This window comes from Bos indicus x Bos taurus, chromosome 25 (genome assembly GCF_003369695.1).
Source record: "Bos indicus x Bos taurus breed Angus x Brahman F1 hybrid chromosome 25, Bos_hybrid_MaternalHap_v2.0, whole genome shotgun sequence".
Taxonomy (NCBI): Eukaryota; Metazoa; Chordata; class Mammalia; order Artiodactyla; family Bovidae; genus Bos; species Bos indicus x Bos taurus.
Window position 1 is genome coordinate 16,517,562 of NC_040100.1, and position 112,991 is coordinate 16,630,552.

At 50.7% G+C, this 112,991-nt stretch overlaps 6 protein-coding genes and 2 long non-coding RNA genes across 25 annotated transcripts in view; 4 read left to right on the forward strand and 4 right to left on the reverse strand.

The window, feature by feature from the left end:
- Nucleotides 1-17,192, forward strand: part of LOC113883341 (eukaryotic translation initiation factor 3 subunit C) — a 20,217-nt gene extending 3,025 nt beyond the window's left edge. Inside the window, exons 6-21 of one of the 2 annotated variants that reach the window (XM_027526999.1) lie at nucleotides 1-52; nucleotides 678-784; nucleotides 1,182-1,309; nucleotides 7,901-8,060; nucleotides 8,181-8,284; nucleotides 8,738-8,879; nucleotides 9,045-9,170; nucleotides 9,302-9,395; nucleotides 10,349-10,539; nucleotides 10,758-10,982; nucleotides 14,690-15,053; nucleotides 16,158-16,317; nucleotides 16,411-16,476; nucleotides 16,565-16,652; nucleotides 16,748-16,910; nucleotides 17,009-17,192. The exon at nucleotides 1-52 is cut by the window's left edge and continues 3 nt beyond it. In XM_027526999.1, the coding sequence (XP_027382800.1) occupies nucleotides 1-52; nucleotides 678-784; nucleotides 1,182-1,309; nucleotides 7,901-8,060; nucleotides 8,181-8,284; nucleotides 8,738-8,879; nucleotides 9,045-9,170; nucleotides 9,302-9,395; nucleotides 10,349-10,539; nucleotides 10,758-10,982; nucleotides 14,690-15,053; nucleotides 16,158-16,317; nucleotides 16,411-16,476; nucleotides 16,565-16,652; nucleotides 16,748-16,910; nucleotides 17,009-17,091 (2,253 nt within the window). In that variant the 3' untranslated portion in view covers nucleotides 17,092-17,192. The remainder of the gene's footprint in view (nucleotides 53-677; nucleotides 785-1,181; nucleotides 1,310-7,900; nucleotides 8,061-8,180; nucleotides 8,285-8,737; nucleotides 8,880-9,044; nucleotides 9,171-9,301; nucleotides 9,396-10,348; nucleotides 10,540-10,757; nucleotides 10,983-14,689; nucleotides 15,054-16,157; nucleotides 16,318-16,410; nucleotides 16,477-16,564; nucleotides 16,653-16,747; nucleotides 16,911-17,008) is intronic. The other variant, XM_027527000.1, reaches the window with a different exon arrangement.
- A 22,547-nt stretch (nucleotides 17,193-39,739) lies between these two features.
- Nucleotides 39,740-51,841, forward strand: ATXN2L (ataxin 2 like). Of its 10 annotated transcripts, none has more exons than XR_003508591.1 (23): nucleotides 39,740-40,587; nucleotides 42,085-42,121; nucleotides 42,332-42,388; nucleotides 42,478-42,549; nucleotides 42,920-43,070; nucleotides 43,448-43,572; nucleotides 44,398-44,489; nucleotides 44,938-45,138; nucleotides 45,936-46,111; nucleotides 46,274-46,384; nucleotides 46,923-47,117; nucleotides 47,206-47,277; nucleotides 47,512-47,582; nucleotides 47,771-48,066; nucleotides 48,147-48,216; nucleotides 48,708-48,854; nucleotides 48,979-49,051; nucleotides 49,145-49,335; nucleotides 49,682-49,811; nucleotides 49,901-50,022; nucleotides 50,173-50,385; nucleotides 50,531-51,083; nucleotides 51,351-51,841. XR_003508591.1 is itself a non-coding variant. In XM_027526686.1 (23 exons), the coding sequence occupies exons 1-23, from the start codon at nucleotides 40,286-40,288 to the stop codon at nucleotides 51,076-51,078; spliced, it is 3,303 nt and encodes a 1,100-aa protein (XP_027382487.1). In that variant the 5' UTR covers nucleotides 39,740-40,285; the 3' UTR covers nucleotides 51,079-51,841. The 10 variants fall into 10 exon arrangements, 8 of the variants coding, with proteins under 8 accessions (XP_027382487.1, XP_027382480.1, XP_027382481.1 ...); XR_003508590.1 differs by having other exon boundaries at nucleotides 51,328-51,418; XM_027526686.1 differs by having other exon boundaries at nucleotides 50,531-50,774; nucleotides 50,924-51,841.
- A 2,310-nt stretch (nucleotides 51,842-54,151) lies between these two features.
- On the reverse strand, nucleotides 54,152-58,137 carry TUFM (Tu translation elongation factor, mitochondrial). The gene is made up of 10 exons (XM_027527143.1): nucleotides 58,005-58,137; nucleotides 57,707-57,901; nucleotides 56,796-56,962; nucleotides 56,467-56,571; nucleotides 56,217-56,381; nucleotides 55,956-56,088; nucleotides 55,768-55,872; nucleotides 55,492-55,643; nucleotides 55,285-55,404; nucleotides 54,152-54,522 (listed from the first exon to the last, which is right to left on the reverse strand). The coding sequence occupies exons 1-10, from the start codon at nucleotides 58,045-58,047 to the stop codon at nucleotides 54,349-54,351; spliced, it is 1,359 nt and encodes a 452-aa protein (XP_027382944.1). The 5' UTR covers nucleotides 58,048-58,137; the 3' UTR covers nucleotides 54,152-54,348.
- Nucleotides 58,138-63,337: 5,200 nt separating this feature from the next.
- LOC113883435 lies at nucleotides 63,338-66,815 on the reverse strand. 2 transcript variants are annotated; one of them, XR_003508641.1, is made up of 2 exons: nucleotides 66,556-66,815; nucleotides 63,338-63,640 (listed from the first exon to the last, which is right to left on the reverse strand). It is a non-coding gene; the product is annotated as an uncharacterized LOC113883435 (long non-coding RNA). The 2 variants fall into 2 exon arrangements; XR_003508640.1 differs by lacking the exon at nucleotides 66,556-66,815 and adding an exon at nucleotides 66,294-66,398.
- A 73-nt stretch (nucleotides 66,816-66,888) lies between these two features.
- On the forward strand, nucleotides 66,889-75,241 carry SH2B1 (SH2B adaptor protein 1). 4 transcript variants are annotated; one of them, XM_027527134.1, is made up of 10 exons: nucleotides 66,889-66,978; nucleotides 68,919-69,943; nucleotides 70,548-70,649; nucleotides 70,895-70,986; nucleotides 71,097-71,272; nucleotides 72,822-73,025; nucleotides 73,211-73,422; nucleotides 73,560-73,787; nucleotides 74,186-74,285; nucleotides 74,466-75,238. In XM_027527134.1, coding segments are annotated over exons 2-10 (2,052 nt in total). In that variant the 5' UTR covers nucleotides 66,889-66,978; nucleotides 68,919-69,007; the 3' UTR covers nucleotides 74,468-75,238. The 4 variants fall into 4 exon arrangements, with proteins under 4 accessions (XP_027382935.1, XP_027382937.1, XP_027382936.1 ...); XM_027527136.1 differs by having other exon boundaries at nucleotides 66,890-66,978; nucleotides 73,560-73,731; nucleotides 74,466-75,237; XM_027527135.1 differs by having other exon boundaries at nucleotides 66,897-69,943; nucleotides 73,560-73,731; nucleotides 74,466-75,241.
- Nucleotides 75,213-77,761, reverse strand: LOC113883434. 2 transcript variants are annotated; one of them, XR_003508638.1, is made up of 3 exons: nucleotides 77,138-77,761; nucleotides 75,695-75,786; nucleotides 75,213-75,567 (listed from the first exon to the last, which is right to left on the reverse strand). It is a non-coding gene; the product is annotated as an uncharacterized LOC113883434 (long non-coding RNA). The 2 variants fall into 2 exon arrangements; XR_003508639.1 differs by having other exon boundaries at nucleotides 75,695-75,847.
- A 1,009-nt stretch (nucleotides 77,762-78,770) lies between these two features.
- Nucleotides 78,771-96,641, forward strand: ATP2A1 (ATPase sarcoplasmic/endoplasmic reticulum Ca2+ transporting 1). 2 transcript variants are annotated; one of them, XM_027527132.1, is made up of 23 exons: nucleotides 79,287-79,591; nucleotides 79,954-79,971; nucleotides 80,377-80,459; nucleotides 81,876-81,980; nucleotides 82,876-83,014; nucleotides 85,356-85,436; nucleotides 86,305-86,390; nucleotides 86,526-86,823; nucleotides 87,255-87,421; nucleotides 89,963-90,051; nucleotides 90,336-90,438; nucleotides 90,671-90,802; nucleotides 92,267-92,389; nucleotides 92,514-92,732; nucleotides 93,542-93,877; nucleotides 94,076-94,296; nucleotides 94,405-94,607; nucleotides 94,781-94,866; nucleotides 94,957-95,090; nucleotides 95,215-95,332; nucleotides 95,473-95,590; nucleotides 95,903-95,947; nucleotides 96,341-96,641. In XM_027527132.1, the coding sequence occupies exons 1-22, from the start codon at nucleotides 79,474-79,476 to the stop codon at nucleotides 95,905-95,907; spliced, it is 2,982 nt and encodes a 993-aa protein (XP_027382933.1). In that variant the 5' UTR covers nucleotides 79,287-79,473; the 3' UTR covers nucleotides 95,908-95,947; nucleotides 96,341-96,641. The 2 variants fall into 2 exon arrangements, with proteins under 2 accessions (XP_027382932.1, XP_027382933.1); XM_027527131.1 differs by lacking the exon at nucleotides 95,903-95,947 and having other exon boundaries at nucleotides 78,771-79,591.
- Nucleotides 96,595-109,226, reverse strand: RABEP2 (rabaptin, RAB GTPase binding effector protein 2). Of its 2 annotated transcripts, XM_027527137.1 has the most exons (14): nucleotides 108,748-109,198; nucleotides 108,038-108,247; nucleotides 105,694-105,851; nucleotides 102,961-103,071; nucleotides 102,526-102,873; nucleotides 101,301-101,396; nucleotides 101,113-101,211; nucleotides 99,834-99,989; nucleotides 98,304-98,481; nucleotides 98,144-98,155; nucleotides 97,997-98,052; nucleotides 97,847-97,900; nucleotides 97,647-97,763; nucleotides 96,595-97,247 (listed from the first exon to the last, which is right to left on the reverse strand). In XM_027527137.1, exons 1-14 carry the CDS (start codon nucleotides 108,806-108,808, stop codon nucleotides 97,146-97,148), a joined length of 1,758 nt encoding a protein of 585 aa, XP_027382938.1. In that variant the 5' UTR covers nucleotides 108,809-109,198; the 3' UTR covers nucleotides 96,595-97,145. The 2 variants fall into 2 exon arrangements, with proteins under 2 accessions (XP_027382938.1, XP_027382939.1); XM_027527138.1 differs by lacking the exons at nucleotides 96,595-97,247; nucleotides 97,647-97,763 and having other exon boundaries at nucleotides 97,859-97,900; nucleotides 97,997-98,039; nucleotides 108,748-109,226.
- Between the last annotated feature and the right edge of the window lie 3,765 nt (nucleotides 109,227-112,991).

The window sequence follows — 112,991 nt, forward strand, 5'->3', positions numbered from 1 at the left end:
CCTGAGCAGTCTGCAGATGAAGATGCTGAGAAGAACGAGGAGGATTCAGAAGGTGAGTGAGAAAACCCTTAATTGCAATTGGTTAGGAGGTCAAACGGAGAAGGCAATGGCAACCCGCTCCAGTACTCTTGCCTGGAAAATCCCATGGATGGAGGAACCTAGTAGGCTGCAGTCCATGGGGTCTCTGAGAGTTGGACATGACTGAGCGACTTCACTTTCACTTTTCACTTTCATGCATTGGAGAAGGAAATGGCAACCCACTCCAGTATTCTTGCCTGGAGAATCCCAGGGACGGGGGAGCCTGGTGGGCTGCCGTCTATGGGGTTGCACAGAGTCGGACACAACTGAAGCGACTTAGCAGCAGCAGCAGAAGGTCAAAAGACTTTCCTGGTGGCTGAGCAGTGAAGAATCTATCTGCAGTGCAGGAGATGCAGGTTCAATCCCTAGGTGGGAAGATCTGCTGGAGAAGGAAATGGCGACCAACTCTAGTCTTCTTGCCTGGGAAATCCCATGGACAGAGGCACCTGCCTGGCTGCAGTCCATGGGGTCTCCAAAAATAATGCGATTGAGCACAAAGCACAAGGAGAGCTAAAATTTGGGGTTTCCTTGGCTTGTTGTATTGGTTGCCATTCACCTCTTCCCCCTTCTGTTTTTTCCTCTCTCCCCTTCCCTACCAGGCTCTTCAGATGAGGATGAGGATGATGATGGAGTCACTGCTGCAGCTTTTTTAAAGAAGAAATCAGAAGCCCCTTCTGGAGACAGTCGAAAGTTCCTCAAAAAGGAGGTTAGAGCCAGGGTTACACTGAGGGGTGGTTTGCTTGCTCTGGACCATGCTTGGGTCTCTGGGGAGAAGAATAGACTCTCAGGGGCCTAGAGTTGGGAAGGGTGGGGATTAGCCGAGTATGGTCTCAGGACAGGTTTCCTTTTCGATTAGAGCACAGAGTGACTTGGAATCAGGAGTACTAGATTCTGGTCCCACCTCTGCCTCTGGGGAGCTTTGTGTTCCTGGAGCAAGTCACCACTTCTCTCTGGGTCTTGGTGGACCAATCCAGCTCTTAATGTCCTGATTCAACCACTCATTCTGCTCCGAAGAATCTTTAGAGCACGGGTCAGCAGGGAGAGCAGAGATAGCACCAGTCAGTCTTCCCATTGTCTTTCTTCTGATCTTTTTTTCCTTTAAGGATGAAGATGAGGACTCAGAAGAGTCAGAGGATTCAGAAGCTTGGGATACAAGTTCCACATCTTCTGATTCAGACTCAGAAGAGGAAGAAGGGAAACAGACTGTGCTGGCTTCAAGATTCCTTAAAAAGTAAGAAAAGTAGTGGTACTGCAGGCTACAGGGAAAGGGCAGGAAGCCTTTAAAGTCATCTTGAAAGTTGTTGCTCCTTCTCTGGAGTCCCACTTATTTATTTTCCCTTTCAGTTTTAGTTTTTATTTATTTTTACAGTAAAACATGTTTTATTGAAGTATAGTTGCTGTATAGTATATAAGTTACAGATGTACAATACAATGATACGTAATTTTTTTTTTAAAAACTTTATTTTTGCCTGCACTGGGTCTTGGTTGCTCGTTTGCTTTCTCTAGTTGTGGCGAGCAGGGTCCACCCTCTAGTTGCAGCGTGTGGGCTTTGATTGCGATGGCTTCTCTTGTTGCAGAGCATGGGCTCTAGGCACGTGCTGGCTCAGCAGTTGTGGTGCACAGGCTTAGTTGCCCTGCAGCTGGTGGAATCTTCCCAGACCAGGGATTGAATCCATGTCCCCTGCATTGGCAGGTGGATTCTTAACTACTGGACCACGAGGGAAGTCCAGTGATCCATAATTTTTAAAAGTTACACTCCCTTTATAGAGTATAAATATTTGCTCTGTTCCTGATGTTATACAGTATGTCCTTGTGGCTTATTTTGTACCTGGGCAGCAGAGGATGAGATGGTTAGATAGCATCACTGACTCGCTGGAATGTCAACAAACTCCAGGAGATAGTGGAGGACAGGGGAGCTTAGCATGCTACAGTCCTTGGGGTTGCAAAGAGTCGGACGTAGCGACTGAGCCACAAAAACAAAGTAGTTTGCACCTCTTATTCCCCTGCCCCTGTATTGCCTCTCCCCCTGTGAGGTCCTTTTAGGTTGCAGAGGCCAACAGAGGGATCTCAAAGTCAAGTGTATTAGTTGGCTAAGGTTATGAAGCTAATGTGTCTTGCAGATGGATTTGAAGGCTCCAGTGTCCAGATACTTAATGACAGCAATACTCACTGCCTGTGGACTGTTTTATCTTTCTTTGATGCTGATTGTTGTTTACTTGCTAAGTCATATCCAACTCTTTTGCAGCCTTATGGACTGTAGCCTGCCAGGCTTCTCTGTCCATGGGGATTCTCCAGGCAAGAATACTAGAGTGGGTTGCCATTTTCTTTTCCAGGGATCGAACTTGTGTCTCTTGCTTGGCAGGCAGATTCTTTACCTCTGAACTACCAGGGAAGCCCCTTAATAACTGTGTAATATTGGATAAACTATCTTTAACATTTCCAGTCTTCAGTTTTCTTATTTGTAGAATGGGGTGGTACTTGACCCTGCCTTAAGGATGCTTGTAAGAATACAGCAGAGTGGTACACCCCCACAGCCCAGGACTGGGGTTGGTGAGTCCTCAGTGATAGCTGGTTCTCTTGTCCCTCTTCTGAGAACTTAGTACATAGCATGTAGACTGCAGCAAGCCTTCCTGAGTTTTACTAGTACCGTTACAGAGTGGGAGAGGAGTCTGATTGGAATTCTGGTCTTAGCCCATTCTACTTCAGTTGTTGTCAACTCGGGTGAGTCACTTAACCTTCTTCGATCCTTCTCCTTCCTCCTTTGAATTCAGAGTGATAGCTATGCCTGCGTAGTCTGCAGGAGTCAAGTATCAAGCTCAGTGATAACTGGCAGGAATACTGATGCTCTAAGGGTTGCTTTTCTGCTTTCAAAAGTTGGAATTACATTGCTTCAGGTGTTAGTGAGTTCTGTGACATTACAGGAATCTAGACATAGCCATTTTACTGCGAAACATTTTTCATTGTGTGCTCCAGGGAGCAACTGTGGTCAGGTTCAGGGAGTGTGGTATATCTCTTTGTGTTTTTTTAATTCCAAACACTTCTGACACCAATATGTGTCAGTTTTTTTCTCATACCAGTTAGTTCTCCAACTCTCTGGACACCAGATGGGTTTTCAGTACTCAATTCAGTTCTGGCACTAACTCCCCAAAGTTAACACAGACCCGACAAGACTCCTGCCACTTTAGATGCCAGTTGTTAAGTTCCAAGTTTGACTCCTATACTTCTGGCCAACCAGTTCTAAATTCAGAGAGTTCTCACAGCCCCTTCCTCTGGTTCAGTAATTTGCTAGATCAACCCACAGAACTCAGGAAAGCTCTTTACTGTTGTTTTTGTTTGTTCAGTCGCTAAGTCATGTCTGACTCTTTGCAACCCCATGGACTGCAGCTCTCCAGTCTTCCCTGTCCTCTGCTGTCTCCAGAGTTTGCTCAAGTTCATGTCCGTTGAGTCGGTGATGCTATCCAACCGTCTTCATCCTCTGCTGCCCTCTTCTCCTTTTGCCTTCAGTTTTTCCCAGCATCAAGGTCTTTACTTACTGTTACCAGCTTGTTATAAAGGATACAACTCAGAAACCGCCAAATGGAAGCACTCATAGGGCAGGATGTGGGAGAAGCAGCATGGAGCTTTGATGTCCTCCTCTCTGAGCACACCATCCTTCTAGCACCTCCGTGGTTCACCAGCCAGGAATGCCTCCATCCAGACTGTCATGTAGGGATTTTTATGGAGGCATCATTATGTGACCATGATTGCTTAAATGGTTGACCATTAATCATGGGCTTCATTTGCAGTCCCTCTCCTGTTCCCCAGTGGTCAGAAGGTGGGGCTGTAAGTTCCAACCCTCTGTTCATGCCCGGGTCTTTCTGGCAACCAGCCTCCATCCTGAAACCTTTCTTGAAGCCTGCCAAAGCCTCAGAACGAAAGATGATCCTATTGCTTGGGAAGTTCCAAGGGATTTAGGAGCTCTGTGCCAGGAATCGAGGACAAAGACCAAATACATATTTCTTATACCACAGTATCATATTCCTTTCTCAGAGGATTTACAGCCATGCATCAGTTAAGCAAATTCAATCTGCTTAACTTTGTTTTATTAACCATCTCTTAAGTTCGCTTTACTGTGAAACTCATCTTTTATGCTTGTTGACATCCTGTAGAACTGTCACCCTTATTACTGGTTCATAGCTTTTGTATCTCCTTTATGGGTTTGTCTTTCAGTAGTTGGGTATTGACGTCCCACTGTTCGGGCCAGTGTGTGTCAGTGTCCACTTCACCTGTGTGCTGCACAAAGGCACAGGGTCAAGCTGGACTGAGGAGACAAGTTGGACTCTAAAGTTAAACTTAGGCTATCACAAGAAAAGAAAGCTACAAACCAGTATCTTTCATGAAATTTAAATTTAAAAATCCTCAACGAAAACCAAGAGAGGTTTGACTTTGCAAATTATTTTTCAGAATAATTACTTTAAGATTGTGAAGTGTGAAAGCCTCTCAGTTGTGTCCAGCTAACTCGTTGCAACCCCAAGGACTATACAGTCCATGGAATTCTCCAGGCCAGAATACTGGAGTGGGTAGCCTTTCCCTTTTCCAGCGAATCTTCCTGACCCAGGAATCAAACCAGGGTCTTCTGCTTTACAGGCGGATTCTTTACCAACTGAGCTATGGGGAAGCCCTTTTTTTTAAAAAAAGATTAATCCTGTCTTTATTAATTTTTCACTTTAGAGATTACCCTGGATAGATTTTTTTTTCAAATCTATGAAAGTTTACTTTGTACACCTAACCTCACCCAGAGCCCCCCTCCCCCCAAAAAATTTTTTTAAGATTAGATTTATTTAAAATTTAAATGTCAGTGGTCTAGTTAACTATGGAATCCTCAAAGGTCTTATTGACATTAAGAGCTTTTGGTTTTGTGGTGTTAAAGGATAATTCAGATACACTGTTTTATTTGTGTAACGAGGTAGACCAATTTTTAAGATTGGTTTCCAAGCTAGGACAAAAGAGAATTTGTATAAGAAAGAGGAACAAAGAAGGGAAGAACCACAGACAGCTGTGGGAATATTGAATTTTGTTTGCACATTTGTGTGTGTGTAAACTCATTAGCTATCTAAGCCAGCCAGGGTTGATTTCAGTTCTTAATGGATTATCTAGAAACAAGACAGGCTGTCTCCTGTAATGTCTGCCAGCATCCTTTCTCAACATCTCCATTTTAAGCCAATCTATACCAGAATTTCTCAGCTTTCATCTTTTGGTCAAAACAAACACATAAACAGGTTTAATCTCAAGAGCTTCAGTCTCTTTGATGTAATAAGGGTAATAAGGTTGTCTAGCAACATTAAAGCACCTGGATATTAGGTAGTGGGTTTGGGCAGAAAATATGAGGACAGTCACAGATATAATAAACATTTAGGATCTTTCGTCTGTTTAATTTTCTAATCAGGCTAAGTCTGTCTAGGAGAATGTCATTAAGAAGTCAGTTGAGTGAACTTTTAATCAAGTGGCTGTTTTCTTAATTGATTTTTTTCCCAAAATATTTATCCAGGTACAGTAAATTGTTATTTACTGCACATCTTTATTTATTAACCTGACTGACCAGTATTTGAAATCAGTTTTGTTTTGGATTAATTCTTTTTCTTTTTTAAAAATTTTTAGCTGAGACACATGGCTTGGGGGAATCTTAGTTCCCCAGCCAGGGATCAAACCCATGCACTTAACAGTATAGGCTCAGAGTCCTAACCGCTGGATTGTCAGGGAATTCTCTATTTAGGGTTAATTCTTACTTAAGGAATTTTTTAGTTTGGGGCTAAAATTTTAAATTATTTGTTATTTTGGACCATACTGGAGATAAATTATAAATCACATGTTTGTGTTTCTGAATTTGTAGTTGGGATAGAAATTCTTAAGTACAAAGTGAGGAAATCTAGTATGTGTATGTCTAGCAGCTCTAGATAAGAGTTGTGGTAAAGAGGGTGTGGAATGGTCCTTTTCAGTGTAGTTTTGTTGTTCATTCGCTAAGTCATGTTCTGCTTTTTGTGACCCCATGGACTGCAGCACACCAGGCTCCGCATTCTACATTATCTCCCAGCATTTGCTCAAATTCATGTCCATTGAGTTGGTGTTGCTATCTAACCATCTCAATTTCTTAGTTGTGTATTTAGGTAGAGGTGTATCTGGTAATGTCCTAGAAAAGTAGATTGTATGTGTTGAATATATACCTGAGAGCAGAAATATTAGTTTTCTGATCATTTCTAACAAGATTTGAATATACCAAGGTATACTCTGCCATAGGGGAGAGGTCAAGTCAAATTTTAGGTCTTTCAGTTAGAATTGCATAGGGTGAGAGTTCATCATGTTTTTGATATGTGAATCACAGTATCTTCAGGGTTTAGAGTAAAACTTTAGGCCAAGGAAGATTAAATTCTTTTTAAGTATAGACAGCATTGATTTTTAAATAGCATTAGGTCCTGGGCTTCACAGGTGGCCCATTGTGGTAAAGAATCCCCCTGTCGGTGCAGGAGATGTAAGAGACATGGGTTCTCTGGAAGATCCCCTGGAGGAGGGCATGGCAGCCCATCCCAGTATTCTTGCCTGGAGAATGCCATGGACAGAGGAGCCTGGTGGGCTGTGGTCCATAGGGTCACAGAGTTGGACACGACTGAAGTGAGAGCACTCAGGCACACACACAGGTCCTTTGATCTCAGAGCTTTGGGTATTGATGATGCAGACCAGACAGTTTCAGCTTAATGAACATGCTTTACATATTTTCAAAGGACTTTGCCTATGAAATGAATTTTTATTAGAGAATATTGCAATAGTACAGAAGGGAAACCAGTAAGCTTTTATTTAGAGTTAAGGCACAGGGAGTTCCTGGTGGTCATATGGTTGAGATTTAGCACTCTGACTGCCATGGCCCAGGTTCATTGCCTGTTGGGGAACCATGATACCACAAGCAGTGCAGCATGGCAGAAAAAAAAAAACTTACGGCATAATTTTTTTGGCCAAGGTAAAGTTTTAATCCAACTGGAAAATTTATAAACTATTACTAAAATGTAGTCAAATCTTATAAGCATTTAAAATAAAATTTATTTGTAAATGTTTAAATGTATAAAGTTTGAAATAATTTGTCCCTGTCATTTGGCTTATTATGAGTATTAATGTTTAATACCTTATTATAAGTATTTGGTTTAATATAAGTATTAGAATCTGGAGATAGTTTCAGGCATCAGGTGGGTTAAACCCACTTCGAGGTAGCCAGTGTTCTTTCTCTCTTAGGGGCAGCGGTACATTTTGTTGTATTGAGCAGTTTTGTTTTTAAAATTCAGAATTTTTTATTAATCATTCATCATAAGAGAGGAAAGAAGGGTAGGGGGAAAGCAGCCAGTCTGGGAACAGCAAAAATAATCTTGCACTTTTTTTCCCTAAGCACTGATTTTAAACTAATTAGTCGGTTGCCTATAAAAACCTAGTCTGGACAGAGCAGCTAGTACCAGAGAACATGGGTTTTTTGGAAAACCTCCGAGCTCGGTTGTGAAGCAGCATGACAGGCTGTTTCTGTGTCTGTGGCAGCGTAGTTAGCATCTCTGTATTCTTAAACCAGGCCAAACCTTTCCCTTCATGAGTTTCTCAGTGTGATCTGGTAACAGACCTTGGCTAGTAGCCTGACAGATGCAGCTGCTTAGTAGCCCTTACTTTGGCGATGGTTATAGTTAACCGTAGGTCATTCTTGTAGAGTGTAACTTGGACCCAGGTTTAGGTGGAGAAAAAGAAGTTTGTGGGAGGGAAATGCCTCAGGTGGAGAGGGGACTGATCTTTCATCTTCTCCTGTGGCTCTTGGCAGGGCCCCCACCACAGAGGAGGACAAGAAGGCGGCTGAGAAGAAACGGGAGGACAAAGCCAAGAAGAAGCACGACAGGAAGTCCAGGCGCCCGGACGAGGAGGAGGAAGACAATGAGGGTGGCGAGTGGGAGAGAGTCCGAGGTGGCGTGCCCCTCGTTAAGGTGAGGATCTTAGAACTAAAATGAATGGGGAACCAGTCTGAGAGAGCATATGGGTGCTGTCCATGTCAGATTTGCGAGAAAAGTTACGGCAGCCTGCTCATGGTAACGTGTGTTACTTAGGAAAAGCCAAAAATGTTTGCCAAGGGAACTGAGATCACCCATGCTGTTGTCATCAAGAAACTGAATGAGATCCTACAGGCACGAGGCAAGAAAGGAACTGATCGGTAAGATTCGTGGGCCTGGGCTTCGTGATTACAGAGTGAAAGCTCATTTTCTCTTGAGATAATGGAGCTGGAGGTTGGTGGGGAAATAGTGCTCTTTGGGAAGATCTGTGTGTGGCTACAGTAGAAGGACTGAAGTAGTTGGAATACTCCCGGTCCATTGTCTGCTAGTTGCATTCCCTTTGACCTTAATTCAGTCACTTAACCTTTGGGGGCTGTTTCCCCATTTATAAAATGGGAGTAATGCTCACCTTCTTTAGTTGTTCCATGACTGAAGAGGATGGTAGTTTGCATTATTCCTATTTCTGTTTGAAATTTATCAAGGAAAAGCAAGTGTACAGGTGGTGAGGCTGGGGGTGGGTGTTGGAAAAAAGGTTGCCTTGCTTGTCTGAAGAGGACAAGGTGAGGCTTTTTAATGTGTCTCCTCCTCCTCACCCAATTCTCTCCCCCCTACAGTGCAGCCCAGATTGAGCTGCTGCAGCTGCTGGTTCAGATTGCCTCTGAAAACAACCTAGGAGAGGGCGTCATCGTCAAGATCAAGTTCAACATCATCGCCTCTCTTTATGACTACAACCCCAACCTGGCTACGTACATGAAGGTAAGAGTGATACCGAGCATCCCAGGGTGGAGCTGGTGGGTCGTGGGAAGGGGCCTCGTGTCTCAGTACTCAATGGCTGAGGAAGGCCCCTGGATTCCTGGGGAAAGGCACGTGGGAGGCATCTGCTTGTTCCACCTGCGCACCTCAACTGCCTTCTCTTGGCAGCCTGAGATGTGGCAGAAGTGCTTGGACTGCATCAATGAGCTGATGGACATCCTGTTTGCAAACCCTAACATCTTTGTTGGAGAGAACATTCTGGAAGAGAGTGAGAACCTGCATAACGCAGACCAGGTAAAGAGGGGATTCGGCACCTAACTGGAGGTGTGTGTTGTCTGCTTTGGGAAGGCCCGTCGGAGACAGAAGGGTTGAAAGCTAGGACTGGAATGTGGACTAATTTATTTCCTTCTTTGCCTTCTCTTCAGCCACTGCGTGTCCGTGGCTGCATCTTAACTCTGGTGGAACGAATGGATGAAGAATTTACCAAAATAATGCAGAACACTGATCCTCACTCCCAAGGTGAGCCTGAGAAGGCATGGGCATCAGTGGGAGGAAAAGTACAGGGGTTAAAATGAAGGATTGTACTTAAGAGTGTTTGGGAAGCCAGCCCTTCCTTACTCCAGCATTCACACCACAGGGCCTCTGTAAGATGCTGGACCCCACTCCCACAGCTTGTGATTCAGTGGGTCTGGATGCGGCATCAGATTTTGCATTGCTAACGTGTTCTAAGTGGTGATGCTGTCTGCAGCTTTGAGAACCACTGGGATATGATCTCTGTCCACTTGACTTGTTTGGCTTGCATGCCTTAGGCTCTAGGATGAAGAAATACAGGACGTTTACACGGTAAAATGTGAGTGTCCACCTATGCCCACCAAGTAAACAGTGTTACTATGGATGAGAAAGCCTGTGGCTTTCATGCTCGTGAAGCTTACATTTCGATGCTAAAGAAAGGCAGTTCTACAGGAAAAAATGAACAAGGGACTTCCCTGGTGGTTCAGTGGCTAAGGCTCTGTACTCTCAATGTAGGAGTTCTGGGTTTAAATTATCAGGGAACTAGATTCCACATGCTGCAACTAAGACCCGGAACAGCCCAATAAATAAATTTTTACAATGAACCAGTTATAGATAGTGTAAAAATTCAGGTCAGGACCTGTAACAGAGGATGACACAGGTGGTGGCCGGCTTGAAATAATGCTTGAAGAAAGCATCTTTAGGTAGGTAGGGCCCATTTGAGGGGAGAGCTGAATGAAGACGAGGAGTTAATCGGGAGGAGTTAGCAGAAGAGAATGCCTGACAGAAGGCTTGGAAAGTGAGCTTAACATGTCCCAGGAGAGTATGGTGTTTTGAGCGCACAATGGGCACACTTTTCTGATGGGTACAGAAAACAGAGAGGTTGTTGGATTGATGAGGGATGAATGGTTGGGGAGGCCTGGGTGCCTGGCTAAGTGGAGGGTGCGTGCTCTCCCTGCCAGAGTACGTGGAGCACCTGAAGGACGAGGCCCAGGTGTGCGCCATCATTGAGCGTGTGCAGCGCTACCTGGAGGAGAAGGGCACCACTGAGGAGGTCTGCCGCATCTACCTGAGGCGCATTCTCCACACCTACTACAAGTTTGATTACAAGGCCCATCAGCGGCAGCTTACGCCCCCTGAGGGCTCCTCAAAGGTGAGTGCTCAGCCGCCATGTCAGAGGGCAGGGGGTGTGTCCACTGGTTCTGCTCCTCTGTTGGGACTTGATGACAGATTTCCTTTTCCCTGGGGACTGTCAGGTGGAGCAGAGACGGAAACCCCGAGGGATTAGGATGAGGCAGGGTGGAGTCTCGTCTTGGTTGCTGAAGCCAGAGCCATTTAGAACCATTATCTTTGCCATATCTCCTCCTCCAGTCTGAGCAAGATCAGGCCGAAAATGAGGGTGAGGACTCAGCTGTGCTGATGGAGAGACTGTGCAAGTACATCTATGCCAAGGACCGCACAGACCGAATCCGCACGTGTGCCATCCTCTGCCATATCTACCATCACGCCCTGCACTCCCGCTGGTACCAGGCCCGGGACCTCATGCTCATGAGCCACTTGCAAGACAACATTCAGCACGCAGACCCACCAGTCCAGGTAAGATGACAGGGAGGCGCTCTGGCCCTGGGAAGACCAGGCTGGGCCCTGTCCTCTCTCTCTGTTCGGGCGGGGCGGCTCAGTTGGATCAGCCTCTTGTCTGGCTGATACAGATACAGGGAGACGCTTGGTTCTTCCCGGGTGCCATCGTTCTTTGGTTCTCCTGCACGTGGCTTCCCAGGTGGCCCAGTGGTGAAGAGTCCACATGCCAATGCAGGAGAAAGGGGTTGATCCTGGGTTGGGAAGATCCCATCAAGAAGGAAATGGCAACCCACTCTAGAATTTTTGCCTGGAGAATCCAGTGGACAAAGGAGGCTGGAGGGTTGCAGTCCATGAGATTGCAAAGAGTCAGAAACGACTTAGCAGCTGAACAACTTTGTCAATATTTAGTGTTGTTGGTCTTTTCGGTTTTGGCCATAATAGTAGTTGTCTAATGGCGTCTCGTATCAGTTTGTGTTTCCCTGGTAACTATTGAAATTGACTACTTTTTAAGCTTTGTTGGCCTTTTGTTTTTTACATAAAATGTCTTGTCAACTCCTCCATCCCTTTCTTTTAAAGGATTGTTCATCTTACTGAGTTGTAGGAAATCTTTATATATCCTGTAGATCAGTCTTTTGTCAGATAAATGTTTTCCAGATATTTTTCCAGTCTGTAGTTTTCCTGTTCACTTTTTTAACCATGTGTTTTGAATGTACATAGTCAAAATATCAGTTTTTTCTCTTACGGTTATTATTTTGAAAATTCTGTCTATAGAAACCTTTGCTTACTTGTAATTCATAAAGATATTCTTTTTTTATTTTTTGGAAGTTCTTATGGTTTTAGCTTTCACATTTAGATCTATGATTTTTGCAAATGGTGTGAAGTCAGGGTCAGACTGTATTCTTTCCCCATTGTATTGCTTTGGTGCCTTTGAAACCAAAAACCATATGAAAAATTACATGACCTTGTAGGTATATTTTTGAGCTCTTTATTCTATGCCATTTCTTCATCTTTTTGTCTTTCTTTATGCCAGCCCCTACTGTCTTGATTGCTGTTCTTTTAGAGTAAGTCTTTGAAGTCAAGCCATATGACTTCTCTGACTTTGTTCAAGTTTGAACCTTTCAATCTGACGTGTTATCTCTTCATTTAATTTCTACAACTTGTCTGCAGTGTCTTGTGGTTTTCACTGCATAGATACTACACATCCTTTTAAAAATTATTCCTGAGAATTATATGATTTTTGATGCTTTTATAAATGTAATTTTTAGTTTAAATTTTTATTTTGGCTGGCTTGTGGCTTGTGGGATCTCAGTTCCCCAACCAAGGATTAAACCTGGGCCGTGGCAGTGCAAGTACCTAACCACAGGACCACCAGGAAACCCCTCTTAATTTCATTTTTTCATTGTTAACTACAGGTATTTAAAAATACAGTTAATTTTTTCACGTTTGGCCTTGGATCCTGCCATTTTGCTAAATTCACTTTTAGTCTGCTGCTACTAAGTTGCTTCAGTTGTGTCCGACTGTACAACCCCACAGACGGCAGCCCATCAGGCTCCCCCGTCCCTGGGATTCTCCAGGCAAGAGTACTGGAGTGGTTTGCCACTTCCTTCTGCAACGCATGAAAGTGAAGTCGCTCAGTCATGTCTGACTCTTCGAGGTCCCAGGGACTGCAGCCTACCAGGCTCCCTCTGTCCATGGGATTTTCCAGGCAAGAGTAGTGGAGTGGGGTGCCACTGCCTTCTCCCAGTTTTAGTCTAGCAGTCTATATTCAAGGATTCAAGCAACTGCAGATTGAAGGCATTGTGGGGGGAAATCCAGAAAGTTCCAAAAAACCAGAATTTGCCTTAACTGGTAATATTTACAAAGCACTTATAATTCTATTAGTTGTTACAAGTAATCTAGAGATGATTTGAATTATTTCGGAGGATGTACCATGTATATGGATTTCCCAGGTAGCTCAGTAGTAAAGAATCCGCTTGCCAATGCAGGAGACACGGGTTCGATTGCTCGGTCAGGAAGATTCCCTGGAGGAGGAAATGACAACCCACTCCAGTATTCTTGCCTGAAAAAAATCCCATGGACAGAGGAGCCTGGTGGGCTGTAGTCCATAGAGTTGCAAAGAGTCAGACAACTGAGGTCACACACACTGTAAATATACAAATACTCTGTCATTTCATGTAAGAGACTTGAGCATCTGCAGATTTTGGTGTTGGGGGGATCCAGGAACCATCCCCCATGGACACGGAGGGGCAACAGTATTGGGTCTAGTATTTTATAAATTACTTAAGATTTTTTGCTGAATCATGTTATCTGCACATGGGAACAATTTTATTACTGTACCAGTCTTTATGACTTCTTTGTTTTTAATTTCTCTTCTACCATATTACAATGATTCAAATATCTAATACTTAGTGCTGAATAGAAGTGAGAGCAGCCATCTTGCCTTGTTCCCAGTCTTAGCAAGGAAGCAGTGAACATCTCACCATGTAAAATAATGTTAGCTCTAGTAGTTTTGTAGATAGACTTTCTCAGATTGATGAAATTCTCTTCTGGTCCTAGCTGGCTGGGAATGTTTGTCCTTAATAGGTGTTGAGTTTTGTTAAAATGTTTTCCTGTATCTGTTGAAATAGTGCACAGTTATTTTGCCATTATTCTGTTTATATGGTAAATAACCATGATTTAGATTTTTATACCAGTCTTTCTTTCCTGAGATATATCCTACTTGGTCTTGCTGTATTATCTCTTTTATATATTGCTGGATTCTGCTTGCTAGTGTTTTTTAAGGCTCTTTGTATTTTAAGTTCGTGACTGATATTGATGTTTATATTTTTGTTGGTCTTTCCCCCCTGCCAAAATCTGTACTTAAACACTGCCTACAATAGTCCCTATCTTAATTATTGACAAGTCTATCTTTTCAATTGCCTAAGCCAGAAACCTTGCAGAACCTTCTTGATTCTTGTTTTTCTCTCATATTCCACATCTGATTCCCCAGGCATTTGTGTTGAAAATCCATATCTGATCACTTATATCACTTCCACTCCTGCCCTTTGGTCTAAGCCACTGTTAGCTTCCTGGTCTCTCTGCTTCTGCCCTTACATCTCCTCAGGCTGTTCTTTATACAGCAGGCAGGGTAATCCTATTGATAAAGTCAAATTATATCACTTTATTTGCTCAAAACTTTCCAGTAGTTTATCATCTTAAAAAATCTTTAACATGGCTTACAAGGTCCTGTACTTGCCCAGTTTCTGATCACATCTTTTACCAGCTCTATTCATATGGGACTCCTTGTTCCTTGAATATGTCTGACACAGTTCTTCCACAAGGCCTTTGCATTTACTTTTCCTTTTTTCTAAAATATTCTTCTTCCCCCAGATACTTGCATGACTTGCTCTTTTTCTATTTGGTCTTTATTTTTAAACATCACCTTCAAAATGAGGCCTTCCCTAGTTATCCTGCATAAAATTGTGAGTTCCCACCACTGCTACCACCACACAAAGTCCCTTCTTAACGCCTCTGCTTTATTTTTCTCCTTAGCATGAATCACCACCTGTGTATTATGGCTATTTTGTCCTCCACACCCCTATTTCTAGAGTGTAAACTCCATGGAAGGGCAGGACTTGGTCTGTTTTGTGTCTGTCCTAGCCCACAGCGTAGTCCTCGATGTCTGTTGTACGTGTGACGATTGCCTTGTGGCCGTCACCTCTGAGTGCATCGCCCTTCGCTCCTAGATCCTGTACAACCGCACCATGGTGCAGCTGGGCATCTGTGCCTTCCGCCAAGGCCTGACCAAGGACGCGCACAACGCCCTGCTGGACATCCAGTCAAGCGGCCGGGCCAAGGAGCTTCTGGGCCAGGGTCTGCTGCTGCGCAGCCTGCAGGAGCGCAACCAGGAGCAGGAGAAGGTGGAGCGGCGCCGGCAGGTGCCCTTCCACCTGCACATAAATCTGGAACTGCTGGAGTGTGTTTACCTGGTGTCAGCCATGCTCCTGGAAATCCCCTACATGGCCGCCCACGAGAGTGACGCCCGCCGACGCATGATCAGCAAGCAGTTCCATCACCAGCTGCGGGTGGGCGAGCGGCAGCCCTTGCTGGGTGAGTGGGGGGCTCTGGCGCAGCAGACTCTGCTCGTTTGTTCCTTCACTACTTGTGATCAGAGGATTGAGACGCTACAGGGAGTAACTTTCCCTCAGAATGGTTTAAACTTTCTGTGACCTGATTCCAACAATATTTTTAAATTACTCTTAACTTACATAGTACTGTCTGACGCTAGATGTTTTATAAATAGTAATTTTTTTCATTAGTAATAATCCTATGATGTAGATACTATTATGACCCCCTTTTTCCTGATTAAGAAACTGAGGCATAAAAGTTAAGTGACTTTACCCAGGGTAAACACAGCTGATATGTGTCTCTCTGACATTTTCTTCTTTCATGCATGTTTTTCAGCTAATGAACTAGATCCAGGGCATTAAGAGTCTAGCATTGGCTCCTTTGCTTACTTCGAAAGATCCAGTCACTCAGTCCAGAGGTTTTTGCAATTTCACTGGGAAAAGAGTTTGAACTGCGTCCTTCCTGTGAGGCTGGTGCATGGAAGGACTTGGTGACTGAGCCAAGCTTCCTGCCCACGCCACGTCCCCTTACGCACTTGCCCTCTGCCGATAAGTGTGTGGTCGTGTTAAGTGCACGTGCACTTGAGGCACCTTTTGTCTGGGCTCTGGAGTGGTGCTTTGTGTTTTTTCTAATTGGAAAATTTCCAGTGAAAATCTGTGTGTCCAGCGTCTCTTAGGGCTTCTTAGTTCATTCCCCGCCTCTCTCTACTACTGCCCGCGTGAAACCAAAAGTAGAGAACAATTGAGATGTTAGACTTTTTTTTAGGTTAGTGAATCTTGTAAGAACCTGATGAAATCTCTGGACCCTTTCCTAGGAAAAGGTACATAAGGGTGCACACAGCAATTTGTCAACGTTTTCAGGGAACTGACCAATCCCCTGAGGCACGTCATGGACTGATTTAGTCTAAATAAATTTATTCTGATACTCAGTGACTTGTACAGTCACACGGCTACTTAACCGAGAGCAGGGAGAGTCTCAGTCTGGCTGTTGGCTCTCCTGGCCCGGGTTCCTCCTTAAACAGTGCTTGTGGGTACAGGACCCTTGTCCCAAGTTTCCCTAGTTCCTGCCTCATTCCCAACCTTTCAGGCCCCCCTGAGTCCATGAGGGAACATGTGGTTGCTGCCTCTAAGGCCATGAAGATGGGCGACTGGAAGACCTGCCACAGTTTTATCATCAATGAGAAGATGAATGGCAAAGTGTGGGACCTTTTCCCGGAGGCCGACAAAGTCAGAACCATGCTGGTTAGGTGAGCCGAGAGTGAGATCCTGGTGGGGGGAAAAGAAAAGACCGGTTGGTCTTCTCTCTGACAGTCTCCCCCTTTGCTTCCTTCTCCCCACAGGAAGATCCAGGAGGAGTCACTGCGGACTTACCTGTTCACCTACAGTAGTGTCTACGACTCCATCAGGTAGGATGGGCCCTGGGGAGACACAGGAGCCCCAGGTTGTGGTCACGGATTCTCATCGCTCCCTGCTCTGGGCCTTCTTTCTCCCCAGCATGGAGACACTGTCCGACATGTTTGAGCTGGACCTGCCCACGGTACACTCCATCATCAGCAAGATGATCATTAACGAGGAGTTGATGGTGAGAGCCAGGGGTGGCGCCAGGGCAGGTGGTGTCATAGAGAGTTCGGCATGGAGGAGACTGATCCGACCCTTGCTCTGCCTCACTCTTATCAGGCCTCCCTAGACCAGCCGACGCAGACCGTGGTGATGCACCGCACGGAGCCCACTGCCCAGCAGAACCTGGCCCTGCAGCTGGCCGAGAAGCTGGGCAGCCTGGTGGAGAACAACGAGCGGGTGTTTGACCACAAGCAGGGTACCTATGGTGGCTACTTCCGAGGTGAGTGCTCCCACCCCCTGTTCGCTCTCAGGATCTTGGCCCCCTTCCCGCCCCTCCGTTGGCTCTCACCACCTCCCCTCCCCATCTCTCTCCTGCAGACCAGAAAGACGGCTACCGGAAAAATGAGGGCTACATGCGCCGAGGTGGCTACCGCCAGCAGCAGTCTCAGACGGCCTACTGAAGGCTTGACTTCTGTCCCCAGTGCCCTAGACAATTCACCCTTTAGGTCCAACCACACTGCATTAAAGGTCTGTCATTAAAGGTCTGTTTAGAGTTACTGCAGTTCCTGGTTGTCTGCATGTTGCCAGAGGTTGGCACGTGTGTTAGATGCATTTATTTGCTAATTATGTTTCTAAGTTTCTATCCCGTGACAGGCACAGGGCTCAGGATTCAGGGTAGACTTGGGCATATTCCCGACTTCATGAGCTTGCTGCTCTTTGACATTTGGCAAAAAATGGTAAAAACATAAGTTATAACAGGGTTTAGTTTGTTTTTTTGAAGGTGGTGGAAGTGTTGAATAGGATGTGATTATGGGCCATAAAGGGGCTTCCCTGGTGGCTCAGTAAAGAATCCGTCTGCAGTGCAGGAGACCTGGGTTCAATCCCTGGGTTGGGAAGATCCCCTGGAGGAGGGCATGGTAACCCAATCCATAATTCTTGCCTGGAGAATCCCCATGGACAGAGGAGCCTGGCAGGCTACAGTTCATAGGATCACAGACAGACAGACATGACTGAGCAACTGAGCACAGCACAGCACAGTGGGGCATGAACGGCAGGGACGGCATAATGGAGGCAATAGTAATGAACGTTTCAGGTGGATGGGTGGTGGTTCACAAGGCAGGGAAACGGGAGAGTTAGTCTAAATCTGTGTGGGGATAAATGTAATAGGCCTGTTATCAATTTAGTCTTTGTGTTCAGAAATACAAGAGCAGGGATGCAGAGTGGGCTTTATGATGAGGTTGGTTTTATAAATGTTGAGTTTGAGGTGCCTTTGGGACATAAGCAAGGCAGTTGGAGATTAAGTGTTTGCAATGCATATTAATCCGACTATAGGCTAAGGCTGCTGTAACAAAGGGACTCCAAAACAGTGATTCAAAGAAAATAGTTGATAGTCCATTGATAACCCTATTGTACAGTTGGGGAACTGACATTAAGTGATTTGTTGGAGATCACATAACTAGGAAATGAGATAGGTAGATGCACAATAAGGCAACTTGACTCCGTGATCGTAGCTTTTAACCACTGTACTTAGTGGTACTTATATTTCTGGGATGGGCAGCATAGAGGAGGAGAGAGCTAATGACTGAACTCTCAAGATGGGAGTGGTAGGTGAAAGGGAAGCCAGGGAGACGTGTGGCCACAGAGGTAGCAGAACCAAGGAGAAAGGGTAAGAGAAAGGCTGAAGAGTACATCTCTATAGACAAGGCTGCCCTGTGCTAAATTTGGCCAGTTTAGCATCTTTGGGCCAAAGGTAGATCCATTATGTTGCCCATCTCCAAGAGGTATCTTTCCGTTTTCCAGTCTAGAAGTAGTAACCATTGAACAGTGTTGTCAGAGCTTTTTCTGTCTGGAGCTAGATGGTAGATATTTTAAACTCTGTAGGCCCTGTATGTGGAGAAGGCAATGGCACCCCACTCCAGTACTCTTGCCTGGAAAATCCCATGGGTGGAAGAGCCTGGTAGGCTGCAGTCCATGGGGTCTCGAAGAGTCAGACACAACTGAGCGACTTCACTTTCACTTTTCATTTTCATGCATTGGAGAAGGAAATGGCAACCCACTCCAGTGTTCTTGCCTGGAGAAACCCAGCGATGAGAGAGCCTGGTGGGCTGCCATCTATGGGGTTGCACAGAGTTGGACATGACTGAAGCAACTTAGCAGCAGCAGCAGGCCCTATATGATCTGTCACATACACCTTTTTTCTTTTGAGCAACACTTTAAACATGTAAAATCCATTCTTGGCTAACTGTACAAAAACAGTCCATGGATGAGGTTTGTCCCAATCCCTGTCCTTACAAAGTGATTGGTGCCTCCTGGAATTGTACCACATGGCATTATTGGCAGAGGCCTAGAATACGTTCCACATGGTTTTGCCTCAGCCTTTACCCTGCAGAGGGAGGCAAAACATGGCTGCTACCAATGCATGCCCTTCCGTTTTGGTGAGAAGCTCAAATTTACAAGTTTTTCTTAAAATTTTCTAGAGTTCATCAAATTTCCCAAGATGAGTTACTTGAACAAATCTAGCTGAAACAACAGTCTTATGAAAATAAGGTCAGATTTAAAAGTTTTCAAAACACCAGCAGTATTTTGAACAAACCTAGAGGTTAAAAAACGATTTTTATTAAAAGAAACTTCAGTTAGAAATATCTAAAAATTATATTCAAACAAATCTGGATGAAATAATAATGAAGCAGTTTTTGTGAAAGTTAAGCTGATTCATAAATTTTCCTATTATGAATTTGAGACAGACATTTTTGTGAAAGCAAGCTCCAGTTCACACTGTTCTCTGATGTAACTTTCTAGCATTGGTTTGAGCAAGTTTAGATGGAAAACAATAATGGCTCTTGTGAAATTGTGTATAAAGCACAAACTCATGAGTTCTCTATAGATGCTTCCCAGCTTCTGGTGCTGGTCAAGATTTTTTTTTTTGGCAGGGTGGAAGGGTGGGGCACACCAAAAAAAGTTCAGTGGCATGTGGGATCTTAAGCTCCCCGACCAAGGATTTAACCCGAGTCCCTTGCATTGGAAGCACAGAGTCTTAACCGCTGGACCACCAGGGAAGTCCCTGCTGGTCAAGATTTAAATCCACTACAGCCTGTCTCTAATTGATTATAACCAAAAATTGGCAAAAATACCAAAAGTTAACCTGAGGATTCTGAAAAATAAAAGCAGATTAGGAGGGGGAGTCAAAACTTACATAGTCCCTACAGGGCTGAGTTTGCTGGCATTTTTCCTTTTCATGACTTTCACCTCTGACACATGGCTGCAAAACCCCTAAAAGAACCCAGCTTAGCTTTGACCAGAGGACCAGAAAAAGGGACCCTGTGAGCTGGAGAACATAATAGAAAATCCCACTTCTTTTTTCCTTTCCTCGTCCTTAAGAGCAGGCAAAGTTGCAAGGCTGCAGCAGTTTAGCTCTGACAGCTAAAACTGTTACCTTCTGGGCAGAGGAACCAGGAAAGGGGGACGCTAGACCGAAGAAGGGGAATCACTGTTCTGTTTCTCCTGTTGCGGCCCAAGTATGGCCCCATCGTAGAGCTAGAGCTGTTTTGGTGGCATAGGCAGCTAAAAGGTCTAAGGAACCCTATCTTTCTGACATTAAATTGCCTGCTAAAACAAAAATATTCCTGGGATTTAGACAGAATCTAGAGTCACACAACGTAATCAAAATGTCCAGGAGACCATCCAGAATTAACCATGTAACCAGTTCTCAAGGGAAAAGTCCATTGACAGATGCCAGCTATTAGTACTGCATGAAATGAATATAAACACACTTTAAGTGGATGGAGAGAGAGACATTTTTTAGCAACAAAATACAAGCAAACTAAATCCAACAGCATGTTAGAAGGATTATACACGATCAAAAGGGCTTATTGCAGAAATGCAAGCATGATTCAGCGTAAGAAAATCAGACAATGTACCACATTAATAGGACAAAGAAAAACTCATATGAGCAGTTCAGATGATGCAGAAAAGGCATTTGACAAAGCAATGCCCTTTTGTGATAAAATACTAGAAACCTAGGAATGGAAGGGAATGTCCTTTACCTGACAAAGGGTATTTATGAAGAACTGACAGCCAATATCCTCTGGTTAAAGACTGAAAGTTTTTCCCCCAAGATCAGGAACAAGGACACCTACTATCACCATTGCTATTGAACATTGTACTAGAAGGTTGAGCCAAACCAACTAGACAGGAAAGAGACATCCAAATTGGAAAGGAAAAAGTGAAATATTCACCGATGAGGTGATCCTATATAGAAAAAATTCCAAAGAATCCACAAGAAAACTACTTGATCAAATGAATTCAGCAAAATCACAGAGTACATAGTTAACACAAGTTGTATGTGCATTGAAGGACACTACAGTCCACAGTGAAAAGGCCACCCACAGAAATGGGAATTACCTGCAAATTATATATCTGATGAGATACTGTTTAGAATACATAAAGAACTCTTAAAGAACAACAAAAAGATTTTTAAGTGAGGACTTGAAGATACTTCTCCAAATAAGGTAAACATATGGCCAATAAGCACGTGAAAAGATGCTCAACATTATTATTAAAACTTCAGGGAAATGCAAGTCAAAACCACATCAAGATACACCTTCACACCCATTAGGATGGCTGCCGTCTCACATAAGATGAGTGTTGGTGAGGGTGTGAGGAAATTGGAACTCTTCTATGTCTCTGTAATAGTTGCAATGTAAACTAGGCAACTGCGGAAGACTGGTGGTTCCTCCAAAAGCTAAATGGTTACCGTGTGACCTAGCAGTTGCACTCCCAGTGTATACCCCCAAAGAATTGGAAATACCAAACTTAAGTGGCACCTGCACACCAGTGTTGCTTCAGCATTGTTCACAATAGCTAAAAGATACGGATAAACAAAATGTGTATGGATGAACCTTGAAAATACGCTAAGGGAAAAGCCAGACACAAAGGACAGATAATTCTCTTAGTCCTCTTACATGAGGAATCAAGAATGGACAACTTCATAGGGGCCGAAAATAGAGGTTTAGAGAGGCTGAGGCAGGGGAAACGGAGTTACTGCTAATGGCTAGAGAGTTTCTGTTTGGGTGATGAAAGAAAAAGTTTTGGAAGTAGATCATAGTGATGGTTACATAACATTGTCAATGTATTTAATGCCACTGAATTGTGTACTTAATGATGGTTAAAAAGTACCATCCTGTGTACACCTATTGAAACGACCAAGTTGCAGAACACTGACAACACCAAATGCTGGCAAAGATGTAGAGCAACAGGAAATCGGATTCATTGTTGGCGGGAAAGCAAAATAGCACAGCCACTTTGGAAGATAATTTTGGCAATTATGTACAAAACAAAACATGTTCTTACATACCATCCACCAATCGTGCTCCTTGGTATTTACCAAAGGAGCTGAAAACTTGCCTCTACACAAAAACCGGCCCCTGCGTATTTATAGCAGTTTTATTCATAATTGCCAAAACTTGGAAGCAACCAAAATGTCCTTCAGCAAGTGAATGTATAAATAAACGGTGGTACATCCAGACGAGTTTTTTCCGGCACTAGAAAGAAATCAACTTTCAAGCCATGAGAAGATGTGGAGGAAACGAAATACATTCCTAAGAAGGAAAGTTTTTACATATTGTATGATTCCAACTGTGTGACATTCTGTAAAAGGCACAGTTATGGTAACTAAAAAGATCAGTGGTTTCCAGGGATTGGGGGAGACGGAAGAATGAATAGATGGAGCACAAAGAATTTTTAGGGCAGTGAAACTATTCTGTGTGACACTATAATGATGAATACATGTCATTAAACATTCCTCCAAACCCACAGAACATGTAACATCAAGAATGAACCCTGATGTAAATGATGTGCATTGGGTTATGACGTATCACCGTAGGTTCATCAATTTTAAGAAATGTACAGAGGGTGAGGGGACGCTGATAGGGAGGCTGTACATGAGTGGGAGCAAGCGGTATATTGGAAATTTCTGTACCTTCTGCCCAATTTGGCTGTGAACCTAAAGTTGCTCTTAATGGGAATTCCCTGGTGGCCCGTTGGTTGGAACTCTCCGCTCTACTGCTGAGGGCCCAGGTTCAGTTCCTGGTCTGGGAACGTAGGATCCCACAAGCTGTTCAGCATAGCCATAAAAAGCACAGGAAACCCATAACACCTCATAAAAATACTGTCTTTTTATACGGTAAACTTCATGTTACATATATTTTACCACAATAAAAAATGAATCAAGGGCCTAAATGTAAAACTATAAAATTGTTAGAAGAAAACATTGGTCGGAAATCTTTGTGACCATGAGTTAAGCAAAGAGGTATTAGATATAATACTAAAAGCGTAGTTCAAAGAAGAAAAAAAAGGATAAATTGGACCATCAAAACTGAGAACTGTTCTTCAAAAGTCCTGATAAAGAGAACAAAAAGACAAGATACAGACTGGGTAAAATTTGCAAATCATTTATCTAACAAAGGACTTGTGTCCTGAATATATAAGGAACTCGTAAGAAAATCACCCAATCTAAAAATAAGTGAAAGATTTGAAGAGATACTTCGCCAAAGAAGCTATATCGATGGCCAGTAAGCACATTGGAAGGAGGCTTAACGTCACTGGTTATTACCATGAGATAACCACTATGTACCTATGAGAATGTCCAAAATTACACGGACAGTAATAAGTGTTGCGGAGGATGTGGAGGAGCCGGAGCTCTCATCTCATACACCGTTGATGGAAATGTAAAATGGCATAACCACTCTGGAAAACAGTTGGGCACTTTATCTTGAGAAGAGCCACCATACAGATAGAGATCTCAAGAGGTTTAGAGCTTTGAGGACACCCATTTATAATACTCTCCATGGTTGGTTTGCCTTCCCTGGGCTGGTGAAAACCCGGTGGATAGGAAGGACAGAGAGAGATGAGAGAGCAGGGCCAGAACCTGGCTTTGGTTCCTCTGCCACCGCTTTGGTGTAGTTGTGGTCTGGGCTAGATTTCTTTCAACCTCACTGAGCCTCAGTTTCTCCGTGGCTCCGTCACTGACCCACTAAGATTTAACAAGATATGTGATAGTATCATAAAAAGCTATTTAAGCATGAAATATGCTATGTTATTATGAATATCAGGGAGTTTTCATTACTTGCTTGAGGTCATACAGCTTTTAAATTTAAAAGAAATGAGACTTCTCTAGTGACACAGTGGATAGGAACCCGCCTGCCAATGCAGGGGGCACGGGTTTGATCCCTGGTCCAGGAAGATTCCATGTGCCTGGAAGCAACTAAGCTGGTGTGCCACAACTACTGAGCCCGTGCGCCTAAAGCCCATGCTCAGCAACAAGCCACTGCAGTGAGAAGCTCGAGCTCTGCAACAAAGAGCAGCCCTTGCTCTCAGCAACTAGAGAAAGCTTGTGTGCAGCAACGAACACCCAGCGCAACCAAAAATAAAAATCGATTATTTTTTTTAAAAGCTAGGAATTAATTAAAAATAATAGCATTAAAAAGAAATGCAAAAAAAATATGTAATGCTAGAACTTGAAGGGATTTTCAGGTGTTGTAGTCAGTTCTGACATTTGCCAGATGAGTAAGGTAAAATACAATGAGAGCTGTTTTCCCAAGGTCTTTTGCATCCTTTTGTGCGTGCTCAGTCACATCTAACTCTTTGCGATCCCTTGAAGTGTATCCCTCCAGGCTCCTCTGTTCAAGGGATTCTCCAGGCAAGAACACTGGAGTGGGTTGCCAGTTCCTTCCCTAGGGGGTCTTCCCGACCCAGGAATGGGATCCATGTCTCTTGCATCTTCTGCATTGGCAGGCAGATTCTTTACCACTGCGCCACTTGGGAAGCCCATAACTTGTAGCAGGAAGATGATAACTTGAGGCTGAGTTTCTCCCATACTAAAGGGGGAGAGAATCATGGCGTGAGCATTGGTGGGAGTCACATAGGGATGTGAGGCTTCCCACGTGGCTCAGTGGTAAAGAATCCCGCCTGCCAGTGCAGGAGACAGAAGAGACCTGGATTCAACCCCTGGGTTGGGAAGATCCCCTGGGGAAGGAAATGGCAATCCACTCCAGTATTCTTGCCTGGGAGATCCCTTGACAGAGGAGCCTGGAGGACTACAGTCCATGGGGTTGCAGAGAGTCGGACACGACTGAGCACACATAGACACACACAAGTTACGGATGCCTCTCCTGGAATCTCTGCCGCAATTCCTGGGGCTGGCATCCCTCAGAAAGCAAGCAGATTTCCTCACCCTTGTCTTGACACTTCTCGACCTAAGAAACAAATTCTGGAGCCTGAAAACGAGCAGTAGCCTTGTTTATGGTAGAAAGTGGCTACACAGCCCAAACATTTGATCTGAAGACCAAGGTGTGTCTCGGTCAGGTAGAGAGAAAGACTATGGCCAATTAAAAGCTAAGAGCCAAAAATAAATAAATGAAAGCTAAGAGCCTTGCTAACAAATGTCCAGCCACCACTTGGGTTCCGTCCAGGCTCTGGGACTTCGGGAGGTGTGGAATGTGGTAGGAAGGAGCGTGTAGTCTATAGGTGTGGCAGACCCTCCAATAAACATGCAATCCAAGTGATACTTCAAAGGAAACACTTTGACTATAAAAGTCACTCTTGCTTATTGTCGGAAACTTGGAAGACAGGAGAAAGTATAAAAACAATAAAATCACCTATATTTAAAAAAATACCTCCCACTACCTAGAGGAAATAAACACTTTTATTTTAGTGCCCCTTTTTTCTGTCATGTCTGTATTAATTTACTACTGATTGGGATCATCCTGTATAACTCTCCAGTGAGTGGGGTGGGCCAGCAGGAGGGGCTTGGTACACGCATGGGTGTGTTTTCTTGGCCTCTGGATAACAACGACTGGATCTTTCCAGGGGAATTTCTGACCTGGCTTCTAGGATTTCTGCTCTGAGTCATGTTTGCTTTTATTTTTTTGGCTTGAACCATGGGAACCTAGTTCCTGACCAGGGATCAAACTCACACCCCTGTGCAATGGAAGCTTGGAGGGTTTTTTAAAATTTATTTTTCATTGCACTGGGTCTTCATTGTTGCACACGGGCTTTCTCTAATTGCTGAGAGTGGGGGCTACTCTTTGTTGGCTTCTCTTGTTGCAGCGGAGCACAGGCTCTAGGCATACCAGCTCGAGGGCTCTAGAGTGCCGGCATTAGTTGCCCCTGGGGACGTAGAATCTTCCCAGACCAGGAATTGAACCTGTGTCCCCTGCATTGGCAGGTAGATTCTTATCCACTGTACCACCAGGGAAGTTCAGAAGCTCGGAGTCTTAACCACTGGACTACCAAGGGAGTCCCTGAGTCACAGTCTTTTTAACAGGAAAATTTGTTCCCTGAGACCTGGGTAACCACTTCTGAGAATGATGTTTCACTTCCCAGTGTCTTACCAGGGGTCAGGAGAGAGACACCCCTTCATTCTAGTCTAGGGATCATAAGACAGTGCCTACAGGGACCAGTGATGAGTAAATAATGCAGTGAAACAAGATAATGAGAAAGGCAGTAGGGAATGGTGGAAAGGTAACAAACTGGAGAGCTTCGCCCTGTATCAGGAGGCAGGGCTTCAGAGTATGGGCCTAGTGTTGCCAAAGCTGATTTTTCAGAAGCAGAAACTTTGATTAGGTTCATCCCCAGGGCTCTCAGCTTGTTGAATTCTGCACTCATCATGCAGTTAGTAAGAATTAGTTAAGCATTCAACCACAATTTATTGAGGCTTTCACTCATGGCTTTGTGGAAGGCACTGGGGCTAGATGCAGTAAATGTCATTCATTTAAACAGTCATTTTTGGTGCACCTTCTCTGTGCCAGCCCCTGATCCAGGCCCTGTGGATACATATGAACAAAGTCTTACTCTCCAGAGACCAGGGAAAGGAAGAGCCATCCTGGGCTCTGGAGAACAGATCTGTAGTTAGAAGAGATGAGAAAGATGGTCAGGATGGTCCAGACAGTTGTTACAAGCAAGCCTTAGGGGACTTCCCTGGTAGTCCAGTGGTTAAGACTCCACCTTCCAATGCAGGGGACGCAGGTTTGATCCCTTGTCAGGGAATTAAGATCCCACATGCCCCTGGGCAACAACAGAGAGCTTGCTCACCACAACTGCTAAGCCCACATCTGGCAACTACTGAGCCCTTGTTCTCTAGAGCCTGCGTACCACAACGAAGACCACAGCCGAGAAAACAAAGCAAGCCTTTGGTCCCCTCTTCAGGACCCAGGATCCCCTCAGACCCAGCCACCAGGCTGCAGATTCCTCAAGTCTGAGTGCAGAAGAGTCAATTTTGCTGCCTTTCAGTCCTCACTCTGAACTGACTTCCTTTCTTGACCTAGTGTCTGTCTTCACCTTCTGTACCACTTTTATTTCCCCAGGGGGCGCCATTCCTTAAAAAACAGACCAAGACCCACTTTGTATATTACAGAGGATACTATGCAAAAGAAAGCTGAAGTGCTTATAGTAAACTGAGGCAAGATAAACTTCAAGAACAACAACAAAAAAATGGTTTTAGAGACAAAGATGTTATTTTATAACATAGAAGGATACAATTATGGAGATATAACAGTTAAAAACATATAAGCACCTAATAGAGCCTCACTCTTTGGGCGGGGTTCCCAGTGGCTCAGTGGTAAAGAACCTATCTGCCAGTGCAGGAGACTTGGGTTTGATGCCTGGATCGGGAAGATCCCCTGGAGAAGGAAATAGCAACCCACTCCAGTATTCTTGCCTAGGAAATCCCATGGACAGAGGAGCCTGGCAGGCTACATGGGGTCACAAAAGAGTCAGACACGACTTAGCGACTAAACAACATTAGAGCCTTATCAAGCAAAAACTGACAGCATTGAAGAGAGATATAGACAGTTCAGCAATAATAGTTGACAACTTGGAAACCTCACTTCAGTAATAAATAACTAGGCAGACTTGGGTTTGATGCCTGGATCGGGAAGATCCCCTGGAGAAGGCAATGGCAACCCACTCCAGTGTTCTTGCCTGGAGAATCCCAGGGACGGGAGCCTGGTGGGCTGCCATCTATGGGGTCGCACAGAGTCGGACACGACTGAAGTGACTTAGCAGGCAGAAGATAATAGAAACAGAAGACTTGAACAACACATAGGCAACCAGGTCTAACAGGCATCTATAGAACACTCTACCCAACAACAGCAGAATAAATATTCTTTTCAAGTTTATTTGGAACATTCTTCTTGATAGAACATATATTAGGCCAGGAAACAAACTTCAGTACATTTTAAAAGACTGAAATTATACAAAATATCTTATCCACCCATAAAAGAATTAGAGGTCAAAAACGGAAGGAAATTTTGGAAATTCACAAATACGTGGAAATTTAAGACCACACTTCTAAAATGATTGATGAAGTAATTACAAAGGAAATTTGAAATTACTTTAAATGAAAACAAAACTAAAATATACCAAACTTAGGGAAATCATCAAAGTCAATACTTAGAGGGAAATTTATAGCTATAAATATCTATATTTAAAAAAAGAAAGATCTTAAATCAACAAGCTAAAATCTCTACCTTAAAAAACTAGAGGGAATTCCCTGGTGGCCCAGTGGTTAGAATGCCATTCTCTTAACTGCTGAGGGCCCAGAGTTCAATCCCTAGTTGGAGAACTAAGATCCCACAAGCCATGTGGCTTTGCCAAAGGAAAACAAAAACAAAAATAAAACCAAGCTGATTGATTTCAAGTGATTTTTTTTACCTCTTGATTTAACAGATGTTGCCAGTACTGTTTAGTTCATGTTAATTTGAGGAATCGATTAGTTTGCAGTAACTCAAAATTAGTCTCTATGAATAGTCTGTGTGAAATAACTACAGGTAAGAATATTTGGGGGAGGGGCTTCCCTGGTGGCTCAGATGGTAAAGAATCTGCCTGCAATGCAGGAAACCCAGGTTCAATCCCTGGGTTGGGAAGATCCCCTGAAGAAGGGAGTGGCTACTCACTCCAGTATTCTTGCCTGGAGAATCCCATGGGCAAAGAAGCTGGTGGGCTGCAGTCCATGGGGTCACAAAGAGTTGGACATGACTGAGTGACTAAACCACACATCCAAGACTATTTTTAAAGAAATTGAAAAAAAAAAATTGAGAAAACATTAATTCAATACAAACTGACGGGGATTCTGCTAAGATGTGTTATAAATGATACTGGTAAAATTATTTGTGGAGTAGAAAAAAAAGCCTTAGTTGGATAAATTCAGAAGGCTTGTGAAAATGTGAGGTATTTAAAGCCTGTAACTATTAACTGTATTATTCATCAACAGGTACTTTTCAGAAGTTATTCAAATCTGTTACATGATATGAAACTAGTACTGTCTATTATGAACTTCATTTGCTCCTGTGGACTTAACCATCATGAATTTTTGCTAGAAATGGAAGCTAAATATGCTGTCTTAACCTACCACATGGCAGTTTGATGTCTTAGCAGTGCTAAAACTTCATTGTGGTTTTTTGAACTCGGGGTTTAGATTGAAATTTTTCCTGAGTGGAAAGAATCACACTCAAACACTGCTACCCCACACTGAATGGCTTTAGTAACTAGCTTTTGTTGCAGAATTGATAATGTTTATTAATGAACTAAACCTAAAATTACAAAGCAGAATAGCACTTATATACATACATTATAACGTAAAGTAATTTCAATGACAACATTGTTGGAATCACATGTCAAACTGCATTCTGCAGACAATGTCAAAAATTAAGAAGCAGCATCTGACACCGATTTGTAAGAGCAGTTATTTTGCAAGCTCAAACTGTAGTTTCAGCAGCATTTTTTAGGACTTTAATATGGGCAGTACAGAGGAAATTTCCATATCTCAAAATCCACTGAACTGTGTGATTGAGGGAATTTCACATAACCTTCCATTGGAAGTGATCAATCTGTAGTGTTGTGACATGCTACAGAGCAAATAACAAGAAATTTTTTTTTTAAAGCAGATATCAGAGAAAACTCTTAACAGAATTCTTCTATACAATTCATGCCTTCCAAATGATGAATATGCTCAAATAAAATATGCTTATGTACCGATATCTGTATTTGGCAGTACCTATCTGTGTGAAATACACAGATTAAAAATACATTCATTACAGGGACTTCCCTGATGGTCCAGTGGTGAAGACTCTACGCTCCCAACACAAGGGACCTGGGTTCAATCCCTGGTCAGGAAACTAGATCCCACATGCTGCAGCTAATGATCTAGCATGCTGCAACAAAGATCGAAGATCCCGAGTGCTACAACTAAGACCCAGCAAGTCCAGATGAATAAATATTTTTATATCTTTATAAATCTGAATTAACATAAATGTAAAAGATTTTGACGATAGAGAACCTCACTTTGAACCCCAATTAAACAAAAATGTTACACAAAAATTCTATTAGTAGACTTGTATTATAAAGTGTACTCAATTATTGTTATATTTTTAATCTGACAAGTAAAAAATAGTTTTTCTGTCTTGTTACACAAGTACCTATAATACCCTCATTTTTGCCTGTTGTCCCACCAATGCCTAAAATATGTACAATTTAGTTCTTTACAGAAAATGTTTGTCAACTCTTGCTCTAGAAAATGCAAACAAGGACTTCCCTGTTGGCCCAGTGGTTAGGACTCTGTGCTTCCGCTGCAGGGGGCATGGGTTTAATCCCTGGTCAAGGTACTATTAATAAGATCCCAAATGCCAAATGGCACTGGTTGGGGGGAGGGTACAGAAGCAAACAATTTATAGTGACATGAAGCAGATCAGTGGCTTTTGGGGGATGGGAGAGCTTGGAGAGGGGCAGGTGGGAGAGATGACAGAGGATCACAAACCTTTGAGGTAATGGATATGTTCATTATTGGGATTGTGGTAACGGTTTAATGGTTGTATACATATGTCAAAACATACCAAATTTTGTACTTTGTACAATTTATTGTATTTTAATTATACCTCAGGCTGGTTTAAAAATGAATTATTTGAGTTGATGAATTACAACGATAGTTAAATTCAGTTTCACCAATTTCTTTTTTTTTTTAATGTTTATTTATTTGACTGTGCCAGCATGTGGGATCAAGGTCCCTGACCAGGGAACAAACCTGGGTCCCCTGCATTGGGAGCTCTGAGTCTTAGCCACTAGACCCCCAGGGAAGTCCCCAGTTTCACCAATTTCTTACATGTGATTCTGGGCACTGTTTGGGAAAGAACTGGATCCTGAGCTTGGAATGTTGTTCTTTAGTTGCTCAATTGTGTCCGACTCTTTGCGACCCCATGGACTGTAGCCTGCCATGCTCCTCTGTCCATGTGATTTCCCAAGCAAGAATATTGGAGAGGGTTGCCATATCCTTCTCCAGGGGATCTTCACGCCCCAGGGACCAAACTCAAGTCCCCTGCATTGGCAGGCGGATTCTTTACTACTGAGCCACCTGGGAATCCCTATCAATTACAGCCTCATGAACAGCTACAGAGATGACAATTGTAGAAGCTTGGCATATTTCCTCTTCCTTTAATATATCCACATGTTTATTTGTATATGCTAGCCAATTTCTTTTTCTGTCTTCATTTATATTTTTATACAAGTTGTTGGGGGTTAACTTTATAATTAGTGTTTAGGTAGTAGAATATTCTGGAGGATTGTGACTTTGAGGAGTAATTCATATAACCAGCAAGTTATACAATGATGTTTCCCTCCTTTTAGGCAACAGGAAAGAACTTCACTTGTATGAAGGCTAGCTGTATTTTATATTGTGAAAACAGTGGTATAGGTGCCCTAATGTTTTTTTTTTTTTTAAAAAGGAGGGGAGCATACAAAAGCTGAGTAGCCAAAAAGCTGGCTACGTTGATGGTTATCAGTTTTTTGCCTCTCAGTTTCAAATCTACCCTTCATTGCTCTGGTTGTGGGCATATAATAGACACATTAATGCTGATGTGTAAGTAAATGAATGAATGAGAAATGGGATGGACTAGATGGTTATCGCTGGAAAGAAGAAACAGTTTTGGAAAACAGAAGTGAAGAGATAGGGACATGGGTATGAAGTGAGTCCAACTAAAAGAGAATTGGAAAGGTTGAAGGAAGAGAGAAGGTAGAAGTTGGCAGAGAACCAGAAAAGAGAAAGCAGACAGAGAAAAGAAGTCACGTGGGGAAGTGAATGAAAAATTAACTCTAAATCAGCCTGTGGCCTTTTAGGTTTGAGAGGCAGGAGGGCACTGCAGGAATGAACTCAGGTCTGAGAGGCAGAAGAGGGTATTCATGGAGAAAAGTCTGGGCTTCAGGACTGGACAAGGAATGTTCCTGAATGTGGGTTCACCCAGCCAACATCAAGAGGAAGCTGGATAGTCAGAGATTTGGGGGATACTCAAGAGATGGGTCATTTCTAAAGGATTTGAATACTTAGCTAGGGGAAGGGCTTTCTCCTTGGAACAAGTGAGTAAATTATCGGGGAGAAGAGTTTGCTCCAGAGGTTTCAGGAAACTGACTCCACTTTTTCCATCCTCCATGGTCAGGAGACTGGCGACAGGGTTTTCAGGGTGGTGATGAACCAGAGGGATATTATCGGGACTATTTTGCTGAGCATCACTATCCTGGCTGTGTGATTTTCTATATCTAAAGAATCACAGAGGTATCTGGGGTAGAGAAGGAGCAAGGTGAAGAGCCCAGAATGAGACAAGAAATAAACACTGCCACCATGGTGACATGGACTGGGAGGTTCAGGGCCGCTTGAAAAGGACTGGAATCTTGCTGCCTTTCTTGTGGAAATCCTGGGATTCTAGTAAGGGAGAGGAGAAAATTAGGCAATTGTTTATTTAAACATTTTTTAATTTATTTTACTTTTGGCTGCCCTGGGTTTTCGTTGCAGCACGTGGGCTTTCTCCAGTTGCAGTGTGCAGGAGCTGCTCTCTGGTTGCTGTGCTCAGGCTTCTCATTGCAGTGGCTTCTCTTGTTGTGGAGCATGGGCTCTAGGTGCGCAGGCTTCAGTAGTTGCGGCATGTGGGCTCAGTAGTTGTAGCTCTCGGGTCCCAGAGCACAGGCTCAGTAGTTGTGGCGCATTCCACGGCGTGTGGAATCCTCCTGGACCAGGGATTGAACCCGTGTCCCCTGCATTGGCAGGCGGATTCCTATCTACCTAGCCACTAAGGAACTCCCAGGAAATTGTTTCTTTTGAAGGAGAAACTAGCATCTAGCATCCTTACATACCCCGGTCTCCAAGATCTGAAAAGCAGCAGATGGAGGGGACAAGGAAGAAATGCCACAGAGAATTGAGTTCCTGTCCTTGCAGTGGACTTGGAAGCAGAGTCCCTGTGATCACATTGGCTGGAGCTCCCAGGAGACGGGAGTGCTGGACCCCGAAGTTCTCTGGATTAGTGGAAGGTGGGGAGAGATGAAAACATGATAGGTAAATACTGAAGTGCAAAGCCCAGCAAAGTGCGAAGGGACTGGGGGCCAGACACAGATGGGAGAGAGAGATGGGTTTTGAAGGATAGAGAGGTTCCTGGAAGGAGATGGAAGCAGTGAGCTTGGGAGCAAATGAGCTTAGTCCTTGAGGCTACATTCAGAAGGACAGAGATAAACAGGAGAGACTGGTCAAGGGAGACAAAGAGAGCCAGATCCTAGAAGTGAAAAGTGAAGAAATGCTTTTTTAAAAAAGTATTTATTTGACTGCACTGGATCTTGGTTGTGGCGCACACCATCTTTCAGTTGCAGCATGTGGGATCCGGTTCCCTGGCCAGGGATCGAACCTGTGTCCCTTGGGTTGGCAGAATTCTAACCACTGGACCACCAGGGAGGTCCTTTTTTTTACATTTTAATTGAGATCTCTGGGAACACTGGGATACATCCCTGACTGGCAGAAGTTGGTTGAAGCTGAGAAGTAGGCATCCCTTTTAGATAGGGAACGTGCTTTCCAGTTTCATGGTGCCTCTTTGCTTCACTCTGTTGTATCACCCATCTCATGCAGAATTTGAGTTTGGGATCTTTCCTCTAATCTAGCCTCTCCTTTTATAGATTGGGACGGGGGTCCCAGAAGTCCAATCACCTGCCCTTTATTAATGCTAATCAGACAAAGGCAGAGCCAGAACTCTTGTCTCCTGGGACCCTTTATTTCTTCTGCTACCAGATGCTGCCTCTTCTTGGGAAACGTTCAGGCCTTTGTGAAGGAAAACTTCCTCCATAGGATTTGTCAGGGAGATGTAGTCAAGTTTGGACTTAATCATAATGAATGTCTCCTGCTGCCCCAGCCACTCTCTTGACAAGTCTTAAGTGAGAATGTGGCCTCTTTGGTATCAGTGGAGTTGGGTAACCCTTGAATCTCAAACTGGAATTGCTTCCCAGATGTCATTGTTTAGTCACTCAGTCATGTCCGACTCTTTGCGACCCCATGGACTATAGCCCACCAGGCTCCTTTGTCCATGGGATTTCCTAGGCAAGGATACTGGAGTGGGTTGCCATTTCCTTCTCTAGATGTTGCCGACCCACGGATGGAACCCACATCTGCTGCTTGGCAGGCAGATTCTTTACCTTGTAACCTTAACTTCCCAGATATACTTGAATAAAATGCAGTGACCAATGGGGCACTGCCTAAGGACTCTCATGAGCTACAAACTCTTCACCTAATTTATCAATGAGTTTATGAATGTTTAGTATATAATTAGATGGTTTATTCTCACTCCTTTCCCTGACTTTAGGGGTATCAAATAACTTTACTTAATTAGATGTAAATTCATTATTTTTAAAATAATTTCAAACTTACAGAGACATTAAAAGGCTACTTCAAAGAACCATAATGTTTACCCAGATTCACAAACTAACATTTTGCCAATTTGCCTCATTTTCTCTGTGTGTGTATAAAGAATATCTATAACTTGAATTATTTATTTTTTGGCTGCACCACACGGCATGGGGGATCTTAGTTTCTCGATCAGGGATCAAACCTTCACCCCCTGCCTTGGAAGCACAGAATGCTAATCACTGGATCACCAGGGAAGTCCCATAACTTGAACTATTTAATAGTAGGTTCATGAGTCATGTTCCTTTGCCTATAATACATTTTAACACATCTACAGAGTTAGCACATTTAAGAAATTTATCTGCATGTAACACTTCATAGTCTATATTCCAAATTAATCAATTTCCCCACTATGTCTTTTATAGCAGTTTTGTTCAGGATTTAGGTCAGGATCAAGTAATTCATCTAGTTTTTAGTCACTTTCAGTTCAGTTCAGTCGCTCAGTCGTGTCCGACTCTTTGCGACCCCATGAATCGCAGCATGCCAGGCCTCCCTGTCCATCATGAACTCCCAGAGTTCACTCAAACTCACGTCCATTGAGTCGGTGATGCCATCCAGCCATCTCATCCTCTGTCGTCCCCTTCTCCTCCTGCCCCCAATCCCTCCCAGCGTCAGAGTCTTTTCCAATGAGTCAACTCTTTGCATGAGGTGGCCAAAGTACTGGAGTTCCAGTTTAGCATCATTCCTTCCAAAGAAATCCCAGGGCTGATCTCCTTCAGAATGGACTGGTTGGATCTCCTTGCAGTCCAAGGGACTCTCAAGAGTCTTCTCCAACACGGCAGTTCAAAAGCATCAATTCTTCAGCGCTCAGCTTTCTTCATAGTCCAACTCTTGCATCCATACATGACCACTGGAAAAACCATAGCCTTGACTAGATGGACCTTTGTTGGCAAAGTAATGTCTCTGCTTTTGAATATGCTATCTAGGTTTAGTCACTTTAGCTGCCTCTAATCTGAAACAGTTCCTCAGCCTTTGTGTTTTATGCCATGGACAGTTCTGAAAAATACAGTCATTCCTAGGTTTCTTTTCTTTTTTTTTCAGCTTTGTACGCATGTACATTTATATGTTAACAGTACGGATTTACGGATTCTTTTATTCAGTGAGCTACGCATGCACGCTAAGTCCCTCAGTGTGTCCAACTCTTTTCGACTCTATGGAATGTAGACCGTCAGGCTCCTTGGTTCATGGAATTCTTTTTGCAACCCCATGGATTGTAGCCTGCCAGGCTCCTCTGTCCATGGGGTTTTCCGGGCAAGAATACTGGAGTGGGTTGCCATTCCCTTCCCCAGGGGATCTTCCCGACCCAGGAATCAAACCCACTTCTCACGTCTTCTGCATTGGCAGGCATGTTTTTTTTTCACCACTAGCGTCACCTGGAAAGACACCAAGGAGCTATAATCATTTATTATTTTTGTTTCAATGCTCCACTTGTGCCAGATTTGTCCTCTTCAAGATGGCTGCTATGGCTCTTTGATGCCCTTATAAATGTTTTTAAACTTTATTGTATTTATTATTTTTGGCTGTGCTGGGTCTTTGTTACTACACGTGGACTTTCTCTAGTTGTGGCAGCAGGGGCTGCTCTCTAGTTGTGGTGTGAGGGCTTCTCGTTGCCGTGGCCTCTCGTTGCTGAGCAGGGGCTCTAAATCGCACGGGCTTCAGTAGTTGAGGAGCTGCTGCACGTGGGCTCAGTAGTGGTGCACAGGTTTAGTTGCTCCATAGTGTGTGGGATCTTCCCAGACCAGGGACTGAACTATTCTCCTGCATTGGCAGGAGGATTCTTTACCACTGAGCCATCGGGGATGTCCCAATAAATGTTTTTAGTACTTACTTTCTTCAAGGAGCCCTGGCTTGTTTCTGTGGGATATTTAGAAAACAAGCTCTGGGAACTTCTGTAAATATCAGTGTATCTATCTATCTAATTTTTCCCATAAATTTTATTTTACTTAAAAATTATGTATATATTATTTGGCTGCATTATGTCTTAGTTGTGGCATGTGGGATCTTTAGTTGAGGCATGTGGGATCTTTAGTTGAAGCATGTGGAACCCCTACCAGGGTCCAAACCTGGGTCCCCTGCATTGGGGGAGCATGGCATCTTAGCCCCTGGACCACAAATCCCTCCTAGAAATGTTATACTGTTGCTTTCCATTCCGGTCCCCCATTTGTGTTCATTTCTCTCAGCCCACATTTGCTGCTCCATACTTCCTCAGCAAGAACCCTAGGACCCAACCTGCCTGCACATTTACTTATGTGTTCAATCCTACAGTACACTCCAAATAGCTTCAGAATTGCCATGCCCTTACTAGAACAAACCGACCTAAGAATTCAAGGTGTAGAGATTTTTTTTTTCTTCAGCAGGTGTTTGAAAGTGACTTGAATTAGTTCCATTTTTTTTTCTGTTTTGCCCTTCAGGGTGTTATTTTTTACTCATCTACAATAGAGTTGGGTTCATTTATTTACATCTGTATTCAGATTTTAGGTACTCTGTTGATTTAATTGAGTATGTTGACCATTAACATTACTTGAAAAGCCAAAACTATATGAAAAGGCTCAAAGAAGTGTCTCCCTCTCCCCATTCAGGGTTCTGTTGTTTCCCCTCAACAAGAGGGATGTAACCCAACAACCAAGGAACCGTTATTTTTCCCTACCCCTCAAGGGTGCCTGATTTTATTAGTTTTTGGTTTACTCTTCTTCTTCTTCCTTGCAAGAATTTGTGGATACGTTTCTGTTTTATTTCCCCTTCTTCTTGCATACAAGGAAGCACTCTTTACACTTTCTTCACTTAAATCCTGGGAATCACTCCAGAGCAAATCATAGTGATACCATTTTTCTTTTTAAAAAGTACCTATTCATTTGGCTGTACCAGGTCTTAGCTGAGGCACTTGGGACATTTAGTTGTGGCATGTGAGATCTAGTTCCCTGACCAAGGATCGAACCTGGGCCCCCTGCATTGGGAGCCCAGACTCTTAGCCACTGAACCACCACGGAAGTCCCTATCATTTCTAAATAGTATGTAAGATGACAATATTTCATTCATTTATCAATTTATTGAATGACTGTGCCAGCCACTGAGCTAGACAGGAAGGAGAGAGAAATGAGTAAAATATCGCCCCTTACCTTAATGATCTCAGGCTCCAATAGAAAGCGAAATCATACAAACAAACAAACAGCAGCAACAACCATCACAGTGCTCTGGGAACTTAGAGGAGGGAGTCAATAACAAGTTGTTCAAAAGGACTAACACCTGAGCTTGAATAATGAGAACTAGGTGAATAAACAGCACTTTCAAAGGCAGAGTTGAACAAGGGCAAGGCAGGTTGCAGAAATTAGAGTTTAATGGGCTGAAACATAAGAGTGTGGGAGCAGTATGTGAGTGGGGAGACGGGAGCGCCCATAATGCTGCTGAAGAGGTGGCCTGGCACCACGTGGTACAGTTAATGCCAGGAAAAGCTGGACAGTTATTCAGACACTCAGGAGACATGGTCTTCAAAATAACACTTGAATCCATTCACTTCACAGGTATTTAACGGACTGCCTGCATTATGCCAGGTACCACAGAAGGAGCAGTAAGAGTAAGATCTCAACCATTAGGGAGCAGATACCAGCTTCCCTGCTGACTCAGACGGTAAAGAATCCACCTGCAACTCGGGAGACCTGGGTTTGATCCCTGGATTGCGAAGGTCCCCTGGAGGGCATGGCAACCCACTCCAGTATTCTTGCCTGGAGATTCCCCAGAGGAGAGGACCCTGGCAGGCTACAGTCCATGGGGTCGTGAAGAGTCGGACACGACTGAGCGACTAAGCACACACACCAGCAGTAAAACAGAATGGAAGGAGCTCACAGAATAAAGGGGGGGGAAACTGCTGGCCAAACAGCAGTTTGGGGAACCCCAAACTCTCAAAACTAGGAGTGAGGCTGGGTGAAGGAGCACTTCTCAAAGAGTAAGACAGACTTTTAGCTAAGTATGTGCATGTTCAGGGGAGAGTTGAGAGATGGAAGAGTTCCAATGGTAACACCTGGAGGGAAGAGAGACTGAGATATTGAAAGTTTCACCTGGACTAAGACCTATCACTCCTGCACTGCATTCTCCACCTTGCAAAGAGTAATCCTTTAAAAATGCAAATCTGTCCTCTTCATTTTCTGAAAAAGGCTCCCCACTGGTCTCAGGTTACCTATCTTTTCAGTTTCTATTTTTAAAACTTCCTTCCTCTTATTTTATGCTACAGACATGCTGAAGTTTTTTTACCTTGTCGTGTCCTGTTCCCCTTGCCTAGAAATCCATCACCCAACATTGAAGTAGGTGTCACTCTTACCTACTCTTAGGGGCCTGTGCTTCACCTAATAGATCCCATCTGTCTGAATCCACTGCTAGTTTAAACTCCTTGAGGGTAGGAAGTGGTTTAATTATTAACAGTTATATCCAAGGCACCTAGTCTAATGTCCCAAAGAGTGTAGTTGCTCAGCTGTGTCCGACTTTTTGTGACCCCATGGCTTGCAGCCTGTCAGGCTCCTCTGTCCATGGAATTCTCCAGGCAAGAAGACTGGAGTGGGTTGCCATTCCCTTCTCCAGCGGATCTTCCTGACCCAGGGATCAAACCCGGGTCTCCTGAATTGTTGACAAATTCTTTATTGTCTGAGCCACCAGGGAAGTCCCATGTCCTAAATGCCCAACTAATTTGAATGACTGAAAGCTGTTTTCATTGTAGAGTAGGGTGGAAGATTTTTAACTAGACCCTAGGAACTTTGGTCTTCACCCTCTTTGTTACTACAGTTTAAGATTCATTCTGGGCTTCCCTGGTGGCTCAAATGGTAAAGAATCTGCCTGCAATGTCTCTGGGAGAGACTACCTAGAGAAGGGATAGGCTACTCACTCCAATATTCTTGCAGGGAGAATTCCATGGACAGAGGAGCCTGGTGGGCTACAGTCAGTCCATGGGGTCGCAGAGTCGGACACAACTGAGCGACTGCACTTTGACTTGCCACTTCTACTTTAAGGGTTCATTCTAGGGCATGGAGAAACCATTAGTTTGAAAATCACTGAAATAATTTAGAATTAGGTATAGAGTTATCTCCAAAGATCAGCATGCTCAAACTGATAACATTAATGCCTATCAACCTTTTATGGAAAGCAGATAAAGTCCCCATGAAACCTACCACAAGCCTAAAATAAGTATCCGTTCTTTTGCCGGGACTTTTTTTGTACTCAAGACTCCGCCCATGGGCCTCAAATGGCGGAAGAACTGCACGCTACGTCGTGACTTCTCACACTACTGCGGAGGTATCCCGACGCTACGCCGCCGGCGTAGGCGGGGCGGCCGGCTCTTCCTTCCTCTCTGCTTCTTCGGCTCCACCCCCAGCGTTTCACACGCTCATTGTGAAGCGACAGCGGCAGGCAGTCTTCAAGGCTGCCTGAGACCTAGAGACCCTAAGTCCTTGGCGCACGCAAGCGCCCCGCGCTGCTCTTTCCCCACTCCAAAGGCGAGGGGCGCGAGATTCACCTTTCTTTATTCTTTCTTCTCCCGCCCGCAGCTAACCGCCCCGGTGCGCGCGGACATCTCGGGCCGCGGCTCCCTCCTCCCCGCCCCTCCCCCTTCGGGAGCTCCCGCCCGCGCACTCCTCCCCCTCCCCTTTCCCCGGCGACGCGCACGCGCGCCAAGCCGGCTCGCGCCCTCTCGCTTTCCTCCGGCCCGCGAGACCCCCTCCCCTTCCGCCTCGCGGTGCTTCCTCGCGCCGCGGTCTTCTCTATCCACCCCCGACACCGCGGGGCTTGCCCCCGCCCGCCAACGGCGGGTCCCCAGCTTCCCAGTCCCCTTCGCTTCCCGCGCTCTCCGGCGGGGGCCCAGCCCCGGCCTCCTCTCTCCCTCCCTTCTCCCTAATTCCCTTCCGGACGCTGCCATCATGTTGAAGCCTCAGCCGCCACAACAGACCTCCCAGCCCCAGCAGCCGCCCCCCACGCAACAGGCCGTGGCCCGTCGCCCTCCCGGGGGCACCAGCCCGCCCAACGGCGGTCTCCCGGGGTCCCTGGCCTCCACCTCGGCTCCCCCAGGACCTCCTGCGGCCGCCTCCCCCTGCCTGGGGCCTGCAGCCGCTGCCGGGAGCGGGCTCCGCCGGGGAGCCGAGGGTATCTTGGCGCCTCAACCGCCGGCACCGCAGCAGCAACATCAGGAGAGGCCAGGGGCAGCGGCCATCGGCAGCGCCAGGTGAGGATGGTGGGTTTCCGGGCGCTAGAGCCGAGGTGGCCGAGACCTGTACACCGCGCCAGGCAGACTTCTAGCCTGGCCACCTTTGAGGGGCACCAGGGGGAGTGGGAAAGCCCCGTGAAGCTGGGGGTGGGCCCTCAGGTCCTAACTGGTCGGAGGAAGAGGGTCCCTGGTGGCCACCAGGGTATTCAGGGGCAGTGCTCAGTTCTGCGAGCGTAGTCAGGGCTCGGGAGCTTGGGCCTTAAGGGCAAGCAGGGCGCATCCCGCCGGCGGCGTCGGAACGGGGAGTTGGGGGGGGGGGTGAAGAGGTGATCGGGGTCCCCGGCTCCATTACCACGAAGGGTCTCGCGGTTCCCGTCTTCAGCCAATGGGGAGTCAGCTGCGGGAAGGGGTCCCTGGCCGTAGCCAATGGAGAGGGGCGCGCGGCTCACAGTTTGGCCAATGGGGAGGGAGGGACTTGGTAGCGAGTTGCTACCTCCCCGTCCCAGTCTGGCCAGTAGGAGGGGAGCAGGGTGGGCGGGGGGACGGAAGGAGGGACTGAGAGGACTGCGGGCTGGGAACCTCCAGCGCGCGCGCTCTTCCCGTACGTGCGCGCGGATGCTGTGTCTTATGACCCGGCCATTCTCCAGCCTCGGGTAACATATAGGGCAGCGGCTGGGAGTGTTCGTGGACGGGTTCGCCTGGTGTTCTTGGATGAGTGGTGCACACCCGACTCGGTTTCTTCTGTTTGTGGGTTTATGGAATTGAGAGTGGAGGTACACGCAGGCGCAGTGGGTTCTGATCGCGGGAGGGAGGGCGATTTTGAAGAGGCCCGTGGGCTTTAGTGCGCAAGCGCAGACCGGGCGAGGCCTCTGGGTGGATAGCTTTTGCGGCTGCGCTGTCCCCCAGCCCTGCCAGCGGCCCCCTGATCGCCCTCTTCAACCGCCGGTTACATCAGCCAGCGAGAAGCAGGGTTACTGGGTGATAGGTGACCCCTCCCAGAGTGGGTAACAGGCTGAATGAGTAAAGAGGTCCAGAAGGGTAGATTGTAGAGGGAGTACCTTCAGTCCTAGTTTGGGGCGTAAGGCTGCGGGAAATGATGGTCTTTCCTGTTTGGGAGGTAATTTACCTGAACCTAGGCAGTTCAAAATTTGCGTTCTCTGAGCTCCCACTGTTACATCTGGCTGGGGTTATTGTCGAAAACCGTAACCGTAACGTTCGTCATTTGGAAGCCTGCAGCCCTGGCCCTCTTGCAGAAACGTTGTGTTGAATTGGCTTTTAAAGCAGTTGACAGACGTTGATGGTTGAGCCTATTTTACTGGTATTTGGAGGAAATGGCTTTTAGTGCTTTTCTTCCTCTGTGAAGTGAGAATCTGAAAATCTGTTGGTTAATGATTTGTAGCCTAAGTCGTCATCGTCACATAGTGTGTGGTCTTGGCATAGAGTCCTTTGAAAGCAATTGAATAAAAGGGCTTGACCGTACTTAAATAACTAGCTTCTTGTTTCCTTCTCTTATAGGGGACAAAGCACAGGAAAGGGACCTCCACAGTCACCGGTGAGTGCCTTTTCTCCCCTAAGGCACGGATACTTAAAAGATACATATATGGGAATAGAGGGCAGACTAGGTGCAGAAATAGATGTGTTCCGAAGGGCAAGGATCCCATATGTTCGAGGTGGTTATGAGTGGAGTGTGGACATTGTGAAGGAGGGTAAGGTGTTGACTGGCTGTTTCTTTATTTTTGTCTCTCTCCTGTGTTACTGACAGGTGTTTGAGGGTGTCTACAACAATTCCAGAATGCTGCATTTCCTTACCGCTGTTGTGGTAAGTGGGCCCCTTGCTGCTAGCTTGAGGGATGTAACGCATGGGTTTGCTAGAGGTACTCTTCTGTTTTCTTTCCCCTGCTCTTTCAGGGTTCCACTTGTGATGTAAAGGTGAAGAACGGTACCACCTATGAGGGTATCTTCAAGACGCTGAGCTCAAAGGTTAGTGTACTCAAATTAGCTTTCTTTTTGGAGTTTCATGGGAGAAAGAAGAGAATGAAATAGGTTCATTGAAGATACAAAGTTGAGTGGTTTTGGACAACATGATGGCTAGCCTCGTTTTTGTAGGCCTGTGTCAGAATAGTGCTGCATGCAGTTAAAGATGTGGGTTTGAAATGTGAGGGCTGGGTATTTTGATGTGATGTTTTAAGTTTGGGGCTTTGACTAAATCCCGTGGGTGATGTTATTAAGACAGTGCACTTGAGAATGTGGTGGTGGGGAAAGTTTAAAAAGGGTAAAATTAAAAGTCATATTTTTGTCTTCACGTTTCTTAATACTGACCCTTGGTTGCTGGGAAATGGAACTTTTATAGTTTGAACTGGCAGTGGACGCTGTGCACCGGAAGGTATCGGAGCCAGCGGGTGGCCCTCGTCGGGAAGACATAGTGGACACCATGGTGTTTAAGCCAAGTGATGTCATGCTTGTCCACTTCCGAAATGTCGACTTCAATTATGCTACTAAAGGTATTTATTGGTGCAGGCTGTTGTGTCAGACCTGGTTCTTGAGTAGAAGGCAAAGAATGTGATGTTCTGATTCTCTTCCTTCCTGTTGTTTATCACCTTATTTCTGAGGAGGATGACTGGAAGTTTTTCCTTGAGAACATGTGTTAATGTCTAAGATACAGTGGGGTGAATTCCAGCCTGTGTTGTGGTTCATACTTTCCCTGCTTTGTTTTCAACTCCTTGCTTCTTTTGAACTCTTGGAACAAGTCTTTTTATGCTGCCCTGCACCCCCAAACTCTGACACACAAAAGCTTGCCTTTGCTTCTGTGGTGGGAAGGGTGTTGGAAAGAAGGCTATGAAATACCACCTGACCCCTGATCTTCAATTTACCCTCACAGATAAGTTCACTGACTCGGCCATTGCCATGAACTCGAAGGTGAATGGGGAGCACAAAGAGAAGGTGCTTCAGCGCTGGGAGGGCGGTGATAGCAACAGTGATGACTACGACCTGGAGTCTGACATGGTACAGTCCCTTCTGCAGAGCCCTAGAGCAGGGGAGCTGCTGCCCAAGTGTGGGTGTTAGCCGTGACATCATTCTTGGACCCAAGAATTGCTGGGGTGGGCAGGGGGGAAATCTTTTACTATTGGCTGTTGATGGTGGTCAGAGTCCAATGGAAAGATGTAGAACATACTCAAACAAATACTCATTTTTCTACCGTCAGTAACTGATAACTGTTAAAATTTGCTTCAAATCAGTTTTTTTCCAGCCTGGGGGAAAAAAAAGATATAGATGAGATTGCATGTTGTATAGGCCCATTTCTCTTCCTCCGAACAACTATCTTGATTTAAAATTTGTCAGTGAATTGTTACTTCACTGTATTAGTTTGTTTAAAATTTGCTTTTCCTACCTATTTTTGGATGTTTCATTTTGGTATATAGATCCTAGTCATTGCTTTTAACTAAATGCATTGAGCTATTTGTATGTATATACTTGGGTGTATGCACAGTATATTGTATTTATTCCTTTTCTTATTGGTGTTTCTGGGCCATCATTTTGGTATTAAAAATAGTATCTCACTGAATTTTTAGAATGTGTATCCTCATGCACTTAGGTCAGAATTTCTCTGGGATATAAATCTGGAAATGGATGTCGGGTCCTAAAGACTTCTATGTCTTGGAAACTGCCAGTTTGTACTGCAGTCAGTAGATGGCCGTCCCATCAGTCCTGTTCCTTTTTTTCCCACTCTTGGTTTGGTCAGATTTTTAATCTTTCAACCTGAGGGAAGAAGAAGATTGGTTATTACTGCTTTCCTTGCTGATCTTTGAAACATTCTCCCTCTTTATCTAGTCTAATGGATGGGACCCCAACGAAATGTTCAAGTTCAATGAGGAGAACTATGGTGTAAAGACCACCTATGACAGCAGTCTCTCTTCTTACACGTGAGTGTCTTTTGGTAGTTCCCATGGTGCAGTTTGAGGTATGGGGTCATCAACAGAAGGGAGGTCTCTAGGTGGACCATAGCTTTTGTACATGTTTTTCTGGATGTCTGGGTTGCCGTCTCCCCACTCCTGATCTGCCTTGTGAGCTCCTCATGCAAAGGTTTTTCTCTTTCTCATAATCTTGATTCCGTGGGTAGAATTAACTGCTTTTTTAGTGCATACTTTTCCTGTAAAATCTTAACAAATTTATATGTGTGTCTCAGTGTCCCTCAGATTCAGAGATGCCTTGCTGCTCTGCCTAGGACCCTGCTACATGCCAGATCAGTGTATGCTGAGGTGTTGAGGGTTTAAACACCGACATGTCTGAGCTAGTGATAGGGCTGATAGAAATGTCTTTCTTTTTCTTCCCTCTTGTCCCGTGGCCCTGGGGTGGTGACGGTCCTCACAGGGTGCCCTTAGAGAAGGACAATTCAGAAGAATTCCGTCAGCGGGAGCTGCGTGCTGCCCAGTTGGCCCGAGAGATTGAATCGAGCCCCCAGTACCGCCTGCGGATCGCCATGGAGAATGATGATGGGCGCACGGAGGAGGAGAAGCACAGTGCAGTTCAGCGACAGGGCTCAGGGCGTGAGAGCCCCAGCTTGGCAGCCAGGTGATTGCTGGGGGCGGCTGGTCCTGGTGGGGCTCAGTGTTTGCACCCGGAGTTTGCTGTATACTTTTGTTGAAGCCTCACAATGGCATAGGTTAATATGTAGTTACTCCCAATTTTTTGGTTTAGGTTAGGGCCAAGGGCTTGTTAAATACTCTTGTTGAAGCCTCACAATCATATAGGTTAATACGTAGTTATTCCGAATTTGGGGGTTTAGGACACTGAAGCCTAGAACTATTAATTTGTCTGAAGTAACAAGGCTAAAGATTAGGGATTAAGACAGGTTCCCCACCCCCACCCCCCGCCCAGATTTTTGATACTTTTTTTTTTTCCTTTTCCTTTTTTTGCTTTCTGCTGCACTCTGCAATTTGTAGGATTTTAGTGCCCCAACCAGGAACCTAGACCCTCAGCATTGAAAGTCCAGAGTCCTATCCCCATATTTTTTTTTTTTTTTTTTCTGCGTTTCATGCCTACGTGTGTCTTAACTTCTCCTTTCATGAAAATGAAACCGAAGTGTATTGTATCTTAATCCACAGTGTGATACTACCTGTCTTATAGGTCAGGAGGAGGGTAGGATGATGGAGCACTGGCTGCTTTGGTCTGGTCAGGGGTAGCTGCAATGTAGGGTCATAATCCTGGAACCACAGGACAGTTTCTCAAGGGAAATAGTGCAGAAAGCTGAAGTCAGGCATATTTGTGTGTGTGCATTGAGGCAGGAGGTGGACTTTATAAGGAGGGTTTCATTCTTGGGAAATTTGTGTTTTGTGGCTACTTGATGTTATTTGAACTCTCTCCCCCAGGGAGGGAAAGTATATCCCTCTACCCCAGCGAGTTCGGGAAGGTCCCCGGGGAGGCGTTCGCTGCAGTAGTTCTCGGGGCGGCCGGCCTGGCCTTAGCTCTTTGCCGCCTCGTGGCCCTCACCATCTTGACAATAGCAGCCCTGGCCCAGGTTCTGAGGCACGCGGTATCAATGGAGGTGAGTTAGGAAGCCGACTTGATGGTGGCGGGAAAGGGGATGGTGGTAGGTGGCAAGGAAAAGGATTTAGGTGGGTTGGATGGAAGTTGCATTGATAGTCATGTAATAGCAGGAACTCTGCCTCTTTTTTCCCCATCTTTAAAAAAAAAAAAAAAAAAATAGGCCCTTCCCGCATGTCCCCTAAGGCCCAGCGACCTCTGAGAGGTGCCAAGACTCTGTCTTCCCCCAGCAGCAGGCCTTCTGGAGAAGCCTCTGTTCCACCTCCTCCTGCAGGTAAGATTCCAGCAGTGTTACATGAAGAAATGGTTAGGGGTGTAAATAGTCAGTTGTTAGAATGCTGGGCTGGGAGAGTTCCAAGATAAAGGTGTTTTGGAGGTTAGGATTTATGCTTTTTAGGAAAGAATTTTTCAGTTTCCCTCAGGGAGAAATTCCAGCATGGCAATCGATGCATTGTGTCTGGCTGGCAGGTGCCTTCTGTTTAAATTAGTTAGCAACTAATTTTAAGGGAGGAGAAATCATAGAAAATGTTTTAATATCTTATGAAATACAGAAAGTTCTGCTAACACAGAACCTGTCTTGCTGTATAGTTCTGGTTGGCTGGAACTGAGTCATGACTGCCCTTTGGAGCATTCTAGTCTTTCATGGTACCCATGAGGCCATTTTATCTGCTTACCTTACCTGCCTTGCACTTCTAAACATTTAGTTTGTAACCTTGTAGATAAACTTTCCTTGGTGTTTCTGGTGAGTCCCTAGTACTCACTGCTCAATGTCCAGCAGTGACCAACACAAATCACTCTCCCTTTTGTTCCAGTGGGCCGGATGTACCCGCCGCGCTCTCCCAAATCAGCTGCCCCCGCCCCAATCTCAGCTTCCTGTCCTGAGCCTCCCATGGGCTCAGCAGTACCAACCTCTTCAGCTTCCATCCCAGTGACATCAGCAGTTGGGGATCCTGGAGTAGGCTCCGTTTCCCCAGCTTCTCCAAAGATCTCACTGGCCCCCACAGATGGTAAGAGCCACCTGGTGGGGGACTGCGGACAGTGGGAAGTGTGCTTCTGGACAGAAGGGCCTTCATGTGTCTGTTCTTTCTTGCTCAGTAAAAGAACTCCCGGCCAAGGAACCTGGAAGGACGCTGGAGTCCCAGGAGTTGTCCCGGATTGCAGCGAAAGGTGAGCATTGTTGTCTTTCCTGCCAGCGTCTCGTGCCCTTTTGATTAGGGAGCATTTCAGTTAGGGAAGTGTTGCGATTCAGAAACAGATGACGGTGGATCAGTCCTTTGATCCTAACTTAAAGGTTCTAACAAGCTCAGCTTTTTCCCTTGGTTTCTTTGTTCTTTGGGTTGCTGTGTAGCCACCTTCAAGAAAAGAAAAGTGTGTTTCCTCCTTTTTTTCTCTTTCTCATAGTCCCTGGCCTTCAGAATGAACAGAAGCGTTTTCAGCTGGAAGAACTGAGAAAGTTTGGGGCCCAGTTTAAGGTGAGTGAAATGTGGGAATGATTAGGATGTTAACACGAAGGAGATGCAGGTTGAGGGGTCGGGGGAGAGGTTTATGGAATAGGCACTGGGTGGCATTTAGAGATTAGAGCATGCAAAGATGAAGGAAGGAAGGTGAGTCTGGGGTTGAGATAGAGTACTCTCTATGTTGTATGTTTCTGTCCTTGTAGCTTCAGCCCAGTAGCTCCCCTGAGACCAGCTTGGATCCTTTTCCTCCACGGATCCTGAAAGAGGAGGCCAAAGGGAAGGAGAAGGAGGTGGATGGTCTTTTGGCTTCAGAGCCCCTGGGGTCTCCTGTTTCCTCGAAGGCCGAATCAGTATCGGACAAGGAGGACAAACTGCCCCTGCCAGCAGCAGGGGGTGCCGAGGGGCCGGAGCAGCCTCCGGCACCTTGCCCAAGCCAAACTGGCAGCCCCCCAGTGGGCCTCATCAAGGGAGATGACAAGGATGAGGGCCCAGTTGCTGAGTGAGTGGGGTGGGGAGCTGGGGCGGGTGTCTGGTGACAAGAGGCAGGCCGTGAGAATTTACTCCATTTTTCTCTCTTAGACAAGTAAAGAAGTCAACATTGAACCCCAATGCCAAGGAGTTCAATCCCACTAAGCCCCTGCTCTCTGTGGTGAGATGGGACAGGGGAATGTGGGCTGGGGTTTCCATGAGGAGTGGGAGCTGGGTGTGGGGGGAGTGAGGAGCAGTTATACAAGTATATTAGGACCGCAGCAGTTGTGGAAGCAGGTCTTAGCAGTGGCTGGCCGGGTATCGTGAAGTATCTGACAGATAATTATGGGTTCCTCACTGGGACTTGGCGTTTGGTTCGGGGGGAGTCAGAGTTTGGCAGTTAGGAGCATGGGCTTCATTTGGGCCCACTGACTGCGCTTGAACCTCTTGCAAGCTCTGTGATCTTGGATGAACCACTTAACCTCTCTGCCTCAGTTTCCTTGCCTGTAATTTAAGATTGCTCATCTCCTGGGGGTTGATGTGAGGTTTAACCAAGATAAAGTGTAGGAAATGCTTGGTGCACAGCACTCTGGATGCCCTCGACTGGGAGAGGAGGGTGGTATAGAGAAGTCATTAAGGTATCTTGTACATGTCCTCGTTTGCCTCTTACAGAATAAATCCACCAGTACTCCGACTTCTCCTGGGCCCCGGACTCATTCAACTCCCTCCATCCCGGTGCTGACAGCAGGCCAGAGTGGGCTCTATAGCCCCCAGTACATTTCCTACATACCTCAGATCCACATGGGACCAGCTGTTCAGGTAAGAGAAGAGTCGGGTGGGCCCAGGGTAAGAGGTATGACTGAGCTGACTGGGGGACCAAGGCCCACCTGTCGTGGGCGTTTACGAGCGGGTTGTTCAGCCTCGCCTGTGTTCTGGTCCCCAGGCACCGCAGATGTATCCTTATCCTGTGTCCAACTCAGTGCCTGGACAGCAGGGCAAGTACCGGGGCGCCAAAGGTGAGCAGGGTCAGGAGGGGCCCCACGCGGCGCCGTCCGCTGCCTGCTGGCAGATGGAGCTTGAGCTCTGCACCGTCTTCCCCCCACCCGCAGGCTCCCTGCCCCCCCAGCGCTCGGACCAACACCAGCCAGCCTCCGCCCCTCCCATGATGCAGGCTGCCGCCGCCGCTGCCGGTCCACCTCTGGTGGCCGCCACCCCTTACTCTTCCTACATCCCCTACAACCCACAGCAGTTCCCAGGCCAGCCCGCCATGATGCAGCCCATGGCCCACTATCCCTCGCAGGTGACTGAGGCAGGGAGGAAGGTGGGGTACAGAGTCCTGGCATCTTAGCAAGCCTCCTCCACCTCCCATACTTAGGAGCTGACAGGAGAAGCCAGCAGGAGTTCTGGGTGGTGGGGTCCAACTTGGGCTTCAGTCTTGGCTGTAGTAGGACCCCAGGGAGGCAGTGGATTCTGGGGCCTTTGTTTTTTCCTTCTGTAAAGTATAGCATCTACTTGATAAGGTTATTGTGAATGTGAAGTAAGGTGACCATGATGAGAGCAGAGTAGTACTGTGTCCGGGTTGTCTGGCAGCAGGGTACTCTCCCAGGCCCTCTGCTGGGCCAACCGCTCCTCTCCTCCTCCTCCAGCCGGTGTTTGCCCCCATGCTTCAAAGCAACCCACGCATGCTGACGTCGGGGAGCCATCCCCAGGCCATCGTGTCATCCTCCACCCCTCAGTACCCTTCTGCAGAGCAGCCCACCCCCCAGGCCCTTTATGGTGAGTTCTGTCCTGTCCCCCAACCCGGGCCATGCTGCTCAGCCCCTCCGGGGTGCCTGTCACTGATTGTCTTCCCTTTCCTGCTGTAGCCACCGTTCACCAGTCCTATCCGCACCATGCCACGCAGCTCCATGCCCACCAGCCGCAGCCGGCCACCACGCCTACTGGGAGCCAGCCGCCGTCCCAGCATGCGGCCCCCAGTCCTGTCCAGGTGCCTGCTGTGGGGCATCCACGTGGTGGAGCAGGGATGGGTGGCTGAAAGAGAGGACTAGGACTTGGGGTCATTCCCTAGTGGGGAGAACCTGGGGGTCAGAGGTGGTGCCAGAAGTGGCACTCACTGGTCACTTTGCCCTGATGACAGCACCAGGCGGGGCAGGCCCCACACCTGGGCAGTGGACAGCCGCAGCAGAACCTGTACCACCCAGGGGCCCTGACAGGCACGCCGCCTTCTCTGCCACCGGGACCTTCTGCCCAGTCCCCTCAGAGCAGCTTCCCCCAACCAGCCGCTGTATATGCCATCCATGCCCACCAGCAGCTGCCCCACGGCTTCACCAACATGGCCCATGTTACCCAGGTAAGAGCCCATGCCACCTGCCCTGAGCCGTGGGGTGCCCCTCCCGGAATCAGCGGTGCGCCTGTTCCCTCTGTGCCGCTGCCTGGGGTTCTCCGACCTTGTGAAGCTGCCATGGTGCTCGCAGCCCCTTTTCTGTTCTCCACAGGCCCATGTCCAAACTGGAATCACAGCAGCCCCGCCCCCTCACCCTGGGGCTCCCCACCCGCCCCAGGTGATGCTGCTGCACCCACCCCAGAGCCATGGGGGCCCCCCCCAAGGCGCGGTGCCCCAGAGTGGGGTGCCTGCACTCTCAGCTTCCACACCCTCACCCTATCCCTACATCGGACACCCCCAAGGTGAGCAGCCTGGCCAGGCGCCTGGATTTCCAGGAGGAGCCGATGACAGGATTCGTGAGTTCTCGTTAGCTGGGGGTATTTGGCATGGAAGAGCTGATGGGCTGCAGGTGGGGCAGGATGCACGGGTTCTGGGCGGGGAGTGAGGGGTCTTGGAGGCAGGGCTGTCCCACAGGGCGCCTGCCGACCTGCACCTGTCTGTGAAGTATGTAGGGTGGGCAGAAGCCACAGTCGCCGCCGCCAGGGGCTTGCTCCTGGCTCTGTCCTTTGCTTCCCTCCGTCCTCGCTCAGTTGTGATCCAGCAGCCCCCCTCCCCACTGCCTCCCCAGCTCTCAGTGACCCCGACTGTCTCCTGACTTAGCCGAGGTAAGGTCAGCGCAGTAGACAGGGCCAGGCTGGGGTGTGGGGGGCTGAGCTGGGCACGTGAGGAAGGGCTCTGGCTCACGGGGAAACGGCGATTGATCTGTGCTTCTGACAGCCCCATGAGACACCTCGAGGCGGCCGCTCCTACCAACACTCCCCCCCACACCCCACACTGGACGGCATTGGATGAAGGGACAGCTGCTTGGGTTCTAATGCTCCTGCTCTCTTCTCTTTCCCCTCCAACCAGTTCAATCTCATCCCTCCCAGCAGCTCCCCTTCCACCCCCCGGGGAACTGAAGATTGTCCTGGCCGCGACCTGAGACCTCCATGAGTGGAGGGAAGAGTGATCTATGTCTCTTCCCCCAGCAGCTCGGACCAGTCCCAGCCCCCCACCCCCTTTCCCCGCCCCCGGGGGAGCTGGGGAATTCCTGCCAAGCACCTTGAATGGGAAGGGCCTCAAAGTGGGCAGGGCCAGGGTCCAGCGGGGGTGGGGGGGGTTCCTGCTCTGCCCCTGCCCATCCCCACCCCATCTTGCCCTCCCGTCCTCATCTATCCCCCCCTCCCCGCTGGAGATGGAAGATCTTTTATTTTCTATTATTTATAACCTTGGGCCCCCTGTTCTTTCTTCCCCATTAACTTGAGTCACCTGCGTAAGAGAAACAGACATGCCCCGCAAGGATGGTTGGACAAGGACTTTTACTTTTTATTACATAAAAATATTTAAAAAAATTAAAAAAAAATAAAATTTTAAACTAACTTAACCAGCCTGTAGTTTTCTGTTTGAATAGGAAGACGGTAGCGGTTGGTTTTACGAGATTTCTAAGGTGGGGGCACTGTAGGTGCCCGCCCAGAGTATCTAGAGATGCCCTTTCTGGCTCTGCCGTGCAGGCCCACCATTGTCTCAAAGGCTGTTTTCTCACCTCAAAACTGGCCTCATCGTGAGGTGTGACTTGAGGTTTTCATTTCTAAGGAAAGTACTTTGTGAATTACATCTCTTTGCACTAAAAAGTACAGTTGTGTTTTGGGCCACCTGAAATAAGGGCGGAGTGGTGCACAGCTGAGAGGTCCTGGTTGTGGGTGAGCTATAGGATGAAGCTGCTGGTGAAAGTGGCGGAGGGCTGGGTTGAGCCAGGCTGAGGGAAGCAGGGGCTGGATTAGATAGACGGGGGCCAGGTATGGGATGGAGAAAGAATAGGCTCCAGGAGGCGTTGGGAATTCTTTACTAATAGGACCTGGTATTCGTTTCTTATCTGTAAAGTGCATATTTTACCAGTAGAGGATAGAGAATGGGACTGATCTGTAGCCTCTAATTGGCTGTTAAAAAGGGCCGGGTTTGGGACTTCCCTGGTGGTCCAGTGGCTAAGACTGTGTTCCCAATGCAGGAGGCCCCGGGTTTGATCCCTGGTCAGGGAACTAGATCCCACATGCTGCAACTAAGACTCGGTGCAGCCAGATGTTTTTTAAAGACGCAGATGTGCGGTCCCAAGTGACAGCTCTCCAACTGGGGTTGGGAGGCCTTGATGGAAGTAGCAGCAGGAAAGCTTTCCGGTGGGCTCCAGATGTTTGCAGTGCAGATGGAGACCTGGTTTCTGTAGTGCTGGAGACGTACGTAATTGCAGCTGTTCCTGGGTAGCCCTCTTAATAATTTATTCCTAAGACCAGAAATCTGATGAGCTATAAGGAACTTAGCCTCCACCCTGACTGAATCTGCCTGAAAACTCTCAGCTTCTCATTGCACGCTGAAGTAAAACAAGTACGTTTTCCTGGTGGACAGCACTTTTCATGAAATTGCTTTATCTGAAGTTTGCCTCGTTCTGGGCCTAAGAGCGTCCATTCTCTTGAGCTGTTTGTGAGTAGGTTGCCTGTCCTGAGTATATTCATTTGTCAGGATACAAGTTTGAAAGGGTGCCATTAATCCCTGTTGAATGCCACCTGTGTTACTGGGGGTCATCCCAAAATCTCAGCATTTTACCCCATGTGATTTGATAAACCTTGTTAATTTTAAATCTCAGTAATTAACATTAAAAATGAAACTTTCATTCTATAATGTCTCACTCCTGTTTGGACTTAGTGATAACCCATCAAGCCTACAAATTATTTACCAAGTATAATATTCTATGTGCTGGGTCTAGAGGCAGGATAGAACACCCAGTATCAAGTTTAAATAAGGGTAGGTAGACATGAATAGGTTGGTGCCTACTCAAAGAGACCAGGCACCTGACCTGGGCCCAAGCTATAACCGTTTGACCAGTATCTCCAGGAATATCCAACATTTAGCCTGTTTTATGTAGCGTTTTGCTAAGCAATCGAAATTAAGGGATGCTCCTTGGAAGAAAGGAGCATCTAGGACAAACCTAGACAGCATATTAAAAGACTTCACAGGTCTGTCTAAAAGCTGTGGTTTTTCCAGTGGTCATGTATGGATGTGAGAGTTGGACCACAAAGAAAGCTGAGCACCAAAGAACTGATGCTTCTGAACTGTGGTGTTGGAGAAGACTCTTGAGTCCCTTGGACAGCAAGATCAAACCAGTCAATCCTCAAGGACATCAGTCCTAAATATTCATTGGAAGGACTGATGGTGAAGCTGAAGCTCCAATATTTTGGCCACCTGATGGGAAGGGCTGACAAACTGGAAAAGACCCTGATGCTGTGAAAGACTGAAGGCAGGAGGAGAAGGGGACGACAGGATGAGAAGGTTGGATGGCATCACCAACTCGATGGACATGAATTTGAGCAAGCTCTGGGAGCTGGTGATGGACAGGGAAGCCTGGTGTACTGCAGTCCACGGGGTCGCAGTCAGATACCACTGAGCAACTGAACTGAACTGAAGCAATCATACAAAGCTCACTAGGGTAGCTTTCAGTCCTTTAGTTTCTCTACCTTCCTCACGTTGCCACAGCAGTGCTTTAAGAGCTCTTCCACCATGTACCAGAGATGAACTCTTGAGGCCAGAGAAGTACTCTCAGTTCCAATGGCTCAGGGATCACTCCCAAGCTCATGTATCCTGGGCTTCAGCTCCATTTCTATATCCCCCACCCTCCCAGAGTACAGATGACACAAGACACACAGGCTGTCTTTCTATTCACAGAACGGTTTATTGACCTACCTCACCTGGCTGGCCACACGGCCCTTGGGCCAGGGGAAGTATCAGTCTAGTTGCAATTCGGCTGGGCCACAGCCTCTGCCCTGCAAAGAGGGCCGCAGAGGCAGGAGAGAACGCTGGCCAGTGCAGCCCTGAGCACAAGAGAGCCCCAGCAGAGGTCCAGACTCAACTCCACTTGATGTTCTTGTCCTCCTCGGTCATGGCCGGCGTGTCAGTGACGAGGCCGGTGCCGATGGTCCGGTTGCCATCCCGCAGGGTGAAACGCTGGCCTTTCTCTAAGATCATTGGCTGCCGCAAGATCAGAGTGAGTTTCAGGTCCTCCCCGGGCATGGCCAGCTCCTGAAAGGCAGAGACAGACCATGCGTGTTTCAGGGCATCTTCACTTCCTGTTGGTTACCAAGGTTAAAGGTTATGGGAAAATGCAGCAGGGTGATTCCTTCTGGGGAAACTTCTGTCCCAGCTGTTAGGCATATGCAAAGGCAGAAAAGGACTGATGGGACTTCCTTGGTGGTCCAGTGGTTAGGAATCTGCCTGTCAATGTAGGGGACATGGATTCAATCCCTGATCTGGGAAACAAGATCCCACATGCCGCAGAGCAACTAAGCCCCTGTGCCACAACTACTAAAGCCCACGTGCCCTAGAGCCTGTGCTCTGCAACAGGAGAAGCCACCGAAATGAGAAGCCCATGCACTGCAACTAGAGAGGGGCCCCCACTCTCCCAACAGGAAAGCCTGTGCAGTGCAACGAAGACCAGGGCAGCCAATAAACAAACTATAAAGATAAAAATTTAAAAGGACTAGCAATTAGTGTCTCTAAAGTTTTTCTTGAGAAAAAAAAACGTTTATAAAATTTTGGGTTATGCAGGTCTTGGGCTCAAGACTGCTTTTGAGCCTTTACGTAAAATACAGTGGGACTCTCTACTATACGAACTCTGCTGGGGAATCTGTGGGTCAGGGCTAACACAGCTAAGAAACCCTGGGTGAGGATTCGTTCCGCCTGAATCCACTGATCTGACCCTTCCATCACCAGCTCTCCCCTTGCATCATCAGCCAGGCTTTCTTTACCAGGGAAAAGTCACCCTCGCTGCCATATACATCATACCTTCCCTGGAGGCAAGATGATCCGACAGGCCATGTCCCAAGTCAGGGAGAACATGACAGGCATGAAGTGGGATACAAAAGGCTTGTGGCGGCCACCCTCTTCCTTGGTGAGGATGTACACCTGTGAGAGGGAGCATGGGTGGAGCCGGGCCTGGCTGGAAGCACCGGCCCTCCACAGCGCCTGCCCACCATCACCTGGAGCCCTCACCTGTGCCTCCACCTTCTGGTGAGGCTGGATGGAACCTGGCTTGGCCATGACCAGGCCACGTCTCAGGTCCTCCCGCTTCAAGCCTCGGACCAGGGCCCCAAGGTTGTCGCCCGCCTCTGCCCTATCCAGGCTCTTGTGGAACATCTCAATGCCTAAGAGAGAGGAGACACGCGGGAGAAGGGTGTGGGGGCAGAGGGAAGGTACGGGGGCCGGGGGAGGGTCTGCGGGGGGAGATGTCATCCTGGAGGCTCTGGGTCCCAAGGCCGCCTCCTGTACCTGTCACCACAGTGCGAATATTCTTGCTGTGTCCCAGGAATTCACACTCGTCTCCTTTCTTCAAAATGCCACGTTCGAGCGTGCCTGTCACCACTGTGCCCCGGCCTGGGACGGAACAGGACAGGGCATCAGGGACACCGGATGAAGCAGCAGAGAGGGGAAGGGAATGCGGTGAGCCAGGTCCTCACCGGGGATCGAGTACACTGACTCCACGGGCAGCAGAAAAGGCTTCTCCAGGTCCCGGGTGGGCACCGGGATGTATGTGTCCACAGCATCCAGTAGCTTCTGCACAGACTTCAGGCCTAGCTCAGGGTCACGTTGCTATGAGCGGGAGGTGACAAGACTCTGAAACTTCCATTCTGTTCCTGTTACTTGCCCAGAGCCAGGCCCCGCAGAGCAGAGCTCTTGGTGCCCATCCAGCCCCATCCCCAGCCTGACCCCGCCTTCACCTCAAGGGCACAGAGGGCAGAACCGACAATGATCGGAGTCTCCTCCCCTTTGTAGCCAAACTCAGTCAGCAGTTCCCTGATCTCCAGCTCCACCAGCTCCACCATCTCAGAGTCCTGCACAGCGTCCGCCTTGTTCACATACACCACCACATGCTCGACGCCAATCTGCAGGTAAGAAAGACACACAGATGGTGTCCTGAATGGCCCACCACCCCACCCTCCTTCCACCCTTTCCCAGGCTCTTGAGTACCTGTCTGGCTAGCAGTAAGTGTTCTCGGGTCTGGGGCATGGGGCCATCATTGGCTGCCACCACCAGGATGCAGCCGTCGAGGGGGGCAGTGCCTGTGATCATATTCTGGGGAGAGAGAGGAGAGGAAGTAGTGCGATTCCACACCTCCCCCGCTCCCCAGCCACCTAGCTAAGCACAGACACTTCTTTACCACCTGGTATGACTGGTCAGGCCCACAGATCCAGGATTTCCAACCCATACATCTCAAATATCTTAACCTCCTCCCCACAATCCTAACATTTTTCCTGAGGGGGGCAGTTCCCAAGCCCTGTCCCCAGTGGCTCTCTCACCTTAACGTAATCTGCATGACCCGGGCAGTCAGTGTGGGCATAGTGGCGGGCGGCTGTGCTATACTCCACATGAGCCGCATTGATTGTGATACCTCGGGCTCGCTCCTCTGGGGCGTTGTCAATCTCTTCGTACTTCTTAAACTTGGCCCCACCTCCCTCCGCTAAAACTAAGGGAAAGAAGGGAACACACTTTTCAGTAAGGCCCTTTCCACTTTAGAAAAGGACTGTCTAGGAGAAGCAACCTTCCAAGATACCCTCCCTCAACTCCTGGGGCTAGTAACTTCAGGTCAGAAAAAAAGGTTATAGAGCCTCAAGGGCTAGCCCTGTGACTTCTCTAGGCTAACAGTTCTGCTTACAGGGCACCTTCCCAGGGCTGGAGGGAGGCCACTGCGGGGGGTCCCCCAACTTATGCATCAAAAACTTCGTGTTCATGGGAAATGTCTTCTGCATCCTGCAGTGTACTGTCCGCCCAATTTCTGGCGCCTTGTGCCCTGCTAAGTCACTTCAGTCGTGTCCAACTCTGTAGGACCCTATGGACTGTAGCCTGCTAAAACTAAGGGAATTCCCGGAAAGGAACACACTTTTCAGCAAGGCCCTTTCCACTTTAGAAAAGGACAGTCTATGGACAGGCTCCTCTGTCCATAGGATTCTCCAGGCAAGAATACTGGAGTAGATTGCCATTCCTTTCTCCAGGGGATCTCCTCGACCCCAGGGATCGAACCGGCGTCTCTTACGCATAACCTGTATCGGCAAGCGGGTTCTTTATTACTAGCGCCACCTGGGAAACCACCTGGCGCCTTGGGGCCGCACTAAACATCTAGGCAGGTGCTCCGCGGGCCCCGCCCCCCTGGCTCCAAGTCCCACCTGCAGAGCAGGCGCTGCTGGAAGCCCCCCACCCCACCCCCACTTACTTTTCGTGATGGCCGCGGTCAGGGTGGTCTTGCCATGGTCTACATGGCCGATGGTACCCACGTTCACATGGGGCTTGTCACGCACATAGGTCTTCTTGGCCTCCACAGCCAGGCCACGGCACAAGACGGGCAGTGCCTGAGCCTTCAGCGGCCGCAAAAGACCCTGCAATAGTGGTGCCGGGCCGGCGCCGAGACCTGCCGGGGCAGATGCCTGGAGTCACCGCGCGGGTCTGAGCCCGGCAGCTCCCGACGACCCCCACGTGAACCCGGGCTGCCATGGCCCTCCCCGCCCCCTCACCGCTGAAAAGGGGCGTCGCGCGCAGCAGGGTAGCGGCCGCCATTGTGGTCGTACTGGCGCCGTAGAGTGTACCGAGCACCGGCGCTGGCGCGTGCAGCAGGAAAAGGGCAATTGAGAATGGAAGTCGCTTCCGGCGGAAGTTAGGGCCGAGAGGGCACGTCTGGGCCCCTCTAGCCTCCAATCTCTATGGCCCTATCAACTTCCGGGCGCGCGACCTAACTCGTCCAGGAAAGTGCTGATGGTGTAAGGGTGGGGAAGCTTTCCAAGGCGCCCTCCGACCTCGCGGGCTCAGGAGCCACGCAGTTCTCTCTGGTGGCGCCGGGCGGCGATGTGGAGCATCTCATAGCGCGCCTACGCCCGGGAGGCTCATGGGCGTTGTAGTTCCCAGGGCCGTAATCTGTGCTGGCACGTATCGTGGGAGGGCGAGGCCAGGTCCGGAGGGACGGTCCAGGCCTTCTTGAAGCAGAGGCAGCGGCCCCGGCGTGGGTGACTCCAGAACGTCTTGGCCCCGAACCACTTGGAGTCCAGTCCGACCCGCCGCGCGGGTCTGACGACAGATCTGGCGGCCTTGTGTCGCAGCTGGAGGTAGGACCAGCCGCTGCGGCCAGGCTGAGGGAAGACTCCCGGGAACCTGTTGGGCGTGGGTCTCTAGTGTGACCCACCTCTCTCCTAAGCCTTTGTTTTCTTATCTGTAAAGTGGGAATAGTATCTATTTCACAGGAAGATCGTGACATCTAGCTCTGAGAGGAAATGAGCTGGGCAAGAGACAGAAAAGCCCACAGTCTTTGAGACACCCCCACACCCCGGCTCACAGCCTGCGGGGACAGAGTTTCCTGCCCACCCCTGTCGCCCCTCAGCAGGCCAGAGAGTAGTTCTCTCGACCGTCGGTCAACCCACCTAGTTTTACAGATGACCAGGTGAGAGACCAACTTCTTGTGCCTTTAAGGGCAGCCTGAGTCTGTCTTGTTCCCGCTGTGTCTCTGGCACCTACCACAGGGCGGGGCACTCAGTGAGTGCTCAATTAATGTCTGTTGACTGAATGAATGAGTGCAAGGATAGTAAATGACCTTTAACTTTCTCATCCATCATCTCATCACCGTGGGATGATAATAGCAGCTGCTTAACCTTGATTAATGTTTCCGAAACTCATCAGCTCCTAAGACTCAGTTGATGGTGTCTGTTTCAAATAGATTCCTTAATTCCTCCCTTGGAGATTATGATTCAGTAGTGTCTGGGTACAGACAAGAAAACCATATTTATTTTTAACACTCTTCTTAAACTCAGAGGAGTTTGGGGGACTCAGAATTAGAGCTTTTCATGGTTCAGGCGTTGTGCTTCATATTGCGTCACATTCAGTATCACATTCAATGTTATCCTGTGTGATAGGACCCCATTTTATTAGTGAGAAAACTGAGCATCAAGGTAATTAAGGAACCCAACACAGCTAAACTCCGAAAAAGTGTGCACTTAGCTACTTCACCATACTATAATTTAACTGTCATTTTACAATGAGAAACTTCCTAAGACTTCCGTCTTCCTGGCCCTCTAAACCCATCAGCTTTGATGAGGAAGTGCTTGTACAATATGAAAGGGTTCTCCTTGTCCCCAACCTGAACCTCAGTCATTCCACTTCTAGAAATTTATCCTAGGACACTCTCAGCCACTACCAGGATATGAAATATTGGGGGCTGGTACTTAAATTAATGCTTTCTTTTTTTAGTGGTGCTATATTTATTTTAATGTGTATTAGTTTGAAAGAAAGGCTGGCATTGTAAATGTTTAAAAAAATGTTGAATCAATTAAAAGAAACACTTGGTAGATAAAATGGGTGATATGAATATATGGCAAATCTGGGGAGAGGTGTATATGAATGACTGAAATTTGCAAAACACAGTGCTCAGAAGAGTCCAGAGGGAGAGAGTTTTTGTAGAGCTGTTGACTGTTGCACCCTATGTCACAGGAGTCTTGATTTGCAGATAACAGAATTTACATGGGCTGGTTGGAAAATTGTGTCAAGGTGGTAGGCGGCCTACAGAATTGTGGGGTGGGCTGGAGAAACAGATCCTAAGCCACAGGTCTGATCTGACCTGCTAAGAAAGCCGCTTCTACCGCCACTGCCACCAGACACTAAATGCCAGGACTTGGACTTGTCTGCAACAGCTGCTGCTCATGGTCCTGCAACCACTTCCACATCAAGAGAGTGACCTTTGGGACTTCCTGGTGGTCCAGTGGTTAAGAATCTGACTTCCAGTGCAGGGGACTTGAGTTCAAGTCCAGATGGGGAACTAAGATCCTACAAGCTGCAGGGCAACTGGGCCATGTGCCACAACTACTGAGCTGGTGGAGTGCTCTGGAGTCTGTAAGCTACAACAAGGATCCCGCCTGGCACAACTAAGACCCGACACAGCCATAAATGAATAAACATTTTAAAAAGAAGGAGACACCGAGGAGACAGACCACCTTCTGACTCTGGGAGTTGTTGCATCAGGATGGGAAGCCTGGAACTATCATGCCCATCATGCTCCCATCCATGGTGAAGCCAAAAATCCAGAAGTGGGCAAAGCAAAGAGGATCTTAGAAGCCTGGACTCTACATGGTGTGAGATGACAAGTATCTTTATTGTTTAAGGCAGATAGTGTTAAGAGTTGTCTGTTACTTGAAGCCAAATACACCCTAACAGTTAAGTCTGCCTTACAGCACTTGGACGTATTTCTTGGTGTCACTTGTCTGAGACTAAGTGACTTGAGTAGGGTGAGGACTGGGCTTCCTTTATGTCCATATACTGTGTGCCTGGCCACAGCAGGCCTCTGTGCATATTTGCACTTGAACTGTTCACGAGCCTTCCAAATCGAAGGGTGCTACCACTGTGATGCTATGAACCTAACATACCCCAAACAGGACACTTTGTTTCTCCCCTACTCTCCTTACATATCTGAATAAATGGCACCACCTTTGTCCTTTCCCCCACCCCTACATCTGTCCATTACCCAGTCCCACTGGTTCTCTCTCCAAAATAAATCTCAGTGTGACCGCTTCTCTCTCCCCTGTCAACACTGGGGTTCAAACTGGGATCATCTCTCGCCTAAGTTACCTCATGATGTCTCCAGTGGGTCCTCCAGCTTCTGTCCTTATTCTCGATATCTGTCAAATCCATCTTCCACACGACCAGATCAGTCTTTAAAATGTGAATCAGAAATGAATCCTCCCTCAATGACTCCTTAGTACACGTGGAATAAAATCCAAACTCCTACTTTAAATGGGTGAATTGTATGGCAGGTAAATATATTTCAGTAAACATATATTTTTTTGGTCAGTAAACGTAAGAAAAAAAAGTCCGACATCCTCCCTACGGCCTGTGATCTGGCATGGGCACGATCTAGCCCCTGTCCACCCCTCTGATCCCCATCTGGTACTTTCCTCTCACTCTCTCCAGCCACACTGGGCATCCTTCTGTTCCACAAACACCCCACGATTGCTTTTACCTCAGGGTCTTTGCAAATGTGCTTTCGTCTTCCTGGAATGTTCTTCCCCGGAGCTTTCCCCATGGCTTGTTCCTTCTCATCTTCCAACCTCACATGTCACCTCTTCTGACACCCTCTTACCAACGGTCCTCTTATTTTCTTCATAGCACCTAAGTATCCAAAATTATCTTAGTAGTTGGCTTGTTTGTTGGGTTTTGTTTTTTGTTATTTTTTTCTCTCTCACCAGCTCATGATACTAATAACTTATTTTTTATTTTAGGAATAGTTTCTAACAATTAGGTCAAGAAACATTTGTTGAAGGAAGAATTTGTTGAATCATTTCAGTTGATCATTCAGTGACGCATTGTGTTGGGCTTAAGTTTCTCAGTGTTTTCAGTGGAAAGCAAATTTTGTATTCACATTCACTTAAAAAATACAAGTGAATCACTATAACTTCTGAGGCCTTTGCTTTATAAAATGGGGGTGAGTGAAGAGGCTAAAATTTATGATCTGTAAGGATTTTTTGTAGCTGTTTAACTTCTAAAAGGAGGTGGGTCTGCTGTAATTGAAATGGGTTCTGGGCTGACCTATAACTTAGTAGCAAATTGGGGACTAGGACTTAAAGCCTTGTCCTTGATACCACTCAGCAGACTTATTGGAAACTCAGGGGCATCTTTCACTCTTTTCAGGGGCTCACAAGTTACAGACACTTCTGTCACTCAGGATATTCCAGCCAGCCTGGCAGTGTTTCCTCAGAAATCCCTCTGGACATTCTCCTTGGAATTCTGCCTTGGCCGGGTCAGCACCACCCCCCTCCTGGACCACTGCACCCATCTCCTCTCTATGTCCAGTCTCAACGCTCCCATACTGGCCCTGATTATCCTTCCAAACACAGAACTCCGATCACACTCATGTCACTCAGATGTGAGTGGAGACATTCCAGTTGCAAACACTCTGTGAAGCTCACACAAAAGCTGCTAAATAAAAGGCACTTGAGAGGCTGCCTCAGTGCCTTGGCCTTGCGTAGCTTCTTAGAGGGGGCTACACTTTGGAGCCTGAAACCAGAGGAGGAAGACTGGCAGAAGCAGGGGAATGGCGTGTGTAATACCTACGTGTAATATTACGTAGAGACAAGCCTACATGAAGGTGGAGTGTGTTAGCTGTCAGATGTTCTGACTGAGCAAAGCATGATTTGTTTGGAGGGGCAGGAAGTTCTGGCCAAAACACCAAGGCTGAATTTGACGTCTCCATCTCATGGGGTGGGGAGGGTCCAGATGACCTCCAGAAGCAACCGGTAAGCAGCCACTTTCCCCTCAGGGAGAGACTCTGGTTTTCCTTTGAAGAACCACCCTCTGCTGTGCTCAGCCCATCCCTACCTCAGGTGATTGATCGGTCCATGATCCAGTGTTTACCAATCAACCTAATCTATCCTTCATGGTCACAACTGTCCATTCAGGGTTAGTATTGTGTTTCAGCCCCCACTGGTGACCTGAAGTTCAGTTCCGGCACTTACTGCCCAGAGTTAGCAGAGACCCCACAAGGTAAGGGCTCACTCCACAAGACTGCCCCCACTTCAGATGCCAGCTGCAAGTGGGGTCCCCTGGCCATCTATCCTTCTTGCCAAGCACCTACAGATCCGGGAGTGTCCGTGAGCCCCCTCAGGTTTGATAATTTGCTAGAATTCACAGGGTACAGAAAAGCACTATACTTACATTTTAGTACAATTACGATTATATTTTATAATTAAGGATACGTTAGGAACAGCTAAATGAGGAGCTACATAGGGAGAAGTCCTGGAGGGTCCACATAGACTTGGGGCGTATCACTTTCCCCACACATCAGTGTCTTCACTGACAACAAGCCCCACCGAGCTTCAGTGTCCAAAGTGTTTATTAGGGGTTTCAGTACTTAGGCACAGTGGAGTAAATCACTGCCATGTGACTGAACTCAATCTTCAAGTCCCCTTCCCTCTGGAGATGAAACTGGCTCAAAATCTCAACCCTCTAATCATAAAGTTGGGGCTTCTGCTGACCAGCCCCCAACTTGAAGCTATGTAGAGGCTTGCCATTAGTCATTTCATCAGCAAAAACTCAGGTGTGATCGAAGGGGTTCACAAGTAACACACTTCTGTCACTCAGGAAATTGCAGGAATTTTAAAAGTTCTGTGCTAGGAACCTGCAACAAAGACCAGACAAATTCCTTATTATACAAAAGATGGGCACTGGGTGACCCAAGCTGAGCTGATGAGATGTAGCCCTACTTCACTTGAGCTAGAATTATTGGAAAAGCTATGATCTATCTCTGCTGGGACCGAAGCTAGTAGAATGTAAGCTTGGAACTCTGGTGGCCATCTTGCTCCCTAGGAGGGGGCAATCTGCTTGAGAAGGAAGATAACCCAGAGGAAAGCAGAGCTAAGAGAGCAAGTTCACATGGACCCTGCTTGAGCCTCTGGCTCCTGCCATGCCTCGTGTCATTCTATCTCTGATTTTTTTTTTTTTTTTTAGCCATGCCACATGGGATCTTCTATGCCACATGGGGTCTTCCTAGACCAGGGATGGAACCGTGCCCCCTGCAGTGGAAGCACAGAGTCTTAACCGCTGGACTGCCAGGAAAGTCCATACCTCTTACTTTTTAATTCTGTGAACCAACAAACTCCACCTCTTTTAGGACCTTAAATGGAGTAGGGGAAGCAGTGGTCCTATTACTTGTAGCTGAAAGCATCCTTAATATTACATCCCCTGTTCCTAAGGAGGAAGAAGTGTTTTGCTTTTCACATTAACAGCTTGCTTAACCTGGGCTCTGGACCCATCCTTCCCCTGGGATGGTAATTGAAACTTCACTCCTTCAATTACCATCCCTTCTACTGGCTCCTTTCTCCTAAGACTTCAGACATAAAATCCAGCTTCCCTCAGGATATAAACAAACAAGCAAACCTTTCCATCCTCTACAGCCCTCCGTATCTCCTTCCCTTTTTGGCCAAACTGTGTAGCACAGCTCTTCACATTCCCACCCCCACTTGTTCACCTTCCATTCATCCCTCAGTCTGCTACCATTGGCTTCTGCTTCCTTCACTTCCCTAAAAATGACTCTCAAAGTCACTAAGCAATCTAAGTCAGTGTTTTCTATAGGAGACGAGAGCAATGCCCAGTCCCATGGATCCCTTATCATTTGTGTATGAAGTGTTTGCCCAACCACCCCACCCCACCCAATTATGCGCATGCACATGCTCTTATTACCACACCCCCCTGGTCTTTGGTCTGTGGTGTTTTTCATACAATTAGACCTTCTAGATGTTTTTTCTTTTTCTTGAGAACTGTCCTGTCCTCAGGCTACTGGAAGCTTTGCCTTGATGAAGTGCCTGAGAATTGACGTCTCCCAGGGGAAGCCCTAGTTAACCGCTGAAGAATGCTGGTACAGGAAAGGCCCAGCTCCCTTGTTTCTGGATAAATCTGAGTCACAACTTACATCCAGAACTTCCCTGAGGAATCAAGCTGAACTACTCTCACACGTTCTCTGAGATTACACGTTCTCTTGGTTTCCTCTCCTGCCCCTCCCACTCTTTTACTAGTTTCTCCTGGTAGCACTCTAAAAAAAAATCACTGGCACACAAATTCTCATCTCTGGGTGTGCTTCTGGAAAACCTGATCCAAGACATCATCTCGGCACTTTCTACTCTTTTTTTTTTTTTGGCCTGCCCGTTAAATGTGGTTTGTTTCCCAAAATTAAGTTCTAGGCCCTATTCTCTCTACAGGTAATACCAGGACAATCTAATTCATGTCCATGCCTTTAACCACTACTTGTGTCTGATCACGGATCACACTGCTCAGACTGTAGATCTGTCTCTGGTGGACAGCTCCACCTAGTCGTCCTCAGACATCTCTTACACCAATACAGTAAGTCATTAGGCACATGTGACTATTTTAATTAACTAAAAAAACTCTTCAGTTCCTTAGTCACACTAGCCACATTACAAGTGCTCAAAACCCACATGTGGCTGGTGGCTACCATACTAGGCAGTCCTGATAGAGAACATTTCAGTCATTGCACAGTTTATTGGACAGTTTAGACAATATTTCCAAACTTAATTCATCATCACCAGCCCCTTTCTGTATTCCTCACCTTGTCTCTCTTCTGGACAACAATGGGCCAACTACAGAGAAAGGGAGTGTGAACCTGTCAGGGAGGAGCGGGGTGATCACAGAACTAGAGTCCTTTCCACTGACATCTTCTGAATTGGAAAGATGGATGGACAAAGATGGTGACGAAGACCTTAACAAAGGCCACCTGGTGAGCTGATGCTAATTCGGCTAGAGCTGGGGGAGAGATGGGGACTAAGACTGGCTAGGCCAAGACTTTGTGTTTCAGGAATATCAAGTGATCCAAGCCAATCAGCTAAAGTCAGTTCTGGGAATTTTACTGCAAATATCAGAGCAAAAACATGCCCCTGAAAGAGTTGCTAGGCTATTAGGACTTAAGATTGGAGCTACAGAAATCTATTTTGCCACTAAGGGAGGCACGGGGAGAGCTCAGTCTAGAGGTGAACCACAGGTTACTGATATCTTTTGGCCCTTTTATTCAGCTGTTCCTGAATAAACTTGATCCATTCTTTTCAATGGCTTGAGTCCAAAGAGTCCCTTATTGCTTAGGCCAGTGGAGCTGGGTCAATGAGAGATCTGAGTGACTAGGATCTCATCCTGCTCATGATTTCAACTGCCCTCTACACCTTAATACCGTCTCAATTTCTGTATTTGGCCTTGATGTCTCTCCTGAGCTCCAGACTGTGTGTCCAACTGTCTCCTGACGTCCCACAAACACGCCCAAAACTGACCTCATTATTCCTACCGCCCCCACTTCCAGTTCCCAAGCTCAGAGATGGAATCTCCTGGAACATCCAGTACTTTCGTCAAAGAAACCACCAAGGTCGTAAGTTCAGGCTCCGCCTCCTCTCAGGGCCTCACCAAGGTCACCCGCATCTTCCCTCCCCCAGCTCCTTGGGGGCGGTGTCCTCGAACCCCTCAGCGGCCCAGGACGGCGCTCTAGGCTGCGGCGGGCCCTTCAAACAGCCTTCCCAACTCGCTGGTTCCCGGTACCTGGCTCCTCTAGCCTCCGTCAGGCCCCCGAGACTCTACTCCACTAAAGTCCCTTTGCTATGGTTGACAGCTCCCCTTTGTCCCGACTTTCCTCCGGGAGGATGTTCTGGTAGGACCCAACCCCTTCTTATGGCTGCTCCTGCCGATCCTGGTAGGCGCAACTGGAGAAGTCACTGAGCCCTCCGAGACTCACATACTCTCCGCTCTGGAAGGGCTGCACGGAGTGGGAGGATGGCGGAAGTGAGTGTGAAGGTGCCCTTCCTTCTCCCCGCTCTTCTCTATGGTCGCTTCCTACGGTGACGGGAAAAAAGGGGGTCCCGGCGCCTGCGCAGAACCGGGCTGGGAGCTAGTCGCGGAGGGGGGGTGGGGCAGGAGCGGGAGCTGCCGCCGCCGCCGGAGCTAACCGCGGGGACCGAGATGCAGGTGGGACCGGAACCGGAACCCCCCTCTTCAAGTCCCTCTTCCCTCTCCGCGACCCGGCCCCGACGCTTGCGAGGAGCCCTGGGTGGGGGCGGGCGTGGGGGGGTCTAGAGGCAGGAGGGGCGCCCGGCCCCGGAGAGTGCAGCAGACAGGGCTGCTTCCTTGGGGGCTGCGGCCCCGGGGAATGGGCGGGTAGAGGGTGTCCGGGGAGGAGGGTCGGGTCGAAGTGGATTGACCACCGGGTCCGGAGGGTCCGAGCCAGGAGCGGAGCCTGCACCCTCCACCACCCGCCCTTCGGGAAATATCAGAACTGAGCCAAGAGGCAGGTGCAGTGGGAAAATGTATCTGAGTCCCGCTTGACGAAAGAGAAACTGACTCACCAGCTTAGGGCCCGCAGGGTCAGCGGGCCTGAAGGGGGGCTTGGTCTGCCTGTGGTGCAGAGGGTTGGGTGGGCCGGTGTGAGCTGAGGTGGCCTCTGCCTGGAGATTGGGCTCTCTGCTGTGTCTACACCTCTTGGCTCGGTTCCCCCGTGCTCCATGACTCTTTAATCTCCTGGCGTCTTGTCGTTGGTTTGGAATTGCCCCTATGGTTGGAGCCATCTCAGTGTGTAGGGTCCAAGCCAAAGAGAAAGGGGAGGGGGCGCTGACCTGGGTCTGAACAGGAGTCTGGGGTTTGGGGAGATTTGCCTGAACTGCCTTCACCCCCTTCTTGGTGCCAGTCATCTTCAAGTATAACATGGGGGAGGAACACTAACAGAAGAGCCATGGGTTTGTAAATTCCCTGCCCAGCTTTGCCACTTGCTAGTTGTAAGACCTTGGGAAGGCTCTTCCTTTTGCTGATTTCTCTTTGAGAAAATCAGAACCCCATAAAGATAGTAATAACGACTGTCATTTGTTGTGTGCTTACTTTGTGTCAAGCCGGGACACGTCCTGTTTAATTCTCCCAACAGTTCTAGGGCTTAGGGATCATTAGTCCTGTTTTATAAATACGAAAACCAAAGCTCAGAGAGGACGTGTAATTTGTTCAAGATCACCCAGCTAATAAGTGGCAGTGATGGAATTTCATCCTAAGTCTAACTCCAGAGCCTATGGCCTTAACCACCAAGCTAACCAGCCTTTAGGGCACACTCCTCTGTGAGAGAAGAGGAAGGTGAGAAACCCAAGGCCCCAGCTCCCTGTTTTGTTTTACTTTGTGGCCAGCAAAGACTCGCCCAGACCCAGCCCACACTGCTGCTGCCTCTGGGCCCCAGGCTGGAGGGCCACCCAAGAAGTGGGCTCTGGCCCTTCCAAGCCTTCCAAATACAGTGCTTGGTTACTGGGCCCTGGGGTTGGCTTTCATCGGTCTGTCCTTAATGAGCAACCTCCGTCCTCAGTGATGGACCGTGGGAGGCAGGGTCTCTTAAGCTCTGCAGGCCTGGCTCCCTTGCAAGCTGGGGCAGTGAGGGGCAGTGGCTTGAGACTGGCACAGTCAGTGCCTGGGGACGAGGACTATGCAGTGGGAAAAACAGGAGACTTGGAGTTCTGAAACTTTCTGAGCTCCGGGTTCCTCTTTTGTTACAGAGGTTGTTAAAACCTCTCGCAGGGAAAGGTAAGAATGGCAACTGGGAAGCAGGTGATAAATATCAAAGGATCATTTTAGAGAAGGGAGGGAACGTGGAACAGATTCCTGTTTAGAGGAAGGCGCTGTCCAGCGGTCCATCACACCTGGAGCTGAAGCCAGGGAATGTGGATGGGGAGACAGCAGGGGGAGGGGTGCAGGCTAGACATTGGAGTAGGGGGGCGGTTGATTGGCTGGGGCTTGTGGGGCGCAAGGACCTGGGGAAGGGCAGGGAGGCAGTGTGGTGTGTGTTCCAGTTGCACTCTAAGAAGTCTAGACCAGAGGAGGGGGTCTGGCCCCGTCCCACCTCAGCAGTGACTCCATATATGTGCCTCTTCCTTCTGCAGCTGCTGCCGCTCACCCCGTGTCTTCTGGCCGCTTCTCTCTTTGCCGCCCCTCCCCACAGGCTCCCCCTCTCCACCTCCTGGGGGCCATCATGAATGGTGCCCCTTCCCCGGAGGATGGGGCCTCGCCCTCCCCTCCCCCGTTGCCCCCGCCGCCTCCCCCGAGTTGGCGGGAGTTCTGCGAGTCCCACGCCCGGGCGGCCGCCCTGGATTTTGCCCGCCGTTTTCGCCTCTACCTGGCCTCTCACCCCCAGTACGCGGGGCCAGGGGCCGAGGCCGCCTTCTCCCGCCGTTTTGCCGAGCTCTTCCTGCAGCACTTTGAAGCGGAGGTGGCCCGGGCCTCCGGCTCCCTGTCGCCACCCCTCCTGGCTCCTCTGAGTCCTGGTGTGGAGGTCCCGCCACACGACCTGTCCCTTGAGAGCTGCAGGGCGGGCGGGCCCCTGGCTGTGCTGGGCCCTTCTCGCTCATCTGAGGACCTGGCCGGCCCCCTCCCTTCCTCGGTCTCTTCCTCTTCTACAACCTCCTCGAAGCCGAAGCTCAAGAAGCGCTTCTCTCTCCGCTCAGTGGGTCGCTCGGTCCGCGGTTCGGTCCGCGGCATCCTGCAGTGGCGGGGGACCGTTGACCCGCCCTCTCCAGCGGGGCCCCTGGAGACGGCTTCGGGACCCCCGGCTTTAGGTGGGAACAGCAACTCCAACTCCTCTGGCGGGGCTGGGACTGTCAGCAGGGGACTGGTCAGCGACGGGACATCCCCCGGGGACAGATGGACTCACCGTTTTGAGAGGCTGAGACTCAGTCGGGGAGGGGGGGCCTTGAAGGATGGTGCAGGCGTGGTGCAGCGGGAAGAGCTGCTGAGTTTCATGGGGGCTGAAGAGGCTGCCCCTGATCCCGCCGGAGTGGGCCGGGGAGGAGGGGCAGCGGGGCCTACCTCAGGGGGAGGGGGACAGCCTCAGTGGCAGAAGTGTCGCTTGCTGCTTCGAAGTGAAGGAGAAGGAGGAGGAAGTCGGCTGGAGTTCTTCGTACCCCCCAAGGTGAGGCCCAGCAGAGGTGGAGTGGCTGGGAGCAAGCGGTTGAGCAACCAGGGTGGTGGCTTGGCCCGTATACCGAGCTATGCTTATTTGTTTTGTTGTTTTTTTAAATAATTTGTATTTATTTATTTGGCTGTGCTGGGTCTTCGTTGCTGCGTGGACTTTTCTCTAGATGCAGCAAATGGGGGCTACTTTCGTGGTTTGCAGGCTTCTCACTGCGGTGGCTTTTCTCGTTGAGGAGCACGTGGCTCTCGAGCGCTCCGGCTTCCATAGTGTCGGCTCGCGGGCTCTATAGAGCACAGACTCAGTAGCTGTGGCGCACAGACTTAGTTGTCCCGCAGCATGTGGGGTCTTCCTGGACTAGGGATCAAACCTGTGTCTCCTGCACTGGCAGGCAGATTCTTTACCACTGAGCCACCCGGGAGGGCCTGGGTTTTTTAAAGCTAGCTCCTGACTCTGGATTAGTCGCTGTGGGCACGACAGAGAAAGCAGTGTTACTTGTCTAACTCCCTTTGGGTGTGGAAGGAAGGCTGAATCTCTCTGCAGGGAGGGGTACGATTGTCTTTCCGCACCAACAGTCTGGGTCTTGTTCTCTCTCGTGACCTAGGCATCTCGGCCTCGACTGAGCATTCCCTGCTCCACCATCACCGACGTGCGGACAACCACAGCCCTGGAGATGCCTGACCGGGAGAACACCTTTGTGGTTAAGGTAGGAGGCCTGGGCTCCCTGCCCTCTTGGAGCACTCAAGTTAGAGAGAAAGCTCTTTTCGGACATTGAAGCAAGGGATACACATGCAAGGAAGGGCACAGATGCCAGGTGCCTTGAGAATGTGTCCCCAGGGCGGCGGCTTTTCTGGGAGGGGGGTGAGCAGGAGGATGTCCTTGCTCCTGTTAGGGTTGCATTAGGGCCTTGAGACCTGGAAGTGGCCTGTGGGCCTCCTCTCATCCCCATAGGTGGAAGGCCCCTCGGAGTACATCCTGGAGACAGCTGATGCGCTACATGTGAAGGCCTGGGTGTCTGACATCCAAGAATGCCTGAGCCCGGGGTGAGGAGCCCGACTTCTGTCACTGAGGGGCCCAGGGATGGGGGTGGGAGCAGCTGTCCGCCTCTCCGAGGTGACTTGTCCTCCCAGCACCGTTTTCCCTGTCTCTGCAGACCCTACCCTGCTACCAGTCCCCGCCCCATGACCCTCCCCCTGGCCCCTGGGACCTCCTTCCTGACAAGGGAGAACACAGACAGCCTGGAGCCGCCCTGCCTGAACCACTTGGAGAGTCTGCCCAGCCAGGGCCTGCTGCTGGGACCCAGTGAGAGCAGCGACCGCCTTTCGCAGGGTAAGGCTGGGGCCTCAGAGAGCCGAGGACCCTGGGACCTGCCATGCAAGCCCCCCAGCTGGGAGGCCCGGGCCCTGGCCTCTCCAGGCTCCGCTGTGCACCTCAGCTGCCACCCACCAAACATTTGACTTTTGTCCCTGAACAGGCCCAGCCACGGTTTACCAGTTGGAACCATCATCATCACTGCCCCGACCCAAGCCCCAAGCCAGCCCTTCTCCAGCATTCTATCCCCGCCCCTTCACCTTCTCCATAAGCCTTGTGCTGGCCACCACTCTGGCCGGAGATAATGGTTCTCTTCTCAAGCTCGCAGAACACTGTGTACATCTTTGTTGTGTTCTTACTCTGACCTCCACGCATATGTTGATGGTACTAGGATTTCTCTTGAGTCCCAACTTCTAAACACACGTACGCTGCCCGCACACATAAACACAAAAAGACGTGTCTACCTGGCCCCAGCTCACCTTTCTAGACTCCACTACACTCTTCTGATTCCCCATTCCGAGCTCCAGTTTCACTGTGCCTTGCACACAGCCTGAGTAAAGAAATGTATTAAAGAATTTAGGGACCAGAATGGGCTTTACCAGGTCTTCAGTTCTGATCGCCTCATTTCTCAGGCAGCTAAGAGCAGAGAGGAGAAATGGCTTTTCTGCGGTCATCCGAGGATCACTGACAAAGACAAAGGCTATGCCAGCTTGTTCCTGAGCCGCAGCGCCCCGCACCCCACATATTCCTGTTCTCTGAGCACTAATATGTAGGACGCGCCTGTAGGCTCCTGCCTGCTGCTCAGCAGACACTCAGGAACTCCTAGTACCTCCTCGACCCTGTGCTAGGCTCTGGGTGGGATGAGGAGCTCAGATCTGAGTTGACATCCCTCCTAAAAAGCAGGGCTTCGACCTGGTGAGCCTGAACAGCACCAGCAGGAGGCCTTGGGAACTCGGGAGGAAGAGAATCAGGGAAGGTGGGCTAGATGAGGAATTCTGCACAGAGGAGGAGAAAAGAACATGGCTTGGAGAAAGGAGATGGTGCAAGCCGAGACCTGAGATGGGGAGAGCCCTGGACATCTGAAAAAGTTAGGTGGGGTAATTGGGCTAAATCAGAGGACACAGGAATACAGGATAACATGAAGATCAGGTTGGTTAGGTTGACAGAATTCACAGGAGAATCTTTGATGCCACTGAGAGTTGAGGGCTTTGTCCTGTAGACAAAGTACCTATTTTTAATGTGAAAATACTTGAGGGGTTCTACCCCCCAATTCTGCAACTATAGAGTTGCTGTAATTTCAACTGTTGATTCAGAAGAGATGTGGGCACATTTGGATTCTAAGACCTTGTTGGAATCATTGCAGCCCTTTCAGCAGTGTGTGAAGCATAAGTTAGGAGCCACCGATGAGAACCATCAGGCTCAGTGCCTGAAGAAGGAGCCAGCATTTCGGCCGGCTGATGCCAGTGCCCACAGGGTAGCCTGGCCGCTGGGGAAGTGGGTCCGGCAGACCAGTCCTCCCAAAAAGAAGCTTCAAGTTCTCAGTTTTGCTCTCCCCTTTTTCTTCCAGGGGCCTACGGAGGCCTGTCAGACCGCCCCTCAGCATCCATCTCCCCCAGTTCTGCCTCCATCGCCGCCTCCCATTTTGACTCAATGGAACTGCTTCCCCCAGAGTTGCCCCCCCGGATCCCTATTGAAGAGGGTCCCCCAGCAGGGACCGTTCATCCCCTCGCAGCCCCTTATCCACCCCTGGACACTCCAGAAACAGCCACAGGTACCAGAGGTGTGAGTGTGTGTCTGCTTCCAGGCCTGGTGCCCAGCTGCCTGAAACTCTTGTCTTGGGATCCTCAGGGGTCCGACCTGGGGGGCTTGGGAGTGACCCCTGAGGGAAGAGCAAGGCTTCTCTGTGGGATCGGGGTGGCTTCCCTGACACCCGGTTTCTTTCCCTCTTTCCTGAAGGGTCCTTACTGTTCCAAGGCGAGCCAGAGGGAGGCGAGGGGGACCAGCCCCTCTCAGGGTATCCTTGGTTCCATGGGATGCTTTCTCGACTCAAGGCCGCCCAGCTAGTGCTGGCTGGAGGCACTGGCTCCCACGGGGTTTTCCTGGTACGTCAGAGTGAGACAAGGCGGGGTGAATATGTCCTCACTTTCAACTTCCAGGGCAAGGCCAAGGTGAGTGCCTGAGGAGGAGGCTCCATTGCAGGCAGCGGGCCTGCGGGTCTAGTCGGGGAATGCTGCCATCGGGGAAGGAGGGTTCTATGACTGGTAGGGCTCAGGCTCCCGTTTTATCCCGCTCGTCCCACCCTCAGCACCTGCGTCTCTCGCTGAATGAGGAAGGTCAGTGCCGGGTCCAGCACCTGTGGTTCCAGTCCATCTTTGATATGCTCGAGCATTTCCGGATGCACCCCATCCCCCTGGAGTCTGGAGGCTCCAGTGACGTTGTCCTTGTCAGCTATGTCGTGTCCTCCCAGCGACAGCAGGGTGAGCAGAGCAGGTCTGCAGGGGAGGAGGTGCCCGTGCACCCAAGAAGTGAGGAGGTGTGTGTGCCAGCGAGACGGGGTGGGGGGCCCGAGGAGGAGAGCGGGGGCAGAGGAGATGCCTGTGTGTTGGGTCTCTCGGGGGAAAGGAGCCCATGGGGACGTAGGAAGGCAGCAGGCTCCATGCTGGAGCTGGGAGGAAGTGGAGAGCTGGGTTTCGCGCATTCCCATTCCATCGGCCCGTCTGTTCCATCGTCTGTCTGTCTCCTAGACGCGTCCTCCCTGGCCTTGTCTCTGCCCTCCATCACAGCCTTGCCTTGGGCCTGCCCTTCTTGGGGGTGCTCGGTCTGATCCCCCTCCCTCCTCCCTTGATGTCTGATGTCCCTGTCTGATCTCTCCCTTTTCCCCACCCCCAATGTCCCATCTGTCCCCACGTTGCCCCTCCCCTACCCCCCCAGGCCGGGAGCAGGCCGGGAGCCATGCAGGGGTGTGCGAGGGAGATCGATGCTACCCCGATGCCTCCTCCACCCTCATGCCCTTCGGAGCGAGTGACTGTGTGTAAGTGTGGTCCTCTCACCGCCGCCCATGATCCATCTTCCATGGATGGGGGGATTGCTCAGGAGACGGGATCTGGGGGAGATAGCACATGGCTCCGGGGAGGGGATGAGCGAAGGGGAGGCTGCTCCAAGACCTTGCCTCCCTCCACCATCAGTCTGTCTTCTTACCGTTCCTATCCAGAACCGAGCACCTCCCATGACCCACCCCAGCCCCCTGAACCCCTTCATGGACAGATCCCCCACATCCTGGGGCAGAAGAGGCGTCGGGGGCGCCAGAAGTGGCGGCAGCAGCAGCCGCAGCAGCCAAAGAGAGGCAAGAGAAAGAGAAAGCGGGCAGTGGAGGGATCCAGGAAGAGCTGGTCCCCGTGGTTGAGCTGGTCCCCGTGGTTGAATTGGAAGAGGCCGTAGCCCCAGGCACGGAGGCCCAGGGAGGCGCTGGATCTGCTGGGGCCCCGGGGGTGACCCTGATGGTGCAGCTCCAGCAGTTACCACTAGGGGGCGACGGAGAAGAAGGGGGCCATCCCAGAGCCATAAATAACCAGTACTCCTTTGTGTGAGACACCCTACCCCACCTTCTCTCTTCTTGCTCCCCAGCCCACAGTTGGTGAGATTGGGGCTGGGCCGAGACACAGAGGAGCGGTGGGAATCCCCTCCCCACATGCTTCCTGACCCTTGACGGCCAAGGGCATGTATGTTGGTACAAAAAGTTTCAAAAGCCCTAACTCCCCAGTTCATACACTACAGGTGCCCCATCCCCTGGGCAGGGGATTCAGGCTCCATTACCTCCCTACGGGGCTCTATGGCCAGCCCCACCCCTGGGGGCCATTTCCCCATTAACCACCCCTCAGCCCGAGGAAGGGTGAGGGGGAAGGGCTGTCAGTTATATTAAGGTGGTTGTTCTTGTTGTTTTAAACAAAATGGAGAAGCATAACTAAATAAAAGGGTTTATCTCAGTTCCATTGTGATGGCTGTGGCCAGTGTTTGCAGTGGGGGGCTGGGACAGGCGGGTCAGGAAGGTAGCCCACTCTGTTGCCAACTTCAGAGCTGAGAGGCCAGAGGTCTGGGTCAGCTTGAATCCCTGTTGCTCCCAGACCTGAGCTTTTGGCCCATTGCTCCCCGGGGGGCTGTCCTGTTTCTTGAGGGTTAAGTGCGGAGCCAAATCATGCTTCTCGGGGTCTCCAGCCAAGTTAACTTGATGGGACAGGGCCGTGTACAGCAGGATCGATGATTTCCAATCAGTTCAGACCTTCCTACTCTGAATTCTTCAGTTAAGGCTTCTTACCCTGGGGAGAAAGCAGGCCAGGAGAGATTGTGAGGGGCTGGGCTAGGGGCACGGTGGCTGTGTTGGGAGAGATTGAATGTGGCCACCACAGCCTAGCTGCAGAGAGCCCCAGGGGCAGGCTGACTCACCTCTCTTCTCAGAGCCAAGCTGGAAAGCTGAAGGCTGGATGATAAAGAGCACTGGCTTCACTCTGGCCTTTGCTTCTCATTTGTGGTGTGTCCTGGGCAAAGTGTAACCTCTTTAGGCCTCAGTAGCCTCATCGGTAAAATGGGAAGGTTCATCTAGGTTGAAGCCACTGACATGATTTACTTGGCCTGAATGATGTTTCCGTTGGAATTTCACATAAAAGTTCAGATCACTGGTTCCTCCCCAAAGTCAGAAGATCCAGCCTCACGTGGTACCCGCCTTCCACATCTGCTCCATGCCCACCAGCCCACTTTACTCCCAGGAGGCGCCTAGCTGGGCCTGTGAGTGTTTGAATTTGTGACATCTCCCTCTCCTCCCTGTACCCCTCCCCCCACAGCACCCAGGCTCTACTCTCTGGACTGAATTGCAGCTGTGCTCTCCTCCAACTGAGGGCACCCCTGGGCTTCCCAGCTCTGCAGGTGCCAACAAGGAGGAGCCGGGTTCTGAAGAATCCCACCTGTTCTGTTGGCCCTCTCCCTCCCCCACCTCCATCTGGCTGGGCCCCTTCCCATTCTGCCTCCTACTTCCCCTCCCCGGGCAGTGTGGAGGCTCCACGCTCACGCCCCTCAGCCTCTGCCCCCACCTCCAGGAGGCCCTACCCATGCTCATGACCTTGCTATTCTGGGCCTTGCGTCCTGTTGGGAGATGGACAGGAGACAGCTGGGCTCACGGGCCACCCAGCCTGGGGGCTCGCTGGGGGAAGCTCTCCTGGTTTGGTCTCATCCCTGGGGCTCCCCCAAACCTGGGCCTCAGGAGCCTGGGGATAGAATTGGCCTTGTAGAGGGAGGGGGATGGATTGGGGATCTGGATGCTGTGTTCTCAGAGAGGTGGCTAGAGAAGGCTGTGGCGCCCCAGGGTAAGCAGGAGCTCATCGTCTCCTAATCTAGCAGCAACTGGTGCTGCGAGGCTCCCCCTCCCCGCCCCCAACCCTGCCACCCTTCAGGGCCTCACCTTCTGAAGGTGAGTGGGCGAAGAGTACCAGGACCCCCTCATTCCCCCTCCCCCACCCCCCCAAGATGTGTATGTCTTGGCTGGAGGAGCCTAAGAGACTTTCTCTCTAAGCTTGTCTACGGATGTTTCGGCCGAAGTTCCGAACTGATGGGGAATGGCCAGGCTGTGCTTCAGTGGTCCCTCAGAAGTCCACCATTCCCATTCTCAGCTCCAGCCCTCAGGATGGGATGAACACCTTCCAACTCTGGGCCTGGAGACCCTGGCATAGTGGTGTGTGTGTGTGTGCGGGGGGTGCTCCAAAAGAGCATGCGCCTCCATCCCCGTTCACACCCAGCCTCCCTGACGGTGATCTTTTTGCAGCTCTTGGCTGGTGGCTTTCCCTTCCTGGCTGCCATTTCCTCTCTGGGAAGTTGGGGGAGGCAGAAATGAATCACCTTAAAGGGCCTCGTTGGCAGCGGTGCCCTGCAAAGCCTGCGTCCTTCCTCAGCCTCATGGTCTGAGGCCCTTGAAGCCACGATCTGTCCAGTCTTCCCCTTCTCCTTGTTTGGGCATTCCTGTTCCTTTAAGACAGTGCCCCTGTCACTCCTCCAGGTGGTGGCGGGGACAGGCCAGCCAGCACCGAAAGGCTTGATATTGGCCTAAGAAGGTGGGTGCTTGCCCAGGTGGGGGTGCCTGGTGATGTGACCCCCAACACGCATACCCCCTTGTCTGAGCCCCCCAAACTCCCCCAGGTCACCACAGGATTCTGCTTCAGGGAGGGTTATTGGACCCATGAAATGGGGGAGGCAGGGAGCACCGTGTCCTTAAGCCACCCGAGAGGCCACCCTCCCCCCAAGTGCAGGCAGAAGAAAGGATGAGCTGGTGGGGGCGGCTAGATCCTGCAGTGCCATCCACCCCTGCTGGCCTACCCACCCCCAAAAGTGGGGCTCCCCTTTCCTTTGCCCCACTGTCTGCTTGGGAACTTGGGCGCCAGACAGGGAAGCAACCGTGAGAACCCTTGCAGCGGTCCATGTGCCTCACTGTGCACTTAGGAAACTGAGCCCCAGACAGAAGGACTTGAGGCCAGGGCTGCTTCCACGAGGCTGCTGCTTCACCTCACTGACCTCGCACCGTTCTCTCACGGAACCTTCCTCGTCTCTGCCCCCGTTTCCTCCCCTGCCCACGCCCCACGCCACCCTCTGTCTGCTCCTCCCGCCGCTACCCTAGTAGTGACCAACAGACGCCCCTATCCCAGAGCAGGGGTGGGGGTGGGGGGTTCGGAGCAGCTGCTTCTCTGAGGAAGCTGACACCGAGGCCAGCCGCTCAGCAACAGCTTGTGGCTTTGCACCCAGCTCTGGGCCCCCACCCACCTGGCTGCCGCCTGCCAGCTCCCTGCTGTCCGCTTTCCCCACTGCTCCTCAGACTTCCCTCTGACCCTGGAAGCCTGGTCTCTAGTCCCCCAGCTCTGTCTGTCCTTATTTCCCCTAGACCTGTTCCCATCAATCTGCCTGCATCCATTCTCTGCGTCTGGAGCCTCTGCTTCCCCAGCCCCTGCCTTTGATGCCCCTTCCCTCGTGCCTCTGCCCACGGGGTATGCCCAGCGCCTGAGCACACAGTTCCATCTTCACTCCCCTTGAGCACAGCTCCTTCGGGGCCAGGGTGGAGTGCAGACCACATGCCATCCAGGGTCTGCCATGTAAACCCTGTGGATTGAAGAGAGCACAGAGTGGGACGAGGTGACCCTCATTCCGTGACTTGGGGTGACCCCTGCCCCCATTCTGAAACTTTGATCCCTCTCTGTCTGCCATCAGCACATTCTGTAGGCTCTTGGGTTTCCGGGCTGCCTGGGTATCCCATTTTCTTGGGGGGGGGATTCCCTCTCAAGGATGGGGGGGCCCTGAAGGCTCTGTTCCCAGAGGTTGAGTTAGAGCCATGGGAGGGGGGCGGTTTAGGGGAGAGACAAGCAGTCCTGGCTCTGCTCACCAGGACCTGGACACTAAATCCCTTGTTGATGGCTGCAGCAACCCCTCCCTAGGGTAGGGTTACCATCTTCTGCCCTGTCCCCTTGACCCTCTCCCCTCCCTGCTTCCCCTTGTCCCTCTAGAGCCACTTCCTCTTGCCCCCAAAGGATGTTCTCCCCCTTTTCAGCCCCCTGAGGGCTGGGTATCTCTGCTGCCATTTCAACAAACTCAGTAAGGAAGGATGAGACTGCAGCAGTAGTAGGTTCAGGGTGGATGAGATGGGAAGGGGGTTCGAGGAAAGGGAATAGAGAGAAGGGGGCTGAAGGGAAAACTGGAAGGGGTGACTCTGGAATAAGAAATTCAGTGCAGCTCAAGAAGTTGGGGCAATTGGGGAAGGGCTCAGCAGCAGAAGACAGAAATTGAGGTCTCTCCCTGCCCCCCTTCCCTAGAGCTGGGGCCACCTTAGCTTCCCTCATGAGTGACATCTCAGGCTGCAGCCCCACTGTTCCCCCTCGTCAGCAGAAATATCTCTCTCTTCTGACCCCTCCTGCTAGAGTCCCTGCCAGCCAATCCCTGGTCTGAGGGAGGGGGGAGCCTGGCCCCCCCCACTCCCTCATAAGGACCAGCTGGGGGCTGGGGGGGTGGCTGGCTGCTGTAAGTAGAACGGGGGTCAGAGCTTCGTGGAGGGAAGAATAACCTGGGGGGGGAAGGAAAGAAAAAGGAAGAAACCCAGACAAACAGGCAGGTGGACACACTGAGGAAGGCCCCCGACGTGTGAGAACCCCCCCAGAAGGAACACACCGCCCCCTGGCCCCCAGGAAGGGAGCACCATGGAGGCTGCGCACTCCAAGACCACAGAAGAATGTTTGGCCTATTTTGGGGTGAGCGAAACTACAGGCCTCACCCCGGACCAAGTTAAGCGGCATCTGGAGAAATATGGCCATAATGGTAAGTGTTCCCTGGAGGAAAAGGCTGGTAATGCCCTCCTACATCCCCACAACATACACTCACAGACACACACACACAGACTCACTTACACACACTGACACACACACACACTGAAGCCTCTCCCTCCAGGGTATCTTAGGGAAGAGGCAAGACCTGGTCACTTGAGGGCAAGGGAGGGGAGGATACTGAGAAAGCAGGATCCCTGAGTCCCTGAGTTTTGGGAAGTTTTTTGGGACAACCTCAGTGAACCTCAGTTTTTTCGTGGCCTGATTCTCTTACCTTAGCCACAAAGTCCTGGTTGTGGGTGGCATTAGACTGAGTGCCAAATGAATAATGTCCTTTTCTTCTTTTTCCCCGGGCAGAGCTCCCTGCTGAGGAGGGTAAGTTACTGGAAGCCCTGAGCTCTCATAAATGACACCTCCTTCCCTCTGGGCCCCACTCCCTTCTCCCTGTCCTCTCCTTCCAATTCCCGGGGGAAATGTTCCTCCTCAAAGGTTAGAGTCTGGCTGGGGGCAGAAGTTTCCAGGCACGTTCTCCTTGAGGCATCCAATCCTTGAACAACTGCCCACCACTTTGAGGAGCCTGTTTCTGGACTTCGGGCCAGCTCCCTCAGCCCTTTTCTCAGTACCAAATGGCCTGCCCGTCACCTTAGACCCTTCCTGCTCCAGGCTGGACCCCAGCCTGCACCTGGAGTCCCTGCATTCATCCGTTAGACCTTAACACCGCCGCCCCCCCCCCCCCCCCCCCCCCGCACTTCCCTCCCCTCCCCTTGCCTCTGCCCTCAGGGAAGTCCCTGTGGGAGCTGGTGTTAGAGCAGTTTGAAGACCTCCTGGTGCGGATCCTTCTCCTGGCCGCCTGCATTTCCTTTGTAAGTATGTTGCGCGGTGGTGGGGGGAGGGGGGTGCATCTAGGGGCTAGCCTGGGCTGTAGATTGGGGGGATCTGGAGAATCTGCTCGTGGGCAACCCCAAATCAGCGGCTCCTTTGGTCCAAGCCCTCAGCATCCTGTCCTACAGACTAGAACTGAGGGAGTGGGATGTCGCTGACTTGCATACTCCTCTGTCCTCCCCCACACCCCGCAGGCAGGTTTTATTTTAAGCTTTAAGGATGTTCTCAGCCAAAACACTGAAGCTAAGCCGCCCCCGGAGCTTCAAGGGCTCCGAGGGCTCGGGTTACCCCCCCAGCGCCGGGCTCCGGGGCTCAGACACTACTGCTGTTCCCAGGCCACTGCGGCTCCCAGCATGCCCCGGGGCTCACACAGGGCTCCGCCAATCCCCGAGCGTCCAGAAGCTCCTGCCCCTCCCTCCTGACGCTGATTGGTCGAGACAGAGACTCCCTCCTAGAGGCGGGAAAGAGCTGCTGGTGCGAGGGGGACTCCAAAGGCTCCCAAAGGCCCAGACCCCTTACCTGTCCCTGGGCCTCGCCTCCCTGCTCCCCCTATCAGCGCTGGAACTCCCGGGACCCCCTTCCTCGTCCACTTGACCTGACCCTCCCCTTCCCCCTCAACCTCAGGGCTGCCCCCACTCCCTCTCAAGGGCCTGCCTCTGCTCCTGCCCTGGAGCTTCCTTGCGCACACACCAGCCTAGCAGTCCCGCCTGCATTTTGGACTTCCTTCCTTAACATCGTAGTCCTCCTGGAAGACAGGACTCTGGAGGCAAAAGCGTCTCCTTGTCCCCTGGTCTCTGTGGTAGAGGCCTCGCGGGCCCTTGAGTACTAGCTGGCAGAACCTCACTTCTCCCTTCTCAGATTTGCTCCTTGACATTTGCCTGGGGCTGTTGCCTGGCAGTGGCAACAGCTGGGGTGGGGTGTGTACAGGAGGCCCTGTAACACTATCCCCTCCTCCTGCTCCCTCATGAAATTGGAGCTTCCCTGCCTCGGGCTGTGGGGGAGGGCTGTGGGTGGGCAGGGCGCCTGCGAGGACCACAGGGTTTTTTCTATCGGGTTTTGGCTCCCGTGGGATGGATGTGGCTTGGGGGTAGTTGGCCTGGGTGTCCCCTGAGCTTCGTTTACAAGCCAGCAACTTGGTCAGGGAAACCTGAAAGCATTCCCAGTTAATCCCCGAGCTGTGCATGTCTGTGCCCGCCTGTTCTCGCTGAATAACAGCAGTGGCTGCGCTCGTGTGAGTTAAAGGAGTGGACCGTGTAGGCACTTAAAGGGATGTGGGGCTGCAGTGCCTCCGTGATGCCCCGCCCCCTTTGCTCCTGCACGTGTTCTCATCTCTGTCTGCTCCCCTTAACCACCTGAGGGGCTTTATTATCTGTTGATCTCCTTCCCTTGCTCCCCAGGTGCTGGCCTGGTTTGAGGAAGGCGAAGAGACTGTCACCGCCTTTGTTGAACCCTTTGTCATCCTCTTGATCCTCATTGCCAATGCCATCGTGGGGGTTTGGCAGGTTAGCTTTGACCCCACCCCCCCATTCCTTCACATCCTGACACTGGACCTGAGGCCAGCCTCCCTCCCTGTCTCCTCCTCCTCCATCACTTACCCTGGGCTTGCCTAGTATCTGGTCCTTTTGCCCAGTTCAGGAGACTTGGTATTCCCACTTTCACTTGCTGGTTGTTCAACCCTGGGCAGATGCCTTCATCTCTCTGAGTCTCAATTTCCTCATCCATAAAATGGGACTCATAATCCTGTCCCTTGAGTTGTGGTGAAATTTAACAAGATGATGAGTGTGAAAGTACCCAGCCCTGTGTCTGGCATGTAGGAAGATTTCAGTAAATGCTCATTTGATATCCTTCTTCCTCTTGCTTTCTCCCACCCTCTGCTTTTCCTATCCCCTGCTTCCTGATTTTCTTTGATTCTCCTTCTTTCTCTTCCCAAAACCCCTGTAGTAGTAGTAGCAGTGTTAGTTGCTTAGTCGTGTCCAACTCTTTGCGACCCTATGGACTGTAGCCCTTCAGGCTCCTCTGTCCATGGAATTCTCCAGGCAAGAATACCAGAGTAGGTAGCCATTCCCTTCTCCAGGGGATCTTCCCAACCAGGGATCAAACCCACATTGCAGGCAGATTCTTTATTGTCTGAGCCACCAGGAAAGGCCTTAAACCCCCTCACCTATTCTCAGCTATGGGTGACGGTATCCTCACTCATCGTGTGAAGTTTGTCTGCTCCCCTGGGCCAGGAGCCAGGACCACATAACCTGCCTCCTCTGTGATGCCCCAACTTCCCCCACGACTCTGGCCCCTGCTCCTCCATCTCTACCCCACCCCATCCTCCTTGATCGGTCCCTTCTCACTCCACTACCTTCCTTTCTCTGCTGACCCTCCTCTCCTCAACCCTATTCCCCCCAGGAGCGGAATGCAGAGAATGCCATCGAGGCTCTGAAGGAATATGAACCCGAGATGGGGAAGGTCTACCGGGCTGACCGCAAGTCAGTACAAAGGATCAAAGCTCGGGATATTGTTCCTGGAGACATCGTGGAGGTGGCTGGTGAGTGATGGGAACGAGTGGTCCAGGATGGGTTTTGAGGCCAAGAAGATGTGTGTGGGGAGGGTGGGGGCTGCTCAGCCCCGATCCCGTGTCCAGGAGGTAGCCAGGATGATGTCTGGTAGTCTCGGCTTCTTCTTCTCAGACTCCTCGGGGGTCACTCCAGGGCACTGTGGCCACGGCACATCCTCTCCACCAGAGTCTGAGCAGGAACAGCCAGTCCTGTCCCCGAAGCTGCAGGCAGACCCCTTGTTCCCCCTCCTCTCAGCCAGCCCTTGCGAGCGACAGGTGGAACCCAGGCCCTGCCAAGGGCCCCGTCTCCACCCCCTCCTGAGGCCTGGCTTCCCTCTCCTTCCACCCACCCCCAAGCTTGGTCAGCTTTAAATCTTGACCTCTCCGTGCCCTTGAGGCCTCTCAAAGGGGAAGGAGCGACGGTAGAAGGGAAGGGGGGGCCAGAGGCTCGAGCCCCCGACCATGTAAGGGAAACTCAGGCCCCAGCAGAGAGCACGGGACCTGGAGGAGGGGAGCTCAAGGAGGGCCCCGCCTCTCCGGCGAGGGACACTTAATGCCTGACCAGGGAGGGGTGGGGGCCAGGAGGCTAAGATTACTGGGATTCTGCCCCCTTCAGCGGTTTTTATATTTGCCCCACGCAGGCCTTCCCACGTCTCCAGGCCCCTGGCATAGGGAGTTGTGTCTTTCTAGGGCCTGCTTCCCTCCACCAGACACCCAAGTTGCTACCCTGGGAAGCTTGGCAAAAGGGAGGGCGGGCTGAAGACCCCAGTGCCGCATCCCAGGGCCCATCTGCCACCATGACGCTTTGGAGTCAGCGCCATGAATGTCTATAAATATCCCTTTGGCTTGGGTGACAGGGTGTCCCGCCCAACTCCATTGCTGACCTCCTCCCTCCTCCGTCAGCTTCCTCTGGCACGGGAGGAGGAACCTTGGGAGCAGGAAAAGGAGAGCAGTCAAACCCCATCCCCAGGACCAGCCTTGGGACCAGGCGGGATGAGGCTGGGGGGTGGTTCTCTTCCGTGGAGAGGTCTCCAAGTCTGGTGGGGCATCCGCCGTGTCTCCCAGGCGGTTTCCTAGGCTGACCCCCTCTTTCTGTGCACATCCCTTGGCCTCCCCCACTTTTATCAGCTCTTTGCTGTCTATGGCTCCCCCCTGCCCCCACCCCACTGAAGCCACCACCCCTGCCTTATTCCCTGCAGATGCCCGTTTTCCCCAGCCCATCTCCCCAGCTCACTCACGCTGGCTTCCTGCCTTCCCCTGATGCTCAGACCACGGCCCAGCAGGCTTCTGATGTGCATCCATCCCTTCCATGTGGACCTGGCAGGACCTCCACCGCTGTCCCCTCTCCTCCTGCATCTTCTCTTCTCATTCCCTCTCCTGTCTTCTTACTCCACCTTTTGTCTGGGTTGACACTGATTTTCTCAACTCCCAATTTTTTTTTTTTCCTGTTTCTTGTACCTTCTCCAGCTGTTCCACTTTGTTCTCGTCCATGGATATACGTCTGTCCAACTTACCCTATTTTTTGGGGGTTGGGGCTGCCTCTTGTGGCATGTGGGGTCTTCTTTCCCAACCAGGGATTGAGCCTGCAACCCCTGCATTGGAAGCATGGAGTCTTAACCACTGAGCTGCCAGGGAGGTCCCTGACTCACCCTATTTACTCTAGTTCTTTTCATGCCTGTCCCTCCTCACCTTTCTCCCTCTCGTTTCCCTCTCTGTTTTGCTGTCTGCCATGGCACCCCACTCCAGTACTCTTGCCTGGAAAATCCCATGGATGGAGGAGCCTGGTAGGCTGCAGTCCATGGTGTCACGAAGAGTCAGATATGACTGAGTGACTTCACTTTCACGCATTGGAGAAGGAAATGGCAACCCACTCCAGTGTTCTTGCCTGGAGAGTCCCAGGGACGGGGGAGCCTGGTGGACTGCTGTCTATGGGGTCGCACAGAGTCGGACACGACTGAAGTGACTTAGCATCCTCACTTTTAGGGCTTCCCTGGTGACTCAGTGGTAAAGGACCCGCCTGCAGGAGACTCAAGAGTCATGGCTTTGATCCCCGAGTCGGGAAGACTCCCTGGAGGAGGGCACAGCAACCCACTCTAGTATTCTTGCCTAGAGAATCCCCATGGACAGCAGAGCCTGGTGGGCTACAGTCCGTGTGGTTGCCTAATAGGGAGAAGAACATTCGGCAGGGAGACAGTGGCAGTGAGGGTTAGAGGGAGAGCCTTGCTGGGATGACAGGACGACCCCCTGAGACCTGAAGGAGGAGGGGTCTTCAGACAAAGATGGGGTTTTCTCCCTTCTCTGCTGACTTCATGCCCCTCTTCTCTCTCCACAGTGGGGGACAAGGTCCCGGCAGATATCCGCATCCTCACCATCAAGTCTACCACCCTCCGGGTCGACCAGTCCATCCTGACAGGTCTACTGGCCAGAGGGCAGGGCGGGGGATGCATCACAGGAGGATTTCATGTGGGAGGAACTGAGTGGACAGAGAGAAAGGGGACCCCTGGCCATAGGGCCCCTGTCCTGGCCCCATCGTGGCAGCGATGTCTGCCCTGGTCAGCTTTGCTCACAGCCTGAGCCTGGAACACAGGGGGTCATGGGAGACAGTGGGATGTTTATGCCCATCTCCAGATCGCCCATAACTCATCCCTTCCACACAGATACGTGGGCACCGTCACCCAGAGAACCATCTTGCCTCTTCAAAAGCCCTCAAGTGAGGAAGCATAGGTTCTAGGATCAGATACAGGGTTCAGATCCACTTAACACCTCAGCTGCTTCCGTTTCTGCCCTGGGAGAGAGAAGAGAGAGCCAGTGAGCTTGCTCTGTGGTCCAAGGAGGCCAGCTGGGCTGGCTCAGGGTGATTGCCTGAGCTCCTGCCCTTCCGGTGAGGGATACAAGGTCCCCAGGGTGGGGGCCTCTCCCTTCCACGAAAGCACTCTCCAATTGAGACCGCACTTTCAGGTACATCCGCTTATTTGATTTTTACCAAGACTGTGTTCTGAAATGTGCACATCATTGTCCCCGTTTCACAGCAGAGCAAACCGAGGTTAAGTCATCCAAAGCCAGGCAGTTTGTGCATAGTCAGGCGGGGATTGGGGTCAAGGCCTTTTCCTCTAAGGGCAATGAGTTTCCCGTCTACCTCCAGGGGCTTCTTTTCAGAGTCCAGACTTCCTCCAGGATTGTTGCTTGATCCTTCCTAGGCTGAGAAGGGAGAGAGTTAGGGGCAGGAAGTCTGAGTGAAAGATATGACGTCATCTGAAAGCCCGTCCGGCCCTTCTCCACAGGCGAGTCTGTCTCTGTCATCAAGCACACAGAACCTGTTCCCGACCCCCGAGCTGTCAACCAGGATAAGAAGAACATGCTTTTCTCGGTGAGCCCTTCAGGGCCAGCTGTCCTGTTCTCCAGCCAGGGGGCCCTGGTCTGGGAGAGATGTGACGGCAAGGGAAGAGATGAGGCCCACAGCTGGGGCCTCACCTGACTCCCTGCCTCTTCTTCCCCTTCCCAGGGCACCAACATCGCAGCCGGCAAGGCCATCGGCATTGTGGCCACCACCGGTGTGGGCACCGAGATTGGGAAGATCCGTGACCAAATGGCCGCCACAGAGCAGGACAAGACCCCTCTGCAGCAAAAGCTGGATGAGTTTGGGGAGCAGCTCTCCAAGGTCATCTCCCTCATCTGCGTGGCCGTCTGGCTCATCAACATTGGCCACTTCAACGACCCCGTGCATGGGGGCTCCTGGATCCGTGGTGCCATCTACTACTTTAAGATCGCCGTGGCCCTGGCTGTGGCTGCCATCCCCGAGGGTAGGGCGACCTCTCTGTCTCCTCCCATTTGCTCCTCTCAGCTGCAAAGACCCTTTATCTGAATAAGATAACATTTACCAGCCCCAAGGATTAGGACCGGGTATCTTTGGGGGCTGCTCTTCAGCCAGGTGGCACAGTTGGTAAAAGAATCCATCTGTCAGTGGAGGAGACGCGATGGGTTCAATCCCTGAGTCAGGAAGAGTCCCCCTGGAGAAGGAAATGGCAACCTGCTCCAATATTCTTGCCTGGGAGATTGCATGGACAGAAAGGCCTAGTGGGCTACACAGTCCACGGAGTCCCAAAGAGTTGGATACAACTGAGCACGCGTTGTACACACACAACGCGCGCGCACGCACACGCATTCAGCCTAGCCCACTAGGTCTCCCTCTGTGCCCCGGTTTAGTTCCCTCACCCCCCCTCCTTCCCCATAGGCCTTCCTGCAGTCATCACCACCTGCCTGGCCTTGGGCACCCGCCGGATGGCAAAGAAGAACGCGATCGTGAGGAGCCTGCCCTCCGTGGAGACTCTGGGCTGCACCTCTGTCATCTGTTCCGACAAGACGGGCACCCTCACCACCAACCAGATGTCTGTCTGCAAGGTCAGGGCAGGGTGGCAACTCCCACTCAGATGGGAGGTGAAATGGTGGGCGTGACCCCTTCATCACGGGCAGCTTCTCATTTGGGCCTGAGAAAGAAATGCTCGGAGGGCACAGGGCGCCATCCTGCCAGCTGTGAGAGGGGGCAGAGAAGCCCGCCTGTCCTCGTCAGACAGCTCTCTGTGGCCCCCATCCGTGTGCCAGACACTGCCGTGTGTAAGCTCTAATCCCCCACAGCTGCCCCACCAGGGGAAGGTTTTGTTACCCAGTTTTCCAGAGGAGGAAACTGAGGCTCTGGGAAATTCCATGCACAGTTAATAAGGAGCAGAATTGAGTTTCAAACCCAAGTCTGTCTGGCCCTAGAGTACCTGCCTGTGCACCAGACTACCCTCCAGAGTGGTCCTCTGTGACGGGGCAGGAGGAACCTGGTCGCATGAATCCCAAATGGCATTTCCTGAGCCAGGGCCCTTGATCTTTTCTGTGCCCTGGACCCTTTGACCGTCTGGACCTCTACATTTAATATTTTCAGTGTATAAAGTAAAACACACAAGATCCTGTTTTTAAAATACACTGGATTGGGAATTGCTGCCGGTCCGATGATTAGGACTCGATGCTTTCACTGCTGTGGCCCAGGTTCCATCCCTGGTCGGGCAACCAAGATCCTGTCAAGCCGGGCAGCGCAGGCAAAAACAGAAATAAAATGCGCTGGATTACAGAGGAAACCACTGATTGAAATATAGCAATCAAAATATTTTAAAAACAGATTCGTGGTTTGGTAACACATATGCTCCTTTAATAATGTATTAAGTAGCAAGTCCAACAGTAGTTCTCATAAGCGCCGTAACGCTGAGGCAGGGATGAGTATAAATGCTATTTTGAGAGCCCTGAAACAGTGCAACGTGATAGGAGAGTGTTTATGATTTTATTGGTGGCCAAGTCACAGCTTTTGCTAATGCTAACGTGGTGCATTGCCCACATTCATAACTGGAAGGAAATGCTAAATATAAGAGAAAAAATGAAATGTAATTTTAAAATTTTTATTCATTTTTAATTGAAGGATAATTGCTTTACAGTATTGTGTTGGTTTCTGCCAAACATTAACATGAATCAGCCATAGGTATACCTGAAAAAGATGTTAGTTTTGTTTTGCCATCAAAGTTCACAGATCCCTTGGTCTGCGGGGTCATCCATGGACCCCAGGCAGAGAACCCCTGACCTAAAAACAATTCTCTGGACTACCATGTCTGTGAAATAGAAATGACTGTCCAAAGAATCAAGGCCTCTCAGACCAGGCACAGGCCTGCTGGCGTTTGAAAGCCTCAGAGGAGGCTGACTGTAGAGAGGGTGGATTTCACTTTTTTTTTAACCCAGATTTTCCCAGACTTTGCTGGCCGCAGAACCATTTTATCTTGGAACATGTCTTAAGCCCCATCCCTTCCACACTTGCTCTGGTTCAGGGTGGGCTTCTCGCCTCTGTGCTGTGTGACCTACATTCCCTCCAAAGCACAGGCGTCAAAGCCAGGCCACTGGGCTCCTGTCATGTTTCATAAAAATGAACTCATTGCCCACATTTGAAAAGTTAAGAGATTTCATAGAAAAATAACCTGAATTTCTAGTTCTTCCTGCAAAACTGGAAGATCTGGCTGCAAGAGGCTGGAGCTGTAGATGGGTCACGTGCTGGCACGTGGACCGGTGGCCACAGTCCCCAGAACACCTTGTGATGCACCTCTTATTTTACCAATTGATCTGGAGGGACCTTCAGTGTGACCTTCAATAACTTAAAAAAAATAATTTTATTTATTTATTGGCTGTGCTGGGTCTCTAGTTGCGCAAGGTTTTCTCTCGTTGTGGCGAGCAGGGTCTACTCTCTCGTTGAGTGTGCAGGCTTCTCCTTTTGGTGGCTTCTCTTGTTGCCGAGCTTGGGCTCCATGGCACGTGGGCTCAGTAGCTGCGGCTCCCGGGCTGTAGAGCACGGCTCGACAGTTGTGGCACACAGGCTTTGTTGATCCGTAGCATGTGGGATCTTCCCGGATCAGGGATCAAACCTGTGTCTCCTGCATTAGCAGGCGGCTTCTTTACCACTGAGCCACCAGGAAAGCCCTGCAATAATTACAAAATACATACATGTTCATTTTATTTATTTGTCTGCACGGGGTCTTAGTCGTGGCACCTGGGGCCTTTGATCTTCACTGCGGCATGTGGGCTCTCAGTGGCAGCACATGGGATCTAGTTCCCTGACCAGGGAGCCAGTCCAGGCCCCTTGCATTGCGAGTGTGGAGTCCTAACCACTGGACCACCAGGGAAGTCCCGTAACTTTTAAGGCCATGGACACAGAATAAGAAGAATGATTTGCAAGGGAGTGGTGGGAAAGGGGAGGATGCAGGAAGGAAAAAGGAAGAATGAGTCGGGGGATGGTGGGGGGAAGTTGGGTGAGTGTGTGCAGCTGGCCGGACAGGGATGCTCGTGGCCTGGGCCTTGCCTTGGTGCAGACTGCCTTTGGACACAAGGAGAGTTAGCCATGTGTGCACACCCCCTTCTCTGCAGATGTTCATCATCGACAGGATAGATGGGGACCTCTGCCTGCTGAACGAGTTCTCTGTCACTGGCTCCACTTACGCTCCTGAAGGAGAGGTGTAAGTCCCCTCAAAGGTCGTCTTCCATTTCCCTGTGCCCCTTCCCCACCACACACACAGACACACACACACCTCCTCTCTCCCCCGGGGCCCTCCCTCTAGTTTTGTCTTCCTGTTTCTCTCCTGTTCTTCCCTGGCCTCGTTCTCTCTCCCGCCGCCGCTCATCACCACGTTGGTGCCACCTGCCCCCGTCCCTCGCTGCTTTCCCCGTGCTCTCTCTGCATCTCATTCCCCATCTTCTCTACCTGTCTCTTTCCCTTCCTTCCTCCCCGCCCCGCCGCCAGCTTGAAGAATGATAAGCCAGTCCGCTCAGGGCAGTATGACGGGCTGGTGGAGCTGGCCACCATTTGTGCCCTCTGCAATGACTCCTCCTTGGACTTCAATGAGGTAACCTCTCCTCTCCTGAAGCGGCCCCTCCTTGCCCCTCGAGCTGGCTGCGTCCAGGCCTCCCCCACAGGCTGCAAAGAAGGGATCTGGGGGAGGGGGTCCCTCGTACCAAGCCTCTCCTGGGTGTAAGGGGAAGAGAGTAGTTTGCTCCCTTCCCGTTCTAGGTGGAAGGTGGGAGCAAGGGGCCAGGAGCCCAGGGCACCTACTTCCTCTTCCTTCTCTGCCCTCTCAGACCAAAGGTATTTATGAGAAGGTGGGAGAGGCCACCGAGACAGCCCTCACCACCCTGGTGGAGAAGATGAATGTATTCAACACTGAAGTGAGAAACCTCTCGAAGGTAGAGAGGGCCAACGCCTGCAACTCGGTGAGTCTGGGCGCTCCCTCCCGTTTGTCTCCACCCTGTACAGGCCAGGACCTAAGGAACCTCAGGAGATGGGGCCCCGCAGGGCCTTGTGCTGGGAGCCAGCCCCAACAAGCAGCTGGCCTGTCCACAGCTTTCCTTGGTGAGGCTGACTTGGGGTGGGGTCTCCTGACCCTCACTTACACCACTCTTTCTGGTGCCCAGCTGGAGCATCCCTGGATGCACCGACAGTCACCTTCCCCACCATGTTCCTAGTGGAAAGGGACTGAGCTGGTCCCAGAAACCATGAGTGACCTATCCTGGGACAGCCCAATGTCAACTGCTACCCACTGCCTCTAGGAACACACTCATTTTTTTTTTTTATCAGATCTCAAGACTTGATTTGTGGCTTCCCTGGTGGCTCAGATGGTAAAGAATCTGCCTGCAATGTGGGAGACCCTGGGTTTAATTCCTGGGTCGTAAAGATCCCCTGAAGAAGGGAATGGCTACCCACTCCAGTATTCTGGCCTGGAGAATTCCATGAACAGAGGAGCCTGGTGGGCTACAGTCAAGGGGGCAGGCTACAGTCCATGGGGCCGCAAAGAGTTGGACCTGACTGAATGACTAATGCTTTCAAGACCTGATTTAGGATTTGAGAAATATGACTACTTCATATGTGTCTGCTTCCCTGATACACAAGTCCAAATCTGAGATTATTACTCTAAGTTCCCAATGTTAATATTTACTAAAGGTCTATATTGATTTCCTCAGGGTTGTCTTATTAAATTTCCCACACTGCTCATTCTTTTTTTTTTTGGTAAAGGCAAGATGCTTGTTGCTGTTTTAATATAACAAAAATATTGAAAGCCACCTAAGTATCAATAGAGGATTCATTTTTAAAAATTTACAAATTATAATATAAACATCAACATTTTTTATTTACTGTTGCTATTATTGTTTTGTGGAGAAACATCCAGACTGCATTTGGCACATTCATTTTCATGAGGTGCTTGGTACTGCATGCCAGGCACCAGCTCCCCGCTGTCTAACAACACACAGACCCACACATGTGGTTGCTTACATTTAAATTATTAAATAAAGTGAAAACTCAGTTCTTCAGATGCACTAAGCACGTATCCTGGGCTCAGTAACCACTGTTCAGTTGCACTGCATTCGGCCACGTAGATTATTAAACATACCCATCATTCTGGAAGGTTCTATTGGACAGTGCTGCACTACGTCATCTTGTTTCTATTGTGCTTTCAGTTGGACACTAAGACCATAGCTCCACTAGCCTTGGAATTCTCTCCATTTCTGCTGTAGGTAGCAGACTCAGCTTTATCTCAGACTCAGCTTGCGGTCTGCTCTGACCTCCAGATCTTTTTTGGCTATGCTTTTAAGGGTCTGGGACCCTTCTAGCACAGCATCATTGCTCTTTCCCCATCCATCTCAAGTCTGGCCTCTCTCTCCCTGTCTCCTCTCTCTCAGGTGATCCGCCAGCTAATGAAGAAGGAATTCACCCTGGAGTTCTCCCGGGACCGAAAGTCCATGTCTGTCTATTGCTCTCCAGCAAAATCCCGGGCTGCTGTGGGCAATAAGATGTTTGTCAAGGTCAGGAATTTCCGAGTGTGCCTTGGCCCCCCTTCTTCCTAATCCTGAGCCCTTCTCTTTACCCGTGCCGCTCACCACGTGCTGGAAAGAACAGCTGTCTCTGAGTGTTGCTCTGCTCCACTAGGGTGCCCCTGAGGGGGTCATCGATCGCTGTAACTACGTGCGAGTGGGCACCACCCGGGTGCCCATGACAGGGCCGGTGAAGGAGAAGATTCTGTCGGTGATCAAAGAGTGGGGTACTGGCCGGGACACCCTGCGCTGCCTGGCGCTGGCCACTCGGGACACCCCCCCCAAGCGAGAGGAGATGGTCCTGGATGACTCTACCAAGTTCATGGAGTACGAGGTGAGTCACCTGCCTCACCCCCTCTGCCACCCGTCATGTCCTGCCTTGTCACGGGGCCTGGAGTCACAGGACGTCAGAGTTTGAAAGAATCTTAGGAGTCTTCCAGTCCAGGCCGCTTGGCCTGTGGTCCGTAGACTCATCTGATATGAGGGTGAGGCACTTGTTCCAGAACAGAAGCCAGCCGGGTCACTAAGCACGCTTGGGTTCAGCTGACGTGCTTTCACAGTGAGGTTTTGTGGGGGTTTTTTTGGGTCATTATTGAATTTGTTATGATATTACTTCTGTTTTATGTTTTGGGATTTTTTTGGGCCCCGAGGCATGTGGGATTTAGCTCCCTGACCAGGGATCAAACCCGCACCCCCTGCATTGGAAGGTAAAGTCTTAGCCACTGGGCTGCCAGGGAAGTCCCACAGTGAGGTTTTCTTAAGAGGTGCATCAACCTGTATCCTGGGACCGGCTCTTTATCTCATAGTGGACCTGCTCTGAGTAGCACGGAAGTCCACTCCATTTTATAGAGAGAACAGTGTGGTCTGGCAGGTAACACTCAAAGCTGGAGACCAAGCAAGTGGCCCTGCTGAAAGCAGAAAGCACTTCCCTCACTTCCAGGTCGAGTTCTTTCTATGAAAGACAGGATCTGCCACCTAGGATGGGCCTGGCATCCCACAGGCCCTCATGGGAACAAGGAATGTTTCCTGCCCTTGAGCTTAGAGGCCTGGCTGAGGTTTGAGCACCAGGCGTAGACACAGCTCTCCCTCCCACCCCCCAAGCCTCCTCCCCTGAGTCTGTCACTCTCTGCTCTGTCCCCCTAGACGGACTTGACATTCGTTGGCGTCGTGGGCATGCTGGACCCGCCCCGCAAGGAGGTCATGGGCTCCATCCAACTATGCCGAGACGCTGGAATCCGAGTAATCATGATCACCGGAGACAACAAGGGCACGGCCATTGCCATCTGCCGACGGATTGGCATCTTCGGGGAGAACGAGGATGTGGCTGACCGGGCCTACACTGGCCGGGAGTTCGATGACCTGCCCCTGGCCGAGCAGCGGGAGGCCTGCCGACGCGCCTGCTGCTTCGCCCGCGTGGAGCCCACCCACAAGTCGAAGATCGTGGAGTATCTGCAGTCCTTCGATGAGATCACGGCGATGGTGCGGGGACCGGGGCACGTGGGGTCTGCTCAGTGTCTACTGAGATGTCGGTCTTGGGAAGCTGGGGGCCCAGGGAGGACATGGCTGAGCGGGGGCCCTGCTGAGATGTGCAGAGGGGAGGAATTCGGGCCCAGATGGAAGAGTGTCAAGGAGGATACGAGGAAGGGGCCAGCTCCCACCTTCTTTCTCTCCCTGCAGACAGGTGATGGCGTCAATGACGCCCCTGCGCTGAAGAAGGCGGAAATCGGCATTGCCATGGGATCCGGCACTGCCGTGGCCAAGACAGCCTCTGAGATGGTGCTGGCCGACGACAACTTCTCCACCATTGTGGCTGCCGTGGAGGAGGGCCGGGCCATCTACAACAACATGAAGCAGTTTATCCGCTACCTCATCTCCTCCAACGTGGGCGAGGTGGTCTGGTGAGCAGCCGGAAGGGCTATCAGCGGGGAACCTGTGGCTGGTATGGGGGATGGGGTGACCACAGGCCTGGGAGGCAGGACAGACCTGTGACCGCCTCCTTCTGGCAGCATCTTCCTGACAGCTGCCCTGGGGCTGCCCGAGGCCCTGATCCCTGTGCAGCTGCTGTGGGTGAACCTGGTGACCGATGGGCTCCCAGCCACAGCCCTGGGCTTCAACCCCCCAGACCTGGACATCATGGACCGGCCCCCCCGGACCCCCAAGGAGCCCCTCATCAGTGGCTGGCTCTTCTTCCGCTACATGGCAATTGGGGGTGAGCAGGACGGAACCCCAAGCTTCTTCCCCACCCTCAGCTTCCCCATGGCAGCTACCCTGGCTGGTGGGCCCTCTGCCTGCACCGCTGTTCATGGCCACCAGCCCTCTCAAGCCCTCCTGTCTCCCCAGCCCTGGCACCGCCCCCCCAATGCCCATCTCCTCTCCACACAGGCTATGTGGGTGCAGCCACCGTGGGAGCAGCGGCCTGGTGGTTCCTGTATGCTGAGGACGGGCCTCACGTCACCTACAGCCAGCTGGTAGGGCAGGACCGAGACGGGAGGAGGGGGCAGTGAAGGAGGGTGGCGGAGGCTTCTGGGGATCCCAGCTTCTCCCCTCGCCCTCGGCAGACTCACTTCATGAAGTGCTCGGAGCACAGCCCAGACTTCGAGGGTGTGGACTGTGAGGTCTTCGAGGCCCCGCAGCCCATGACCATGGCCTTGTCTGTGCTGGTCACCATCGAGATGTGCAATGCTCTCAACAGGTGGGCCTACCTCCCCTCCCGCCACCTGTCTGGAGGCCACCGCCTTTGTCCTCCAGCCCTCCCGCTCATCACTTCTCTCCCCTGTGCGCCCCCCACCCTGGCTCCGCCTGCCGCCTGCTTGCAGCCTGTCTGAGAATCAGTCCCTCGTGCGGATGCCACCCTGGGTGAACATCTGGCTGGTGGGCTCCATCGGCCTCTCCATGTCCCTCCACTTCCTCATCCTCTACGTGGACCCTCTGCCGGTGAGCCTTCTTCTGGCCAGGAGCCACCTGCCACCTCACCCACGGGGGTCTCTTCAGGGATCCAGAGGGAGGGATAGTCAGGCTGGCGCAGTGGCAGCTCCGCGGGCTCCTTCTCACTGCCCTTCCTGCCTCCCCCCTAGATGATCTTCAAGCTCCAAGCCCTGGACCTGTACCATTGGCTCATGGTCCTCAAGATCTCATTACCAGTCATTGGGCTCGACGAAATCCTCAAGTTCGTTGCTCGAAACTACCTGGAGGGTAAGAGGCTCCCCTCCTCGGAGCCCCATCTGCCCCCCCTCAAAGCCCCGGCATAGCCCCCTCCCTGCGTGCTGCCAAGGCGCCTGCCCCCTTCCTCCTTCCTTTGCAGGTGGGTGAGTCCTGGGCTCCGCTGGCCCGTGCCCTTCGCCGAGTGGCCCACTTGGGCCCTTCCCTCCTTTCCCCCCACCCGCCCCTCTGAACCCCATGCAGACATGGTCTCCTAGGCACCCCCACAACCTCCCCAGCCCTCTTGGCCCCTGTGCCTGCCTCCTTCCCTGGATAATGGTGTCTCTCTGTCCTCTTTGGCCATAGGATAACCCGTTTCCCCCTCCTCCATCTCTTTGAACCGTGTCACAGGTATCACCCCTCTTCCTGCCCTCGCCCCAGCTGCTGTGCCCCTTGCCCGCCCCTCTCCCTTCAGGTGGCGCCGAGGTCACTTATCCTCGCAGCTCCACCTGGAGCCACTGCCGCCACCGCCGCGCTTCTGAGTGGGGCCGGGTGTCGGGCACCACTGTGTGCTGGGCTGCGCTGCGTTGCGCTGGCTGGGCGCTGAGCTGTCTGCTGCTGGGGCTGCAGTGGTTGGGAGGAGGGGGGCTGGGGACACAGGTGAGTGGTTGGGTGGTGGTGGGGCCCTCCAGGTGAGTGTGCCAGGGGACAGGCAGGGAGCTGGGAGGAACTGTTCTTCTCGGGTCCCACTCCACCCACCCCACCTAAGATGAGAAAGTCTCATCCTTCCCTTTCCCCTTCCAGATCCAGAAGATGAAAGAAGGAAGCAACCAGGCCTTTTGCCCTCCCTCCCCACCCCATAGTGACGCATCTTCGGCCAGAGCTGTGGCACAGGCCCCACCCTCCACAACGTTCCCTATTCCTCCCGCCCGACATTCTTGTTTATAAACACTATGTCCCCTTCACTTCTCCTCCCCCCTCAGCAACCTGTCCCCCTTTTGCCCTTGTGAAACCTCCCCTCCCCGACCCCGTGGGGCTCGCAGGGACAAGGCGACTGATTGAGCTGAGCTGCTTATTTATTGAAAATAAATGACAGAAAAATCTGGCCTTGTCTCCATGCACACATCTTGGGGCCTGGCTAGGGCCCCTGGGGACAAGCATCTTAGTGTCAACGCAGTCTGGGAAGCAGCCACCTGGCCCAGGGCGCGGGTGCAGACGGGCCTGGGGACGCACCCCAAGACTCCTGGCCACCACTCGCAGCTGTCCCTGGGGGAAGGGGACGTGAGGTGACGGGTGTGGCTGTTAGTCTGGGTGGCGGCGGGCGCAGGAGGGTTGGAACCCAGGAGGCAGCATGGCAGCCAGAAAGCCACAGGGCCGAGCTGGCTCACAGAGGGGCTTGGGACCCTCGCCCGGGTGTCATCTTTGGAAGCAGAAGGCCCAGCCGTCTTTAGGAGGAGTGCTGCAGGGGCCAGGGCAGCGGTGGCCCTGTCACCTCGACCCTGGCCTTGGAGAGGGTGACGACTCCATCCTGAGACCACCCCCTCAAGCCTCGGCCTCATGGTTCAGGAGTGAAGGGCGGTCTCCCCCAGGGTGGGCGGGTGCCAGCCCCTCAGGTGTCCTTGATGTCCCTGACGTCCCGAAGGGGCGCCTCGTCTATGATGCCGCGCACCTGCTCCAGGCTCCCTGCCTGGCGGATCCGTTCCAGGCGCACCTGTGGGGGCCGGCAAGGGAGGCAGAGGGCCCTCGGTGGGAAAATGCAGCCTCCACCCCGCCGGCCAGCTGCTCCCCGCCACGAGGGGCAAGGGCTCAGGACTCCTCCTCCCCAACCCACAGTGAAACTGACTTCAAGGGAAGAAGTAGGTCCTCAGACAGCAGGCTGAGGAGGGGCGGGCAGGGGCAGGCGGGACTGACGAGATGAGCACATGGCATGCCCACAAGCCCGGCCCTGGGCCACGGGCTTCGAGTAACAGGGAGCAACAGCTAAGAGGAAAGGACTGTGCCAGCCCCAGGGGGAGGAAGAAGACTCCTCTAGCCGGGGGCCTGTCCTTGCAAGACCTAGGACAAGTCGCCGGGAGTCACGCCAGCCCGGTGGGGAAGGGACATGCAGTACCTGCAGGGCCTGGGACAGTCGTACGAAATCCCGCTGCACCTGCTCACTGGTCTCCAGCTCCGCCTGCAGCCGCAGCATCTTTGCCCGCTGCTCCGAGAGCAGGTCTGTGAGCTGGGCCTGGGGGCACAGGACATAGAGCTGGGGTCTCGGATGGGATGTCTGGACGGGGTTACCCCTTCAGTACCACCCCTGATCCTGACCTCTTCTGTGCGGCCCGTGCCCTGTGATGGCCTGAGGACCTCCTGCCGCTTGGCCTGAGGGAGACATAAAAGGCAGCAGGGACCGGTGAGGGTCTTGTCCGCACTGCCAGCCTCCCCCATCAGCCCGGCCTGGCCCGGGTCCTGCCTCACCTTGCTCTGTTCCTCCTGGACGCGCTCCATCTCCATCCTCAAGCTGCACAGGGAGGCTGGGGAGTCAGGCAGGGCCAAAACGTCAGGCCCACACCCTTGCTCCTTCCCCTCCCGGCCTGGCGGGGACAGGCTCCCGCCCATACTCACCCTCTAACACCTCTGTGTGGGAAGGAAAGAAAGACAGGTCAAGGCTCATCCTTCTCGCCCTGCACCTCTCACCCCTCCCAGAGCCTGGGGGGGTGGGGGGGTCCTCGTGAGAGCTGGCCTCCTGGGGAGGGAGGGGGGCTGGCTGGCACCCTCTCCTCACCTGTCTCCTCCCGCTGCACCCTCAGCTGCCCCTCCAGGCTGGCCCTCGCCGCCGTCTCCTCGTCCAGCGCCTCCCGCAGAGTCACGATCTCAATCCGCAGCCTCTCGGCCTCGTGCTCCTGGGCCTGCTGGCGGGCCCGTGCCTCCTGTTGCGTGCGGCGCACCAGCTGCTGCAGCTCCTGGGAGGAAGCAAGTCACTGGCTGGTTGCAGGGTGGTGTGTGTGTGGGGGGGGGGGAGGAGGGGCAGAGGCCCCGGGGGCCAGGGACTCAAAGGGGATGGTGGGGAGGGTGGACACACACACCCTTGGATGGCTGCTTCCTGCAGCACAAGCCCAGGTAGGAGGACCCTCGGGAGTGGAGTTGAGTGCAAGTTCCAGATTACCCAGAGCAAGACTTGGAGCTCTTGTAATGCTCAGAAACAACTAAAGTTATGAGCACTCCACAGTTTAGGCAGACATGCATGTGTGTTGGCTTAGCCAAAACATTCATTCAGGTTTTTCTGGGCGCTGTTATGGAAAAACCAGAACGACTCTTTAGGCCAACCCAATAATAAAAATGACACCAAAGAAGGCAAAGGAATGATAAAGCTGGGGACGGCAGAAGCAGAGCCAAGGAATGTGGGGCGGGGTCGCACGTAAGGAGATGTCAGTCATAGTTCTCAGGGTGGGCAAGGGTTCCAGGTGATCTTCATATTCTTAATAAAGTCAATTGATGGACGGAGGCATGCACGGATCAATGATAGCTTTCAACAAACCAAAGATTCCGATGAATTCAATTTTGTGGATCTCCAGTCACTTAAAAATAAGTCAGGGACTTCCCTTGGTGGTCCAGGGCTTCAGAAGTGGTACTTCCATCGCAGGAGGCGCAGGTTCAGTCTCTGGGTGGGGAATTAAGGTCCTGCATGCTGGTGGGCTTCCCAGGTGGCACTAGTGGTAAAGAACTCTCCTGCCAGGGCAGGAGACCTAAGAGACATCGGTTTGATCCCTGAGACGGGAAGATCCCTTGGAGGAGAGCATGGCAACTCACGCCAGTATTCTTGCCTGCAGAATCCCATGGACAGAAGGGCCTACTGAGTTACAGCCCATAGGGTCCTAAAGAGCTGGACGTGACTGAAGTGACTTAGCATACAGGCTTGTTCTGTGTGGCCAAAAGAATTGATAAAGTAAAAATAACAAGCCAAATGACTGCTTCCTTTGTGTCAAAGTGAAAGTGTTAGTCGCTCAGTTGTGTCCGACCTTTTGTGACGCCATAGACTGTAGCCTGCCTGCATTACGGGCAGATTCTTTACCTTCTGAGCCACCGGGGAAGCCCCTCTTCATGTCAAGCGCTCTGTTAACTCATTTTCTCTCCGTGCCAATGCTGGGAAGGGGTGTGGCCCCATTTTGCAGAGGAGGAAACTGAGTCTTAGCAAAGCCGCATGAGTTGACCACAGTGATGCAGCTGATACAGCAGCCTGAGTCTGTCCCTGCGTCCCCTGGCCGCAGGCCAGTGCTTCGCTGCGCGTGGAGAGGAAGGGCCACACCCCCCTTACCGGCAGCGAGCTGGGCAGCGACTCCTCCCAGCCCTCATCCTGCTCCAGGACCCGGGGGACTGAGGACGACGGCTGCTCAGCGCGGAGCCCTTGGTTCTCCTCCGTCAGGCGCTTTACCTCGTGGCTCAGGCACTTGTGGGAGTTGGCCAGCTCTGCCTGGGGGTGGACAGTTAGGACGAGGCGATGAGGGGATCGGCGTCTCCTGTGAGGCCAGACCCTGAGCCCTCCTCCCAGACACTGGAAGGAGAACCAGGAAGCCCACGCCCTCCTTCTCAGCCGAGAAAGGAAGAAACACCCTTCAGTAAGCGTCTTTGGCTCCCAAGCTCATTATTTTTTTTTTTTTCCCTTGTTTGCTTGAGGGATCTTAGTTCCCCAAGCATGGATGGAACCCCTGGTTCCCCCTGCAGTGGAAGCATGGAGTCCTAACCACTGGACCACCTGGAAGACCCTCAAGCTCTTTCTCCAGCCTCCTCGATGATTTTGAGGTCACACAGTGGCAGCCACAAGCCACACTGGTTGTTTTATGTGGTCCCTGGATATTCATTCAAGGACTGATGATGAAGCTGAAGCTCCAATACTTTGGCCACCTGATGCAAACAGCTGACTCATTAGAAAAGACCCTGATGCTGGGAAAGATTGAAGGCAGGAGGAGAAGGGGATGACAGAGGATAAGATGGTTCGATGGCATCACCGACTTGATGGATATGAGTTTGAGCAAACTCCAGGAGACAATGAAGGACAGGGAAGCCTGGTGTGCTGCAATCTATGGGGTCGCAAAGAGTCGGACATGACTGAACGACTAAACCACAACTTTAAAACCTGGGAGACTACACACAAATATCCGGATCTGGCTTCTCTCGACAAATGAAGAGACCTTTACAGGGTCTCCGTTTGCCTGCTGCTCCTTCTGGCCATACACCAGACCTGGTTCAATCATTTGCCTCTCTTGTCTCAAAAAGCATCCGATTTTGCAATCTCTGCTTTTCATCCTCATGACTCTGCAAGCTAGGACCCATTATCTCAATTTCAACGCGTCAACGCTGAGGCTCTGGGCTTGTGGGATTAGCTTAAAGATCACTGAGTGTGTGGTGGGCTCTGTCTAAATGAGGTACTGGGTGCCCTGGAAGCCCTCTTATCTGCCTGGTACCAACTCCAGGGCGAAGCCAGAGCGGATCGGGGAGGGGGAGGGCTGTAGGACAGGTGTCTTGACCTTCCACATGGGCCTCAACCAATTCCCCTCCCACTCCTCTTCTGGCTTCCCTGGCCCCGCAGCCCTCACCATCTGCAGCTGAACGCGCTCCTGCGCCTGGCTCACGGTTCCCTGCAGGGTCCGCAGCAGCTGCTCTGAGTTCTGGACCTGAGCCAGGAGGACTTGCATCTGTGGGTGGAGGTGAGGCGAGGGTGAGGCGGGGCCAGAAGGAAGCCGGGAGTAGAGGCCCCCGGGGCTGGAGCTGAGGCCAAACCCACCTGCTTGGCGCAGTCCTCATTGCTCCGTCTCAGGCCCTCCTGCAGCTCGTCCCGCTCCCGGCTGATGCTCTCCAGGTCCTTCTGCAGCTGCCGCCCCTGCCATAGATCCCGGCCTCAGGCTCGACGGCCAAGGGGAGGCCTCCCTCCTCTCCAGGCCTCTCACGCCTTGCCTCCTGCATCTCCCTGGGTAGCACCAGCATCCACCCAGTCATTCCAGCTGAAAGCTCAGGAACGGACGTTGACTCTTCTCTGTCTTCCACTACCCGGGTCCAGACCACCAGCAGGCCCTGCCCGGCAGCCTCCAGAATGAATTCCAAATCCACTCGTCTCCATCTCGGCCGCCACCTCCTGGGACCACGGCCCCAGTCACCACCTTCCTCTAAACTACATCAAGCGTCACCCTTCCAAGCAGCCACCTAGCTTCTCCCCTTGCCCCTTCCCCCGATTATAATCCATTCTCACCCAGAGAGCCCAGTGACCCATGATGAGCCCAAAGTAGAGCAGGCCTTTCCCTGCCTTAAACCCCACAGACGCTTCCCACAGCTCTTGGTCTGAAACACAAACTTCATGGCTGGCCCAGAAGCCGAGGCCGACCTCCTGTGGCCCCTGCCTGCCTTTCTGACCTCATCTCTCTTCCCCTCCTTGGCAGCCTTCCAGCTCCTCAGACACACCACGGTATGTCCATCCTCTGGGCCTTGGAACCTGCAGATCCTTTGGTCTCTGATCTTCAGAAAGCACCTCTCTTGCCAGCTAGGAAGATCTCCTGCCCTGCCAGTCTCTACCTCATAATCCTAATTTTTTTTTAAGATTTTTTTTTTTTGTATGTTGATCATTTTTAAAGTCTTTATTGAATTTGTATAATGTTACTTCTGCTGTTTCCATGTTCTGGGTTTTTAGCTGCAAGGCATATGGAATCTTAGCTCCCTGACCAGGGATCGAACCTGTGGCCCCTGCATTGGAAGGCGGTATCTTCATCACTGGACAATCATGGAAGTCCCTCCACAGCCCTGTTGAGTTCTGTGGTGGGAGTCTCACCCTGTGACGCTGTCTTCCTCATGGGCCCGTGTGTCTGTCTGGGCCTGGCTCCCTCACTAGAGGAAGCTCCAAGAGAGTAGTTTTCTTCTTCACTGCAGGATGCCCGGCTCTAGCTCAGTCAGGACTTGAAGGGAGAGATGGATGGATAGATGCATGTGTGTTGGCAGCCCGCCCTGCCCTCTCCACTCACCTCCAACTGCAGCTGCTCCCACTGGTTGTCTGGGACCAGCTGGTAACCAGGAGGGGGCAGGTAGATGCCTTCGGGGACCAGGGTGCCCGTGGACACCAGAGAGGCTGTCTCCTCCTGCTCGGGGCTCAAGCCCTGGCGGCTGCGGGGCAGGGAGGCCCTGCCGCTGGCCCCCCCACCAAGGGAGAAGGAGGAGATGGAGGCGCTGTCGTCACAGTTGTGGGCGAAGGCCTCAGCCGCTGGGCCCCCGTCCTCACTCAGCTCCTCAAGAGGCTCCAGCGGGGGAGATGGGTCCCGGGACAGGAGCAACTCCGTGGAGCCGTGCAGGGAAGGGGGATGCCGGGGCCGTCTCTAGGGAGATGGGGCAGGGAAGAGGCTGAGGGGCTGGGGTCCTGCAGCGCCCCTGCCTCCCTCAGCGCCCCCTGGCCACCCCCTCACCTGGATCTCTTGGATCAGCTCCTCCGCCCTCAGCAGTTTCGCCTTCAGCTCCTCGATCTCCTGCTCCATGGGCAGCACGATCTCCCGCAGCTTCTCCGAGTCCTCGTGGGCCTGGGGAAGGGGAAGGGGCGTTGGGCAGTGACAGGCAGTCCTCCCGACTGCAGGAGCCTCAGGCCTGTCCAGAGCTTTCCCTCCAAGCACATCAGCTCTTCTAATCCTCCCAGGCACGTGCTATCACCCCCATTTTAGAGACAGAAACACAGATGCTCGGAGCAGTTACAAGGCTTACCCCAGGTCACATGGTAGGTGGCTAAAGTCACAACCACCTTCCTGTTGCCCACTTGTAGAGTGACATACTTTTCTCCCCCAATATCATGTGTCCCCTTTTTAAATCATAGAGCCTCACATTTTTAGCTGGGCTCGTGACCTGAATCCTAGAATACCATCTACATTTCTCAGCTTCCCTGTAACTAAGCATGGTCATATGACTAAGTTTCAGCTAATGAGATGTAGGCAGATGTGCTGGGTGTAACTTCCAGGTCAACCCCTCAGGGGGAAAGGCTGTATTTACTCCTCTTCCTCCTCCTTCTGGCTGGCTACAATGCAGACGTGATGGCTGGCGCTCAAGCAGTCATGCTGGATCATGAGGCAGTACGCTACCTATGGCATAACAGCAACATAGGAGGAGCCTGAGTTCCTAATGACTTGTTGAGCTGCTACATCAGTCCTAGAATGTCTACTTCTGAACTCTAATAAAAATAAAAGTGAAAAGTGAAAGTCGTGTCTGACTCTTTGTGACCCCATGGACTATATAGTTCATGGAATTCTCCAGGCGAGAATACTGGAGTGGGTAGCCTATCCCTTCTCCAGCAGATCTTCCAGACATAGGAATCGAACCAGGGTCTCTGCATTGCAGGTGGATTCTTTACCAACTGAGCTATCAGGAAAGCCCAAGAAAAATAAATTTCTACCTCATTTAAGCCACTGTTGATTTGGGTTTTCAAACTTTGTCCTACGTGTTATGTCTCCCCACACTCCTGTCACCGCCATATTGCTGGCTGCTTCTTTTGCTCTCTTTTCAGGTTTGGGATTCTGTTGAACTTGTACAGTCAACAGCCTCTGGACACCTCAACTTGGGTGTTGGACAGGCTCTTCTGTCCTTGTACAGCCAATCTAAACCACCTCACACTGCCATTTCTCCTCTCGTTAGCACCAGGTCAACAATGACCCTGCTATCCACCCAGTTGTCCAAGGCAGAAACTGGCCAGTCATCCATCCTCTTCCAATTCATACAATTTCTGCCTCTTGAGTAATTAAAAAACCCATCTCAGACAAGCTCAGTGCAAACCTCCAAATCTCTTATGTGAACACTGCCAGCAGGTAGGGTAAGCCTGTGTGGCCCACACAAAACACCTCCGATCCCATCTGGAGGCCTGAAGTACATGCTCTGCAGATGCCCACACAGTGGATGAATGACGGCTGGATGCAGGGCCAGGATCGGAACTTCCTGACTCTGGGCCTGTGCTTCTTTCCACCGTACCTGGCAGATTTAATTTAGCAGAGCCTTCTCTTTCACCACCCTGCTCAACCACTCCCTGAGGAACACTCGGAATCCGAGTCTAGTGGCAGCCTCTGCAGGCAAATGGTGGGTTGGAAGCCTTCCTTTCTTGGGCTCCTGTTTAGATCTTTGTCCTTCTCACCAGGAGATTTACTCCATCTCCCTGAGCCTCACATATAAGGTGAGCCTCACATTCTTCATGCATAATGTGAGGTAAGTACCTACCTCACAGGGCAGCTGTGAGGTTCAAATGAGGGAAGATGTGAACTTGCCCTGAAAGGTGAAGAGTTTGGTAATCTGTGTTTCCTATGATTGTTTATGACAGCAGGAATAAAAGTGATGGTATGCCATAGAGATTAAGAATAAAGCTTTAGAACTAGCCTGCCTAGATTTTAAAGTCCCAGATCTGCTCCTTTGTTTTTTTGACTGTGCTGGGTCCTCCTTGCTGCATATGGGCTTTCTCCAGTTGCAGTGAGGAGGGGCTACCCTCTAGTTATGGTGCGTGGGCTTCTCATTGTGGTGGGTTCTCTCGTTGTGGAGCAAGGGCTCTAGGGCTCTTGGGTTTCAGTAACTGTAGCACACGGGCTTAGCTACTCCGCAGCATACGGAATCTTCCGGGACCAGGGATCAAACCCGTGTCCCCTGCATTGGCAGGAGGAGCATTCTTAACCTCTGGACCACCAGGAAAGTCCCAGATCTGCTCCTTTTTATGCGCATAACCTGGCAAGAATGACTAAACGTCTTTGAGCCTCACCTTACTCATCTGTTAAATGGATCTAATGGACCTGTCTTTCACGGGAAAGACTGGGGACACTGAGTCTGTCCACAGTACCTAGTGCGTAAGAGGTATCCTTAAATGTTAGCCGCCCCCGACACATGACTTAACTTTTCTGAGTCATGCCATACAGCATGCTGGATCTTAGTTCCCCGAGCAGGGAATGAGTCTGTGGCCCCTGCAGTGAAAGCAAGGAGTCTTAACCACTGGACAACCAGAGAAGTCCCAATTTTCCCATGCTGAGTACAGGGTTAGCACCTAGAATTATTGCTGAGTGCCCTGCTCCCAGTGACATGGCAGTGGGACATCAACAAACCCTGTGCCCCAAGGTCACCTTTGGCTGCCTCAACATCTTCTCAAGTCCCCGGGGAGGGGGCAAGTAGACTATCCCAACCCCAACCTTTTCCATCTGCTTCTCCAAGGAATCCAGGGGGTGAGCCCGAGACAGCAGCTGCTTCAGGCGCCCCAGCTCCCGCTCCTTCTCCTCACAGTCCTGCTGCTGCTGCTGCCGCTCCTGCTTCAGAGACGTGATCTGGGCTTCATAGCTGCTGATGGAGTCTGGCAGGGCAGGAAGGGCAGAGGAGAGGGAGGGTCAGTATGTCAGCCCTACCTGGGGGCGAACAGGGAGCTTTCCATCACTGCTGCTCTCTGCAAGGCAATTTACCAGAGTGGTGATGACAGGAGGCTTTGCAGTTGGACTGAGAAGATGGCAACCTACTCCAGTATTCGTGCCTGAAAAATCCCCATGGACAGAGGAGCCTGGCGGGCTACAGTGCATGGGGTCGCAAAGAGTTGGATATGACTGAGCAACTGAGCACAGCACAGCAAGGTCCTGGGCAATTTGCCTCTCTGCATAATGTCCTCAGCTAATGATAACCCTGCTGGCTTGTTATAGAATCAAATGACATGATATCGGGAAGGGCTTTAACCCTCTTCCTGGTACATAATAAATGCTAAAGATAGGCTATCTGTTGCTACTAATACATAAGAATAATAAGCAATATCTAATAATAGTGATAAATATTCATTCTGGACCAGACTCTGAACTGGGCTCTGGAAATAGAGAAATTAATCAAACACAAACCCTGACACCAGGAGCCCACAGTCCAATGAGAAAGACAGCCGTGGAAAGTTACAAAGCAGTCTGAGAAGAGCTTGTGAGAGGACCACTCCTGGGCTTGGGGGTCCCAGAAGAAGGAGACCCTCGCTCTGCCTGCCTGGCCAGGAGAGACACCAGCAAGCGGTGAAGGACAGAAAGGACACATTAATTAAGTAACAGGCGCAAAGGCTCACGGGTGGGAAAGTGGATGGTGTGGCTGGGGCATAGTGGACACTGGAAGAACAGCAGTGAAGATGCAGAATGCCATGCTGGGATTTAGAATTCATCTTAACAGGTCAGTGGGAGTTAAAGGTGATGTTGAGTGGAACATGGTCATTTTTCATTTGCATAGTTACTTATTTTAACACGTACTAACATCAGAAGTAAAGGTTCTGTTGTCAGGCTGCCAGGGTTCAAATCTTCTCCTTTCCAGCTATATAATCTTAGGCAAGTTATCTAACCTCTCTGAGCCTCAGAGCTTCCTCTGTAAAACGGAGATGGATAACAGTTCCTGCTGCTGCTGCTGCTGCTGCTACTGCTGCTGCTAAGTCACTTCAGTTGTGTCCGACTCTGTGTGACCCCATAGCTGATGAAGATTAAATATTCATCAAGTATTTAGTTCAGTGAAAGTGTCAGTCGCTCCGTTGTGGCCGACTATGGGAACCCACAGACTCTACCCCATCAGGCTTCTCTATCCATGGAATTTTCCAGGCAAGAATACTGGAGTGGACTGCTATCCCATCCTGCAGGGGATCTTTCCAACCCAGGAATCAAACCCAGGTCTCCTGTATTGCAGGCAGACTCTCGACCATCTGAGCCACCAGTGAAGCCTGGCACTCAATAAATGTTGGTTATCATTATTATTTAAGACACAGTTTCTTAGACAGATAGGAAGTTCCCTTTAAAATAGATGTGTGTAAGTTTTTAAAAAGTGGATCTATTTGAAGAACAAACATCAAGTAGATTACAAGGTAAGTCATACAAGGAGACAACCACGTTGCACAGATGGGACACGGATGCCTAAAATGTAAGAAATATGGGCCCAGAGAAGTCTGGAGCCAGGAGTGGTCATTAGAAAGGGAAATGGCATGGTGGGATGGGAATTGTAAGAAGTTTAATCTGGAAGCCAAGGTCAAGGCCAGACTATGGAGGGAGACTTTTAAGAAGGCTGAGGCAACAATATGCAGGAGCAGACAGAGAGCTTTACTATAGCGGTGGCCATGGAAGCAGAGGATGTAGGGCTGCTTGGGGAAGCAAGGAAATCAGATAATGAGATTTACAGAGATGAGGCCCAGGGCTGAGTCTGAAGGCCAAAGACTCAAACGAGTTCTCGGGGAACTGAGAAACTGCTCACTTTCAGGGTTGATCAGTCATTAGTGAGGGACCAGAAATGACATGAGGCCAGGGAAGAGGTAGCCTTCTGAGCTAAACTTAGCTGGAACTGACAGAGGTGCTGCTGGAGCCCAGGCTGGGGTTCTATGCAAATTAAAAAAGCACGCTTCTTCTGCTTCTTCCTCGGAGTCCCGAGCCTGCCTGTGCTAGGCAGTCCTGCCAAACTACCCCATGGGTGTAGGTCATGACCCCTTTCTTGTCATGCACTCCCCGTTATGGGGCCGAGGGAGGCTGGGAGGACCACCTGCCTCACCTTTCAGGATGGCTTGCAGCGAGGCCACCTCCTCTTGGCATTGCCGCTGCACCGCCGCCACAGCCTCGGCCTTCGTGCTCTCGCTCACCTCGGCCACAGCCTTCATGGTTTCCATTTCTGCCAGGGCGCCTGCTAGCTCAGCCCGAAGCCGCTCGAGCTCCCCGGACTCAGCCTCAACTTTTGCCCCCTCCTGGGGCTGGATGTCCAGCGCTGTGGAGCACAGGGATCAGCCTCTTTTCTCATCACTCTGATTCCCAATATTCCCAAGGTATCAAATTCTCAAGTGCTGCAACTTAGTACTACAGCCAAGGTCCCTGCACCTTTACCTAACCCCGCCCTGCTCACCTGGCCCCGCCCCTTCCCCGCCTCCTTCTCACCTAGCTCTGCCTCGTGTTGTCTAGAGCCCCGCCTCTTCCTCCCTCGGTTCACCCAATCCCCTCTTTTCTCTGACACGCCCCCTCCCTTCCAGTGGCCCCGCCCCTTGCCCACCTGGCCCCGCCCCGCCCCTCCCACACTGGGCCCCACCTCTAACCTGCCACTGGCCCTCCACCTTGCATCCTAGACCACGCCCCCTCCACCTTTTTTCCCGGCGGCGTGGTCCCGCCCCTTTCTCCAGGCTCCCCCCACTCCCCCCCCCATCCAGCGACGCCGAACTCGGCCCCGCCTCCGGCTTCACCGCCCCTCGCGTGCACGGACGAGCCCTCACGTACCGGCCCCTGGCAGCCGCCGCCGGCCATCCTCGCCCGCGGCCGCCGGCGCAGCTGCCGCCATTGCCTCCGCGCAAACGGCGGGTTCCCGCACTCCCTGGTGACGGCGCTCACCGCTTCCGGGTCTTCTCGGTTGTTTCCGGATCCGCTCGGCTGTTTCCGGATCGGCCCTGAGCTCGAGGCTGAGGCCGGAGTTAGTGGGGGCGGTGGCCGAGCCTCAGCCGAAGATTGCCGAGTGGACGCCCGGCCGCGGCCCGGGGTCCCGCCGCTCCCCGCCTTCTTTCTTGAGTTCCACTGTTGGACAAGGACGCCTACCCTTCAAATCCCAAAGTAGCTCTTTCATCAAAGGCCTCGCGCGTCTCCGCGTGACCTTGGAAGCTCTGCTCAAATTACACGTCCTCCGGGACGCCCGCCGGCTTCAGCCTAAGGAGGACAAAGCTCTCGCGGTCTCGCCCAGTCCCCGGAGCTGACCCCTTTGATCGGCCCTGGCCGCCCTTCCGCCGGAGCTTGGCTCAGGTTACAACGAATTGTAGTTGAGCCTCCCTGCACCTCCGCTTTCGTGGAGCGTCCCTCGGAGCAGGGCTGCTGGGTCGACTTCACTTTTCTGGGCGCCTGGGCCCCCGCGTCGTCAGTCGTGGAAGTCTGAAACTTCCATGTCCCAACCCCAGTTTGATATTCAGCCAGTCACCGCTTCCTGCTAATCTTCCCCTCCCAGTGCCGCTCAAATCCCTCCTTTCCTCTGTCGGCCACTGCCCTAGGTCAAGCCCTCATTATCTGTGACCTCTCCCTCCAACAGCCGACCTGAGATCTCCCCTAATCAGTGACAGGTAACTCAGACTTAAGTCTAGAGTCGTGATTCCCCTTCTCCCAAACCCGCTTCTCCTTCTGTAAAGTAACATTCCAGGAGCCTGCAAATCTTGCAAGCTCTACCTCCAAAGGACTGAATGTTCCAGAATGGGTCCCTATTTCTGCATCTTCAGCGCTGACACCCAGCCCCAGTCCCCATCATCTGTCTCCTGAACTTCCACACTGCCTCCTGCTCCGCCTGTGTCACCGTTTGGGCCCGTTAATTAATTCTCAAAGCAGTTAGAGTGATCTTTGTAAAACAGATCATGTCTCATCCCCGCTTAAAATCTGGTTCAATCCAATTTGAAAATGGGCAAAGGACACGAGTTTCAATGATGTAGGTGGCAAATTGACCATGAAAAAGGGTACTCAACCTCATTAGCCATTAGAGAAGTTCAAATTTCCTATTGGCACACCTACCAGGATGGCTAAAATTTAAAAAGAGTAATAATACCAAATGCTGGTGAATAGATGGAGAAACAGTTTCTCAAGTACTCCTGATGGGAATGTAAAATGGTATAGCCGCTTTGTGGAAGGGTATGACAGTTTTTTTTAGAGACTAAACATGACCTTACTTGAACACACCAAGCTTTCTCCACCCCAGGTCTTGGCTCAGAAGTCACCTCCTTGGACCTCCTCGGTGGTGCAGTGGATAAGAGTCCGTCTGCCAATGGCAGGGGACACAGGTTTGATTCCTGGTCCTGGAGGATACCACAGAGCAGAGCAACTACGCCCATGAGCCACAACTACTGAGCCCAGATGCTGCAGCTGCTGAAGCCCAACTGCCTAGAGCCTGTGCTCCACAACAGAAGCCACCTTAATGAGAAGCCCACACACTGCAACTAGAGAGTAGCCCTCACTCTTCACAACTAGAGAAAGCCTGCACATGGCAACGAAGACTCGATACAATCAAAAGGAAAAATAAATAATTTTTTAAAAAGTCACCTCTTCAGTGACGCCTTCCCTGATCACGCTGTCTTAAGTCACCAGCTCAATAACCTGTCCACCATTAGATCACGTTAGAGACGTCTCCCCATTTGTTTATTGGTTAATAATAAACAAACCAATTGTCTATTGGTTCACTTTATTACCTGGCACCCTTTAGCCTTCTGTGGCCCCAGGACTTGAATCAGAGCTCCATGAGATTAGAAATCTTGTCTTTCTTGTCCCCTGTTATTTTCCCAGCACCTAGCACAGTGTCCGGTAAATAAACAGTAGTAAACAGGACTTCCCTGGTGCTCTAGTGGTTAAGAAGCCACCTTGCCTTTCAGGGGACATGGATTCCATCCCTAGTCTGGGAAGATTCCACATGCTGTGGCACAGCTAAGCCTGTGTGCCACAATTGCTGAAGCCCAGGTGGTGCAACTACTGAAGCCTGCTCGCCCTAGGGTCCATACTCCGAAATAAGAGAAGCGACCGCAATGAGAAGTCCGAGATCCATAACTAGAGAAAGTCAGCACGGCCAAAATAGTAATAATAAATAAACCGTGACACTGACTGTTAAAGTAGTCAATATTTTGTGAATGAATGAATGAACGCTTCCCTTTCTGATCTCTCTGGACTCCCTCCAATCCCCTCCTCTGCCACTGCGGCAAGAAGAGTTTTAGAAAATATAAATCTGACCAGGTCAACTCCTAGCTTACAAATCCCCAGGAGCCTCTTGCCCTCAGAATAAAGTCCAGACTCCCTGTATATGCGGCAGGGTTTCTTGGGAAAGACATGAAATGAGGGCATGAAATGATGCCTGTAAGTAAGTCAACTATCAGGTTTGGATTTTAACCTGACACCCTGGGAGTCACTGAAGGCTGTTGAGCAGGGGAAGCACATGGCTGATCCCAAGGAAAATGTCTCTGTGAGCCATGTGGATGGGAATTAGAAGGTAGAGGACAGAGAGCCCCAAGGAGATGCTGTTGAGGGACTTTCCTGGTGGTCCAATGGCTAAGACTCCAAGTTCCCAATGCGGGGAGCTGGGATTCAAGTCCTGGTCAGGGGACTAGATCCCATGTGCTACAATTAAGACCCGATGCAGCCAAATAAATAAACGAAGCTGTTGAAATTATTCTGGTTGAGAAGAGTCCAACATAGGGGAAATTGACACTAGAATTATTAAGGATCAGAAATGGACTAACTGGTGACTTTGTACATGGGGGAAAGAGAAAAGTATTCTGTCACTCTTCCCAACTTCCTTTCCTTTTTACTTTTAAATTTTTTATAATTGGTTTACAATATTGTGTTAGTTTCAGGTGTATGGCAAAGTGATTCAATTATATACATGTATTTTATCAGATTATTTTCCAATATAGGTTATTACAAGATTTTGAATGGAGTTTCCTGAGTTATACAGTAAATCCTTGTTTCTTATCTAGTTTTTGCATAGCAGTCTGTACCTGTTAACCCCATACTACTACTGTATAACCCCCTCCCTTTCCCCTTTGGTGACCATAACTAACGTCCTTCCTTTATACAACCAACACTTAATGACCACCTTCTGGATGTCAGTGAAGCAAAGACCATTGTTGTAGCAGAGTGAATAATCTAGGGTAGCAGGCCAATGAGAAGACTTGAAAAATAAACAAGCAGACTGGGGCAAATGCTGGGAAGGAAATAAAACAGAGGTGTGAAATTAAAAGTCCCGGGGGTGGGACTTCCCTGGTGGTCCAGTGGCTAAGACTCCATGCTCCCAATGCAGGGGCCTTGGGTTCGATCCCTGGACAGGAAACTTAATAGATCCCACATGCTGCAACTAAGAGTTGGCATGCAGAAACAAAAGATCCCATAAGCAGCATTTAAGACCCACCTCAGCCAAATAAATAATTAAAAAAAAAAAAAGTACCTGGGGTGTCAGGGAAGGTCTCTGGGAGGAAGTAACGTTTGAACAGACTTGAGTGATGGAAAGGAGCCAGTGGAGCGCAGAGCCGAGTGTCGTTCCAGGAAGAAGAGCAGCAAGTGCAGAGGCCCTAAGTGGGGGCAGACTGTCAGAGGGTTGAGACAGCAAATGTAGTCACGGGTAGCCTCACTCAGACCTTTGGAGGCCCTGGTTTGGAATGTTGACTTTAGGCAGATGACCGTCGTTGGAATGTTCTAAGCAAGGGGCTGACATGCTTTAGCAAGAAGACTCGACGTGTGAGGCAGCTGAGTAGCCAGTGAAGGGATTAGAGAGATTCTGTTGAATGAAAGGCACATGGGCTCCTGCTTCCTCGCCCCTTCCATTCTCCCAATGCCCCAGTCTTTCCCCTGTAGCCACCCCAACCCGACCAAAGGGAAGTGGGGGCCCTGGCGGCTGGAGGGTCCCCTGAGGTTCGACTCAGGCAAACAGGAAGCCACAGCCCAGTGAGACGGGCCTGGGAACCAGCAACTGAGAGAGCCAGTCTCCTGGGTCTGGCCCTTTTCCCTGCGTGACT

Bases quoted from the DNA above. Each gene is read 5' to 3' on its own strand.
- TUFM (XM_027527143.1), bottom strand. From the start codon at position 58,047: ATGGCGGCCGCTACCCTGCTGCGCGCGACGCCCCTTTTCAGCG. The intron at 55,644-55,767 runs GTACAGGAGGCG...CCTCTCTCTTAG, and splicing joins TATTCGCACTGTGGTGACAG to GCATTGAGATGTTCCACAAG. The intron at 55,405-55,491 runs GTGAGGGCTCCA...TCCCTCTCACAG, and splicing joins ACCAGAAGGTGGAGGCACAG to GTGTACATCCTCACCAAGGA.
- ATP2A1 (XM_027527131.1), top strand. From the start codon at position 79,474: ATGGAGGCTGCGCACTCCAAGACCACAGAAGAATGTTTGGCCTATTTT. The intron at 80,460-81,875 runs GTAAGTATGTTG...CTTGCTCCCCAG, and splicing joins TGGCCGCCTGCATTTCCTTT to GTGCTGGCCTGGTTTGAGGA. The intron at 90,803-92,266 runs GTGAGTCTGGGC...CCTCTCTCTCAG, and splicing joins GGGCCAACGCCTGCAACTCG to GTGATCCGCCAGCTAATGAA.
- ATXN2L (XM_027526686.1), top strand. From the start codon at position 40,286: ATGTTGAAGCCTCAGCCGCCACAACAGACCTCCCAGCCCCAGCAGCCG. The intron at 43,071-43,447 runs GTATTTATTGGT...TTACCCTCACAG, and splicing joins CTTCAATTATGCTACTAAAG to ATAAGTTCACTGACTCGGCC. The intron at 45,139-45,935 runs GTGATTGCTGGG...TCTCTCCCCCAG, and splicing joins AGCCCCAGCTTGGCAGCCAG to GGAGGGAAAGTATATCCCTC.
- RABEP2 (XM_027527137.1), bottom strand. From the start codon at position 108,808: ATGGCGGCAGCTGCGCCGGCGGCCGCGGGCGAGGATGGCCGGCGGCGG. The intron at 105,852-108,037 runs GTGAGGCAGGTG...CTGCCCTGCCAG, and splicing joins GCTGCAAGCCATCCTGAAAG to ACTCCATCAGCAGCTATGAA. The intron at 97,901-97,996 runs GTGAGGCAGGAC...TGTCTCCCTCAG, and splicing joins TCCAGGAGGAACAGAGCAAG to GCCAAGCGGCAGGAGGTCCT.
- SH2B1 (XM_027527133.1), top strand. From the start codon at position 69,008: ATGAATGGTGCCCCTTCCCCGGAGGATGGGGCCTCGCCCTCCCCTCCC. The intron at 71,273-72,821 runs GTAAGGCTGGGG...TTTTTCTTCCAG, and splicing joins CAGCGACCGCCTTTCGCAGG to GGGCCTACGGAGGCCTGTCA. The intron at 73,788-74,465 runs GTGTGTGTGCCA...GTTCCTATCCAG, and splicing joins TGCACCCAAGAAGTGAGGAG to AACCGAGCACCTCCCATGAC.